The sequence below is a fragment of the Caretta caretta genome, chromosome 2 (genome assembly GCF_965140235.1).
Source record: "Caretta caretta isolate rCarCar2 chromosome 2, rCarCar1.hap1, whole genome shotgun sequence".
In the NCBI taxonomy this organism is placed as follows: Eukaryota; Metazoa; Chordata; order Testudines; family Cheloniidae; genus Caretta; species Caretta caretta.
Genome location: NC_134207.1, coordinates 220,053,347 through 220,169,992, shown reverse-complemented (window position 1 = coordinate 220,169,992; position 116,646 = coordinate 220,053,347). Strand labels below are relative to the sequence as shown.

The window sequence follows — 116,646 nt, the reverse complement described above, 5'->3', positions numbered from 1 at the left end:
GGGATATCGGAGTGGTGAGCTCAGGTAAAACTGGTAAGTGGGGATTTTGGGAATGGAAGAGATGAGATTTCTGTGGGTATCCAGTGATGAGGGCTGGATATCACAGGGGAACACTTTGAAGGGATTTGGGGGCTAGGTGCATCTATTGTCAATCTGCAGGACAAAGGCAGGGCTAGTGTAGCCCAGAGGCTGACAGGTTTGTGGTGTTAGGGAGCTAACACAAGCAAGACTCCCTCGTGCTGGAAGCAGGTGGCAATAAAGTGACTCTTAGTGTTGGGTGCCCCAAGAAGCACCATTGTCAACCTAGATAATCACAGTGGTCCCTTCTGGCCTTTGAATCATGGACAGTCAAATCCTCAGTCTGTCCGAAGCTGTTGCATTTTAGATAAGAGTCATTGAAGCATGAGGACTGCACCTTGGGCCCTCCACTTCCTAGCTCTTTGCTGTGACCACAAGACTATGGAGTCACTCTCATTCTGTCTCTGCCCCAATGCCTCCATTTATCCAGGGTGCAACAGCTTCAACAAGAGAGATTGAAGAAGTCCCCCCATCAGACTATCCCCTAGCCCAGGGATCATAGCACTCACCTGCAAGGTGTGGGAAGCCCCTGTTCAAATCTCCTCAGGCAGAGGAAGGAACTGAACCTGGGTCTTGCACATCTGAGTGCACAGGGCTAAGGTTCAAAGGTAGGCAGCACCTCTTCCTCCTGCCAGGTTTTGAATGGAAACCACTCTGGAAGGTGGTCTCTGAGTACATCTACCGGGTTGGGCCCCACACATGACTTTGGCAGACAAATGGCTGTTGTTCCCCACTTCATGGATTGCTATGGGGCCTAGGTAGGTGATAGGTGGCCGGATGCTTAGAGTGAGGCTGTAGTGCACATGCTCAGAAGCAGAAACTAAGTGCCTAGGGAATTTTTATTGCAAAATGGAGATGCTGAGAGAGTTTAGGTGCCCACAGGGTTAGCTGGCAGCGGAGTGGGAGTTTGGTGGATGGCAGTAGAGCCTGAAAACAGGACTGGTCTGGAGGTCAGGTGCCCAAGCACCTTTATGGGTCTGGGCTCTCATGTAAAATCTATTTAGACAATGGATTTTTGTGTGTGAAGGTTCTGGCACCTGAACCCAGTCTTACTGCACCACTTTGGGCATGCTCACATTCGCTTACTCACAAAAGGGTAGCCTGGCCTCTGAGAAGCCCCATGGTGCCATCGATACATACACCTCTCTGTATATACAATGCTCCGTACAGCAGAAAACAGAATCATATGAGCAGCATTACGCTAGTTCAGACCTAGGGTTTGATCATTTAAATTAATAAAAAATTACATGCCAATTTTCCTTCATGAGCTGTTCAATTCCCAAGATGCACAGTTCAAATCCCCTGAAGCAGCTGTTCTTAGACTTGTAGAAACCCAGGCTCACTGAAATCAATTACGTCAACTTTCAATAAACTTTCTGATAAAGACAGTTAATCAATTACCATTGTTTTCATTTTGCCACAGGGTCTGTGCAGCATTTTTTATTTTAAAAAGATGCACTAAAGTCAGAATATGCAACCAGAGCTGAACCACAGTAAATCATGATGAACACAAGGCTGCCTAAGACAATCAATCTGTAATTTTCACAGAATGATTAACTAGCCTATTGTCCCACTTTCAGCTCAGCCTGTACATGCAGGGCACAGTAAAATCCTGTGACAATGGCACTCTGGCTTTGAAGGACACTGAAACCTGACAAATGCTGTCGCCCTCACAATTATTACAGAAGTTCTCTTTGTAACACAATGTGAGGTTTTATCTACAGACTCCTGTTTTCAGGGTGATATTACTCCAGCTCAAGTAGCAGACTTGAATAAATGTTCACGATCAAGTCCCAGTGTAGAACTGATTATTAATTGCTTTTCTTCTTAAAAATAAGTTTTAAGTATCTCTAGCTCTTTTTTAACTTAAAAGTACAAAAAAATTGTATAGGGTACAGCCTGAGAATTCAAAGCTAACTTTACTTTTCAAAATGACATTTTACGATGGATTAATCCATACTGTGAATGAATGAGTTCCACCATTTTAGAAAAACCTGGGGAAAGCTACAGTTCCAGTTTGTCTAGTTAAAAATGGGTGGATCACGCCGCTATTTTTGTATCTAAAATATGAGGAGGATTCAGAGCAATGCAGATACTTTGCTGCACTTGTGCAGGACCCAAAAATGACCGGAGAATCATTTACAGTTCAGAGGTCTATGATCCGTGACCTAACAGCTGCTTTAAAGCCATTACGGTCTCAGCAGCCTTGTTCACACTGGGTATTTTTCAGTAAAATTTTCCACCTTTGTGTTCATTGGAGCAGCTCCTGGGAACTTTAATGGAGATTTGCTGCCACCATTTTAATAGCCACAGAGACAAACTCTGCTCAGAGCAGGTCAACATGATATTTTGGGCTAGTGGCCCACCTGAGATGGTGCGAATCTTTATGGATTTCAGTGAGCACTGGGACTGGGATCTGAAATGCCAGCAGACCCTCTCCATTAGTGCTTCCAACATTGCTGCCCCCAGTGGAGTTATGTGGGTGAGCACAAATGTAGGATGAAAAAGTTTAGTGTAGCCAAAGCCCAGGTTATACATCCAGATGAGCCATAATTCATAGAATATCAGGGTTGGAAGGGACCTCAGGAGGTCATCTAGTCCAACCCCCTGCTCAAAGCAGGACCAATCCCCAATTAAATCATCCCAGCCAGGGCTCTGTCAAGCCTGACCTTAAAATCTTCCACCACCTCCCTAGGTAACGCATTCCAGTGCTTCCCCACCCTCCTAGTGAAAAAGTTTTTCCTAATATCCAACCTAAACCTCCCCCACTGCAACTTGAGACCATTACTCCTCGTTCTGTCATCCGCTACCACTGAGAACAGTCTAGATCCATCCTCTTTGGAACCCCCTTTCAGGTAGTTGAAAGCAGATATCAAATCCCCCCTCATTCTTCTCTTCCGTAGACTAAACATCCCCAGTTCCCTCAGCCTCTCCTCATAACTCATGTGTTCCACTCCCCTAATCATTTTTGTTGCCCTCCGCTGGACTCTTTCCAATTTTTCCACATCCTTTTTGTAGTGTGGGGCCCAAAACTGGTCACAGTACTCCAGATGAGGCCTCACCAGTGTTGAATAGAGGGGAACGATCACGTCCCTCGATCTGCTGGCAATGCCTCTACTTATACATCCCAAAAATTACAAAGGACCAACTTATATTGTGCTGTACAAACCTACCAAAATGAAAGTTTCTGCCCCACCACACTTACAGTCTAGAAATCAAGACGACAGTTGGAGGAGCTGAATAAACAAGGCAAGGTTGGAGCAGTGGGGTTGGGGTAACAAAAATAATAGGGTATGTGCGTTTAAAATATTTTGGAATTCTGTAGTTAAGCAGCTACAATTGTTGGAGGAATATAATTTTGAAAGTAGAAAGAAAAGGAGTACTTGTGGCACCTTAGAGACTAACCAATTCATTTGAGCATAAGCTTTCGTGAGCTACAGCTCACTTCATCGGATGCATACTGTGGAAAGTGTAGAAGATCTTTTTACACTCTCCTGAGAGTGGGGTGGGGAGAGGTATTTTTTCATGCTTTGTGTGTATAAAAAGATCTTCTATACTTTCCACAGTATGCATCCGATGAAGTGAGCTGTAGCTCACGAAAGCTTATGCTCAAATAAATTGGTTAGTCTCTAAGGTGCCACAAGTACTCCCTTTCTTTTTGCGAATACAGACTAACACGGCTGTTACTCTGAATTTTGAAAGTCTTTCCAGGCTTAGGATGTATGGATTTTATAGAGGCTCATTTGTTTTTTTTAAAGGAAATTGAGGTACCAAAAGTTACACTTCAGGACACTTTAGCCAAGCCTTCAATTCACAACACAGATGCTCAGAAGTGAGGCTGAAAATGCGGTTTTGCATCCTGTTGTGCTTCACTTTTGCAGCTTTTAAGGACAAACTTCCTCCCAGCCCCACACTGCGACCTTGCACTCCATGTGCTTTATAAAAATATGCTAATGAGTGTGAATATAATGTAACTGGCATATGCTTTACGCAAAAGGTCTCTTGTAAGGTATCATTACAAAGCTTATAATCTACTGAGTGTGTTCATCCTATTTTTCTGAATGTATCATTCTCATATCTAAAACTAGAAGTGAGCTGTGGCTCACGAAAGCTCATGCTCAAATAAATTGGTTAGTCTCTAAGGTGCCACAAGTACTCCTTTTCTTTTTAGAAATATGAAGTTAACTCTGAAGTCCTACTGTAATTATGCAAAGTGTGGGCCATTAATGGTGGTTTAGAATCTTGATGGCTCCCATTGACCAGACAATTGGTTGTAAATGGCTCTGTTTACTTGCAAGCCTTCCTGTGAGTCAGGCTGGAAAGAATGGAGGCTTGGGATCTGTCTGACAGGACAGCTGACCATGTCACCTGGTATTGGAATCCATCTTAAACTTGGTGCTTTTTCATTTAGAAGGAGGGGTGGGGACCCAGAGAGACAAACGATTCCCGCCTTGTGCCAAAGCTATAAAAGGGGGTGGAACAGAACAAAGGGAGCTGCAGTCATGAGAAAACCCCTAGTTATCACCTGAGCTGGAACTAACAAGAACTGTACCGGGGAAAGGATTGGGCCTGGACTAAGAAAGAAGCTTATTGGAACATCTCTGAAGGTGAGATTTACCTGTATTCAGTTTCTTAAATGTATTAGGCTTAGACTTGCGTGTTTTGTTTTATTTTGCTTGGTAACTTACTTTGTTCTGTCTGTTACTACTTGAAACCACTTAAATCCTACTTTTTATACTTAATAAAATCACTTTTGTTTATTGATTAACCCAAAGTAAGTGATTGATACCTGGGGGAGCAAACAGCTGTGCATTTCTCTCTCTATCAGTGTTATAGAGGGCGGACAATTTCAGAGTTTACCCTGTATAAGGTTTATACAGAGTAAAACGGACTGATTTGGGGTTTGGATCCCATTGGGAGCTGGGTGTCTGGCTGCTGGAGATAAGTGACTTGCTGAGCAGTTTTTGGTTAAAGTCTGCAGCTTTTGGGGATGTGGACCAGACCTGGGTCTATGTTGCAGCAGGCTAGTGTGTCTGGCCCAACAAGGCAGGGTTCTGGAGTCCCAAGCTGGCAGCGGAAAACGGGCTCAGAGGTAATTCCATCCCGTCAGATGACAGTCCCAAGGGGGTCTCTGTGACCGAACCCATCACACCCACCATAACTGAGATCAATAGTATGAGACAAGGATTAAGTGTCAGGTTGCCATGCAGTGATGGGGCACTTAGTCCAAGAAGTAGCGAAAGATGTATGAAAGAGCTCCCTGAAGGAACAGGGCTGTTTCCCGCTATATTTCTTATGGGTCTAGTTGTGGTGACATAAAGCCACTGAGATCTCCCAGTCAACTCTCCTACTATTCCAACTCTACAGTACATGGCAGTCTCTCCTTCGGGCACTGGGAAGCTGCCACGCCCCTGGGAAGCTTGGATGTGGTGTTCTTATTTAGTTTTCAAGCAATTAGTTCAAGGCTCCGATTCATTGACTCAGTTGTCTAACTGATCATGAGGCAGGCAAGAAGACTTGGATTAATTAATTGTGGATGCAATTAATTGCTGGTGTAAAATTGCATCTACAGGAAAGGAATGGGATAGAAGTCCCTTTAAAACAAAGGGCCCAAATGTATAATCGACTGAAAAACAAACATTGCACAGTGTGTTTTGCAAACTTACCCAAGTTACAAAGGTAAAGTGAAGGCTGACACTCCTTTAACGTCCTTGAGTTTAAAAGGAGCGGGGAGAAGCAGAAGAGACAATGAGTTGCAGAAGAATCTGAGTACAGGGTTCTCTTGCCAACCTACTGCAAGTGGTGGCCTGAGGCAACGAGATGAATTATTAGCTGCTGTTTGAAAGCTGGTCAGATTTCATTGTCAGATGAATGGCGCATCCTGCACTCAACAATGACACTAACATTCCAGCTGAAAAAAAGAAGGTCCTTAGTATGTCTTTTTTTCTTTTTTGTCAAAACCATTTTATTAAAGGAGAGTTAGTGTCACAACAGGCTCAAGAAACACATGCTTATCAAATCAGTTTGATGAAAACTACTCCTAACAAAAAACTTGAATGCTTTCAAGGCGTGTGTAAGCAATAGTGACACCCAACTTCTGCTTTGCATGTACAAATCCTGTTGGCACAATGAAAAACTCAGGAAGGATGCGCTCTGGGTAATATTTTTGGTCTTGTGTAGTGCAGTTTGTCTAATAATTTAAATCAGAGAGACCATGAATACAGCAGCTTGACAGACCCAAATATAATCCTTCAATAATTTAGCCCCAGCTTGGATTTTTCACTACGGATACTAACAAAACAGATTGAATTTACATTGTAACATAGTAGTGGCAAATATAATCATTATTTGACTCATGCAGCCTCTCCCATTCCACGATCTTTTGATTTGCACAAGAAACATTATAAAAAAATAGGTTTATAATTTATATTTCACTCTCGCATTGGTTCCGCAACACCTCAGGCCATGACAGTGTTTCAGCAGGTATCCTAATATGGCTAGAATTCTGCCCTAATTTTTAACCTCACTTGGTAAGTCCACATAGAAAATAAATGCAAACTCTTTATACAAAACAAGATCAAATAATTGTACCTATATAAAAGGGGGTTAAATCCCTTTAGTTTTATTGTAATGGCACATACTTTATAGTTTCACAACAGCATACTGATTTTGTTGTAGTCTTCTAAACCCAAAGATAGTGTTAATGAATGGAGGAGTGAGAGTTACGATAGGCCGCAGGCTCATGCATTGAGCAATTCATGTTCTTTATCTGTTTTCCCAACAGCATCAGGATTGGATAACGGGTCAAGGTCAGCAAAAAGACTGAACCAAGCAGTCAGGTCTTTAGGATTCTTTGAAGGTTCTGGAATAGTGAAATATACCATGTCAGAATTCTTGCTGCTCTTAAACATAGCTGATTTAATGCAGAAGATCAACCAAAGTGAATGCCATGAGTATTGTTAAATTGATGAAGAAAATACATCTCCTTCTAGAAATAGTGTAATGAATTACATTTCAACATATTACTTGCAACAAAATTAAATACCCACCCATTTCTGTAGAAATGCATGTAGCACATCAGTCTATATAGGTATTTATATGCCCCCCAATTTTAAATATCTGAGAACTTCCTAATTATTTGAAGATACAAATAATTTCTCCCCGCCCCATCTCCCTGTTTCCATCCTCTAGGAGAAATTTCTATGACGAACACTTTACATTTACTTTGCCCAATCTTTCAGCAAACCCCAAACAAAGCCAATGGGAGGTTTATCCTGGTAAAGGATGCAGGATTGCATTCTTTGCAATATAATTCACTTGTTGCTACAGGCACCTCAAAGCACACAGATTACTGTAACATGGGGCACGTCACTGAAATAACTTCTTAATCAGCAGGTTCAGTTAGGACTCTATTCTACCATATCAGCCATAATGTCTTTCCTGAATTTCAGCACAAACGAGGCTCAGTTCAGAGTGAGTGCATGTGGATGCAACTCTCCGGCTCACAGATTTCCAAGCAGAAACCCCCGTGTTTCATCTGCTATTTCACTGGAACTTAAATGACTGCTCATTACATTTCACCAGGCTTAGTGCCAGCAGATAAAGATGGAATATATATATATATATATATATATATATATATATATATATATATATATATATATCTTCCAACACCAACTATCTAAAGTATAAACAGTGATTAAAGTATTTAATTAGCGTGCACATACAATTCCTGAAGGTAAATGTATTATGCAAATCATCTTGGAGTAACAGAAAACACTTATAATGAACATATCACCTTTCGCAGGCATCTTGTTGGTGTTCACATTCAGGCTGTTTGATTTCTGTGCTGGCTGTGGTATAGATGAAGGGCTAACTCTGTTAGCTGCCCAGCCTAAAAATCAATAACATAGTTGCATTAGTGTCAATGAACAGTAATTACTTAATGAACTCATATCATCCTGGGTACTTTACAGCAGAATACTCATATCAGTTGATGGAGTCATACCCCAGCCTCACTCCTTTACCAGTTACAGTTACTGCTGCTCACATTCTCCCTCACTCCCATAGAGATTAGCAGTTAACTTCTGCAAAGGAGCAAGGTCCTTGAGAAGAGCGTATCTGCTGACTAGTCGCACGTTCCGACAGGCTAAGGCAATCGTGTGCTTTCTAATCGCACAGCCAAATGTCCAGTCTGCCTAAAAGAGCACTCTTCCTGCCTCCCTCCTAACAAGACCACCTTCCAGGACATTTAAAAAAAATACTCAGAAATAGTTTCTGTGCACAGAAGCTCCAGTGCAGACAATCCAGTCAGGCAGGAGGATGGGTGGGTAGGAGGGAGGATTGTTAACATTTTAATTGTGGTAAATGTGACTACGATTTAGCTAAAATCTGACCCACGCTGTACTTTTTTCTTCTACTGTTGCTTTTGTGTAGTTCCATGGACCATCATTTCATTTTATTGTCTAAAGCGAAGTATTTAAAGGGACACTTAACTTGAAGCTATTTTTAAATGATGAATTTTGAAAAATTCCAGGTCCTTTTAAAGCACCTTTAAATAGCATACCCAGAACTTTATTCTTTAGGTTCCTTTTCAAAAAGATTTTATACGGGTGGTTTTTCTCTTCCTTGGGTTTAAAATTCTTTTCAGCAAGGGAAAAAACTAACTACACAAAGCAAACAGCAAAAATGATTACACACGAAGTGCTGCTGTAACGTATACACACAGGCACCACAGTCGACAGTGGGAACACAGCCCACCAACTTTAGCACCAGAACTCCCTGTCTTTACCACAGAGTGAAAAAAAAACAACCCTCTTTTTCCTGTGAGAGAGCTGTGGAATGATGCAATTGCGGGGCTCAGCCAGGAGGGGAAGACAGGATCACAAGCACTAGGGTTATATATTACACTGTTAAATGTGCACACAGGAAAATAGGACTTTCCCCCCTAAATTATTTCATTTACAGTTATCTGAGGTGCTACTTGTAGCTATAATGGGTGCACATTATTTCAGTCCTTTCATTTTTATGATAAGAACATAAGACTAGTTGGTTATAGGGTATTCCACTTTCCTCTTCCTCCATCCCTCTATTTACTTTCTTATCTTTTGCCATGCCTGTCAGATACTGGGTTGTGGTGCCATTGGAACCTGTTCCAAAGGCCATTTAAGATAAAGTCACTAGACCCTAGAGTCTTGCTCGCTTCAGTAGACAACTGCCATTACTGTGGTGATCTGTCCTCTTTCTATTTGACTGGTAGGTAAAGCGGTTCCCCTCTGTTTATAATTAATGCCAAGGCCATTTTATTAAAATAAAGAGTCGGCATGTTTTATAGGCCTGGTCTACACTACCATGGTAAATCGATCTAATTTACGCAACTTCAGTTACGTGAATAACGTAACTGAAATTGATGTAGTTAGATCCACTTACCGTGGTGGCTACACTGCACTGTGTCGATGGGAGAGCATCTCCTGTCAACTTCCCTTATGCTTCTCGGGGAGGTGTAGTACACAAATCGATGGGAGCATGCTCTCCCATTGATTTAGCGTGTCTTCACCAGACCTGCTAAATCGACACTCGCTGCATCGATTGCAGCAGTATTGATCTGTCAGTAAGTGTAGACATGCCCACAGAATCACATAAAATTAGAGGTGGCAGGGGCCTTTTATGTCCTTTCCCTGCCAATGTACTGTAGCAGGTTGTCACCAACTCTAGTAAGGAGGAAAAAGAGATGGAAGCCTAGTGCAGAGATGCATTGTCTATATTCATACAGGCAAACTGGACAATTGTGCCCAGACCCCTCACCAGTGGGCCGCTACCTCCTTAAAAGGTGACCCTGCACTATTAAAAGTTTAAACGTACACATCACTAAGTTAGGCTTCTTTTATTATTTATCATTCTATCAGTCAATCTGCTTGGGAAAGGCTTACACTAGATTGCACCAAAACCCTTGTAAATTCATGTGCCACATCCACCTCCTCATCTTTTTCTTTTAAATCTTGTCACAGTTTCATTAATGGACAACCGGTGCAGCGCTAGAGGTATCTGGTTTGGATGGAGGGTTTTTCAGGTTTGTGTGTGTATTCTAGACTGCAGATGTCTGGTAATTCTAGTAGAAGTTTTTTCTGACACACAATATGTATCATAACTTTACAATATTTGCACACTAGTAGCTGCTTTCCTTCGCTGTCTTCCACAATGAAATCCTGATGACCATGGACTTATTCTTCTGGGGCTTTTATGCCGTGAAGCATTTTTTAACTTGCTCCCACAATTTGTAATACAGTATTGTTTTAAATCCCACACATGCGCACAATGCTCCCCGTCTAATGAATGGCCAATAGAAATGTAGGAATTTGCTGCCCCTCTAGTTGAGCTGGGTTTAAACTACCCAGCAAGATATAATGATACAAGCCAGGGAGCAGGGGCACTGCCTGTATCAGCAGTTCTCAAACTTCATTGCACCATGACCCCCTTCTGACAACAAAAAATTACTACATGACCCAGGAGGGGGAACTGAAGCCCAGCCACACCCCAGCCTTGCTGCCCCAGGCCGGTGGGGGGCCAAATCTGAAGCCCAAGGGTTTCTGCCTTGGGCAGGAGGCATGTAACCTTAGTCCCCCTTCCCAGGGCCAAACCTGGGTGGTGAGGTTTGGGCATTGGCTTCGGCCTCAGGCACTGGCAAGCCTAACACCACCCTGGGTGACCCCATTAAAATGGGGTTGTGACCCACTTTGGGGTCCCGACCCACAGTTTGAGAACCCCTGGCCTATATAAACAAACTGCACTTGGAAAGGGATTAAGGCAACATGAATTGAGTAAACATTTCCAGTGTTTTTCTGGAGTTTCCTGGATAAACATTCCCCCCCCCCCCCCCTTTGGCATAGTGGTGTTTTATCAGTGTTTATTGGTTAGTACCAGAAATCAGAAGCCCCATTCATATGCCAATAGTTGGCAATGGATAGGCTGAGTCGGTTAAGCAAACAAGGCCAAATTCTAATTTCACAGAAACGAATGGGAATTTTGCCTGGAAACTTTCTCCCACTGACTTCTGTGAGACCAGTATTTGGCTCAAAGAATTAACTGATGGGAGATTTACACTGATGAGACTGGCAGACCACAAATCTGAACATATTGTAGAACAGTATTTAACTCTCATGTTGTTTTTCCTTTTTGTCCTTGCACTAAGATTTGGGGAGCAGAACGCCTCTGAACGAGATACTGGACTTTGCTCTTGCTTGACTAGAACAGACAGTTCAGCAAGTAAACCAACGTAAAAAAAAGTCCTCAATACAAACTGCTGCTTTTTGTGACAAAATGCTGGATCTGAAAAGCACTGCTTTAAGAGATTACCAGCATATCTTTATGAAGTAGTCTCATGTACTGTACATGTATATTCCCATTACCACTATAGAGCAAGTTAGAGAGAGGAATTTTGCCGAGGGGAAAAAAAAAAGTGCAATTTATAAATTTGAAAGCATTTGTTGGCCTTGAGTCTATTCTGGTTTGGCAGTTCACTGAGAGTGGCTTTATGTCATGACTAGACAAAAAGATTATCAGTGAGACAGTAAGGAAGTCAAGCAGCTTCCTTTTCATCCCTGCAAATGTGGGAAGTTAAAAAAAAAAAATTACCACAATTCAATTTAGAAATGGAACCAGCAAGTTGTACATTTTTCTCCAGCTGAATGATAGGTCTACACAGATAATGTTAATAAGAGTCCTTTAATTATTATGGATAAGTAAATGGGATTGAAAGTATAGGAAGAGGAAAGCTAATGTTCCCTTTAAAAAGGGCAGCTGAACGAGATAGCTACATCTGCAGTGGAATATAAAAACCTAGAGAGAGCTATTGTTTGTTAACCAAGAACTTTTATAAATAAAACTGGCTTGCTTTCTCCTTTAGAAAAAACAACAACAACAACTTGTACTTCAGTATTAAGAGGCTCCATTTGAGATCAGGCCCCACTGTGAGAGATACTATATGTACATATAGTAAGAGACAATTTCTGGCCCTCAGGGTATCATTGGTACACTGCACTAAAACAAAGGTGGCTGGCCCATGTCAGCTGACTCACGCTCACAAAGCTATAAAATTGCAGTGTAGACATTCATTCCAAGAGGCCGGGCACCAGCCCGAGCCTGAATGTCTACACTGCAATTTTATAGCCCCACAGCCCAAGCTGGAGTCAGTTGACATGGGCCAGCCACAGGCATTTTATTGCAGTGTAGACATACCATAAGAGTTTACACTCTAAATCAGTAGAGGTTAAGAACCACTGCTCTAAATAGACAAGACGGACAAAAATTGGGAACTGAAGTAGAGCAAGACTAAGGTCCCAAATCTTGAAAAACTTACGTAAGTGCAAGACACCCACTCACCATGTAGAGAGGACTGTAAATCGTTCATGTTTTGGTCTAAGAGCTGTGAGGGAAGAAAGCCTGAGGGTGCTGCCGCTGATGAGGGAGCACTCTCCATGTCTCCGCCTGAAGAGGCAGTGGAGAGCTCAGTGAGCGGGTCTTCTCCAAAGACAGCTGTCCACTCTCTGCTGAATTCCCCCTCATCCAACGAGGAAGCATTGAGGATCTCATTCAGCAATACCATATTATCCTTATTACCAGACTCAGGCTCCAGGGAGGTTGCAAGATGGTCTTTAAAAGCTGATTTTAAATAAAACGTGGGGAACCAGACAAATTACTAGAGATGAATTAACTTTCAGGGAAACAAATGAAGAACAAAGTGGAATACAGAAAACTTCAATTCAGTTTTAATACGCTGAATAATATTCAGATTGAAAACTCGGTATGGATGTCTATGGTTTCCCACTTCCAAACCCAGTTTCTGTGGACAAGTTCGGTTGCAGCTTATGCAGCAAGCTATTCTTTGATAGGTACCTGAAAACAATTACCTCCACTGAGACTTTTTTCCATTTAAAATGCAATACAAGTTCATAATTGCTGGTTACACAACAAACAAAGCACTGTATAGTCCAAGGTTTAATAAACTCTAGAAGGCTGCTTTTCTGCTTGCTGTCTGGGTCCCTGTTATATGTGAACTCTAAAAAGACTCACTTGACCTTAAATTAAATCAGATTGCTGCATGCCACAAATAGAAGGCTGCCTGCGTAAGATTCAAATATATAGCAAATATTTGTTCAGTTGGATTGTTGACCCACCAGTGAATGACTGGATCAGCTGGGGGTCTCTATTTGAGAAAACTGCATACTAGACATGTTGAAGGGGGATTTTCAAAGACACTCAGCATTGGCCTAATTCTTCTCCCATTGAAGTCAATGTTAAAACTCCCATTAATTTTAAGAACAGCACTGAGTACTTTTGAAAGTCCCAGTGCTTAACCCTCGTTATCCTCTTGACCTGTTTCCCATTCTATATCAAGGGAACTGTGGTTAAAGAAGCTGCTAGGTTAGTGTTTTTAAAAAGTCTACTCCCCCCCGCCCTCCCAACACAGACATACACAGCACACACAATTCCTGATCATAACTATTAACCCTCTAGTTTACATCCGATATTGTCCCAGTACTCAAACTGAAAGAAACCATCTCTATATCTAACCAACAAATGTTACTTTCATCTTCACCCAGAAACGTTTAGAACTTCAGGTACATTGAGGGAGTATTCTGATAATGAAAACAGTGGTTTCCATCTTCTACCTAGTGTTGGTTATAAGTCTGATGCTACCACAGTACTGAAACTGAACACTTTACCTCAATTATGTATACCTCTGGCATGTGAAAGCACAAGAGGCAGCTTCATTTTGCAAAGCTTCAGATGACTAGTTATCTTTCTTTGTCCTCCACTTCTGCTTACATACAACTGTAGAGATTACAGATGCTTTTAATGTTTTTGGCATAAGAGATCATAAGAATGGACAACAGGATCTCTTGAGGGAAAATGGCCACTACATTTTATTGCAATGTAACTCCCTACTTCAATATGTTCTTTTTTTAATGACCATAATGATTTACAATGAAGTGACCACAGTGGAGAACTTGAGTTTTAAAGGGACATGAGTTAATATCACATAGGAGAATATAAACACCTATATATGAGGAACGAGGAAACCAGCTCCTCTAAAATAAGAACCAGCCTGAATTTTTAGCCCATATTAAGGTAAAATCCAAACATTTTAACATCTTTTTAATTTACATTTTTATATGGCTCTGCATTTCCTAGGTAGGATCAAAAATGGAAAGAGCACAAAAAAGCCTATTCTCCTGGGATTCCTATTAGAAATTACCAGAAGTATCACAAGAAAACCTATTCTCATGAGATTTTCACCCCACCTCCCTCATCTCAGAGGAGTGGCTAAGAACATTAATACCTTCAAAACTTTTCAAAGTTCATCTACCAGTACCATATATTTACAGTGCACTCAGGACTATGGTAACAACAGTGCTCTCTCTAGTATTTCTCAGGCATTTATCACTCTGATATCTAAGCACTCATATTCTTCTAGTGTTTCAGCAGGAAATGTTTTACTTTCATGAAGTTTCAAGACTAGCAGGAGAAGATAACGTGTATTAAGAATGTTTGTTACTAGTGATAATGTGATACCATTACTGCACCTCACCACAGATTAAATTGACCACAACAGGAAGAAGGTTTCAAGTGATACAGCTCAGATCAAAACCATGCTAAGTTTGCAGTTTTCATGTGTGTCACACCTAGTTAGTGAAGAAATTATACATGAAGATTTAAATCTGAAAACTCAATTTCTTCTGACTATGCTAGTGTGGTAGCTGTACTAGGTCACAAGTTATGGATTTTCTTACTTCATACCCCCCTCCGACACTTTCGTATTTGTTTTACTTTTTGTTTTCCTCCTTTGCTTTCTACCCACCATTTCCTCTCCGCTGCGCATTTTCCCACCATATCCTTTCCTTGCCTGCACACACAGCTCTTAGCCCTGAAAATGTTTAACCACCACATTAAAAAAAATCTTGTGATCACATTCCATTTTTGTCTGTTTGAATACACGTAACATGTATGTGTCCTTTGGAACCATGCTTCATTCTGTAGGGTATTTAAAAAAAAAAAAAAGGAGAGAGAAGAATAACGTGCAACATGAGGGCTCAACAACACAGAAGGCGAATTAGGACTTGTGTGTACACACAAAAATTGTGCCACTTTAACTATACCGGTAGAGTTAAAGTGGTAAAATCCCCCCTCACATGGATGCAGTTGTACAGGTATCAAGGTGTTTATACCAGTAGATATTATTCTCATAAAATTAGAGGAATAAGGTATACCACCATAAGCACCTTTATACCAGCATAACCGCCACCATGCTAAGGACTGTACAGATCTAACTCTTTCAGAAATTGTTACATTGGTTCAAAACCTGTACATAGACCAGGCCTTACCTGTGACTCCAGTAGGAATGTTCGACATAGAAGATGGTGGAAGTGATGGAAAAAGGAAAGAGAGAAAAAGGCCACTACCAGGCACAAGAGGGACACAATATTAAGCCTCAAAACAAAAACTCATCACGTTTAAGCGTTTATACATGGAGATTCTGGGGCTCTCTAGTACACATGTGACTGAGGAATCATCACTATGTCTGCATCTCCATGGCCCTGGATAATATTTCCATCAGCACTTTAGAAACAGAGTTGTGCAAATAACTATTTTTTTCAGTTTTCTGACAATTCCAAAAATTACTTTTGGATTGACCTGAAAATGAATTTTTTTGAATTTTTCCACAAACCCAAAAAATAATAAAATTCATTTAGACCCAAAATGCAACATTTTGTTCAACTTGAAATGAATGGCTTTGTTTTGATTTTGAGCTTCTTAAAATTTTTGAAGCATAAAACAGAACTTTCAAAATGACTTTTCATTTTGAATCAAAAAAATCTTCATTTAAAAAATGTCAATTTTTTTTTTTTTTTACAAAAAAAATTCAGCAAATTCAAAACAAATTTGCAACATATTTTGTTAAAATTTTTTGGCAAAAACTAAGGTTTGGTTGAAAATCTTTTTTCCCCCCAGACAGTTCCGTTGTCTTAACTAAAGTGAAGCTATCTGTATCCACTCCTTCCCATTTGGAATTCTATACTTCATAGGCTCTTCCTCAGATAGCCTAAAATATATTCACCAATCTATCTGACTCAGCTACATAGTGTTTTTGAGTCACAAAAGTCTGTGTGGTCTTCTGAGATAAGTAAATTAGGAGCAAATGAAACCATTGCACCAAGTGTTATTGCATTTTCATAAGATAGTATGGTACATAAAGGGTGTCATTGTGATTAGTTGGGACCTTCTTAAACAGAAGCGGGGGTAGGAGAAAAAGGCTAAAACAGCACAGTTGGGAAAGAACAGTGAACACTGCTCATTCCTTAGTGCTGACACTAGTCTAAGCAGCAGAGGATACAAGTAGAGGGTATATATTATAGATTGTTCTCCCGTGTATGAATGAGAACAGCATATCTGTTTTAATCAACAAGGAGGGTCAGAGAACTCAAGAGTTCTTTTCAGTTTTTAAAGGTGCTCAAATCAGTTGTTTCTGGTACTGATATCTGCCATATTTCCAAAACAAATTATAGCAGCTGTAGAGTCAGTACCAACTATAATGACCAGGTGGGCATAAAAAGCAAAGAAGAATAAAAGACAGGGCTATTAAACATTATGGGAATGACGGGAATGACACTGTAACGTGCATAACATTAGCCCCACTGAAATAAATATGAATTACGTCCTTTGCCAGAAAGACAATTATATTTTTGGCAAATAAATTGAAGTACTGTAAATCCTATTGTATTCAATAGGGTTTACTTTTTATTTCAATATCAGATTTAGTGCCCACAAATTATGTATGCAGAGTTGAAGTTCTTTAACACTATTTAAGTACTGTAGGTGGATGATCTCATTTAGAAAAAGATAAGATTAAAAATACTTTTGGTGTTTTGCTTTTGGAAAACTGATAAAATAGATATGCATGAATTTCACATACCACTTTCTTCAGGTTTCAGGTCTAATAAATCATCTATGGCACCTAGTGGTTAAAAAGCAAAGCACAAAAAATTATTAGTCATTCATTGACTCCTTATGTAATCAATAGTTATAAATTGTAAAGTAAAGCAGTTTCAGTCTAGGTTACCTGAATTATCTTTATGGTCAAAGCTTTCTCCTAAGGTAGAAAGAATGTCCTTCCTATCTTCAGCTGTAACCAAACACATGAAGCAAGTCAAACCAAGTTCAGCGGTAGGTATATACTATCCATCACCTGACCAGTATGGTGGTGATGATTTTGAATGCCCAGAGAGATACAGAGAGGCTACAAAAATAGAAATGACAATAATAATGGGGGATTTCAACTATCCCCACATTAACTGGGTACATGTAACCTCAAGATGAGATGCAGAGATAAAATTTCTAGACACCATTAATGACTGATCCTCGGAACAGCTAGTTCTAGAACCCAAGAGGGGAGAAACAATTCTTGATTTTACCCTAAGTGGAGCACAGGATCTGGTCCAAGAGATTAATGTAGCTGAACCACTTGGTAATAGTGACCATAATGTAATTAAATTTAACACCCTAAGAGAGGGGGAAATACTAAAGAAGAACTAGCATTTAACTTCAAAAAGGGGAATTTCACAAAAATGAGGAAGCAACAAACGGAAATTAAAAGGAACAGTCAGAAGAGTGAAATACCTGCAAGCTGCATGAAAGCTATGTAAAAACACCATAATAGAGGTTCAAACTAAATACTGTATATACCCCCTCCCCGCCCCCAAGAAAAAACAGTCAGAGGACCAAAAAAATGCCACCATGGCTAAATAGCAGACTAAAAGAGGCTGTTAGAAGCAAAAAGACATCATTTAAAAATTGCAAGTCAAATCCTACTGAGGAAAATAGAAAAGAGCATAAACTCTAGCAAGTCAAGTGTAAAAGTATAATTAGGAAGGCCAAAAACGAATTTAAAGAGCAACTATCAAAAGACACAAAAACTAAAAGCAAAAAAATTTTTGAAGTACATCAGAAGCAGGAAGCCTTCCAAACAATCGGTGGGGCCACTGGATGATCAAGGTGCTAAAGAAGCACTCAGGGAAGACAAGGTTCTTGGGGAGAAGCTAAATGAATTCTTGGTATTGATCTTCACTGCAGAGGATGTGAGGGAGATTCCCACACATTCTTTTTACCTGAAAAATCTGAGGAACTGTCCCAGATTGAGGTGTCAATAGAGGAGGTTTTGGAACAAATTGATAAAATAAACAGTAAAAAGTCACCAGGAGGGTATGAACATGGGCCAGGGGCTGCTCCCAGGCCCGCCGGCCCTCTGCCCAGGGCAGGTGTAGGGTCTGGGGCTCTCCAAAGCAGCTCAGGCTCCCTGGGTGGCCCAACTCCAGCTTCTGGCCTGGCAAGGGGGTGTGGCCTTGAGGGAAAGAGGAGGAGCAGTTACTCCTTAAACACCTGTCCGTAAGGTGTGAAAAAGAAAAAATATTATGGGGGACTTCAATGTGGAGATACTGCTGGCTGCATGGGACCTCCAGCATGTAAAACAGTTTAGAAAATTTGTATAATTATTGTAACACAAAAGGTATTGCACCCAACATGAGGTAACGTTCTTTTGGATCTCATAATGAAGGATAAAGATTAATCAGTAACTGTACTGGAAGTTGGTGATTGCCTAAGAAAATTTATTGGAGGAAAAACTTAAACAGAAAAAATCTGAATGAAAATGGGAGTGCTTAAGGAAGAGCTAATAGATGGCCAAAAAGCCACAATTAAACAATGACAACTTTGGCTAAAAGCCCATCTGGGACCAGTGGCAAAGTGAAAGCAGCAATTAGAGATTTTAAAAAGCAATATGACAAATGGAATAAAGGGACTTAGATAGCACTCGTTATAAATGAGAACTTATGAAAATTGATAGCAGAAGCTAGAGACATCACAGAAAAAATCCATGCCTGCAGGGCTAAGGACAATAAAAAGGAGGCTAAGTAGATCAGGAATAAAAATCCTAGCAATGGGAATAGCCAGACGAGGATGGTAAAACTGGTAATAATGAAGAGAAAAGGCAAAAGTGTTCAATAAATATTTCTGTTTGGTATTTGGAAAGAAGCAGGATTGCGTACTTGTGTCATATGAAGATGACGAAGTACTTTCTGGTCCATCAGAAACTTAGGCCCAGATCCTCAAAGATATTCAGGTGCCTAACTCCCACTGACACCAATGGTGACTTGATTTCAATAGGAGTTAGGTGCCTGAATACCTCTGAAGATCTGGGCCTGAGTAAACTACATCTACCAGGGATAAACATTTTAAAATCAACAGGCCCAGGTCACTTGCACCCAAAAGAGTTGGATGAGAAGATCTCTGGCCCACGGATATTAAATTTTAATACATCTTGCAATACCAGGGAAATTCCAAAGGAATGGAAGTTTGCTAATGTGCCAATATTAAAAAAAAGGAAGAAGGATCGCATGGGCTGGTTTCTGGTTAGCTGGTCATCAACTCCAGACAAAATAATGGAAAAGCTCATATGGAATTTAATTGATAAAGAATTAAAAGGACAGAAATATAATTATCAGGGGGTAGCCGTGTTAGTCTGTATCCACAAAAATAACAAGGAGTCCGGTGACACCTTAAAGACTAGCAGATTTATTTGGGCATAAGCTTTCGTGGGTAAAAAACCCAGACTCCTTGTTGTTTTTGAGAAATATAATTAAATTGTCAGTCAACACGGTTTTATGGCAAATAGTTCTTCTTGAACAAAGCTGATTTAATTCTTTGATGAGATTACAAGTTTGATTGATAAAGGGAACTGCACGGCGGTAATATACTTTGACTTTTCTAAGGTGTTTAGATTTAGTACCGCACAACATTCTGATTAAATGAGCACCATACAATACCAATAAAGCTCAGGTTAAACGGATTAAAAAATGGCTAACTGACAGATCTCAAAAAAGCAGTTGCCAACGGGGAATCATCACTGAATGGGAGGCGTTTCTATTGGGACTCCACAGGATCAATACTATACTAGAACCTATTCAACATTTTCATCAATGATTTGGAAGTAACTATAATATAACTGTTGATAAAATCTGTAAATGACAAAAATATGCAGAAAGTTATGAGGACAGAGCAGTGATGCTGAGTTACCTGGATCACCTTTTACTTGGGCCTATTGAAACAAAATGCATTTTAATACAGCCAAATGGAAGATTATACAGGTAGGAACAAGGAATGCAGGCCATTCCTATAGAATGGGGACTGTATCCTGGGAAAGTAGTGACTCGGAAAAGGATTTATGGTCATAACGGACAAGCAACTCAACATGAGCTGCAAGTGCCAGGCTGAGGCAAAAAGGACTAACGTAATCCTTGGCATTGGTAAGACTAATACTGGAATACTGTGCATAGTTCTGGTTTCCACATTTTTAAAAGGATGTTGAAAAATTGGAGAGAGTGCAGAAAAGAGCCAGCAAATTCAAGGGGTGAAGAAAATATCTTATATTGAGAGACTTAGACTTCAGTCTGTTTAGTTTGTCAAACAGAAGATTGAAATCAAGTCACTTTTCAGTGTACCAGGAAAGTGAATCAGTACCCCCCAAAAGGAAAAAATGCTGGATATTAAAAGGGCTCTTTAGTTTAGTGGAAAACTATATAACAAGAACCTATGTCTGGAAGCTGAATCCAGAGAAATTCAAATTAGAGATAAGGCACAAAATTTTAACAGTGAGGGTGATAAACCACTGCAGCCAACTAGCAAGGAAAGTAATGGATTCTCCAACTCTTCAGATCAAGACTGGATGTCTAAAACACGTCTTCCAGAAAGGCAGACACAAGTTATTGGTCTCACAACAGGAGCAACTGGATGAAATTTAATAACCTGTGACACGCAGGAGTTCAGACTAGATGATGTAATGGTCCCTTCTGGGCTTAATTCTATGAATCTCTATGAAATAGCTTGAGGAAAGTAATACATACATTACATAGATCAACACAACTGAGAAAGATTAAGATATAAAATAATACCTGAATAGGTTGGTTCCTTGCTGTGGTTTTCCTCATCTAATGAAATCAACCTTAAATTGGAGAGTGAAAAAAATTAAGAGCACACTTCTATGTTTTAGTGTCATATCTTGTAAAAGGTAGAACTTTGGATACCTTTCCTTTTTCAGTTGTACCACAATAACATTACATCAATAGCAATAAAACAGTAATTTACATTAATCCCTTTACTTCCCAAGTAAAGTTGTTGCCTTCTAATATTTTGTCTGCAAAATTTATTAAAGATTAAAGTGGGTTGAAGAGAAACTGTCAAGTGGCTTAAGTCCCATTTTTATCTACCTAAAAATCTGTTATGGACAATATACAACCGGATTCTGTGCATCCAGATTAGTTTTGCCCACTTAACACTAAGGAGCTATAACCATCCCCCACGAAAACATTTTGCATTCTGCCCTTTGGGTCTATGGCAGCAATTAAATAGTATGGGCCAGATTCACTCCTAGTGCAAGTCCACTGACTCGTCAAGTTACATCCACGTCAGTGTTAGCATAGATTTGGAAAGAATGAATCAACAGTGCTGATGGTCTGAACAGACAACATAAGGTCTGGTCTACACACAATTTTTATTATAACCATTTTGATTAGTGGTATATTTTACCAAATGGATGCAGTTATCTATATAGCTATCTATATATGCCTAATATAACTGCATCCACAGTAGTGGGGGTTGCATTGCTTTAACTATACCGGTATAGTAAAAGCAGTACAATTTGTGTGTGTAGACGAGCCCTAAGATTATTTAAAAACAAAACAAAAAACCCCAGCCGTGCTAATTTAACTTGTGTTCACAACATAAGTAAAATTCAACAGCTGTCAAATGCAGAAAGGCCAAGGGGTTGTCTTATTGACTTAAACCAATGATCTCATAGTTGAATACCAGAAGAATAAATGACCTGATGAGAGTAATGTAAGTTCATTAAGCAAGCTAGTGAGTTCAATTCCAACCCTGCAAAGTCAGATATTTAAAATATATTTTAAAAGGCTTTAGTGATTTGATGGGGATTTATACTTATTTTTTCTAAAGCCTTAGAAATAGTTATTAATATTTTTGTTTTAAGGAAGAAAATGACAGAGGGAAACTGTTCTTTCTTCTCTGTTACAGAGGGTTGAAAAAAGCCATGACACAAGCAAGTGTGCCTATTACATGACAGCTAATGTATTTTCTGGCAAGATCTACAATACTATGTCTAGTATCAAAGCAGACCTCTTGCATGAACCACGATTCATGCACTCAGGATAGGTGTACTGTTTTGCTTTTGTTTTTAAACTGTAGCAGGAATTCAGGCAATAGGGGGACTGGGGAAGCTTCAGAGAATAATCATAGAAGTATGACTGGAAGGGACCTCGAGAGGTCATCTAGTCCAGTCCCCTGCACTCAAGATAGGACTACGTACTAACTAGCTCATTCCTAATACTCTTTTCCTTATTCTAGAAGTTCCTTCTTCAGTTTAAGGAGAATTTTTTTTCCGTGATTCTTTACTAGTGTCTCATTACAAGCAATGGATTCACAATAGTGCTGTGAAAAAAGACATCTGCACAAGGTCACTTGGCTGTGTCCTTTCTAACCTGTTAACACCCAAATAGGACTCACTTAAAACCTGTTAGCTAGTGGGTAATGTCTTCAGATTCTTTTATTTGTTTACAAATGCAACAGTCTTTCCAAAAGATTTCTAAAAACCAGCCAAACAAAACCCAGTAACTAGCAATCAAATCGTTCTTAATTTTTTGACATCCGATCCTTACGTAGGTACTTTATTTGGATGGTCAAAACAACAGGTGGCACCAGGATTACATCACTATATGCCCTCACAACTGAATCCTGATGTGTCCATAGGAGAGGGATCACATCTCATCCTCCGGTTCTCCCATTCTTTGATCAGCCGCTCCGAAGATTAACATACATCCAATTCATATATCCCTCTCACCTCAGAGCCACAGGTAACTCAAGTAACAACAGAATCAGCTCACTTAGATGTTCTCTTTACAAAGTACCTGCTGCTGTACTGGATTAATAGGCAATGCTGTATACATCATAAAAACTAATCAGTGCTTAAAGCAAGCAAGAATTCAGCTCCTGTTCCCAGGTGCAAGGAAGAGGGCATGAAAGGGACAAAGGATGGAGTGCAATATTATCATTTCTCTTGAATTAAGTTGTTCACTGTTTCTCTTTATTTTTCAGTTTTCTGCATTTCCCCCCTTTATTAAATAGAAAGAGTAAACCAAAAAGCAGTTAATTCAATGGCATAATTGTACTTGCTTTACATTGCTCACTTTTTGTTTACGACAAAACTTTTGTGCTTGGCTCCTTGGCTGGAGTTCTCCAATATACACTAAAGTATTACAGGAATTCCTCCACTTTCATCTCTATTTGTCCAAATCTCTAGTGTTCAAATAAAGTGAGCCTGTATTTACACTTATAAGCGTGACAGGCTCCGCACAATAACCTTTAAAAAAACAGACAAACCCAAAGATAAATTGGAAAGCACAGCATGGATGAAAAAACTACATTGTTCTGAGATGTGACTTACTGACTCTCCTGATCCTCCACTGATTTGGTGCTTGCAGTCTGCAAATCCTCCTCCTTTTCAGCTCTCTCAGTTAATTTATTTACAGGATCTTGTAAGCTCTAGATCATGATCAACACATAAATGAAAAAGAAAAGGGTAGACAGTCAGGGAAATGATATTATTTCACGTAACATTAAACTGGCCCAGCTGAGTCCACATAAGACAAGAAAATACTTTCATGCTACTGGAGCCTAGTCTGAATCAGAGAGAGAAAATTTCTGCAGGTAAAAAAATGTTAGAGATTATTCACTAAAGCAGAGCTACAGTACAAACAACATGAAAAGAAGCAACCACTTCCTTTATTGACCATTCATTTCTGAAGGAGGCCTCTTGGCTGTTGCTAAACTCATATTCTGTTTCCAACACGTATTTAAGAAAAATCTGTTCCAGTCGCAGCCCACACACTGGGTTTTTGTGTGTGTGTGAAGATGAGCTAGAATAAAAAAATAAAATGAACCCATTTGTTTTTCTTCACACTGCTTCTTCATCTCCTCTCTCTGGCACAGCTATTTACAGTACCCTGACAACTTAGCTCATGTGCAAAGACTATAAGAGGCCACACCTGTGTCCTCAGTGATAAACTCTTGTACTATATGACCTCCAGTTACTGTACTTCATCAAAACCTATTTGGTGTTTATTTTATAATTGAAGAAGATTTTGTGAGGCTGCTAAAGTGGAAATTTTGTGAGTTGAAAGCACTGTCATGCACTGAAAAATAAATGTCTTAAGTAACAGCATCTGGGAGTTTCATGTTTATCTCCTCGGTCCCAAATTTGGGCATGCAGACAAAAATACACAAATCAGTGACAAGAATTACATACGTGATCATTAAACATATTGGGATGTTCTGATGTGGGTCTGCCTCATTCTCTCTTGTGGAAGCTACTCCACATATATAAATAATTTAATCATTAAATATGCATTGGGCCAGAGAGAGTAACTCCATACCCAAGTGGTTCAGGCACTCACCTGAGAGGAGAGAAACCTATGCTCAAACCCCTTCTGCTCATCAAGCAAGAGGGTCTCCCGCATCTCAGGTGAGTGCTCCAGTCATTGGCCACAAGGGAAATTTCTTTCTTGCCCCATCCTAAGGCCATTGTGTGTGGAGACAGGTGTGTGCCATCACCATTCTTGCAAGAAACAGCTTAGGCACTTCCCTTCCAGGAGAGGGTTCCCAGCTGTGGATCCCAAGCAGAGATAGGCAGCTCCCCCCAGTCAGGACTTAGGTGCCTAACTCCCTAAAAATCAGTGGGGTTTAGGATACATCCCTCTCCTTGTTATCTGCTATCAGCTAGTTTAGGTGGCTCCTCACATAGTGTGCTGCCTTTTGTGGACCCCATTTTTAGGCATCTCTCTAACCCAGGGGTGGGCAAACTTTTTGGCCTGAGGGCTGCATCAGGTTTCGGAAATTGTATGGAGGGCTGGTTAGGAGAGGCTGTGCCTCCCCAAACAGCCAGGCATGGCCTGACCCTTGCTGCCTACCTGATGCCCCCAACTTCTCGCCCCTGATGCGCCCCCCAGGACTCCTGCCCCAATCAACCCCCCCACCCCGCTCCCTGTCCCCTGACCGCCCCTGGAACACCCACCCGACTGCCCCCTGCCGCCCCATCTAACCCCTCCTTTCCTTCCTGACTGCCCCCCAAGGACCCCTGCCCCCATTCAACCATCAACCCCCCCATTCCTCACACTCTGACTGCCCCTACCCCTATCCACACAGCCCTGCCCTCTATCCAATCGCCTCCCCCCTGGCTCCCTGGAGTGCTGGTGGCACGGCTGCACCAGGACAGGCAGCCACTCCACTCAGCTGGGAACAGTCCTAAAAGTCAGAGATTACAATGCTGAGCATTGCAATACCTAAGTCCCTTTGTAGATTTGGGCCCAGATCATAAACTTGGACCTGTGAGAGTGCATCTTTGTGCCTGTGCAGAACTGCACTGAATTCAACAGAGCTCTGTGCAGATGTAAGTGTGTCTTGCAGGATCAGGATTTATATTTGTATCTTGCGCTGTGCCAAACACATTATGTGAATATAACAAAAAAAACAAATGGAGCAGCTATCATGATTTGGAATACCCACAAAAGAAGATCTGTTGGGTAAGTAAATGCCACTTTTAGTGTCCCTTTTCTGACAATTGCACTTTAAAGTGTTCACTTTACTGTAAGCCTTGCTGATATTCAGGATAATTTATTTATTTTTTGCTAAGAGAGAACACACTTTGTGAGAAGCACACTGAGTAGAGAACCGTTATAACTTGTGTCCAGAGTCTTAATAAAATGCTAGCGTACATCACCGGAATAGTAGAACCAGGGAAAGCTCTTGCTCCAAGTTCCCCACAGGATCACAAAGGAAAGTCAGAGTCACCAGCTGATCTGCCATGTGGAAAACATTCCCACTTATCTAGTTTAGTTTTTTTTTACTGCTCTCCTGCTGATCTGAACAGATTATTCACTAGCGGGGGTGTTTCTAGCTCCTGTTTATATAATTTTGGTCCATGTTTATTTGAAGGCAGCCAGTTGTACTTATTTTACCTTTGGTGTTTTAGGAACCAAGTTAATGTGCTTGCCATAAAGCTACATCTTGCAAGGTTTTTGTTTTCTTTATCCCAAGTTTATTTTTCTATAAAGTAGCTTAAGTGAATTTAGTGCTGGATTAAAAGCATTGGAGACTCGAGATGTTTAAAGAATAGAAAAAACACATGCAGCAGTAGTGCAAGCTTCTCATGCTGTGTTGCAAATGGAACCTCGTGGGATTACTCCCTCTTCCAGTTCAGTCCGGGACCCCTTTGCTTATATTGCCAAAAAGGGCATTAATCAGCACCATTTACGAGGGGCTTTGTGGATTTTGGAAATGGAGACTTGTCCTCTGGCACCTAGAATGAAATCACTCTTGTATTTCACAGATACCATACAACAGATGGTAATGACTGGGTTGCATTCAACCCACTGACCAAAGACCAGCTCTTGCACCATTGAAGTCTGAGGGAGTTTTTCCATTGACTTAAATAGGCACAGGACTAGGTTCCAAGAGACTAAAGGCTTTCGTGAGATACATCTCAGAGGCACAGCACAGAACGCGACGGGGAGAGGGCAAAGGTGGCTGTTCATCACCTTTGCGTCCTACTGATCCTCCGCTCCTCCAAAGGCTGAAGAGCCCCTGACAGGCCCTGAGGACTTGTGTAAGTTACAGCAGCCTCCTCAGTTTGCCGCATGGGCCACAGCACTGTCGGGAACCTCTGCAGTGCAGTGTGCTATGGCCCTGTCCCTGACATGCCCTTCTTTCTCTCAGGCCCACCCTCCTCCATATGCACTGTGCCAGGGCTTTTGTGGGGTCTTCAGGAGGCAGCCTTATATTTGTCTTCTGCAGTGCTCTCAGAAGAGAAATCCTCTGCCAGCCAGACATGGGGCTTTTAGGGCCCCTTTCCCCGACCGTCTCTCTCTCGCCCTCCATATTCCAATACCGTTTCCCTGAACCATTCAGTCCTTCATTTTAACTTTTATTGGAATGTAATAAATAAAACTTGCTCTATGATTTTTTAACTGTTTTGATTTCCAAAAAGTTTGCGGTTACCATAACATGGTAACTGCAATACCAGATTAGCACCCATGCTCCCTTTAATGATTCAAAGGTGGAAAGAAAAATCCTCAGTATTCCCTGGGAAAATTATATACATAAAAGTTCTTTTAAATAGGTGTTTTCCTCTTAGAAGCTCTAATACTAAGCTAACATTTTCCATCGTTGCTCAGACTGTTTCAGGAAATACATTTTCATGGTTCCAGGATCAGCACACAATGGGAAACGCCAAACAGAAATGGTGCTCACAAGTGTCTGCAAAAAGTAACAGAATAATAATAATGGAAGTTACTATTTCCTCTATTGGGAAAATAAATATAGCACTGAAAGTCCACAATTAAAAGGGAAATTATTCTGCACAACAATTTTTTTAAAAATGGTAGCCATATTTTAATGCAATATCCAAGTTTAATTACATTTGTGTTTAGGAAATATTGTCTTGAACTCTGCTAGCAAATACTTCAGTATTTTCCCCTTTCTCTCTCCCCACTAAAAGCACTTATTTTTTTATGAAAGAGACAAAAGGGCTAGAGAATTTAGCAAATATTTTAATACAAAAATAAATTTAGTTAAGAAAACAATGGTTAACAGTCTGGTTTACTGAATGTAAATTCACAGTTTGTGATTGCAATTGTGAACAAGTATAGAAACAATAGTGATTGGCATTCTGTGTGTCGTGTTGTTTCTTACCTTACAGACAGTATAATAAGCACTGAAGTCACTGAAGCTGCGCACACTAAACCAAAGTTATTTGGTTCAGAATAAGCAATTTGCATAGGATCATATGCTTTGACTAGATGAATGTGCGGTGCTCCTGCTGGGACTGGTATGCCTGTATCTGAAACTCGAGTCTCAGAGGATTAACAGAATCTTCCTGCTTGCCTCATTTATACCCCTCCAGTGTAAAATCAGGAATATACTTTGTGTAACCCTGTAGACACTACATTCCTTAGAACTTGTCTTCACACAGAAATTGCACCAATTTAATTTAAACGTTAAAATAAAAAGTTAAATTTGTACAGTTTTTGTGTGTGGACTCTCTTATGCCAGTTTAATACTGGTTACATGGGTTTAACAATCCCTAGGGTAAAGAACTAATGTTTGTAGCCTTAACCAAATGTGTAGGAAGTGACTCTTACTCAGGTGTTGCTTCTAACCCAGCTCCTGACCGCACACAAAATCATCTCAGCTGAGTCTGGTGGTGCTTACTGTTCACATCTGCTGGCTTGTTTGGGGTTGTAGGCTAACCCCAGAGCTGGTAAGTGCCCACTTTGCAGTGAGTACATAGGCTAAACCACTCTAGTGCTGATAGTCCTTCAGTGCCTTCCCACAATTCCTCCCACGTGTGCAGAAGGACAGACAAGTTCTCTCTCAATTCACCAGGAAAGAATCATAGAGCAGATCATCTTACTACGGCACAAAAAACCACAGGATCTGCCCCCACATACCCTAGGTACACACACTAGTTAGCACAGCACCAGTGATGACACAGTCACTCAAGTCTGGCTTTGCAGTGTGGCTGCTCACACCTGACCTAGATAAACCCCGATGCTCAGACGCCAATCATTTCCTATAATTCCACAATGAAGACCCAGCCAATGAGACAATTATGGGATATCTGTTGCTAGACCACGAAAGGAGCTTTTGTCCCACTGTGGTTTCCTTCTTTTTCCCCAAGAAATAAAAAAAAAAAAAAAATTGAATGGCTTTATGTCAGCAGCTGAATGAGAATTAGCTATATATCCACGCAGCCTTATTTCTTTTCCCCACTCAGTGTGAGGAACAGCTGTCAAACTGGCAGAGGGCCAGGGAAAGTATATGGATACCCTCCCAGTCCTACTGTCCAAAATAAAGACCTTCTCACTAGGAAATTGTTATACACTTTTCAACACCAGTGTTATAAAAGGTGTAAGCTTTACCAAAGCCAGGGTACAGGCATTTTTACCTCTGTGTTCGCTAACTCAACACGGTTTCAATGGCAAAGTGGTAAAAAGGTCTGCAACCTGCTTTTACTATAGCTGATTGATGACACCAGTGCTGAAAAATGGCTACAAAAGTTCCTAGTGCAGATGAATGTAAAGAAGGAAGTGCCCCATGAGGGTAAAATGATATGCTCGGACCACCATTCCCACCATCCCACCTAGTGAGTAAAATCAGAGCTTAATCACCTCTGGACTTGGCAGTTCATCACCACGGCGGCGCCTGTGGGCTTGCTGCATCAGTTATAAATGTAAAAAAATTGCTTGAGCCCTGGCTCCTCTTTCATTATAAATTAAACACAGAGTAAAATGTGGGATAGTAAATAAGAATCAGGAGGGATTCTCACACTGAGAAAGAAGGACGATCAGCGAGTTATCTCAAGTGCCTATATACAAATGCAAGAAGCCTGGAAAACAAGCAGGGAGAACTGGAAGTCCTGGCACAGTTAAGGAATTATGATGTCATTGGAACAACAGAGACTTGGTGGTATAACTCATATGACTGGAGTACTGTCATGGATGGTTATAAACTGATCAGGAAGGTCAGGCAGGGCAGAAAAGGTGGGGGAGTTGCATTGTATGTAAGAGAGTAGTATGACTGCTCAGAGCTCCAGTATGAAATTGCAGAAAAATCTGAGAGTCTCTGGATTAAGTTTAGAAGTGTGAGCAACAAGGGTGATGTCGTGGTGGGAGTCTGCTATAGACCACCGGATAAGGGGGATGAGGTGGACGAGGCTTTCTTCTGGCAACTCATGGAAGTTAATAGATCGCAGGCCCTGGTTCTCATGGGAGACTTCCATCACCCTATTTGCTGGGAGAGCAATACAGTGGTGCACAGACAATCCAGGAAGTTTTTGGAAAATGTAGGGGACAATTTCCTGGTGCAAGTGCTGGAGGAACCAACTAGGGGCAGAGCTCTTCTTGACCTGCTGCTCACAAACTGGGAAGAATTAGCAGGGGAAGCAAAAGTGGATGGGAACCTGGGCGGCAGTGACCATGAGATGGTCGAGTTCAGGATCCTGACACAGGGAAGAAGGAGAGCAGCAGAATACGGACTCTGGAAGAAAGGAGAGCAGCAGAATACGGACCCTGGACTTCAGAAAAGCAGACTTTGACTCCCTCAGGGAACTGATCGGCAGGATCCCCTGGGAGAATAACATGAGGGGGAAAGGAGTCCAGGAGAGCTGGCTGTATTTTAAAGAATCCTTATTGAGGTTACAGGGACAAACCATCCCGATGTGTAGAAAGAATAGTAAATATGGCAGGCGACCAGCTTGGCTTAACAGTGAAATCCTTGCTGATCTTAAACACAAAAAAGAAGCTTACAAGAAGTGGAAGATTGGACAAATGACCAGGGAAGAGTATAAAAATATTGCTTGGGCATGCAGGAGTGAAAGCAGGAAGGCCAAATCACACCTGGAGTTGCAGCTACATGAGATGTTAAGAGTCACAAGAAGGGTTTTTTCAGGTATGTTAGCAACAAGAAGAAAGTCAAGGAAAGTGTGGGCCCCTTACTGAATGAGGGAGGCAACCTAGTGACAGAGGATGTGGAAAAAGCTAATCTACTCAATGCTTTTTTTGCCCCTGTCTTCACAAATAGGGTCCGCTCCCAGACTATTGCACTGGGCAGCACAGCATGGGGAGGAGGTGACCAGCCCTTTGTGAAGAAAGAAGTGGTTCGGGACTATTTAGAAAAGCTGGACGAGCACACGTCTATGGGGCCGGATGAGTTGCATCAGAGTGCTGAAAGAGTTGGCGGCTGTGACTGCAGAGCCATTGGCCATTATCTTTGAAAACTCATGGTGATCGGGGGAGGTACTGGACAACTGGAAAAAGGCTAATGTAGTGCCCATCTTTAAAAAGGGGAAGAAGGAGGATCCTGGGAACTACAGGCCAGTCAGCCTCACCTCAGTCCCTGGAAAAATCATGGAGCAGGTCCTCAAGGAATCAATTCTAAAGCACTTAGAGGAGAGGAAAGTGATCAGGAACAGTCAGCATGGATTCACCAAGGGCAAGTCATGCCTGACTAATCTAATTGCCTTCTATGACAAGATAACTGGCTCTGTGGATGAGCGGAAAGCAGTGGACGTGTTATTCCTTGATTTTAGCAAAGCTTTTGACATGGTCTCCCACAGTTTTCTTGCAGGCAAGTTAAAGAAATATGAGCTCGATGAATGGACTATAAGGTGGATAGAAAGCTGGCTAGATTGTCAGGCTCAACAGGTAGTGATCAATGCTCCATGTCTAGTTGGTAGCCGGTATCAAGTGGAGTGCCCCAAGGGTTGATCCTGGGTCCATTTTTGTTCAATATCTTCATTAATGATCTGGAGGATGGCGTGGATTGCACCCTCAGCAAGTCTGCAGATGACACTAAACTGGAAGGAGAGGTAGATACGCTGGAGGGTAGGGATAGGATACAGAGGGACCTAGACAAATTAGAGGGTTGGGCCAAAAGAAATCTGATGAGGTTCAACAAGGACAAGTGCAGAGTCCTGCACTTAGGACGGAAGAATCCCATGCACTGCTACAGACTAGGGACTGAATGGCTCGGCAGCAGTTCTGCAGAAAAGGACTTAGGGGTTATAGTGCACGAGAAGTTGCCAAGAAGGCCAATGGCATTTTGGGATGTATAAGTAGGGGCATTGCCAGCAGATCAAGGGACGTGATCGTTCCCCTCTATTCGACATTGGTGAGGCCTCATCTGGAGTGCTGTGTCCAGTTTTGGGCCCCACACTACAAGAAGGATGTGAAAAAAATGGAAAACGTCCAGCGGAGGGCAACAAAAATGATTAGGAGACTGGAACACATGAGTTATGAGGAGAGGCTGTGGGAACTGGGGATGTTTAGTCTACGGAAGAGAAGAATGAGGGGGGATTTGATAGCTGCTTTCAACTACCTGAAAGGGGGGTTCCAAAGAGGATGGATCTAGACTGTTCTCAGTGGTAGCGGATGACAGAACAAGGAGTAATGGTCTCAAGTTGCAGTGGGGGAGGTTTAGGTTGGATATTAGGAAAAACTTTTTCACTAGGAGGGTGGGGAAACACTGGAATGCGTTACCTAGGGAGGTGGTGGAAGATTTTAAGGTCAGGCTTGACAAAGCCCTGGCTGGGATGATTTAGTTGGGGATTGGTCCTGCGTTGAGCAGTGGGTTGGACTAGATGACCTCCTGAGGTCCCTTTCAACCCTGATATTCTACGACATACATAAGAAAAAGACAGCCGAATATAATAATCCCTATACAGTGCTTTTTCAGCCAGAGATCTCAAAGAGCTCTAAGTAGTCAGTCAGTAGCATCATCCCCACTTTACAGATAGACAAGCTGATACACAGAGAAGTTATGTGAGTTCGTGGCAGAGCTTGGAATCCAGGTCTCCTGATTCCCCAGTTCAGGACCCACTCTACTTCCAGACGCCTGTGAGCAATTCAGGAAGTTAGGAATTATACTACCAAAAATTACAAACAGGAATTAATGAAATATTAAAGTAACTACAGCAAGAAGGAAACAATTAAAGGATATAGAAATGAGCTTCATTCACGAAAAGAAGCAACTGATGTGTATTCTGACACATTTGTTATAGAGTAAAATTGTTCATGTTAGTGCAACCTTAACGTTCTACACACTCAGTCAGCCCATTCCCTTGAATAATACTGTAGCAAACAGATCTCTCCACGTCAGGATGCATGGATATTAATAAGAATCTTTTATCAAGCATAAAACTAAGAATCGTAGGAAATATAGCTGCAAACACACAATTACACTACTTTCAGAATATACCCTGAGGCAAAGAAAACAAATGGGTTGTTTTTCATTAACAGAGCTTGGCAAGCGTCTCCAAAGACAATGTTTTCTTTCCAGAAACAATCCCAACAGGCATTTAAGAGGCTCTTTGCTGAGGTAAACCTAATACATGCATACTCATTAATATATTAATTTAAAACTTCCAAACATAAATAGTAATTACCATCGTATTTGCATTTCACATTAATATTGCTAATTTTTCAATGACAGCCTATATTTAACTAAAATATGACATTTAAGAAAACAATGTTTGTTTTCAAATAATGTCCTAAAGTAAGGCCCTGATCCTACAAATATTTATGCTTAATTTAACTTATGCAAGTAGTCCCATTAAAGTCTATGGGACTACTTGTGTAACTAAAGCTAAGCAACATGTGTTTTCAGGACAGGGCTTCAAAATGAGAAAAGTGACTTGATGGCTGAGTAACAAGCACCAGATTTAAGAATTACAGTGATTCTCCATACTTATATATATTTTAAATTGTGAAGGTTCTTGATCATAATTCCACAGCGTGTGTTCGGAAACTGGTTTACAGGGTATAAATTCCTCGTTCTTTCTACAGGTAAGTGGCCTTTCAAACTCAAAATTGCACACACTGTTAGAAAATTCAAAGGGAATAAAAACTAATTAGCACTTGTTCAGTTTAATTTCACAAAATATAACTGTAGCTTAAATTTGTCAGTATCAATTTGTGTTTTTTTAAAGGATCATTGTTTTTCTACACAAAAATTGGCACAGAGATTAATCTTGAGTAGACCTGGTGCAATGTGTAGATTTCAAACACAACACAACAGGATTTAGGGTCATGTTTAGCATTATTCCAAAATTTATAAATCAAATTAATAGCTGACAGAAGCAGTCTTTATTGGATAAAGTTTCTGTCTTACATACACAGTCTCTCCATCAGCAGCTACACTTATCTGTCAGATTTAATTTTACAATGGAGAAAGTTTCATGTGTTGTTGCTGACAGAGAAGTTTTTATGTGCAGCTGCTGATGGATACATCTTCTCAGAGAAGTTGCATTTCTTTAGCAGATGGACAAAATTTGATCCGTTAGCAGCTTCTGCTACACACAGTCCTTTTCTGCGGTGATGACCATCAAGAACAGCGGGTCTTGAGGTTAATGCCCCATCAAGATGCACAGGGCAGTTCACTCATCTTGGAGCTACTGATTCAGGCTTTCTGCAGACTCAGGCAGATATTGGTACATTGGTTACACTCAGTTCATATTTTCAAGCCTATCTTCACAGCCATGAAAGCTAAAAATTAAAAAAAAAACCCTTGGATTCTGATGTAATCACATGACTCCAGGAGCTGAGGACTTAGCTATATATATATATATATATATATATATATATAGCCACTAGGGCCTATAGTACCTGTGCTTTAATTTGGCCATACAGTAACCTTAACTGTGTCACAACACACATGCGAGTGCACACAACGTTTTGTTGTGAAACAGTTATTTACACATGTATTGTATGTATATTTGTAACATAATATAAAATTTAAATATATTAACATTACACATGCACATGAAAAATATATAAGCACACAGGAAAAAACTTAAATATTGGAAATATTCTTTGTATGAAAGATAAGTCCCCTATAGCCATAACATGAAGCCATCTATTGAAATTATGGTGGTATGAATCTATCATCCATTCACTCAGCTTTCCAAAAAAAGCTAGACTGTTACTATTCAGTAATATTCATGTACTTGAAATGAATAAATGAAATATGATGACCTACAGATTTAAATTAAAATCTATTCATTACCCACAATTGTAAAATTAGTTTAGTAACACAGATTGTTTAAAGTAAAAAATCACAACTTATTAATTTTTTTTTAAATAAAAACTTTGGTGTACCATGGAATGTGGTCATTGTAATAACTACCAAAAGGAAGAAATTGCGGATATTAAAAGACAACTAGCCTAATCTTCTATCCCAAATATTTAGTTATTTTCTTAAACATTTCCACTAACCCTTCATGTAGTTCTATGCTGAAAATCCCAGAACAGCGATCAGCATGATGTTCTCAGCATGGTAAAATGTCATGGCAAAAAACAAGGAGCCATATTTCCTCAACATGGGATGCCAGCATTACAAATTATAAGGATTCTCATTATGAGGGAAGAGCTATATATGCTGTACTGTAGAATATTCACATTCATTTTTATGGCTGTAGTTTGTTTTACGAGACTTCATCTCACACACACACACAATCTAGTTCACACTTCTTTAAGTTACTGAGACCAAATCCAATTTTAATTTAGATTATAATCAAATCTATCACACAAGAGGAGTAAAATCAGAATAGCGTTGCCTATCTACCATCTTCCACCACATGGATCTTTTATGCATGGAAATAAGCATGTTGGCTGCCCAAGTTCTCTCTCAGCACGACATCTAAAACGTGTCCCATATATTGAGATCTGAACAATATTTGGCTAGTTATTTATAATACGTGCAGAGGAATCTCACCTCCTTAGACTACGTTAGAAGTGCAAATACTACAATACCAACAGAAAAAAATGTCACAGTATTCAACACAAATATATTTGTTTGATTCAAAGCATAAAAAAAGACAGCTAGTAAACTACCTTCAGGGCAGTGTGGTCAGGCACAGCCTGCCCTAGTACTCTAGTGATCATGCTACCAAATAGGGGATCCAAATTTGAGACTTTGCCCCCAAATCTGGGATATGCCTGAGTTGCACTTGAGGCAGTTGAGTGAGGGGGAAACAGTGGCTTTATGCCCTGCCCGATCCTGGGACTAACTGGGGATCAACTTGATCCTGTATGCAACTTGTAGCAGCCTCAAGGCTATTATATATGCCTAGCTGCTTATTGTTTTATCACATAGGGCTATCCTGACCATGATCCCAGTCTTCTGCACTGGGAGCTGAAAGAGGTGGGGTGGAGTCACTGTAGTAGCTTTATGGTATCTGAGGACTGCTCCTAGAAGATGGATTCCTCCTCTGGCTAATTAAGATAGCATTATGATGCTTTAATCAGGCTCAGGAATGGGCCCTTGATTTATTTTTGCTGTTTGTTAGTCAGTGTAGGTTAGCAAATCAGATTTTTTTGACCCGTTGCACCATCAGACCTAGAGTTGCCAATTTTGGTTGGACGTATTCCAGGAGGCTTCATCACGTGACATAATTTTATTTAAAGATTAATCTTTAATTCCTGGAGACTCCAGGACAATCCTGGAGGATTGGCAACCACAAATCCCTATAGACTCTTCGGGGTTGTGAGGTAACTCTCCATAAAAGTTCTAACCTCAAGACTCTCCCCCCTCTGAGGCCTATAGTGCAGCTGCAAGGACTGACTAGTGAAATGTGGACCAACTGGTTATTCTGCGTGTGACACAGACACGCATTCACACAAATGATTGAGGATCTGACCTGAAATTGTTTTAGAGCTAAGTTGTCTCAATCAATATCATATTGTCACAAGTCATTCATTCTTGACTTTCCTGTTTGTTGCAGCTCTCCTATCACTTCCCCAAATCCCTCCTGGATGAAAATACTTCCATCTTCTCCCCATCCCTATTTATTTGGTGCAAATGGGATCAGGCAGTTACATGCCTTCTTTGCTGTGTAATGACTACTGGGCAAGAGGCTACTCTAATTTTAACTGAACAGTTGACATTTTTAAAAAAAAATTTTATTTCTTTAGTGAATCCTCAAATTCACTAAAGCGATCAGTGATTTTTACGGTGGCACAGAAGAGATCATGAAGATAGGCATTGAGAATGGAGTCCAGCCCTACGTTCCAAGTGTGGCAGATTCAGAGGTTCTACTGCACTCCTGAAATTTCACCACAGAATTTGTAACAAAGTAAAGGAGAAGGGAAAAAAAGAGCTTGAGCATCCAAAATCACCTTGTGGGTACTTAGATGCAGACGGTTCTTAGATGTACTTAGATGCAGTTCTTTTTAACATGAGAAGATGATTTTAAAAACCGTTCTTAAAAAATAAGTGCAAAAAGAAAAATGGTGGCCATAAAATGTGTGGGATTGTGGAGGACAAAGTAAAACCTACAGTTTGTCCTGTTTGTCTACTATTCTTTTTGGCCCTGATTCAGCACTTGGGGCACATCACTATTTAAGACAATGCTTGAGCATGTGCTTAAACTTTAAACAAGTGCTTAAATGCCATCCTGAATAGGGATGTTTTGTTGATATGGGGCCATATGCTGGCCAATATGCATTTATCAAAAGGAAATGCCAGGATATTTGATGAACACCATGTATTTGTGTTTAAGCACACCATGACTACTGCTTGGCAATCCATGACAAACCCCCTAGAGATGAATATGCAAATAAAAAGGTGTACTGCTTTTCTTTCATTTATTACCAAATCACTCTCCTGGCTGAACAATTGATACATAAAAGAATACACTTGTATGGTCCTTACCTTTAACATAGTGAATTCATATGGCTGATAACCTTTGAAACTTTCATGGATAGCTGCCATGGTGTGTGAGGTTTTTTCCCAGAAATGAAGCAGCGTTGTCTATAAAGAAAGTAATATTTCAATACAATATTAGTCTAACAATCAGTATTTAGTGCAAACTTTCATTCCCTCAAGCGATTTAGATATTCTTATACTTATCAGCATATTGTCACATTACCGCTATATGAAAAACATGGTTTTACAGCTTACAGGGAATCTTTCCTTTGAGGTCAAAGTGTTCTTTGAATACCTGATATGTTGTTAAAACATGAGACAGGAGGTTACATCTACTCGCTCCAAGAAGATCCACTTTCTGACACACATCAGTCTTCAATTTGTCAAAATTTAGTTTTGCATGACGTACTTGTGCTTGAACCTTCAAATACAAAGAGTCACGTATCACAAACAGGAGATGAGGGAGTTTGGAGCAGCTGGTTTTTAATGATTTAAACTTTTTCTGCCTCCATCTACCCAGCCTCGTAGCTTATATAAAAAAAACAAAAAACCCTGAAAAACAGTGCAGCAAACTTATATAATCTTTTCAGAAAATTAGGTAAACATAACAGGACTAGTTAAAAACCTATATAAGGCCCTCATCATGCTATCGAATGTTGCACAAAACTCCCAGTGAAATGAGAATTAAGTAGATTGATTCATGATAGCATATGGTCTTATTTTTCTCTTGTCCTTTTTAGTTACTATTCATTCACTGAAGATGTTATGTTTTAATATTGACACACACTACATAAAATGCATGTGAAATATTTATTATTTATGTGTTCAATATACAGTGTCCTTATTTTTACAACAACTTGTAGGAATACAATTCAAAAGCTTTAACGATGATCAACTTATATGGAACTGAATGCACCCTATTATGCATGATAACCAGAATATTTATTGTGTGTCTAGCAGTTAAACATATATGTAGTTATATGTGTATGCATCTCTTTCAGACACAGTCAAAAATGTGCTGTAATATGCATAAAGCTCTTTATGATCAATGTGAATGAAACTATATACAGTCATCTGGCTACTGTTGGTCACATCTGACTATGGTAGAAGTTACAATTTAACAGTTTAATTCTATTTAAAAAGTTCTCTATTCAAAGCTTTCTTTATAATAGGTAGGTAGGTTCTTTTTATACTTTTAATAAACACGTCAGAACCTTCTGATCCTGGGTAAACAGGCATATAGAATTTCACAGGACTGTGTTTTCTGCTCACATTAACCTTTGCTTACCCATTCTCCAGAATTAGCACACAATGTTGCCTATTAAACAAGTAATTTTTTGTTTTGAAGGCCAGTAAAATACTGGTTCTCTTAGCAGTAGCAGCAGCTAACAGAGTAAAAGGCTGATGCAGATGTTTTGTGAATAGGGTTGGGGCGCAACCAGAATTTTCCCTGCGGAGGGGAGCCCAGAGTTTTCCCTCCTCTGCCCTGCACCCAGCCCCAAGCTCTCCCTCCCACATACTCTTCCTCTCCTCCCCCACTACCTCTACACACAGACCCATTATCTCCATCCTGCAGCCAGCTCTACAGTCTCTTCCCGCTGCCCCACACAAGCCCTGAGTTCTTCCTCCGACATCGTCCTGCACCCAGCAACAAGCTATCCCTGCCCACACCCTGCTCTTTCCCCTACATTGCCCTGCACACAACTCCAAACTCTCCCTGCTTCATACCCAGCCCTGAGCTCTCATGCAGAGAGGTGATCAGGCTGAAGAGCACCATACCCAGCAGGGGCCAGGTAGTTCTAGGAGCCCCAGATCCCACCCTCTTGCATCTCTGCTCCCCCAGGAAGCGCTAAAAGCCTGGCTCAAACCTTGTACCCTCCTGGAGACTGGGGGTTCCCGGAGCCCAGGGGCTGGGCAGTGGCTGGTGCCCATGGCTGCCGGAAGAACTGCGCCTCTGACCAGGGAGTTTCATTTTCATGACAGTTCTGCAAGACTGCCTTAGTATTACATCGATGGAAATCTTTGTATGCAATTCCTTGGATTTTTTTTAAGAAAATGGAGAAATATCGCACACACGTACCTCTCTGTTGATTTGCCTGTATACCACCATAGTTACAAATCAAAAAGTTTACCCAACAAAAGAACTCCACAGTGAAATGGCAAGCAAAAAAAAAAAAAAAATGAAATAAATTAATTAAAAAACAAAATCACACCCACATAATGAACATTGATATTATGTATTAACTTATTCCATATTACCACAAATAGTATTACAGCCCTGTATTTGGAGGAAACTTCATACCACTTGTTCCAATGTACATTATTTTATTCCGAATTAGTCTCGAAACTCATGAACAGCGAAGATAAGCTACTTCAAAAGGCCAGTTTTAAGGCTCGGCTACTGAAGCTTGTGTGTGCAAAAATTTCTTTTAAAAAATCTTAAATATAACACAAATACATTTTCCCCTACCATCACATAACTTAATACAAATGCGTACATTTTGTTTGAAATTCACTCTCCCACTTCCCCTCCCCCACCACAGAGAGAGAGAGAGAGAGAGAGAGAGAGAGAGCGCGAGAGAGAGAGCGAGAGCGCGCGCGCAACTGAGAACAAGCACTTAAAAATGCAACCTTAAAAGAAGAATTTTGGAAAAAGTTGTTAAGTATGTGAAAGAAGGAAGTCTAAAACAGATTATCTATAGCTTTTGCTACCAAGAAATGCTATACGAAGGTACTTGAATGGGAAAGGTGCTGGGGTTCTGGGAAATATACTGGAGACTTAGGACCAAATTCTGGTTTCAGTTACGCTCTTGTATATCCAGAACAGCTCCATTGATGTCAATGGGGTTACACGAGTATGGAGTTACTCTAGATTTACACTGGTGCAACTGAGATCAGAATCTGGTCTCTAGTCCATATGCTGTGACGCAGTGTTTTGCAAGAAAACAATGAATGCCACTATTACCTTGCATAGTGATATCCCAAGTGTGCAAAGAATGTTCATTTCTTAATATTCTGTCACACACAAGGCAGATCACAGGAATAATTCCTGCTGACAGCATGCATAATTATTAACTTCCAAAATTGTAAATCTGCACAAGGGTTTTATATAACAGACTGGAATTAGGACGTATGTGAGGTTTCCAATTTATTAAAAAATAATACTTTCCAACTGGTTAGAAAATTACCACAGAAAATGTGCTTTTTTCCTTTTAGTGGTATATGTATGTTCTCTGTAACCTGGGAGCCTGTCTCAGGATACATCCTCTAAAGATTCTATGTAACACAGTACATGTCAAACTATATACCTATATCCTAACTGAATCTATGATTATAAATCTTTTAGCTTCCAAAAGAGAAAACAGAGATGACTCATACTTGATCCACTTGACCCAATGTGTAATTCAAGACCATATGTTTTGTGTGTCAATACTGATTATTAAAATACTTAATGTACTGCTGTGTTACCAAATGCCATACACTTTTCCTGCCAAACAAGGAAGACAAGACACCACCGAGAATTATTAAATAGTTGATTTCATCTAGTATTTTGAGTTACCGGAGGTTTGGTCAGTAATAGGACTTCTTTTTCTGCAACAGCAGTACAGGATATTCAGGAGAGAATGCAGACTAGTACAACAGCTTGAGTCTTTGCCTATTTTTGTATGTCTATACATGCATTTACAATCCAAATTACATTAAACATCTTTTAAGAATATTTGTGGCTTTAGGAATTAATATTAAAAGTAACACTTATTAATAATAATCTACTTCAGCGGTTCTCAAACTGTGGATTGGGACCCCAAAGTGGGTCGCGACCCTGTTTCAATGGGGTCACCATGGCTGGCAGGTTTCAGAGGAACAGCCGTGTTAGTCTGTATTCGCAAAAAGAAAAGGAGTACTTGTGGCACCTTAGAGACTAACCAATTTATTTGAGCATGAGCTTTCGTGAGCTACAGCTCACTTCATCGGATGCATACCGTGGAAACTGCAGCAGACTTTATATATACACAGAGAATATGAAACAATACCTCCTCCCACCCCACTGTCCTGCTGGTAATAGCTTATCTAAAGTCATCATCAGGTGGGCCATTTCCAGCACAAATCCAGGTTCTCTCACCCTCCACCCCCCCACACAAATTCACTCTCCTGCTGGTGATAGCCCATCCAAAGTGACAACTCTTTACACAATGTGCATGATAATCAAGTCGGGCTATTTCCTGCACAAATCCAGGTTTTCTCACATCCCCCCACCCCCATACACACACAAACTCACTCTCCTGCTGGTAATAGCTCATCCAAACTGACCACTCTCCAAGTTTAAATCCAAGTTAAACCAGAACATCTGGGGGGGGGGGGGGTAGGAAAAAACAAGAGGAAACAGGCTACCTTGCATAATGACTTAGCCACTCCCAGTCTCTATTTAAGCCTAAATTAATAGTATCCAATTTGCAAATGAATTCCAATTCAGCAGTTTCTCGCTGGAGTCTGGATTTGAAGTTTTTTTGTTTTAAGATAGCGACCTTCATGTCTGTGATTGCGTGACCAGAGAGATTGAAGTGTTCTCCGACTGGTTTATGAATGTTATAATTCTTGACATCTGATTTGTGTCCATTTATTCTTTTACGTAGAGACTGTCCAGTTTGACCAATGTACGTGGCAGAGGGGCATTGCTGGCACATGATGGCATATATCACATTGGTGGATGTGCAGGTGAACGAGCCTCTGATAGTGTGGCTGATGTTATTAGGCCCTGTGATGGTGTCCCCTGAATAGATATGTGGGCACAATTGGCAACGGGCTTTGTGATATAATTATAACATTCATAAACCAGTCGGAGAACACTTCAATCTCTCTGGTCACGCAATCACAGACATGAAGGTCGCTATCTTAAAACAAAAAAACTTCAAATCCAGACTCCAGCGAGAAACTGCTGAATTGGAATTCATTTGCAAATTGGATACTATTAATTTAGGCTTAAATAGAGACTGGGAGTGGCTAAGTCATTATGCAAGGTAGCCTGTTTCCTCTTGTTTTTTCCTACCCCCCCCCCCCAGATGTTCTGGTTTAACTTGGATTTAAACTCGGAGAGTGGTCAGTTTGGATGAGCTATTACCAGCAGGAGAGTGAGTTTGTGTGTGTATGGGGGTGGGGGGGATGTGAGAAAACCTGGATTTGTGCAGGAAATAGCCCGACTTGATTATCATGCACATTGTGTAAAGAGTTGTCACTTTGGATGGGCTAGCACCAGCAGGAGAGTGAATTTTTGTGGGGGGGTGGAGGGTGAGAGAACCTGGATTTGTGCTGGAAATGGCCCACCTGATGATGACTTTAGATAAGCTATTACCAGCAGGACAGTGGGGTGGGAGGAGGTATTGTTTCATATTCTCTGTGTATATATAAAGTCTGCTGCAGTTTCCACGGTATGCATCCGATGAAGTGAGCTGTAGCTCACGAAAGCTCATGCTCAAATAAATTGGTTAGTCTCTAAGGTGCCACAAGTACTCCTTTTCTCATGGCTGGCATTAGACTTGCTGGGGCCCAGGGCCAAAGCCTGAGCCCCACCATCTGAAGCCGAAGCCTGAGCCCCACTGCGTGGGACTGAAGCCCAAGGGCATCAGCCCTGGGCGGTGGGGCTTGGACTTCGGCTTCAGCCCTGGGCTGCGTAGCTCAGGCCCCCCACGCAGGGCAGCAGAACTTGGGCTTTGGTTTTGGGCCGCCCCATGCCCGGGGCAGTGGTGCTCAGATGGGTTCAGGCTTTGGCCACTCCTCCTGGGGTCATGTAGTAATTTTTGTTGTCAGAAGGGGGTCTCAGTGCAATGAAGTTTGACAACCCTAATCTACTTAATACCTCATAATTTATTAGGCACTGACAGAACCGTGCGTTCTCTTCTCAAATAAAGGGCTCATGTAATACACACTAATCATCTCCCTCTCCTGTGATTACTCTATACACCATGTCTTTGATGACAGCAGCTCATCATGGCCCTGAACCTGCAAACTCTTACACATATGTTTAACATTGGTCACGTCTTGAAAGTTCAGCCCATGAATGTATTGAAGATTGTGGCCATGATGAGATTTTTAAGATTTCTGACAGGGGTCAAAGGATTCTATTGACTACGTAAGTCAATTACACTAATCCAAATATGCCTTGAACATTTCCCAGTGAAAGAGGCAACTACCTAGAATGCGGTGCTCAGTAGTTGCTTAGTTTCATAGCATAGATTAGAACTGGTTGCTATACAAGCAAATCCTGCAATGTCACCACCACCACCACCTGTAAGGCTTCTGACTGCCTTGTCTTTTAGTTACTAACGTGCCAAGCATTGAACAAAAAATCATTTTCTAGTCCCAACATTCAGATATATTACTGCAGTTAATGTACGTATTACTTCTAACAGTCTTGCACTTAAACCTAGAAAATACAGATTTGGAATGCACTACTTTATACGGATATGATCATCGGTCTTAAATATTAGATTTTTTTATTTGAATTTGAATTAACACATTTCCCTACTCAATCAATCCACGTTCTTGTGGGAGGTGGTAGCATTTTAATTTGTATTAAAGCAGCGATAAAACTAAAACTACCAGATAAAGCAAGGGTGTCAGACACACAATAAATTATAGAAAACTGAGAAACAATGTCACACGATCCGTAACAGAATGAGCAGAACGTAAAGAAGGGCTATTTAATTTTAATCATTAGAGCAGCAACAGCATTTCAGTTTGATTTACTGGAGAACCAGATGAGACCTTGGAAATTGGAACAATCACACTTACCTGTCAGACAACCAGGTCTGAAATCTTAACTGCTCCTGAACCAATGATTGGGAAAAGTTTCTTTCCTTGCTGGCCTGAGTGCTGTATTTCTCTTAACATAATTGAAATCAAGAATTTTTTCAACTGATTGCCTACTGTGTTCATAAATTAAATTCCCATGCTTTTGATATATACCTAACTATGCTTATACCGTATACTGTGACTGAGTAGTTTTAAAGAAAACAAACCTGTAAAAAGTTATGCTATCATTTTAACCCCCCTACTCCCCAACAACTATATGTTCTGAACTCTGTCATTTGCACTGGCTCCAATTTTAGATGTTACCACTATCTCATTGTATTTCAGCTGGTATGAGGTTAAATTCAGTCTTGTAGTTCGTTTCCTTCGCACAAATGACATTATTTATTCAAGAAAAAGATTTTCCATCCACCTTTATTATCAAAATGAGAGGCATAAATGAAACTTAATTCTAATTCATGTGTAAAAACAATAGCCTGTGACAGTAATTCACATTTTTAATTTTAATATGTGACTATTCCCATTGAATTTCAACAGTAATACTTGGTATTACTACTATTTAACATTTATATTATGGTAGTTACTGAAGGCCTCAACCAGGTTGGGTCCCTATGTCCTAGGCACTAAACATTACTAAATTACAGTTCTGCCCCAAGGATTAGTAATTTAAATTCATGCGTAAACATTTGAAGGATTGGGCCTACATCAAACTGAAACACCATAGACATAACCCCCTTAATTACCTGTCTAATATAAATGCCGAGGAACTTCAAACCACGGCAGTGTTACTGTGTATGCAAAATGGTAGCTAGTAGTTTTTTAGTAAGGTATAATATATCTTAATAAAGAATTTACTATTGTAAAACTCACCCCAACTTCAATGCAGGCACAACTCGGGCCCTAAATCTACTTAACACTCCAGTTTTTTTGCACATTGTGTGCACTAGTTTTCATGGGAAAGGTCATAACATCTTCTTCCCCCATCTGAATGGTAATAGAGAAGCCAAAAACATAAGAATGTGTGCGTGCGCACCATGCCAGGAAGGGATGTGTGGATTAAATTTCATGTGGACATTACATTCTGACATGAGAATGAATAGTCCTGAACTAGCACATAAAAGATAGTATAATACAGTTTCTGAGGACCATATTACCAGCAACAAAAGAAAGCTTCTTGTTTTTGTTCCATCAATCTCTCTCTCTTCTACAGTACATAAGGTGCTAGAGAACAAGAGGGTTTCAAATTATTTTTTCACTTGAAAACTGTTCATATGTTACTAGAGCTTTACAGACAGAAGTAAAAGCCATGTTGTCCTTTGGCACTACATAAATGATAAATTAAAATTAAAATGAAGAGCCCTGACTTGTTAGGAAGCAATATATAAAGGAACTTGATCTCTTTTTAAGGGTACATATCTCAGAATCTAAAACATGTATTTTTATAATTATAGTGTAATTTACCAAAATGGAACAGAACAACTTGAAATGCTTTTAAGGGTGGGTGAAAGAGCTCTGTACTTGAAATCCATTAGTAAGTAGGTCTTTAAAAACCCTATCCACCTGGATAGCAAAGTAGAAAAACCAGTAGAGAAACATGAATGTGTTTGTGTTGGGTTAAATTTTAAAATACACACATTTCTTTTCTTTTTTTAAAAATTAATGCATTAATATTTCTTATTCATCTTTTAAAACAGTATTTAGTTTAAGGATACTATGCGAAGTGAAATAAATAAAGTTATTACATACTTTATTTGTATATTTGTCTGTTTTAAAAAATACTTTACTAAAAAGATCCAAGTGTTTATAGGTAACAGACTTCTGAAATCCAGGAATCACCACTTTTGAGTTCTGCCTAAAAATCAATGGCAGATTAAGCCTATTGGGGCAGATTTTACGCTAGTTTAAATTGTTGTAACTTCATTCACATTAAATGAGCTATGACAATTTGTACCACCACAGAATATTTTTTTTGGTCACTTAGTGCCTGATTCAAAGCCCATTCAAGTCAATGGAAAGGCTCCCATAGACTTCAATGGACTTTCAATTAGGCTCTTATTAAAATGTAGATAGAACCACCATAATCTTGAAGAACTTCACACAAGTATTTGTAGATCTGCTTGTTTTATTTTTAATCAGTAGTACACAACTCTGGTATTTTTTAATAGAACACGTCCCTCCAAAGTGTGCCTGAAATACTTCACAGTGTACAATAGGTAAAGATATTAAAGCAGATGAGAAGAATGGACTTGTGATGACATGAGTCTTTGGGGTCCATGAAGCGTAAAGACATTCCCTTCCCACCCCTACTAGCAACTACTGGGAAACTGATAAAGAGCAAGATTATCTCAGCTTTCATTTAAGTAGATTGAGCTTTATAAGTCTCTCACTAGAAGTCATTTTCCGTAGCCCTCAAATAATTTTTGCGGTTGTTTCTTGCACTCTCTCCAAGGACAACAACATGAGAAGTGGGATGTTGTCTGGATCGCCTTAATTGTATTAGCTTGGTGTTGCAGGCTCCCTTCCAGCTGCCTACAACTGAGGCACGCTCTCTGCTGAGCAGTATGATATGAGCTCTATGTTCCTTCCCAAAAATTGGGATAGCAACCCCACATCTCCTATCTCAGAGCTGTATCTAGCATCCACTATCTGGAGGGGAAAATGGTGAATTTCCTCCGGTTTCTTCAGCACTCTCAACATACCGGACCATGACACTAATCTCTCCAAACTTTGCCCTTTCTTCACTGTCCCCACTACTAAAATTCTGTCCGCTCCTGAATTCTCTCCCCCATTAATTACTGTAACCTCTTCCTTCTGGCCTCTCACTCTTTCCTCCAGGCTATTCAAAATACTGCCAGTCACCAAAGCCATCTTCCTCTCATACAACTCCAATCACATCCTCCTCCTGCTTGATACCTCCACCATCTTACTATCTTTTCCTAATTCAGACAGGTGCCTCATCTTCACTTATAATGCCCTACAGAACTCCCCTCCCACCCCCACCCCCCCATTTGTTCTCATTTTCTCCTTCAGTCTTCTCCTTTCCTAACAGCCTTCCTAATCCTTTCATCCAAAAAGCTTTTGCCTTGTACCACACTGTACCAACACCTGGAACAGGCTTCCTGTCCTCTTGGCTAGGTACCTTCTTGTGTCTTCCCTCCTTCAAGTTCCTCCTTCAAACCCACCTCTTCTAGCAATCCCTCCTCCTATATCTTGTTTAATTATATTGTTAAGATATTTGGGGCAAGGAAGGAACTTTATGTTAAATTACAAAGTGCTGTGCTAGCATTTTTAAAATGGTAATAGAATATTGGAAGCAAAGATGTCATTGAGTGTTTTTTGAGTTCAGATGCTGCTTATTTTTTAAGTCCTGGGAGACGATGATTACATATTTTTTTTAGACTTTGTACAGACCTGCCAGTACGAAACTCTTAACATCATGGACACATGCCATGTTGTGTCAACATCTTTGTGGATTTTGTTTACAGGGAAAAATAAATTTGCTCCTCATGTCAAGTTTATATAGAATCTTGTGCTAAGCTTTTCAACAGTCTGCTTGTAAAATTTTACTAGCTTGAGATTCTTGGCTCAGAAGAGATGTAACTTCAGTATAATTATGATTAAGTGGTGATCATAACAGTTTATTTCATAACCACAGACTATCTGCAGATGTGAGCAATTCTCTGACTCCAGCAAGGATACAGCATTAGTGGTAGCCCGCCTGTTCTCCTTCTCATCCAACATACAATTGCTCAAACCTATTTTAAATGATGGGTTGCACAAAAATTGAGTAGTAAAAGGCAATTAGCCTAGATCTGCCAGACATACATCACACCGTGAAATCAGAAAAGGAATGGCTTGTCTGTGATATACCTCCATTACTCTAACATTTTTGGTTTCCCTTCAAATTCCCTTTCACACATTTCATATTTTATCGCTTTGAAAAGATTTTTAATGAATCTATCAAAGTAGCAATGGAAGGATTAACATATTCCTCTGTATTAACAGAACAGATATATAATATATATAAAATTCATTCTACTGGACCTCCCTATGCTCAGGAATATAGTCTGTTGCTGTTAGCAATAAGAAATTAATTACTTATCAGTCTTTAATTAGTGCTGAAGTAGAAGAGGCAAAATACATTTTTCCATTGATTTTTTTTTTTAAACAGACTACTGAATTTGAAGTTTGCTTGTATTAATAAAGAGGGCTATTTAACATTATATAACATATACAAGTTAGCATTAGACAAAACTCAGGAGGTTACAGGATTCAATTCATATAAACATTCAGGAGTTTGACTACTATGCTGAGGGCAGCTGAAAATAGTTTACCCTTGTTGCTTGCTCAGGCACGCCTATCTTTTCAAGTCTACTGTCCTTTCTCCAATGACCACAGCTCTTTGTCCTAGTTTCATTGCTCCACAAAACCTCCAAAGCTACTAACCGGGTTCTTTTATGGTAGAGGTGGCAGGATCTTTAAAGGTGATTGATTGGGGAGCACTCTCTTATTATTTGTTCTTTAAAGTGGGAAGCATGGAGAGCTCAATGGCCTATTTCACTCTTAAGATCTGCCGAGGAGGAAGCAGATCTTGGAGAAAACCATTGGTATACTACAAGATTTTAGCCAATTAGTTGGTCTGCTTACTTCTATGGGTCTTCTGTGTACAAGGGAACAGCTATGGACTCTGCCCTGTAGAGGCTCCTTTCCCTGGAAGAAGGAACTGATCCTCATGGTCCAGCACAAGCAGTTCTAACTGGCTAGCCAAACTATGGAGCAGTGAATGTAGGAAGCAGCTGCAGTGTGACCTGCAAATAAAGGAATTTAAAAAGACAAGTTCTACTGTGTATCTCTCTCTAGGACCCAGGTGAAGACGGGTTGTAAAACCCTGGGAAGGAACAAAGAGCAGCATAAAATACACCACCAATCGGGTCTTTTTGGCCATGAGAAGAGAAGACACGCAAGCCTGGAGGGGAATGAGGGATTGTCCCTTCCTCTATACACTCCCTGCATGTTGGCGTGGTGGCTGTGGCACATAACCATTAACAGAATTTCAGAAGCTGCAGTTCTGGATCTAACGCTCCAGGTACAAGTTAGCGTCATCTCTTTTACATTCTTTTAACACCGTGGTTTTTGTTTTAAAAAAAAAAAATCAATGTAATTTTATGGCTGCAAAATCCATAACTCAAAAGTTAAGAAATGCCATTAACGTTGCCCATGGAACTTTAATTCACCTCTCCGCACCCTTGTGTGTATGAATTATGATACTGTCATTAATTAAATGATCACTTCTTTTTTTCCCCCCCACAGGACTCTTGCCTAATTCAGTGAATGGGTATTTAGTTATTCAATATTTCTCTTTATCCTCCTCATTCAACACAATGCCCTACGCCTTATTTAATGGACACCATCCAAATTCTGCATTGCATACAAAATTATTGATTTCCTCATGGGCATTTCTAGGGTGCTCTCACCATAACATTTGCGCACTTCATAAATATTAACAAATTTATCTCCACAGCACTCACGTGAGAGGAAGGGTTTTATAACCCCATTTTACCAGAGGAGGTCTAAGGCACAGAAAAATTATAGCCAAAATTGTCAGAAGTGCCCACTAATTTGGGGTGCCCAACTTGAAACAGATAGGGCCCTTATTTTCAAAAGTACTTCGCATTTTTGTAGCACTTTGTATGTTCAAAGCACAACTCCAACCAACTTCAGTTGCAGTTGTGAGCATTCAAAACGTCTGCAAATCTGGTTCCAGGTATGTGTCAGCTGGCACCCAGAAAACGAGGAACATACAATTAGTGATCATCTCTGGAAAGTTTGACTTAGGTGACTTGCCCAGCATCACATAGGAATGTCATACCAGAGATGGCAATAGAATCCAGTTCTCTGGGATGGCATTGAACTCCCTTAACCAAGTAATCACCATTCTTCTTCCTGCAATTCCCAGCCTCAATCACCGCACACCTTCCAAATTCAGCAACAAACGAGGCAGGGATCGTACATACAACAGCCTCCTTCACTGCACCACCCTAATTCATAAATGAGATTAAGGGAAAATATGTTGCACTGCTCACGTTAAAAAAAATCCTTACAACTGTTTCATCTACAATCTGTAGCACACCATGGTTTAAGCATGGACTTGAAATTTGGCTTGGGGCCAAGGCGTCAGGGATGTGCCTTTGCTGATCTGCCCAAATTCATAAACCTTCAAATCAAAAAACAAACAAAAATATTGCAGCAGGGGTAAGGGTCTTGACCACAGCTCCAGAAGACAACAGCCTATTATTGTTACCAGTTCCTGCATTAAATCAAGTGGTAGAGCTGACTGTGAACAGATATTTAAAATTTTGATAGTTTTGTTCTGAAAGCTCAAAAAAAAATTGTTGCAAAGTTGAGATTTTGTACGGTTCAGCTACTTACCCTTACAAATAGGATTTATATAACTGCATTTATACAAACTCATTCAAGTGCAAACAAGGAACAAGAGATCCTTATATATCAAAACATTTAGAAATATTACTGTATTACGTTATATCTGACACACACATCATGCATACACTGACATATATACAATTTTAAATTTTCCTAGACTTTCAGCATGCATAAACAAAATACAAAATGGTGAATTTTTCTTAAGTTTGGTGTATTTATTCTATAAAAAATGAACTTTTGCAAAATCACTGAATATACATTGTAAATTATTTGTGTTTCTGAAATTCTGTGCAATCATCTTCTGTTTCAAAAATATAATAAAATAAAATAAAAACAATCCACCTGAGGCAGACACCCAGAATGGCAAATTTCAGCTCAGACAGTTAACATTTGGCAAAGTTATAAGCAACTGAAAACAGTCATATTGGGAAGCGTCAAAGCTTCCATGGATTAAACCTGTAATTTTTAAGCAGAACATATACATTGCAAATAATAGGAAAATATTCAACTCAATGAAAGCTTTATTTGAATGTTGTGGATCAAATTTATACATTAAGAGTCCAAGGTTTCAGAACAAAGATGAGCACACATCTGCAGATCTACATTGGAGCATGCGATGACCACACTTGTGTGCTTGGATGGATAGATATCTAAAGTGACAATGTGGGCAAAGTTCTGTGCATGGATATCTGACCTCTCTATTTAAAAAAGAATTTTTCAGAAATGCCTATCTCAGAGTTATCATGAATTTGAAAAACCCACACAGAGATGATTGTGCACAACATTTCCTACTCCCAAATGCAAGTCTATTGAGTACAGTGGTTGAGGTATAGGAAAAAGGGCTGTCAAAACCTTACAGAGAATCCATGTCCACATCTAATTCTTCAAAGAGGCAGTGCTGCAAACATCCCTTCAAAGGCATGGGATGACCACACATGTTGCTATACAACTAGAGAGCTCCTGCCCTTGGAGATCAAACTATTTTCTGCAGTATTCACAGACTTCCTCAGTTTGATGAAAGAGGATCAGGTTCACACAGAAGAGCACTGCACTAATACTAATCTGTAAGGTTTAAGTATTCAGGGCTTGAAATGGAAGAGGGAGAAAAGTTACCTGCTGCACATTTTTAAAAAATGAGTCCTGTTAATCGAATTACATACCCAACTCAAAGCAACAAATTGAACTGTCTGACTAGAACCATCTGTCACTCTCATATTAATGGGGAACATCTTCTTGAAGAACACAGTGAAGTATAGGGAGGAATAAAGTTCAGTAACCTAAAAGCTGCTTTTGTCTTCTCTTGCTCTATACTTTTATTTTCCCCCTCCATTTTTATTTTTATTCTCTTTTTCCTGTATCTTCTCGATCTCTGAAAAATTAATACAACATCTCTTTCTCTCTCTCTCTCCACTTAGTTATTGTCCCCCCCTTCCATGTCGCATTCTTGCCAGAAGCTGGGAATGGCTCACTGGGAATGGCTCACTTGATAATTACCTGTTCTGTTCATTCCCTCTGGGGCACCTGATATTGGCCACAGTCAGAAGACAGGATACTGGGCTAGATGGACCTTTGGTCTGAGCCAGTAGGGCCTTTCTTATGCTCCCTCACCTGCCTCCACTTTCTGCTGTGTTGCACACCTTTTCCTTTCCTGTCCCCTTACAGAGGAGGTGTACCTTCTCTCTTATTGTAGAAGTCCCAACAAGGTAGATTGAAGAATGAAACTTTTACCTAGGATGCTCAAAAGCCAGATGAACAGGTCCATTGGCTACATAGCTGTACTGGAAAGATACTTACATGTCAAACAATACTTACAGCTAGTTTTTAAAAAGGAAAGAGGTACCCTGCTTAAAAAGTGGGTCTGCAAGAGTAGACCAGCTGCTAGTGCGGGCATTTTAAATCAGAGCAGGTCCATCAACTTTAAGGTGTTAGAACACAGGCTAAAACATTTTATGGTGTTCAGCGAATGAGGTTTCTCACTGGAGCCCTCTTAAGAATTTTCTATTCACAAAAACCAACACTTTCCTCCTTGCCAATTTAATTCCTCAGCAAATTAAATCCTTGCCCAAGTTATCTACCCATCCTGATTATCAATACTACATCATTCTTGCAATAGTTCCCATTAGAGTCCTAATTATTGCTTATGTTTTCAATTTTTTGTAATTTTTACAAAAATGACTTGCAAGACACAGATAACAGAACTCTGCGCGTGCGCGCGCCCACCCACACAAACACACAGCCCCACTGAATTCAAGGGGCCTCTCCATGGGTGCAGTACACCCATGTAGATCCAGTTACAAGACAGGAGCTACAAGCATACCAGGTCTTTGGAGATTCCAGCACTTTTGTTGAATAGATTTCTTTTAGATACATTTACAAAACAAAGTGTTTCATAATGATCCTTAAAGTTTCCCAATACCTTAAACAGTTAACTTGACCTACTATTCAGAAGAAAATGAAATGTATCTGTAAATGTATTTTGCATAAGTATAAAATCCTCAGAAGTGGCAAAATTCCTTGTCAAAAAGCAATAGCTTATAACCTTGCTATTGTTCAGTACGGATATGTGTAAAGAACAATCTTATTTGCCACAGCTGTATTCTAGGGCAAGCTGATTGTGCCCTATTATAGTCATTCTAACTCTTGGTTTCAATTTCCCATAACTTTCAGATTCCAAATAACTCACTCGAGTTAAAGACCTGGGTTCCCTTCGATCTCTGGTTTGGCTCAAATGAACCTACAAATTGTACAGCAGTCCTCTTCTTACTAGTCCTTTGCACTTTCAGTACGCTTTCCGCTATGCAAATAAGTTAGCCACATACTAATATGTGCAATGCAGTCTTCCTTAAGTACACCCTTTATGAGCTTAGCCAAAATGCTGTGCAGAATGTATGGCAAGTGCACAGCAAACAAATTTCCCAAGAGCACACATCTGTCAAATTCAAATGAAACTTCACTGCAACAGTTAAAAGCAATTATTGAAAATGATGGTCTTCTCCATTCTAAATTTCAGTGTTCTACCTTGTGCTGATCCAAGAAGAGAGAGACACTTTTTTTTATAAATAGAAAAATAATAATTATTCACTCTCCGCAAACATAAAAAAGGATGAACCATTTTCTCAAGCTAATAAATATCATCCCCATGCACAGACTAACACTGAAAATTTGACCTTCAAAGGTGAAAGTTTCAGAAAGGTCTGTGCAATGGAGGGTAGGGATTTAGAAAGGAAACGGTTATGCAACCTCAAATCTAGAGGTCACTGCTGCTTCTAGTATGATGCATACTCACATATGCCTATTAGTAAGGTACAGCTGAACAGGAATAAAAATGCTCTATAGGCGAATGGAAGATGTATTTCTGGACTGAGTTTCAATGAATTATCCAGCCCAGAACTGGACAACAGAAGCCTTCAATCACACATTTCATACCACCTACAGAAAGAACACTAGATCGTAATTCCAAGGCATGACCCCAATCACTCCACCAACTATTAAGAATATGTAGCAAAAACTCTCAAATACATATTCTGGACACTTTTCATAATTCCAGCCACAATTCACTGTTTATAATATAGTGAACATGACATCTTTTAAGAAGTTGGAACTTACATGGGTTATTACTCTTTAGCCTTTGGAAACAAAATCAAAAATCATTCTGAATAAAGGCAAAGATCTCATACCATAAAACCATATGTATGAGACTTGGTGAAGCAAAACGTACACATTGTCCACATAGCCACAAGGAACTGCAAGTTACACTCTAAAGAAATGGAACAGTGGAAGATATTTGGTGGACTCATAAGGCTGATCTATAAAAAAACAAACTGCAGCAGTTTAAATCAGTTTTTAAGTCTGATTTTAAATTAATTGATGCAAAAACCTATGTAGAGACTCTTAGTTAAGCTTAAGAATGGCTTATGTGGGTTTAAGCATAAGCTGATAAGGGATATACTTAAGATAAATTGATAAGCCATTCTTAAACCAAAATAAGAGCGTTCACACAGGGTTTTGCCATAGTTTAACTTAATCAGTTTAAAAACTCATCTTCACAGGAAGTTTTTGCATAGCTATATATAAGGCTAGTAAAAAAGGGCTACACACTGCTTTGGCTCAAAATATCCAGAGACTTCTTGGCACAGTCCTGCTCCAGGTCTGATATCTATTCTTGTGCTCTTTACATAACAGCTACCAACTCCTTGCCCCCCTCCTCCCTACCACTCAGTCAACAATCAGCCCCAAACAGTATGCAGCCCTATCCTAGACTGTGCCTACCTCTCACAAGACACCTAAAGAGTCCGTCTCTTTTACAATGTGGCAACCCTTGGATAGCTTGTTCATACCCACAATTGAATGTGGGTTTTGTATTTTTGATCCAAGTGGCTAGTCAAAGTTTGGGGCCCTGTAAGTGTTCCAGTTGGGAGTAGAAATTAATGGTAGTCAGGTATTTCTTTAATGCAGTCGTGTTTATTTACAAAGAATGCATAAAGTTCTCTGTCTCTGAATACAGAAGGAATCAAATAGCAGGAAACTGATTATTTTGCTCACGATACCAAGACCACCCTTTTCAGTCCGCACCAATGACGAAAAAATATCTTCCCAGGTTTCCTCTAGGGTCAGCTGCCAGGGTTTCACAGCTGCCTCTCTTCCCACCCAGACCTATCTAAAATAGTCAGCCAAAGCTCCTGAATGGATTCACATATTCCTTTTGTCTTAGGTGGGGGCTTATGTTTACAGTTATGTTAACTTAGAAATGAGTTTGCACCTACTAATCTCCGTGGGGGTTTTATTCAACCATAACACAGTTGCACCCAGCACATAACAGTATATCGCACACACACATCCTCTTAAACATTTTTGTTCTAATTCTTTTAGCACTCAGATGTTCAAATATATTTAACAGTTATTAACCACACTGAGTTCTTGTTAACAATGTCACAGGCAATGCTTTAAGGATGTATATCATTCCGCTAGGGTGACCAGACAGCAAATGTGAAAAATTGGGATGGGGTGGGGGTAACAGGAGCCTATATAAGAAAGACCCCAAGATCAGACTGTCCCTATAAAATCGGGACATCTGGTCACCCTACATTCCGCTGATAAAACTTTGCATGAAATCAGTTTTGTCACTGAAAGGTTAAAATACAATACAGTGTAATTGTGTGTTCTCTTGGTTGGTTATTAAAGAACACGAGCAATATTTTCCTCAAGCAGTTTTAATTTAAAGGTTTCCATCAGGAATTTATTCACTTTTTTATAGATTGGATTAATATGCCAAGCAAGCAATCATTAAATGACTATCTAGATGAAGAAAAGTCAACTAATATATTTTGTTTCTATCTTTGTTACCAGAATGTCAAATCTTTCCGCTCTAAGAACCCTAGATGTACACCTCAGAAAACTCTTCTGGTAAAAACAAGTTTCAGTATTAGTCAAGTTCCACATATGTGCTATTGTAGCATGCAAAAAACGTTGACACAATAGCGATGAACTTCGACCACTGTCATAGGAAGCAAAACTTTCAGCAAGTCATTCTTCTACTGTTCTCAGCAAGATGAGACCATTACCTTGCAAATAAGAGGAAAATACTCAACTAGCATTATCTGAATGTTGTGAGCAAGATTTTACATGAAGAGCTCAAGATCAGAGCACAAAAATGAGCACACATCTGCAGGTCTATATTGGTGCAGCGATTACCACAACTGCATGCTTGGATCGGTAGTCATCTAAACCCCATATGTGGGCACATTTTTGTACTCAAACCTTGTCTGACCTTTTTATTTAAAAATCTGGCCTGGATGATTCAAAACACCTCACAGAGTTATCACTGATTTGAAAAAAATCGACAGAGAAAACAATGTCGAATTTTACGAACAAAAATAACTTGCAGTATATTCTGCTCTTTTTATTTAGTGATTTTGCAAAAGATGTATGTTTTTGCAAAATACACATGCTATGCTTAAGAAAAATCGACCACTCTGAATTTTGTTAATCCAAATTGACAGTCTCTAAGAAAATTTAAAACTGAATATGTATGTCTATGTATGCATGATAACAAAATATAATACAATGACATTGATAAGTGCTTTGATATATGGGGACCTCTTATTGATCCTGTTGTATAAATTCTATTTTAAGGGTAAGCACCTGGACCATACAAAAATCAGTGTCTTGATTTTTTTAAAAAAAAATTTAAACTTTCAAAATGCAATCTTACATTTGAAGTCTAGGGAAAAGAATAATAATTTTAAATACCTTTGCACTCAAATTAATTTTTTACAGGCTATGGGACAATCCTTAGGATGAGTAAAGGGGCAGGAATGGTATAAAAGTGCTCTGGAAGCCCCGGTTCCCGCTAAGGGAGGACAACCTCTACAAGGCACAATACCATAAACCTGTTTTCCAAAGACCCCCTGAAAGCCCTGATGTAGGAGACATTCCAGGGCTGGGGGCAAAAGGGATGCATCAGTTAAGGCTACAGCACATAGTACTGCAGAGATTCTGGGTAGCGCTGTTGCCCACAAAGCAGCCCAGGAGCTGCCATAAATTAGATATGCTTCCAGCAGCTTGGTTTCTGACCCCTGCACTCCACTGGAACAACTTTTACAAAGGTCACCACGATGACCAAGTTGTGATTGAATATTGCATATCGTGAGGTGATAAGTCTCCCAGGATCCTGAGGCTCCCTAGCAGAAAGCCACATTAGCTAAAATATTTATGCAGAAGAGAGTTGGGACACAGGTAAGCTTCAAAAAGAAGCACCTACAATTCAGCTGTTGACTGCAATCTTTTTAGAAAAAAATATGAGAGGTTATTCATTAATAATCAAAATTCACATGTAATGTTATGTCTCTTGCATGTCAGCCTTACCATTGTACCTCCCCATAACGCATCTCAGTGATAAAGATCTGAAATATATAATTTAACCCTGACCAATGCTGATATTTAATAGTAAAAAAAATGATGGCTTAGAGTTTCCTGGTTATTGTTTAATGAACCAATAATTATATTTCCATTTCCTTCAAAATAACTTAATTATAAAACAGTTTTCAGGATATGTGCAGTCTCAGGAAGGTTCTTTATACATCTTACTGCAGAGCTGTAAAAACTCTTTTCTCTTCCACCCCAGAAGAAAAATCTGTAAGTGACAATTGGAATCTGCACAGGTACACCAGAGCCAAGGGAAAACATAAGATTCAAACATGGAAAATGGCATGTTAGATCACATTATCATTTCTCTCGTCAGTACAGTATATATTTCAATGTTAATTCAGTTTAGGTTTTAACAGTCTCACGCAATGAGGAAGACAGATCAAAGTATACCATATTTTTGTAATTAAATTATACCAAAGCTATATTATATGACTGTACAGCAAAGCATTTACAAAGTGAAGCAGATGGACCACATTATGGATGTGCCCAGGCACTGTAGGACGGGATAAGAGAAAATTTCGGGGCAGTGGTTACCACAGAAAATCTCGGTCCTCTTATGTAAACAACATTCTCCCAGCAGCTGTACTCCCCTTCCTGCTTACTCTTCTCTCCTGCAGAATTTTCACAGTTCAGACCCATCTGTAATTCATTTACAAAAATCCATTATATTTTTAAAAGATATTTTGGCTGTACTACTAACCTCCTCAGATTATTAAAACTGAAGGAGTTTTCAAATCTAATTTACTTCCATAACTTCTCTTCTTTGTTTACTTTTTGTGCCTCACTTTGACCCTGATCTTGCAGGATGATCCACACAGGTCTCGGTGTTCACCCACCGAGATCGATTTGCAGGATCCAAGCCTTGGTGTGGACAATGGAAATAAACAAGGCATTTTTTTCCTGGTTTCACCTTCTGGTTTTCCCTTTGGGAAGCAAATACAGCAAGGTAATTCCCCCTCCCCCCCACAAGTGTTTTCATTGCACTTTTAAAAATCTCGTGATGACATTTCTAAGATTACTAGATTTACATGAGAAAAAGCATAAAAATGTAAATTCGGCATCTAAATTACTTGATATTGTGGCTTTAAAATAAAGCAAAGCATAATCAAAACAAAAAAGTAAATTAAAATGGGACTCTATATATTCTGTTGGTTTAAGGCAATTTCTAATGTGTTTTTAGATTCCTTTGCTGTGTCATGGTGAAACAGAAAAAGTTGTGCATAGTTATCTGAAGCTATTTAATGGATGGCCATCATTAAAATCTTTTGTCCGCATGCCCTTATATGATCTCAAATTTATATTAATGTTAAGTAAACAGCTAAACTTAATCTACTTTTTCATGTCTCAGCTAGTAATTCGAGGTCATTCAAAAATATTTCATATCTGTAGCAATTTCGAAGCCTTTTATTTAATTTTACAGCCATTTCCCCAATCTCATTTCAGACTTTAACTTCTTAAAAATAATTGAACAGACGACAAGGAATCTCTCAAGGGCATGCTTCAATCTGTGGAAGCTACTATAGTTTGCAAGCAATACATCTTAAAACTGATGTAATCTTCCAAGAAGCTTGCTTCTATTTTTAATAGCACCCTTTTATTATGCTTTCAAAGGGCATCTCTATCATATATTGTTATTTTGCTTTTAACCTACTAACAGCAATGATGTAGTCCTTCATGCCATTTAATATATATTAAATGGCTGCAGGTATCTATTGATTTTATCATGCTATCTGGAATGGTTTTACAAATACATGTTGCAATAGTCCGGCTACAGTAATTTAAATTTCTACAGAATATAAATGTGCGTGTCACTAGGAACATTTAAAGTCATACTGTCAAGATGAGCATATCTTCTAAAATTCAGTCATGTCTGGGTCTGTCCATTTAATGACACTGGATTGGACTTCGGAGGAAGACTTGGAAAAATGTCACAATATACACTTTTCAGAGTGACAGCAGTGTTAGTCTGTATTCGCAAAAAGAAAAGGAGTACTTGTGGCACCTTAGAGACTAACCAATTTATTTGAGCATAAGCTTTCATGAGGATGAAGTGAGCTGTAGCTCACGAAAGCTTATGCTCAAATAAATTGGTTAGTCTCTAAGGTGCCACAAGTACTCCTTTTCTTTTTACAATATACGCTGACCATAGAAGACCCTGTCTGTATTGAAACTCCATCTGCCAGTAGAAAAACCCACCACCACAATGGAGAATGAAGATGAGTGTTGACAAAATGACTTTAAAAACAACAACAACAAACCCGGTGCACGTTCCAACACTGATCGCCAGACAAACATTTCACATAAACAGGCTCATACATTAAACAACTCCAACTGCAACAATGTATATTGTAGGATTTCAAATCCCACATCAAAAAGAGATATTATTCTTAGCATCACATCCTACCAGCATGAAACCTGACATATGCTTGGCCACATCCGTGTCAGTACCCAATGTTAATCTTATTGTAATCCAAGTTTGCAAACAGCCTGCTTATTCTTTTAAAGAGCTTTTTGAACGAGGAGTGGTAGAGACAGGTGAATTATCTCCATAGTCTGTCATATGATGTCTGTTACACATGCAATCAAACAATAACAAAAATAGCACTGTTTGACATTATATCACTTTGAGAACTCCTATCTCTGCGATCTACCACGACCACAGCCTGCTCTATTTCAGTGTTCCCAGGTAGCACTCATCTTCTTTCAATCTTTGGCTGGCTTCTCATTCGTGAACTCCCATACCTTTGTCACCTCCAAACTACAATACTCTAACAGATTGTCTACAGAATGTTGGCAAAGTGTACTTGAAGGGTGTGATCTGAAAGTGTTCTAACATGCTGCATGCTAATTTCCTCATGTAGACCCGCTGATGCACTCTAAAAGGCACTTAGTCTCTAACAGAACTATGTTAAAGCAAACCAGGTACCTTTTAGAGCACACCAGCAGGGTCTACATGGGGCAGTTAGCGTGCTTTACAAATCACACCCCTCTGGCAGGCTTTGCCACACTGTGCAGACAAGCCTCTAGTTCCTCTATATTGGATTAAGCCAGGGGTGGGCAAACCTTTTGGCCTGAGGGCCACATAGGGGGTATGGAAATTGTATGGTGAGCCATGAATGCTCACAAAATTGGGGCTAAGGGTGAGGGCTCTGGCTGGGGGTGCAGGCTCTGGGGTGGGGCCAGAAATGAGGAGTTCAGGGTGAGGGAGAGGGCTCTGAGCTGGGGCAGGGGATTGGGGTGCATGGAGGGACGGGGAGAACTGTGGCTGGGGGTGCGGGCTCTGGGGTCAGACCATTTCTCCAGTTTGCCCAGATCATTTTGAATTTTAATCCTATCCTCCAAAGCACTTGCAACCCCTCCCAGCTTGCACCCCACTCGTTATGCCCTTCCAGCATGACTGTGAACGACTGATAACTTCTCTCTGGGAACAATTTTCCAACCAGTTATATACCCACCTTACAGTAGCTCCATCTAGGTTGTATTTCCCTAGTTTGTTTATGAGAAGGTCATGTGAGACAGTATCCAAAGCCTTACTAAAGTCAAGATATACCATACTTACTGCTTCCCCCCCATCCACAAGGCTTGTTACCCTGTCAAAGAAAGCTATCAGGTTGGTTTGACACAATTTGTTCTTGACAAATCCATGATGACTGTTATTTATCACTTTTTTATCTTTTAGGTGTTTGCAAATTGACTGATTATTTGCTCCATTATCTTTCTGGGTACAGAAGTTAAGCTGACTCGTCTGTAATTCCCCAAGTTGTATTTATTTCCCTTTTTACAGATGGGCACTATATTTGCCCTTTTCCAGTCTTCTGGAATGTCTCTCTCTGCCATGACTTTTCAAAGATATTTGCTAATGGTTCAGATATTTCCTCAGTCAACTCCTGGAGTATTCTAGGATGCATTTCATCAGGCCTTGGTGATTTGAAGTCATCTAACTTGTCTAAGTAATTTTTAACTTGTTCTTTCCCTATTTTAGACTCTGATCCTACCTCATTTTCACTGGCATTCACTATGTTAGACATCCAATCTCCACCAACCTTCTTGGTGAAAACCAAAACAAGGAAGCCTAATACACAGGCTGAATTTCTTTCTCAGCTTGGGACCGATCTCCTCATTTAAGTCTTTGTCTTCACAGAGTTCTTGTTGCCTTCAGCATAAGTTGGGGAAGACAGAGGTGGCCTCATGATGCCACTGGCCCTTATTTTATACTCTTAATCCATGTCCCTGGGAGATACTCGCCCTGGCACGTCCTGATGGGCCTTGCTAAATCAGAGAGTTGAGCAAGCCGCAGTGTGTGGTGCTTGTGCTGTAGCATTTTAAGGGTAGACACAGCCTAAGACTGGAAGACCACTTGGAAACTTCAACTAATACCAAACGCAGCTAGATGCTGTCTACATTGGAGCTTTTACCAGGGCTGGTAACCAATTAATATCATGGTTACCATCCACACACAGCATTGTTAGTAATTATGGCAGCTGAAAGTGTATTGCCCATTCAACAGGCCTATGCCGGCACAGTTTTCTTTAACAGATTCAGCACACTTTGCTGCACAGAAAGTCAAAACACCTCCCAATCGAACATGATTTGCAAATGTAATTAACATTAGTGCTCCCTTTTCTGGATCCCTCAAAGCTGTGAATAAAACAAGGGAAATATCCATCCGTGTAGCACCTCAGTGAGCATCATCCTCAATTTAATTCTTTTTATCACACTGGACAAAATACTAGGAAAATTCGTTATAAAAGCACAATCTTGCCTTGGCAGAAATAGTTTATTTGATCTAATAGGTATCTTCTATCTTTATTTTCCATGATTACTTATAACTTTGTTTATGGTCCTTCAGTCAGTTTTCAAAACTCCTGAGAGTGCTTGCTATCCTAGCCAATTTGAATTCATCTTTTTTCAGTAAGACTTCACAAGGCACTGTATCAAGCTAATACTTTACTAAAGCCCAGATTTATTACATTTAATGCAATTCCTTTTTCTACTAATTTAGTAATTTGATTATAAATATTGCTCTTCCAAGATATGTTATTTATAAACCTGTATTGTTTAGTATTCTTCATTCTGTTATCCTCTAAATGCTTACAGATTTTCTTCTCATTTTTATCAGGGAACAAAATTAGGTTTACAATACAGCAATTTCAAAGACTGCTCTTATTTCAAAGATTGGTATCATATTTGATTTTCTTCCCATCCTGGTCCTTTGGTACTTCCCCAGTTCCGCATGATACAATCAGACCACAGATACAATGGACCGAGCACCTCTGCTTTCCTCAAGTCATAAAGTGGCATCATATGGAAGCTGACAGTAGAAGCTCAGATCCCTCTACATAAAAGACCCTGTGGTGTGGTTACTGCAGGCTCCTCCACACCCCTTCAAATGCTGAGAAACCCTTACCCATGAGAAAGAGGAAACAAGCCACAAGACAGCAAGTCCCAGGTTCAGTGGCTCCTCCTCTTAGGCTGTGGGCAGGGACTTTGGCTGTGGGCGGTCTTGTGCTCATCCACTTCCCAGAACCCAACAGGACAAGAAAAGATAGCAAAGGTGTTGGGGAAAAGGTGATGCTGTCCTCCTCACTCAGAGAGCATTAAGGATCAGGTGGAGAGGGAAACAGAGGAAGGAAGAGTTTGAGAGGGAGCACCAAGAGAATGGAGGGGTAAGTGGGATCTGATGTTTGGGAATGTGAAAAGGAGGACTTGAAGGGAGGAGGAAAGAAGGAAAGAATATAAGAAACTGAGGGATACAGGAAAAAGAGAGACAAGATGAAGGTACCTGTAGAAGGAATGAAACAGTGAAATGAGGACCAACATGACGAACAATACATTTTTTTAAAGTGGAAAACTCAAAAAGTACATGGTTGTTTTTATGAATGTTTCTTGCTTACCTGTTTGTGTCTCTGACCAATGGAAATTTATGACTGGGTTTGTGGGGAAGTGGCTTTGGAGGTGTGTCTGGGTTCCATTTTGAAACACAATACAGAACTTGTCCCTGGCCAGTTATGCTACTGCAGAAGTCCACATAAGCACCAGCATGGTTTTGTTATCTTAGCATGAATTCTTTGATCTGCAATGTTCTAAAATGAGTGAAACTGTACCTGGTATTCAAAATATTCCTGGGGCCTCCCCCTAGGACTCACATTTTTATTTTTAGGTCAATAAAGTATCTTTCTCCTTTATCAATTAGAGAATCTGGTATTCATGGCTTAATGTCCAATACACTCCAGGGCCTCCTTGCATGTAAGAATGAGTATCCTAATCAAATACAAAAACACGTGTGATGTAGTGGGGATTTCCCGTTGTTATGTTGTATGTAAGCAGATGTGAGGCTTACTGTTTTGCACAAAGGCTGTTTGTGTCCCAGTTTCCCTGTGTATTGCACCAATGTCTAGGTGGTGGGAATAAGGGTGTGTGACTTTTGCGGGGGCTGCTTCAGTGTGTGAGCTTCTTGCCCTGGAGACAGTATGCTCAAAGGGAGAAGGCATGCTCCCCCAGAGTCCTGGCTGGCTTCATTCGGAGTAGTTCCAGAGCATCGCCCAGGTGACTCCATGACAACTCTGGAGATCTTAGAGGCCTAAGATCTAGGATATATAGGAAGGGTGTGTCTCCTACTGTTTTCTGGTTCCTGTTTGAGGAGATTCTGACCCATTCATAGACAAGACATCAGTTTCCACTGGGCCCAAAACCCAAGCCTATATGCATCCTCACCTTCACAACCCAGCTTCTTCTCCCTCCGGTTGGATAGAGCTATCTAGGGTTCTAGGCTCTTATAATGGTACCTATCCCCATAGCATCTGAGCACCACACAAGTGCAGGACTTGCAATGCACTCCAGGCAGAAGAATCCCATAAGGGAAGACTACAAAGCTGCACTGCTGACTGAGTCCCTGCACCACTTCTTCCACCTTAAATTTATCTTTTCTCATGCTTGTTTAATTGGGCCTCAAGCTGCTAGGGAAAGCATGTGCCTCAAGCTGAAGGGGAAAGATGAGATAATGGGCCAACCCCCTTGAACCTTACAACTCTAGTTGATGGTGGCTCAGCTTCACTGAGAGGTCCCAATCTGGCAACTTTGAAAACCCCACTACTCTGGAATGGTGCAGTCCAAATCCCAGGAATGAGGGGAGGTGGGGTGGAGAATAACAATGGAAGAGGAAGAAAAGAGATACAGAAAAGAGTAATTTAGTATGTAAATAGATGCACAATGTACATCCAGCCCTGTGACACATAAGATTTCCCTTATAATCACATAAAGGTCAGCATGAAGTAACAAAGCCAAGAGCAGGTAACTTTGAGTCTTCTTAATGTAAGATGGAACACCAGGTAGCTGGTTACATTACACGTAGAGCCACCTTAGTGTGCCCATGTAATCTGTTAATTGAAAAAAGGTCAAAGGCGCATAAGATTTGTTGAAGTGTGCAGGGAAGAAGAGAATGACTTACTCCTTCTCTGGTTTTACACAATAAGGAATGCAATTGTCTTACAAACAAACAATAAAAAAGGTCATATTTCATGTTACCAATGGAAAGCCACACTCAACCAAACGAGTGCGGAGACTTTGTAGGGTTCAGCATGCTCACGCACCATGGTGCCCCTGCCTACAGCAACGGTAAACGTGTGCCCCAAGTACCTCTGCTGTTTTGAAAGAGAGCTACAAAAAATGCTAGTGGTTTAACTCCCATGTTATCAACTCTAACAATACCGTTTGGACTGCTGGTCTTTTAGTGGGTAAATCCTGCTTTTTTTGAGGAAGGATATCAGAAACTCGTCTATATGAATTTACTTTAGTCTCTGAAAAAAAAAGCCACCAGATTTACAATGGTATATGTATTATATTTAGAATATCATTAGGAAAGGATATATATTCCAACAAACATTCATATGACCAAGTGATATAAATACTGCCAAAGGTGGATTTCTTCACACATTAACTATGAGAAATTAAAACCACAAATGTTTACTTAAAAAGCTTAAAAAAAAAAAGACTACTATTAAAATAAATACTGTAGTCTCTTTGCAATCAAAAGTCTGAATAGCACTTTTAAAAACATTTTTAAAATAACCCTCCAGGGATTTGGACTCAACCTCACTAACTACTTGCAACATTGAATATGCAGCACCCAAAGCAAATGCTTTATTTTTCCTCTAAGTCGGCATTATATTTACAGATTTTGTTTTTCCGAAGTGCACAAGGTCTTTTACTGAACACAAAACTACCACATGATTTCTCAGTTGTAATTATATAAATCCCAACTTCATCTAAAAAAACACAGTCGAACACTGCCACATTATGGCACAATTTAGATTTGCAAGCAAGAGGAGAACAAACAACTCAGCTATTTCTACTGTTGAGAACTACAGTATCTGAACCCTACTTAAACTGTCCATGGAGTAGCATGAGCACCACCATAACTTGTTAGATAAAAACCGGTCTACAAAAATCTTTAGGCATAAAGCAATCCAAAGTGTCCCCCAATGTTAGAGGAGACAAGATCATTTTCTATAAGAGGGCTAACAACCTTTGAATACACAATGACCAGTCTGACACAGCAGTTGTTCAGTGTGAGAAGGAACTATAGGGGTAGTCAATATCAAACACTTTATTCAAAAATAGGATACATATATTTTGTTGGCTGTAAAATGTAGAGATTTTTGTACTTGGCATTCCAATGTGGTCTGAAAAGTTTAATATTAAATAATAGCTGGGGATGGGAGCGACAGGGAGAAATTAAAGATTTCAGCCTAATAAAGTTTTTAACCTTCTCCTCTGCAGCAAAGCAACAGAACTTTGGTAAACAGTTAAAGAAATAAACCAACTTGATGTAACTGTAACAGACAAAACTGCTTACAGAATTATACATTTCAAAATACATGGCTCCCAGAGGCATTATTGTAAACAAGAAGCAAAAGCTCCTAAAAGCTCTAAGATAAAACATTCATTGCAACTTTTAGAAGTCTTCATTGCCAACTTTGAGGCATAGCATCCCGAGAACACTTACATTTCATGGACAAGATTTTAACAAGCTTCCTATAAAAACCCTCATTATCTTAACTACTCTCTCTATTTCACAGTGTAGATCTTCCACATCGCTTGTTTCCCAAGAAAAGCATAAATCAGCTTGAATGACCATTATCAATACTACTTTTCAGTTCTTTATTCAAACACTCCTTTTATAGTGCATTTCCACTCCATCAAACGTTACACATAAGAAATTAGCCAAGGCCGGAACCAGACTGATCATTTAGCCTGCAAGAACCTGCCATTATAAAAGTTTCCCACTAGGGTGGAGGTGAAAGTAAACCAGTACGGTCCAGTATGGCGTACTGGCAAGAACCAGTGCGCCGTACCAGACCGGCTTCCCTAGGCCGGCGATTGAAAGGGCCTGGGGCTCCCAACAGCGGCCGGAGCCCCAGGCCCTTTAAATTGCCGCTAGAGCCCTGCTGCCGGAGCCCAGGGGCTCCGGTGGTGATTTAAAGGGCCTGGGGCTCTGGCTGCTGCAGGGAGCCGCAGGCCTTTTAAATCGCCGCTGGAGCTGAGCTGCTGGAGGCCCGGGGCTCCGGAGATGATTTAAAGGGTCCAGGGCTCCGCTGTGGTAGCAGCGGCCGAAGGGCCAAGGGCTCCAAGCCGCCAGTACCACAGCGGAGCCCCGGGTTCTTTAAATCTGCCCCAGAGTCCAGGGGTAGTGGTGCCAGCCATGAGCCCCCGGAGCTCCATCAGCGATTTAAAGGGCCTGGGGCTCTGCTGTGGTAGCCGGAGCCCCGGGCCTTTTAAATCACCATCAGAGCCCCGGGGTAGCCACAGCGGCTGGGAGCCCCGGGCACTTTAAATTGCCCCTGCACCCCACGGCTCCCGGCCACCTCCGCAGCTGGTAGCTCCAGCAGTGATTTAAAGGGCCAGGGGCTTCCAGCCACCGCTACCGCAGCCCCAGGCCCTTTAAATCTTGATTTAAAGGGCCCGGGGATTTAAAGGCCCCACCTCTTAGAGTGAGGCCCCGCCCCTTCTGGTTCAGGCCCTACCCCCCTGCTAAGGACTCCGGTGTACTGGTAAGTCCTTTAAGTTACTTTCACCCCTGCATCAGACATAATAAAATACAAGTCGGGTGCCCTGAGATTTGCAGGCATATCCGCATTAAAGAAAAATTATGTCAAGATTTGGAAATTTTATCCCTCCCATCCTCACTGCTATTGTCACAGCTTGCATTCACAAATATTAATATGAACTAAACCTGCTAATTCTTTCCTATCAGTGTTTGATTCAAGTTTTAACCCCTTCCCTGGAAAATAAACAATATATTGCGTGTTATGATCATATGAAAACATTTACTTCATCTCAAAATATTTCCAGTTAAAAGAGACAGACAATTAGTTTAAGCTTCAAGGAGAGCAAGTTCTCTTTCACACAACTTTCTTTGGAGCAGATATGTACCAAAGTAACTTCTAGATCTCAAGCCAATGACCTACAATATTTTGCCATTTCTGTTATTATGCCATTTCTGTTTACATTATAAATGAATTTATTCAGAGTGTAGGTCTTTGCCTGCGATCCAGAATTCTGCCCCCTCACTCAAATCCAGATTCCTAACAGCAAGAAAACTACGAGCTCTACATTCTATAGGGAGAACAGCCACCAGTCCTATAGCTACGACTGTAAAGGCCTCCTAAGAATGAATTGACCCAAAGGAGATCAGTATGGTCTACACTTAAAACTTATATTGTCATAGCTATGTTGGTCAGCGGTGTGAAAAAGAAAAAAAATCCCCGACTGACATAGTTATGTCAACAAAACCCCCAGTGTAGATGCGGCTATGCCAACAGAAGAGTGCTTTTGTTGGCATAGCTAACATCGTTCTGAAAGGTGGTGTTTCTACACTGGCAGAAGAACTTCTATCTGCATACACTGAGGCCCAGATTTTTAAAGGTATTTAGCTGCTGCTGCACACAGTGCTGTTAATGGGATTTAAGCTCCTCAGGGCCTGAATCCCTTTTGAAACGCTGAGCAGAGCAATCAATGTCTAAATACCTTTAAAAATCTGGGCCTGAGCCTACACTAGGTTCAGCAATGCTGACATAAGCTCTGTAGCACAGACATAGTCTAAGTAACTCCTACATTGCTACCTTGAGGTGTGATAGCTTTGGGCTAAGCTTTTCGAGAGTGAATAGTGATTGAGTACTTTAGTTTTCGAGTGCCAAACTTAAAATACCTTGAAAGGGCCTGATTTTTGAAGGTTGAGTGCTGAGCCCTTTCTGAAAAAGCAACCCTCTTTAAGGTGTCCCGAATTGAGTACTGAAAAAAAATAAGACACCTAAAGAACATCACTAGTCACTTTTGAAAATCTTGGCCTTTAACCAAGCCCAAACAGTTCAACTCAGCAACAAATATTATGGCATTTCTATTAGTCTATACAGAATTTTCATACTTTCTAGTAGCATCATCAATCTTCTCTACCACTGTTGAGCGCAGACATATCTCCTTCTCTTAATCATTCAGTTGTTTCCCTCAGTAAAGCATTTAAAAATATATATTATATAAATACAAAAATGTATTCTAATCAGAACCAGGGAGTTAAGAACTGTGATTTCTTGCCACTTTCTCTCCCCCTTAGCCTTATCATCTGTGAAAGATATAATATTCCATATCAAATTAATGGGTATTGTGTCACACGGAAAAGATCAGTTATGATTAATTGCATCCTCAGTGCTGTTGAATGTCTTCCTCACAGGAATCAAAATCATGCTTCACTACCATTTATCATGCTTCCCCCTCCAGCAAACCACAAAAAACATACCTTCCTAAACTTCTCCATCTGCTTGTAAAGATCTGGATCCAATTCTTGAGAGACATCTTTCATCCACAGTAGCGCTCCTCGGTATTCAGTCCGATACTGTTCCATTCGGTTTACGGTCAGCCATGTATCTGATATAGCCCTATATCTAAAAGTCTCCACTTCTTGGTATAGTCTGCACAAAGGAGTACGTAATGCCAACCTTTTTTTTAAAAAAAAACAAACAAACCCCAAAACATATATTTTGGACTGATCCATAAAGATAATAGTTGTTGCTTTTTTTAAAATAGCAATCAAACAAATATACACATCCTGGAGCCATTTCTAAAAAGTGCGCAATGGACATGTCAGTCTAAAAGGAATTCACTGAAATGACTACAACATGTGAGAGGGTCTAAAGACTCATTTGGGGTCATAAGTGAAGAGGATCTCTTTACGTCTATGTTGTGCATGTTTTCTGCACAGGTGTCATGATTTTCACAATTACTTTCAGCTTCTCAAATCAGTAACAGAGGAACCTTTTTCAGTGTATTTTTGATTAACTGCAAAATTTATTAGTGTATGTGTGTCAATTAAAAGGTTCAGACGAGTGAAATTAGCAAATGGGAACTACATTTAACAGTCACAAAACCTGTGATAAAGCACCTGTTACTAGCCACATACCACAGATGTACCAGGACTGTAATGTTAAACTGCATTTTAGGTTAATGGTAGAGTTAAGAATGTAACCTTGATATGAGCAGGTAACACTGAAGTCATCAGTCAAGCAGATAATTTATCTGAATTTTCAAAGGAATTTGAATAATTCTGTTTATTTTTATAAAGTTTTAAGGCATGTTCTGCCATACTCTCAGACCCAGCAATATGGAGAGGCAGTTGGGGATAACAGCTCCCCCACTCACTCCCACATCCTCCCCTTAAACAGGCTCTCAAAAAATCCTACCCACTACTAACTTGCCCTTCCGACCTCTAGCTGCTGCTTTCCCCTGCCTGTAGCCAGCAGCAGCCTCACGGAGATACATTCAACAGCCTATTAGTGGCGTAAACCAGCTTTAAAATCTGCTTTAAGTAGCTACCTGCGGATTTTCTTAGCATAGGGGAATGTCTAGTTAGTGTAGGGCTGGCACATCCAGGGAGCTGCTACGTCTGGCTGATCTTCCGTTACTGAGGTGGCCAGAGGCTGATGACACAATAACTTGCAGTACTGACTTGTTAGGAGGAGGGTGGGTCACAGAGGTGGAGAGGAGAACTGGCAGACTGAGCAAGGGAAGGACATATGTGGCTCTCTCTTTACGTTGGCTTAAATAAAGATGAAAATGTTGATTCTGGCTCTGAATATTTATAAATATAAAAAAGTTTTCATATGATACAGGATTACTTATGGGGAACTGGGGCTTTGGTGAGGGGTTAAGGCACATTTACTGGCATTCTAAAAGAACATAGTTTGCCACATGCAAGAGTTTGCATAATTGGATGTGTGTCAGATAATTAGCTAAAGAGAGGGATTTTCAAAAACATCTAGACTACTCAGGAGCATAGTCAGTGGGATTTGTGTTCCTAAGAGACTTATATGCTTTTGAAGATCCCACCTGTGGCTGTTACTAGCTGTGCCAACAGTCAAATTCAAATCTAAGATGAACATATCAAGCTCCCAATGTTCAGCATGTGATGCTTCATTTTGAGCCAAGCAGCCACACTGTTCAGCTCAAAATGGAGTATTTCAAGCCAGTCATTGAGGACACTGAAAAAATGTCAGAGCACAAAATTTGGTCCAACATGAACGAAGCCGTGGAGTAACAATTACTGAAGCTGACATACCTTTGCTGAGAAGAAAAGCAGAGGGCCTTTCCTGTGGCCTGCATCATTTTTCCTGCTCTGGTTTTATCCTGAGAACCCTGTGATCGAAGAAATTTCCCCAATTCATTTTCTTCCTGAGACAAAACTAATGAAAAAGGAATGATCAGTCATATATATGCAATGTAACAGAATTTTAAACTGTTTAAAAATGTCAACAGCAAAAATAGGGTAACAAGTCACTTCCGATCCAAGCAGCACAGCACAAAAAATGGTTTTTCTAATTAACCTTCATGCAGTTCCTGCATTTATGAAACGAAAGCTCAGATTTACTTGAACACACTTGTCAGTGAGTTTGGTGTACCGTAATAAGAACCGCAAAATGATCTCTGGCTGAAAGGCAACAAGCGAATGTGCTATTTATTGCTTGAATAAAGATATTATCTTGGTCAGATCATATGAAGGAGCCTACTGTGGCCTGACAATATTATTTCCCTTGGTAGGTTTTTTTTTTTTTTTTTTTTAAGCTCATGGAGCCAGATCCTAAGTTGATATAAAACAGCATAGCTCTATTGAAGCCAATGTTGATTTACACCAGCTGATGATCTGGTCCCTTAAAATCTCTCTCCCCTTTTCTATTATTGTATTATTTAGTTGGGGATTTAATTCTTAGAAAAAATGTGTGATTTTCTTTTTAAGTTAATTGCTGGATGGTCTGCTTACTGTATGATTCTACTAGTATTTCAAAAGCTGCATAGTTTAAAAGACTTTTCTGGTGTATTTTCTGGGGGATTGGAAGTGGGCATGTTACCGGATACTTATGGAGTGGAAGTAAGTAAACTGAATTTGGTTGTGGCCTTAAACCATGCCAGAAGTTCACAGCCACTTTCACCTCATGGACCTCCTCCAGATCAGCTGTCCCCTGCAGCAATCACTTTTGCCTGCCCCCCCAGATTAGAACTCTTCACACATAGCTCCCTGTCTGCCATTCTCTTGGCCATCTGCATGTCAGGTCATGCAGACTAAAACAAATGACATGTGAAGGAAGAGAGACATAGTCATTATTGTAACTGAAATATTGTTCTACAAGTTATATTTCTAGATGTCAGCAAGGTAGGGTGACCAGATGTCCTGATTTTACAGGGACAGTCCCGATTTTGGGGGCATTTTCTTATATAGGCACCTATTACCTCCCACCCCCGTCCCGATTTTTTACGCTTGCTATCTGGTCACCCTACAGCAAGGGCCCCTTGTTAGCCAAATCCACTCTATGCCCACACTGCATCTAATCGAGTATGTTTCTCCCTATATAATCTTCACACAAAAGACTTTACTTGGGTCATCACTGCTACCATGGAACACTAACTCAGATATATTAAACTATTGTGTAACTGCACTTTTCCTCTACATCTTGAGACTTTTCAGAGACTCTTTTCTTGGGGGGTGGGAAAGTACCTACAACACTCTACAGAATAGAACCAGCCACCCCCATCAGCGTGGATCTCTCACTGACTAGTGCCCCATTACTTTATTTTCTACCTCAGACTATAACGCAGCCTCCCCAATATGTGGTTCTCTGATCTGCCACTCATCGTGGCTATCCACATGTCAGGATCAGTTTGACTATCAATTCTGTGTCATGGCTGTGTTGTGTTAAGACCTCCATTGATCCTAATGCATACTAAATTCACATCCATCCCTCAAAAGACACAATCCTCACCAAGAAAATCAGATTAAAAGCAATTCGGAGTTTCTAAAATAAGCCACTTCTGAATTTGGGTAAGTCAAGTAGTTAGGGCTTGATTCTTGAACGCTCTCCTATCTGCCATAGGTACTCCTGTCTATCCTGGCCTAGTATCACACATGTACAATTTCAGGAGAATTGAGGAAGTTTGGCCAAATTAGGAGGTTAGTATCAAAACAGGGCTTATAATGGAAGGTTAGCTTCAAATTTAACTAGGATGAAGAGAGTAGCATTTATCCCATGATCATCTTCATTTTGTCACACATTAGTTACTTCCATATTGCAGACTCACCTCCCTGCTTTACTGTAGTTAGTTATACTTACAACAAATTCTTTTTTGATAGAGTTCAATTGCTTTAAGCAACTCCATACATGTTCTCTGAATCGAGTGGAACAGCTGAAATTAAACATAAAACAAGCTAATTATAAAACATACAAGAAACATTCTAAAGAAAAAACAAAAAAAAGTATTTGTTCTAAAACAAATCTGCATTACTTTTAAATTTAAAAAAATCATTATTTCCTTTTTAAATGTGTTGCTTCTAATACCCTCTCATGCTTGAGTGTAAGATTTTCCTTCGATAACCTTGTCGTAGGTTCGAATTGTTTACGGAAACTATAAACAGATCAACAACATACAAAGGAAATATAAGAAAAAAAACAGAACAAAACAATTCTTTGTTTTTGCAAAATAAAGTGACAGTTCACCAAGAACATGTTTATTTCTTATGTTTCTCTACTGACTTTTTTAAATCTATGCACTAGCCATGAAGTTGTATAAAACTCTATTTTGGAAGAAAAATGTATATGTACACGCAGACACATAAAGCATCTTAATTGGAGTATATGAGATAACACAATGCCTACTAGCTTTTCAGTATAAGGCCCCTGTCTTGCAAAGTAGTCCATGGGTGGTGGAAACTTATGGACTTCAGTGGGACTCTCTACTGGCATAAGGATCTATCCCTGCAGATCGCTTTGCAAAGGATGTTCAACCTGATCAGTTTTGTTTCTGTTCCAGTGTAGTCACTGTTCCAGTGTAATCACACATTAGAGACATAAAATTTCCTAGCTTCAATTATTATTATTATTATTATTTCTATTATGAGAGCACCTTCAGACCCAACTGAGATCTGGGCCCCACTATGCTAGGCACTATATAAAGATATTGTAAGAGACACTCAGCACACAATTCATCATACTTAATCAAAACTTCAGTGTGGCCTACTATACATTTAAGCAGTAAACAGAGTCATCAAGCAGGAAGGGGAGACAAAAGAAGTTCAAGCAGATGGAAAAAAAAACAGCATGGAATATCCTTCCACAAGGCTCTGCGTCTCCTGAATCTCAGTTGGAAATGTTTTTCAAGAGAGGGACTGAAACTATAAAAAGGAGAGAAACACCAGAATGGGCCCAGTCTCTCTCTCCCCCTGTCCATGGAATTCTCTACACCTGAAGCAACAAAGGAAGCCTTCCTTAGATTCTGGGAGTAGGGGTGCTGACCTAGAGGGTTTGGTCAATAAGACTGCTGAAAGCATATGGTGAGAAAATTTCCTTGAATCCGATATAGTTTAAGTTAGGCACCAGTAGCGTTTTAACTTTATTGTCTGGTAATCACTTTGGACTTTTATGCCTCATTACTTCCACACACTTAAAATCCCTCTCTTTGTAGTTAATAAACTTGCTTTATTGTTTTACCTAATCCAGTGTGTTTAAACTGAAGTGTCTGGGAAAATCCATTTCGAATGGCAAGTTGTGTGCATGTTATTTCTATTAAAGAAATAACAGGCTTTATATAAATTCGTATTGTCCAGGAGAGGGCTGGGTAGTACAAGACATACATCGCTGGGGGAAAATCTAAGACTGGGAATGTGTTGGTGCCATCCTGCAGTATAATCAAGACTGGTAGGAGCCACGGTGCGTGTGACTGGTTGGCTACAGCACACACAGAGAAAATAGCTGGCAGTGACGTACATGCTGGAGAGCGTAGGTGAGCAGTCCAGACTGGAGGCTATAGCAGCAAGGCATAGTATACTGGACAGGGAATTCTGAGCCAAAAAATAAAAAGCCTGCAAATTTTATTTGTCAATAAATAAATGTGTAGGCTTCAGTATGGCAGTGGGAGATCACCCTGCAGCCCCTACCTCCCTCAGGACATAGACTCAGAGTGAGGCGCCTGACCCTGACACAGTGCAAGGGCCGGGCCTGCCGCAGAAACACCCGAGCGCCCTTCCCCTCTGTGCCAGGTGCAACATGTGTACGCAGGCAGGCTCAGCCTGGCAGGGGCTTAGTGAGGGGTGAGAGGGTTCTGTTTGGGGCAATGTGGGAATGGGTGGCTTAATGGGGTATCTGGGTACACAGGGGCTCCTTGTGGGAGTACCAAGTGCCAAGGCAATGGGACTTTGCAGGGGGGTCCAGGTGAAGATGGCTGGGGCTCAGCAGGGGGGTCTGGGTGTGGGGGCTCAGTTGTGGGGTCCAGGTCCTGGAGAAGTGGAGCTTGGTGAGGTGGGGGTCTGGTTGGGGCTCAGTGGGGCTGGGGTTCAAGTGCAGGGGACTCAGCGGGAGGTGGTCTGGGTCCAGGGGTGGGGGTACAAATGCAGCAGGGGTGGGGCTTGGAGAGGGGGTGGGGTCTGGGTGCAGGGGGTCTCTGGATGCAGGGGCTGAGGCTTGGCGGGGTGGGGGTAGGGTCTGGATGCATGGGGGTTGGGCAGAAGGGGGAGCAGCTCCCCACACAGTGACCCCTCTCCCCACGGCTGAGGAGCAACTGGAGCAAAGGGGGGGAGGTGTTGAGCATTCTGCAGCTGGAGGGGTTTCAGGGGGTGGGTCTGACCATGACCTGGTTGCTCTTGCAGGGGAAGAGGAAGTATTGTCCTTCCACACCCCCAGTCCAACAAGGACTAGCAGCTGAGCCCAGCACAGGGTAGGAACCACCAGCCAGGGTGTCCTCAGCCTCGCCCCTGTCCCGCAATGATTTACCTCTCTGCCAGCTGCTCTGAATGCCCAAAATGATGTGCCCGTGCTGCTGGGGAGGGGCGAATGACCGCTTTTGTGGCTTCCCTTTGCTTCCCCATCAGAAAATCATTTTTCTGCAGGGAAGCAAAGAAATCTGCATGGGACATGAATTCTGCATGAGCACAGTGGTGCAGAATTCCTCCCGGAGTAATTGTAAAGGACAGTCCAATTTGGAGGGCAGGGGTGACACAGCTACTCAGTCTCAATTGTATCCTGATATGTTACAGTAGAAAGACACATTATCAAGGGTTTCGGGCCTAATATTTGTCCTGTCTTAAAATAAATATAGTTTTAGAGGGGAAAAAATTAATTGTGAAAAGCCAGTAAATATCTTATATTTATATAGTAATTTTCAACCAGCATTCAAAAGACGTGGCGTACAGGCATTCTGTGGCATAAGCACTACACAACAGCTTGAATAAAGAATTTATCCAAATTAAAATAATTTTCCAAGTTTTAGCAACCTTAGAGTAAAACCTGGCCCCACTAAACCAACAGAAAAACTCCCAGAATTTCATCCCAATATTTTGAAAGCAGGCAAAAAGTTATTTGTTTAACTTCACCATTCCATTGCTGAGAATTTTTACCACCACCATAATGATGATATTTTATAGGGCCCTCAAACAGCTTTTCTTTTAATATTCTGCTAATTCAGCAGCAACATTTGAACACTTTTCCAATGCTCTGCTGTTTTGCATCGTGAGAACTATAAAATGTTAATTGGTAAGCAAAATACTGCTGAGGTGAGGTTGGCTGGTTTGTTGAATTTTTAAAAAAAACAAACAAACAACACACCACATATTTAACTGTAGTGGATATCCAAGAGTGCAGTACTCCCACCGCCGTCCCCCACACACCCTGCACATGAGATTATACACATAAATACAAAGTATGGTACACATACATATGTACATACAAACACAGAGGCTCAATCACATTATCAGATTTTCAAAGAGATTTAAGTCATTAATGTCTATTGTAAATTCATTACAAACCTCTAGTTTTGCATCCAGGTCTGCATCTGAAGCCACAACATGTTCATCTTCCTTCTTTCCTGTGACTTTAATAAGGGTTTGTTTTGTTTTCCAGTATTTCTGCTGCATTTTATTGACCACAGATTTTTCCTGGCTTTGAGCATACTGGTCATAAAATTCCCTGGAATAACTGCTGAAACATTTAAGAAACAAAATTACAATGCTTGATTTAATAAAAAGAATGAGGCTTTTAAAAAAAATTTCAAACATGTTATTAGATTTTTAAGGAGTATCAAGAAAAAGAGGAAAAACGATATATATGTTCTTTATCTGTGAAACTATATAAAACTATTAATTATGAACAAATACTTGTGGTTATGAAATAAAGGTGGGTTTGAATAAAAACCCTAGGACTTGAACATTCCTGCACTTTGCAATGTTCAAATCCTACCTGAAGTTACCATTAATGCTCATCACTACCAAATATGCAGCAAATTCTCTAATCCCTTTTAGCTGAAAGAAATATTAGCATGACAATATAATCATGAATATTTCCAGTCTTATTCTGGAAGCATTTAAACCACTTCCAATTTGAATGCGGTAAATTGGTAGTGTTGCCAATCATCAACATTTAGTAGTGAAGAATCTTCCAATATTATAGAGTGATTTATCGCAGATACAGTAACTCCCCAATTAACATTGTAGTTATGTTCCCGAAAAATGCAACTTTAAGTGAAACGATGTTAAGTGAATCCAATTTCCCCATAACAATTAATGTAAATAGCGGGGGTTTAGGTTTCAGGGAAATTTTTTTCACCAGACAAAAGACATATACATATACAATGTAAGTTTTAAATAATTTTAAACAAACAATGTAATACGGTACTCACCAATGATGATTGTGAAGCTTGGTTGAGGCAGGGGTTTACCGGGGTCAAGGTGTGGGGGCTTGCCCCCTTTCCACCCACCCGGTGCTCCTGCTGGGGAGCGGGATCGGGGGCTTGCCTGCTCCCCGGCAGGAGCACCAGGTGGGCAGAACAGGACAAACCCTGAGCCCCGACCCCACTCCCCGGCTGGAGCACCGGGCAGACGGAGCAAGCCAAACAACTTTATAAAGGACCTTTGCGCGACTTTAAACAAGTATGTTCTCTAATAGATCAGCAACCTAATAATAAAACAATGTTAACCGGGACAACTTTAAGTGAGGATTTACTGTATGATAATGTCTCAGTTTGTGTTTTTATTTACTTGTTCTGTAATGGTTTTTTGATTCATATATCGGGAGATATTTAAGGTGAAATCCTGGCCCCACTCAAGGGCTGCAGTAGAAAACTGCCATTGTCTTCAATAGGTCCAGGATTTCACCCTGTAGGTCAATCTTGTATCTAAACAGAGTGAGTTGCAGAGAGGGATGGGGCAATCTGTAGAAGAACAAGTAATAGCACCCCATCCTGCTCAATCTGCCAAGCACAAAACGAAGTCTGACACTCCAATTCTATACAGTACAAAGTCTAGAAGCAGGAAAAATGGATAATGCTTGATTGTGTGCAACATGTACACTTTTCCCAGATTACTTTCCTTCGGGGGATGATTCTGCATCTCTTTTGTAAACTTACTGAAGTTGTAGCTGAAAGAGCAATTGCATCCTCCTACAATTCCTTTAACCAATAGGAAGCACAGAAAATTTAGCATCTCAATATAACACTGATATGTCTGATGAACAGTTAATTATTAACTTCTGTGAAAATGGAATCCCTAATCCATAAATAACTGAAAAACTGCATTAATTTTGCAAATGTTTTAAAGCAATGAGCTTGCTAATATTAAAATTATGTCAAATTGTTATTCTAGAAGAATTTAAAGAGATTGAATCCTTGTGAAAAAAAAAAATATGTAGGCTCAGTTATGCCCCTACACGATTCATAGTTACATAGGGTTTATATTCACTAGGAAATTTAATAGTATGACATCACTATATTATTTGATTTAATCATTTTTTAAAACATATACAACACAGAGCACTTTTTTTGTCTCTCACAAAAATATTTACAATAGAGAAATTCAAACATCTTATTCAACCTAAACACTGACTTGTACGATTTGATTGCAGATCCCAAAGTAAAAATAAGGTTATCAATTACTTTTTTGCTGCAGCACAAATTACCCAATATATGCAAAAACATGCCAAATCCAATTTCATGTGTAACTCTTTGTAAACTAATTGCATACGTATTGACAAGGGATAGCACATTAAGTCAGGCGAAAGGTGTAGTATATTTTATGATGCAGCAAATATCAATTAAAGTATTTTTAAACCGAGGATCCAAAAAATCCCCATCATGCAGATCTAAATGAAGATAAGAATTTGCCAAACAGATCTCTTTGGAGAACCAGGGTCTTAATTCTCAAAGTAAGTCAGGTTTTATCTATAACAAAAATGACAATGTCCCTTAAAATTATTCAAAATAGAAATGATTTCAAAATCACTTCAAGGAAAAATGTAAAATTAAATAAAACACACCCACACATTCATAAAAACAAACATTTTCAAAACATATATTTTATTAAAAGGACTAAATGGGAAATGAAAGTTTATAATTCATGTTTTGCGATACCTCAAGTCTCAGACCAGCACTGTGGTCAGAACAGGCAGACCATTGTGCCTCACTAAAATCAGTGAGGCAGTACCTGAGCAGATCACAACATAGGATCAAGACCCCAGTGTTTCAGCTTACATTCCTACTTCCTTTGAGGTCAAAGGGAATTCAATGGGTGCACAGTTGGGCTACAAATGTCATATAACAAAAAGGAAAATTGATTTAATAAGAGTTATGGTTTTAGAGAATTCTTAGATAATAGCCAAATTTTGAAGAAATCAGGGGAATATAACCCTTTATCAATTTCTTAAATACAATGGAAAAACTACATTTTTAAATTGAACTTTGAGAAAAAAAAATTACTCCCGTTTATACATGAGATTTGAACATAATTTTTAAAGTGTACCTTATGAGGAATTAGGTGTTGCCCGTATATTCTGAAGATAGGATAGCTGAACAGAAAAAGCCTCTGTACTACAGGACACAGTTTTTGCGAACAACTTTATTCAGTACTGTAAATTGTCAACCTGGGTTATTATACAGTGAATAATCATGAACATATGTTTAAATTTTACAATCATTTAACAAAACCTAACAACAATTATAACTAAAGAAGTATCTACTTTAGTTATAAAGTTAAATGATGTGGATAAATCCAACTCTGTTTATAAAACAGAAGATTAATAACTAACATATTTGTTTTTCATCTAGTCCATTCATTTGTTTTTCCATTCTTCGATCACCTGACAGTCAGTTTTTTTCCCCCAATCTGTCCTTACTGGGGATTTTATGTCAAAGATTGAATGACAAGATATAAAAAGCATGGTAATTATTGACAGCAACACTTCAGCATGTGTCTTCTAATTTTATTAGTGAGACAGGTTAAAAATATAAGATTACTTACTATTTATGGCTATCCATGTTTCTTTATTTTCTTCAGACACTTAGAACTAAAAAAAATAAATATGACCACTTAAATTGAATTTAAAATAAAACTGAAATAAGCTCTTAAAGTAGATATCCAGCCATATATACATGTTAAGTATTATGTTTAGCACAGCACCCTTCTTTCCATATTATCCCAAAATATTTCACAAGTTACTGACCAAATGCTGCACTCATACACACATGGAACTCTCATTCAAATCAATGGGGATCACATAGAATGATAAAAATGTAAAATGAAAGGAACCTTGAGAAGTCACCAAGTCCAGCCTCCTGCACTGGAGGCAGGACCAAGAAAACCTAGACCATCCGTGACAGGTGCTTGTCTAACTTGTTCTTAAAAACCTCCAGTGATGGGGATTCCACAACCTCCCTTGGAAGCCTATTCCAGAGCTTAGCTACCCCTATAGTTAGAAAGTTTTTCCTAATATCTAACCTAAATTTCCATTGATGCAGAGTCAATTACTTCTTGTCCTTCCTTCAATGGCCATGCAGAACAATCGATCATTACCCTCTTTATAATAGCGCTTTACACTAGGGATGTAAATACCGTTTAAAAAGTTAACTATTTAAATGATTAAAAATACAGTATGCTGTTTAAACGGTTAACCGATTAAGTAGCTGGGGCCGAGCCCGCTGGCCAGCACGGCTGGGGCTGGGGCTGCTCTGGCCAGCGCAGGGCCACTCGGGCTGCTCTGACCGGCCGGCAGGCCCGGGGGTGACGGTTAAGGCAGGTTAACTGGTAAGACTAATGCTTACCGGTTAACTTTTTACATCCTACTTAACACATTTCCAGACTTATCAGGTTCTGCCCAGTCTTCTTTTCTCAAGACTAGAGATGCTCAGTTTTTTTAATCCTTTTCTCGTAGTTCAGGGTTATTTTTTTTTTAAAGCTTTTTAGCATTTTTTGTCCCTTTTCTCTTTGGACTCTTTCCAATTTCTCCACATCTTTCCTAAATCATGGTGCCAGAATTGGACCCCGTACTCCATCTGAGGCCTCACAGTGCTGAGTAAAGTGGAACAATTAACTCCTGTGCCTTATATACCACGCTCCCGTTAATACACATCAGAATGACATTAGTCTTTTTTGCAACGGCATCACATTGTTGTCAATCCACTGTAATACCCGGATCCTTTTCAGCAGCACTATCACCTAGTCCAGTACGACCACCTAATTTTGTAGTTGTACATTTGATTTTTCCTTCCTATCTGAATTACTTTGCATGAGTCTTTATTGAATTTCATCTTGTTGATTTCAGACCAAATTCTTTAATTTGTCCAGGTCATTTTGGAATTCTAATCTTGTCCTCCAAAATCCTTGTAATCCGTCCTATGTATGTGTTATAGACCATGCTAGTAACACAACCTATTCATCTGAATACCTGACTCTTCCCATTAAAAGACACTGTTTTCAGTGGGCCTGTAACTTTGCCAAGCTTTTACCATTCAGGCTGAAGTTTTACGTACCAGGGTCTGCCTCAGGCTGAACATTTCTGAAACATTTCAGTCAAAACAGTTCAGCTAGTTCAGTTTCCCAGAAAGTGGGTAGTGAAAAACACACTGTTTTACCCACATTAAAGAATTCTGGTGATCTTTTATTTAAATACTCTAGCACCTCTATACTTTAGAGCAGGGATTTGAAATACTGCAGGAGGTGGCATGTGTGGGTCATGTGCCTTTTGCCATCCCTGTTAAAATCTGCCCAAATTTGGCCAAGTTATGAGCCTTTGAAAAAAACAGGCACATGCTGAATAGAGTCTACTTAGATTTAGCAGCTAAAATCTGAGATTCCATCCCCACTGAGCATTGTCAAGCCTCTCATAACTCCTATGTGTAACTAGACTATGCACACATGATCCCCACAGAGTGACTGAGCATGCTCCCTCCAGCTCAGTTATACAAGAGTGAAGCCAGACTTCCTCTGTAATGACTGCTCTGGGTTGGGTTGGGATTAGGCACCAGAAGCAAGAGTAGAGAGTCTATCTCCTCTGTGCTCTCAGTGACCCCCTTGCTAGGAACCAGGCAGTGTTGAAGAAAAAGCCATTTGATCTAAATATAGAGGGGACAAAAACTGGTTCGGAGGTCAAGGAGTAGGTTGACAACAGGAGTTTTGTGAAACTGGGAACCGAAGGGGAAGGGAAGAGAAAGAAACTGCCTGGGAAGGGCTGAAAGCCTGGGAATGGGAACCAGTTGACTAGCGGGGCAGTAGGGGAGGGAGACACAGATTGGACAAGGAGCTGGAGGAAAGGGGGAGACTGGGACTGGCTGGGTGAAGAGACTGAGACAAGGAGTCAGTGAGGGCAGACAGATTGGATGAGGAGCCCAGGAAAGGAGACTAAGACTTGGAGCTAGTGGAGAAGGAGAGAGATTAGACAAGGAGCTGGGAGGAGGAAAACAGAACTGGCTGGTCAAAGAGACTGGGCCTGGTTGTGGGGAGATTGAGGCTCTGACAGCAAGCCCGGTGGGGAAGACTAGGACTGGCTGGTCAAGGAGACTGGAATCAGTAGCTTGAGGAGTGGCTATTGGGACGGGGACAAAGAGCCAGGGGTGAGAAAGAGACAGGACTGGGACAAGGACAGGTTGGTGGGGACTGGGCAAAAAATGTTGGTGCCCACTAGAACACAAACTCCTCCAAAGGTTGAAATGGAGCCCAAGTTTCTGGAGTCGCACCATGCTTCTGCTATCAGCAAATATCTGTGAAACCCACTGGCAAAGTGTGTCTCAGTCCCCTTGAATGCTCGTCCACATAAAGGATGGCAACCTACTACTGCTATCAGTTACTGTGTTAGCTCAAGTGGCAGAGGTCTGTGTGGTGGATCAAAAGGTTCCAACCCTGTTGATGAAAACCCACGAGTATCAATTTGAGTGTCCAAGAGGGCGCATTAGCCCTTTTAGCCACACCACCGTACTGGGAGCTCAGACTTGGGGGTTATGGTGGATAATCAGCGAAGTCTTTTTCCAAGTCACTGCTTCCCTGGAGAGAGACCCCATCCTGTAAGGATGGTCTGGATTGTTTGTTCCTAGATCTCTGACTTTTCATTTGGCCATACTGAAACACATTGTTTGATTCCATCCAGTTTACCAACCGACTCAGATTGCTTTGTATCAGGGACCTGTCCTCTTCATTAGTTACCACTTACCCAATTTTGAGTCATCTGCAAACTTTGTCAGGGGTGGTTTTGTTTTCTTCCATGTCATTGATAAAAATGTTAGATAGCATAGATAGGACCAGAACAGATTCCTGCAGGACGCACAAGAAACGAACCCATTCGATGATGATTCCCCATTTACAATTATATTGAGACATAACATAAGAACATAGAAATGGCCATACTGAGTCAGAACAATGTTCCATCTAGCCCAGTATCCTGTCTTCCAACAGTGGCCAATACCAGGTGCTTTAGAGGGAATGAATAGAACAGGTAATCATTGAGTGATCCATCCCCTGTCACTCATTCTCAGCTTCTGGCAAACAGAGGCTAGGGACGCCATTCCTGCCCATCCTGGCTAACAGCCACTGATGGACCTATCCTCCATGAATTTATCTAGTTCTTTTTTGAACCCTGTTATAGTCTTGGCCTTCACAACATCCTCAGGCAAAGAGTTCCACAGGTTGACTGTGCGTTGTGTGAAGAAATACTTCCTTTTGTTTGTTTTAAACCTGCTGCCTATTAATTTCATTTGGTACCCCCAGTTCTTGTATTATGAGGAGTAAATAACACTTCCTTACTTACTTTCTTCACACCAGTCATGATTTTATAGACCTCTATCATATCACCCCTTAATCATCTCTTTTCCAAACTGAAAAGTCCCAATTTTATTAATCTCACCTCATAAAGAAGCTGTCCATACCCCTAATAATTTTGTTGCCCTGAAACTTTTCCAATATATCTTTTATGAGATGGGGAGTCCACATCTGCACACAGTGTTCAATATGTGAGTATACCACGGATTTATATAGAGCCAATATGATATTTTTCTGTCTTATTATCTATCCCTTTCTTAATGATTCCCAACATTCTGTTCGCTTTTTTGACTTCTGCTGCACATTGAGTGGATGTTTTCAGAGAACTATTTACACTACAATCCCTAGACACACTTCTTTTCTAGCCTCATTAATTATATTATGCTACACCAAATAAATCAAGTTAATCTCAACTTTCAGAAAAGTATGTTAATATCTGAACATCATTAATAAGAAAAAAAATATTGCTGGCTTCTCTGCATCATCTGGATTTGACATCCAACAATCCTGCATTTTGACATCAAGCAGGACATAATTCTGCTTTACAAATTAAGCAAAGTGCATATTTAAGAAGTTATTTGTGTGCAGTAAGGGGAAAATCCAGACCCAGCATCTGGCTAAGTAAAGTGGATATGTACCTAGGGAAAAATGAAAAGTCCATCCCCCATTCTAATTCCTGTTCCCATTTGTGTTGTAGGTATGGAGCTATTCTGCAGAAATTATTCCAATGAATGGCTGCAAGTTACCTACAGGGGAGGGGGGCTTTTACACAGCCCGGTTCTGCAGGGGTTGAACAGGAGGATCCAAGCAAAGGTGTACCTCACCAGCCCACCTATCCCGCACAAGTAGATCTTCTGCTTCCAGCATTCACCAGCACCCGCAGTGCTGCAACACAGGAGGCCTCCACAACTGAGGAGGGTGGGGCTGTGTTTGGCCCTTAGGGCAGTGGGTCCCCAGGAAGGAGTTCAAAATAAAACTGATCGGAAACACGTGCTGCAGGGTTTAAAAACAAATAAATAAAGTTTCGGAGTGAAAGATGGATCCTTGTGAATGGAGTTATTTTGTTCCTTTCAGATCATCAGAACTCCCTCCTTCTTTTCAGGTCAGGCTTGACAAAGCCCTGGCTGGGATGATTTAATTGGGGATCGGTCCTGCTTTGAGCAGGGGGTTGGACTAGATGACCTCTTGAGGTCCCTTCCAACCCTGATATTCTATGATTCTAAGGAACTGGGAAAAATGATCCATGAATTAATCACCTCCTGGAGAGATCACAATTCACTGCATTTGTACTACCCAGTGGAAGTAGCAAAGAGGCTCCAGCTTCTGCAGAACGGGGCAGCCCAACTTCATGGAAGAATGAACCACCACGAACCCATCACTCCTGCATTATACACCCTTCACTTGGTCCCATTTCACTTCTAATGCCAATTAAAGACCTTGGTCATGGTCTTCAAAGCGAGCAAGAGTTCAGGACCCAGCTACAGCAGAGGCTACCTCTTCATCCACGACCCACCAAGTCAGTTATCCTCCTCTGGTACAATGCAGCTAACAAAACCAAGAGTGCATGGGAGCTGGAGATAAAGAGTTCTTGGTTGAAGGGCTCATCTGCATAATGAATTACTAGAGGGAATCTGATTAAGAAAGTTTCACTATATTTTTACAATTCACTGCAAGGCCCATCTGCAATCAAAGTGTTTTAAAATACACAATCCACACAGGCAGACATTCCTAGAATCAGGAAATGGTAATGAGAAGAAAATCCTATGAAGCCACTATGGATGTCAAGTTGCAGATACATTTAGTTATTCAAAGGGGACATATTACAGTGATATAAAAAGAACTAAGATTAATAGATCAAATGACATATTCTCTTGGGAAGTCTCTAGAAACAACATATGTGGACAGCATGAAACTTGGAGAATAATCCAGCAAACCCTACCTTTATCTTAAGGTATTGTGTGAAAACAGAAGATGAATTCACACGCCTGGTAATACCTGACCTCTGGCACCAGCCTCTTGGTTTATCATACACTCATGGTTCCTGATCTGATATGACCCTGCAAGCACTAAGGATCTTCCACTCCCACTAAACTCCCTCCTCATTAGCACTTTAAACCAATTATCATATCACTTTAGTCCTTCCTTATCTGCATTTTAAATAAACAATTATCTAGTCAAATTTTTAGCCAGCTGCACAGCAAAGAGAAATTAATTGTACCTGTTCTAAGTAGAAACAGTGAGAATCTTGCAAGTACAGTATTTTGTAACAAAACAAGAAGCACTGTAGTACCAGTAATAAAATGCTAGCTTTAAGCAAGTTCTATTTTTAAGAAACATAAGAATTATGGACTCCTCTCCTGCAGGAGGAGCTAAAGGGGAGGAAATCTCTGCAAGGTTCCTCTCATGGAGATTTGTCCCTGATTGTTCTATTGGGAAACCAGGGCTGTCTACGTGGAGGTCCTGTGCCTCTGCACCAGCTCTGTGCCCCTGGCATTCCCCTCCACAATTCCCTGAAAGCATGTTTCCATAAAAATCAAGTAACCATGGCTTCTGCAGTCAAGAGGATCCTCACTGCAAGTGGGGGTGGTGGGGATGTAGAAAGGACAGAGTGCATTCCCTTCAAGTCTGCCCATGAACTTGCATGGTCAGGGGATAACTGACATGTCTTGTTGGTTATATTTTGTTATTTTCCCCAAGCAGTGTAAGGAACACAGAGCTGCCTGTTTGGCTTGTATTAGTGATGCAAATCAACCACTATAAGAGGAAAAACAGAACCATGAGCTCAACTTGCACTGTACGTACAGAATGAATGACTGTTTCAAAATACAACGACCCAATCCTGCAATCTGATCCCTGTGGGAAGAACCATAAGCCCATACAGAGCCCACTGAAGCCAGTGTGGATCATCTTGGAGGACTGAAAACTAAATTTTTAAATCTCCACATCTCCTTATGATTTGGGAATCTTAAACAATACTTTTACACCCTATATAAAAACATTGCTGTAAGACTTCTATTGTCATGCAAAGTATTTTTCCCTTTAGCATTACACATTTCGTTCATTATTGGGAAAGGAAAACAATAAATAAATAACCCATTCAATTTACTTTGGATATGCGACATGTCAGGATAGTCTTGAATTGTTTAGCCTGCCAACTTTAACTTTCATGAGGGATACTGTATTATGTCATCTCTCAGAGGGAGGCTACTAAGGGAGAGACTATATTTTGCAGGCAATAACATCTAAAGAATAGCCACAACAGCAGATAGCGTTGTTACTGCTATAAAGAAAAAAATGGAATAATGTTGTCTTAAAAGGTTTACCAAATGTTCAAGGCAGCACAACATTTTCCATATATACTTCATACAGAATTTAATTTAAGGAAAGATTCTATACAAGAGAAATTATTCCTCATAAACAATATACGAATAACACCATTATAAAAAAAATCAGCTAGGACTGATCTAGAATGCTTAGCTGTTATATGTATATGCAAACGAGCATTTCAGTGTTCTCTCTTGGGCTTTCCTACAGTACCTATCACAGTAGTACCTAAGGCCCTGACCCTGCATACACACCCATGCTCAGCTTTAAGCAAGCAAAAAGTTCAAGTTAATGAGACTACTCATCCATGTGCTTATCTTTAAGCGTGCAAGCATATAAAGGATTAGTGCCTAACTGCTGAAATTGGCTCCTTTTCTTTCTCTTATGACCACCTTCGGTCTATGCTTAATCATAAAACAGAGACGCGTAACTAAACTCCATATTCTTACAGTCTACCCTCAGCTTTGCAGGAAAAGAGAGTACAACTGCTTCCTTTAAATAAAAAAAAAATGTTGCTTCATTACAAGGAAAGTTACAGGAGGGAAATGAGCTCAGGAGCTAGGATCTGGAAAGAACAGTCTCTCCTCTCCAAAACAGACCCACTTTTTCTCCCCTGGCTGTTTTTACAAATACATCTTATTCTGTTATGTCTTAGAAATACCACAATCTCCGAATAGAGGGGTCTCATGGAGATTCTGTAGAACTGCTCTATACATTATGGGAATTTTCTCCCCATCCATACCCAGTACTGGGGACAAGAACCTCCCCATGAAGCCCACTGGGACCACTTCCCTCTTCCACGCTAGGTATTATTGGGATATATATTTATTATTTTGCATATAAATTTCCCACCATTTCTAGTTCCCCCCCACCTCAGGCTTTTGATGCACAAGTGGCAAAATTTCATATATCTCAAATTCCCCTCCACCCCACCCTCCCAAATTTTTCTGGTTGATTTTCTACAACTTTGAATTGATTATCTGTCACATCTAGTTTTGTTGTTAAAGTTTTCCCCTTTTGTCTCTGAAGTAGTAAAAGGCTGATCTCATCCATTTTGTGACTAAGCAATTTTAGAGAAGCTCTAATACTGTGCTCCCTTCTTCTTTTCCGGGGATACTTGAGTTGTGGGAAGGACAAATATCACAGTGATAAGTGCAAATGACCAAACATACATTAGATTGGTGAGAACATGTAATTCAAAACTTGGACTCTAGGGAATTTGAAGAAATGAGGATCATTTAAGTTTACTCACTGGCATTTTATGGCACTGTCTACAAGCCTGATCTGCATATTCTTACTATTGGGTTTAGTATTCACTAACATGACTTACAACATTAACAATGTAAGTGCTTGAGGACTCTCTTTTGTTTTACTAAAAGCATCAGTCCCTCTTTCATTAAGTTTTAAATCCTCAGTAAAGGCTTGTATACACAGGGAAATTGATTGTAATTGCTAATGTTGAATAAACTATAAAAGTCACCTCATTCCAGAATTCATAGATGTATAGCTCATAAAGCTAGAAGGAATCCCTGTGATTCCTAATCTGACTTCCTGCATTACACAAGCCATAGAACTTCTTTGAATTAATTCCTGTTTGAATAATTGAAAGTGCACTATTTACTGAGGAATGATGTGCCTTTTAATCCAGGATAGAGTGCGCACACAGGGAACTAGTCCAGAATACTTACTGAAGAACAGCTTATTCTAATCAATTTCCTTGTGTAAACAAGCACTTATGAATGTAGTAACCAGGGGCCTATTTCCTCTGTGGACCCTCTATCCTTTAGGATATACCATCTACCATTGCTACTGCTTGGTGCCACCCTCCCCCTTCCTATCCCAATAAATTTTAATTCACACTTAACGCTATGTGTTTCTCTGTGGTAAATGTCAGCCCAACTGCATATTACTACTACATTACGTCTGGAAGAAGAAGTCAAAGTGATCTCTATTTTTCAATTTTCATACAGACATTTTTGGTCCCTGCACAACTGCAAGGTCCACTTCAAGTGTCAAAATTCTTCTTTAAATACAACCAAGTAACCAAGGTTGTACTGATGCAATCTCTCGGGTACTCCAGTGTTCTCCCCACAAATGCCAAATCTGATTATGCTTTACCATGTGCTGCATTCCTGATAAATTGTGTTACAATAACAATTATAAGATTGAAAAAGAGTGCTTCAGAATTCTTAAGTCTTTTTTTTACTCACAAGTTTCAATTTAAACATTTTAAAGTATTGTCTTTTTTCCCCCCAAACCTAAAATTCCATGTTCCAAGGCATGGAACATTTTTACAGCAGAATTACACACCCCTGAAAACAGTGGTTTATCTCAGTAACGCTGATAAGGGTGTTATATGTAGGCATCACACTCTCTAGTGTAACAAAGTATTTCAAACGTAAGTGCAGGCATATTCCATTGGCAACAGAATCATGTTTAAACAATCGTCCTTTCTAGGTAATAATTAACTTTCACAGAACATAATGTACACCATACAAATAGGTTAATACAACAATTAAATTGATATTTCTGTCTAAAATGATATTAACATTGCCATCACTGCAAGTGAAATAGTCCCTGCAGAAAAACCCAGTTCATAATATCCCTTTGCCCTTTTACAGCACCTTTCATTTGAAGAGCTCAAAGCACTTCTAAAATATACATGAAAGCCTAACATGACCCTGGGATGGAGGTAGGTAAGTAGCCATTTTAGAGATGGGTAGGTATACTGAGAACAAAAAATTCTGTGGCTTGTCCAACTTCATTCTGCACATCTATGGCAGAACTGGGAACAAAGCTCAGTCCTTCAATTAAGTATATTTAAGAACCTCTTTAATTTCTCTGAAATGGCTATGTAACATTCTTTAGTAATTCATTTTAGCACTCTAAAATTAAACAACACAAAATCTATGCCAACTAGAATAAATTAGAAATTAATCAAATATTATTATGGGATTTTCTTTGTGCAGAGCACCTGCCTTTGTTTAGACCATCAAAATAGTTTTGGCAAACATATCTCAGCTTTAACGATACTAGAATAATATTTTATATAATGAAGTTTTTCCTTTTCTAGAACATCGTCTATTAGAAAGTGAGCTGATACACAAACTGAGTTGGCAAGTCTCTTCCATTATCTGGTATGTCAAAAAAAAAAAAAAAAAAAAGATAGATGTTGCTAGAATAGATCAGATCAAGGCTCAACTGATCAGATATCCTATTTCCAGCAGTGCTTACTACTCAACATATCGAAATTAAATCCCTACCCCCACTCGTCCATGAAGAAAGATGCTTAATGCTATTGCTGTAAATGGGGTAGTGGTGGTGGGGGGGAATACTCCTCTCAGAACCCCTTCAGCTGGTCAGCTTGCACTCTGATCCATGAGGTTTGATTAACCATATGATTTTACCTTGCACAGCAATATACAGTTATCCTGTTACACCTTGGAGTCAACACCCCTGACCAACACAGACTGGTTGTGCTTGAGAGTCAACCTTTGTACTATAGTTTTCAATTAAACACCACTGTAATTAACTCCACTGCAGGAGTCATCTCTACTGAAGGTATGGGCAAGAGTGACTTGAATGTTCTTATAATGACCTGTAACGGATAATTCCCAAGATCTACAGTAACTAATTGCATAAAAGACTCACTTTACCACAGCTAGTAACAGCCACAAAACAATTGTGAAATCACAATTACTCGACAGTGTACAAAAAGTAAGGTTTCCAATGTTCTTGGCTTCCAGTTTTTCCTTATTTATAATACTTTTGCATAATTCTGCACAGTGTAACCTTGAAAATACTACACAGATTAAACAGTGGCAAAACATTTTGAATAACCAGCTGCTTTACTGCTATGTTGTTGGAGGAGGAGGCATTTAAGAAAATATAAAGGACACTTTGATGCCATTTCCTGACTTTTTGTTTTGAAGACTGACTGATAGATTAATAAGTTTTTCTGCCAACTTAAACAACAGCTTTCAACACTAGGTTAGAGGGTAAAAAGTATGTGCTATTATACAAACTTTTTTGGAATTGTTACTTGGGAATTCAACAGAACAGTTCAGGGTGGGGACTGTGAAGCACATGTAATGTATAGATAGATGGCAGTGCAATATAGTTAGCTTTAAAATATCGATCCTCACCCCACTGTCTTTACTCAAGCAAAACTCCCATTGACTTCAGCAGACTGGAGTCTACATTGGGCTCAGAGTCTACACGAGACCAATAGTTTGTACTCTTTTCCATAACATGACCCTATTTCAAAATAGTTTCTGGACCCAATCTTCCTCCCATCTAACCATAAATGACCTCCCTAGACCATCCCCAGTGGAGGGTGCAGTCCCCATGTTGAGCACCAGTGCAGTATATAAGTTTCATGAAAAGCCATCACCCAATAGTGCAGTAATAGAAAACTTGTGCAGCTCTAACATAGACACGGCATTGGCAGCATTTTAACCATCATATTGCCTTCACATATGGCTTCTCTACCTGGAAAATTTGTACTTGCTATGCCAATACAGTTAACAGTGGCTTTCTTTGGTTTAGTTTAAACCTTTTCCTCAATGCCATTAGTTAAAATTGAAAAAAGGCAATCATACTAGGATTCAAGTGTCCACATGATGGGTTATGATGGTGTAACTATATCTGTTAAAATTCACATATTAATGCCTACACAGGGAAATTCAGTATACAAGGCCATAGTCTAGACAACAAAGTGATAAAAAACAGTGGAGTTGCCAGTGCCTTGCCTATACAAGAGCCCTCACCATGCTACCAATAGGAAACACTGGGGGAAAGACTGGCATTACACAAGTTCTGAGTTAAGGATACAAGAATCCAACAAACAGTTTGCTTGGCCTGATGTTGTGAGAAAGTGACCAAACAGCTGTGGGAGACGTAGCTTTCACCTGATACCAACAGCTGACTGCCCCTGAAGGCAGAACAGGGGAACTAAGCTCATTTCAGAGAAGCCTGCCCTGGAGGAAAAAAAACTTGGTACCTGGGCCTTTTCAGCCCATAATATATGTACATACAGCTTCACACTTTTAACACACCCACCAAGAAACCAAGACATGGGAGAAGACAACAGAGGAAAACAAGGGGAAACAGAACAACAGGGGCTGCACATGACTACCAAAGATGACATATCAACAAGGCATTTCAGCTACTAAAGTTTCAGCCTTCCCCTTTCCAATATATCCAGAGAACCGTAGGAGATAAAAATATTATGGAAACTAAAGGCCAGATCCTGATTTCAGTTTCACGGACATAAATCAGGTCAAAATCCATTGAAGCCAAACAGAACCATAATCTCTGCTGAATCAGAATGAGAGACTGAGACTTTTAGCACTAAATGAGATAGTTCAGAACAGAAAACATTTCATTTACATATATAAATACACTTACAGGTATTTATTTATGTAAATGTATATTGTGTCAGTATATCAATGAGTTCAATAGCATGCAGCCCACATGCTCATTGAAGGGACCCTATCAATTTACAATAAACCTAAATCTTGGGCTTTAAAAAAAACCACACCAACGTACTATATGCATGTTGTTCACATACTAATTTAAAGGACACAGCAGACAAATCTATGATTTGTAAAACTAAGCTTTTTACAATACTAACGGTTCATTAGAAATATTTTCATGCTTTTTAAAATCCCAGTGGAACCAGTTTTGTTGGGCTGTAGCTATTTCACTACCTGGTCTGCACCCCAAACAGAGTAATATGCACAATAGAAAAAAAAAAGAGAAACCCACTAACAACCCAGGGAAAAACAGCCACTGCATTTTCATTTTTTTCATCCAAGCTCAGAAAAATGCAAACAGTGAACAAACGGAAAAAAACAGTAAAAAGTTCGTTTGATCTTTAAATGTCTTTCCATTTTAATCTGTGGGGTCGGTGGCAACGCAGAGAAGGATTTTTAATAGTTTTAACTGGACATTTCCCCCTGTTGCCATGTCTGCCCATTTTCCACCAGGCCAGTGGCTGGAGGGCATGGAGCCAGATAGACATGGATAAACTGCATATGAACCCAGTGATGTACCCGAATGGCATGAGGCGGGGGGAATGGAGGGGGCAGGTGCCATTTTGTAACCTGGAAATTTTGCACAGGCAAAGCCCATTAGGAGTCACAATCCAGCCTCAGCCACATCTGGCTCTACAACCCCCGCACCTGCGGAGCATCAGCGCCCCACGTCCCCCAGCAAGCGAGGGCTCCCACCTGAGGGAGACGTGGCACCTGCCCGGCATGCCCACCCCGCAGCCCTGCCCGGCCCTTAGGTGCCTCGGCCCCGGCCCCAGCCCCAGCTGCCAGAGGAGAAACCTGCTCTTCCAGCCAGGCCCAGCACCGGCAAGCCGCCGTTCCCCCGTGCCGGGCCTCCCCGGAGGCGCTCACCTTGCCCGGGGATGCAGAGGGCTCTGCGCGCCCCGCTCCCCGCGCGGCCCCTCCTCGCCGGGGCGCCCCCCACAGCCCGCGCCGGGGCCTGCTGAGCTGCCGCCGCCCCAGGTGTTCCAGCCCCGCCAGCGTCACAATGCCGAACGCAGGCTCCTCCGCCGGGGAGCCCGGCCCTGAGCGGGGCGGAGCCTCCGTCACCTACATCCTCCTCCCCGCCCCCCGGCTCCGGCACCCGGGCGCGAACCCGGGGCCCGCCGGCCCGATTGTCGCCAGTCCCGTGCCTGGCAGCTTCCTTGGATTGTCCGCGCCAGGCTGAGACTCGCCCCTCACCCCCGCCCCTTTGTCTGCCCCGTGCTGGAGGCAACCCGTGAAATTCTCTCCTCCCTCCCGCCGCGCCTCCTCCCGCACGCCACAGAAACGGAATCAGGAAGCCTCTGGGTGCTGTGGGGGGCAGGGCGACCTTTAGTGGGTACAGGGCGGGGAGGCAGGAATGGGCAGCAGGGGCTGGATCCAGCTCCCATGAAAGCCAAGTGAGAGCCCGGCCATTGACTTCCAGCCGGAGCGTTGGAGCAGCCCCCAGGAGTCTTCATGCCTCTGGCAGTATTGCCAGTGTCAGATCAAATATCATGAGTCGGACGCCCCAAAATCATAAAACTAGCCTAAAAAATCATGAGATTTTTTTACAAAGATTATATTGTGTTTTTTAGGTCAGTCTCTGGGGTTTTGAACTCCCTCTGCCCATCCTCAGGGTGTGTACATGTGACAATTAGTGTTTCCCGTTCTCCCACAGGTACTGGATAAGGTCATTTTGGCCCCTGCTCCAGGAGCTCTCACCTCCACATCTGCTCCACTCAGTAATTAATCCTGTCCTCCAGTCCCTCATCAGTTGTGTCCCCACTCAATCACCCGCAATTCAGCCCCCCTCAGTTCAGCCTCCCTACCCCATTGACCCCCACCATCCTCAGTTCATCCTCTCAGCACTCACCCCATCTGCTCAGAACTCACCATCAATACAGCCCCTGCATCCCACCAGCCCCCCCTCCTCACTTCAGCCCCCACCCTCCTCACTTCAGCTCCCCTGCCGCCCCAGGCCATAGTCCAGGCCTCCTAGCCTCATCTCTGTTCCTCTTAGGGTTCTTCACCCTCCTTGGGCTTGGGGGGGGGCTGCTGTGGGGTCCCCTCTCCTGTTACCCAGGGTTTTCAGAACCCAAAACAGTGGTAACTTAACTGTTTCTCTCCAGGCAGTGCCAGGAATAAATTAATGGGGGCACAGCTTATCCATCTGACATATCATTGGCACAAGCTAGAGTCTTTTGTAGGTTTAGAGCATTTCAAAACATTTATATTTATATAGAGTTAAGAAATGGTTTAAAGGGATCAGTGGCCAGATTTTTTTGGGGGGGGGGACCTCCCTCCCCTCTGACTGCTGGAGACCTTAGATGCCAGATCCATGCCCAAAGAAAACTTCCTCAGACTGCTCCAAAGCAAATTATTTCACCTACTCTTTTATAGCTAACTTCAAAGCACATAACCTATAGTGACTCCTAGAGGGTCACCATAGTAATCCCTGATGGGTCAGTAATTCTCCTACTTCCAGCAAAACTACTCATTATCTCATATCATCAAAACATTTCTAGTCATAACAATAATAAAACTTACAGATCAAATGTTTCGGAGGCGCTCAAGACCAAGGTCGGCCATCCAAACACTCCTTCTATTCTCACAATACAAAAAGAAAAGGAGTACTTGTGGCACTTTAGAGACTAACAAATTTATTTGAGCACAAGCTTTCGTGAGCTACAGCTTCGATGAAGTGAGCTGTAGCTCACGAAAGCTTGTGCTCAAATAAATTGGTTAGTCTCTAAGGTGCCACAAGTACTCCTTTTCTTTTTGCGGATACAGACGAACACGGCTGCTACTCTGAAACCTCTCACAATACAGTCACTTCTTATTCCATCCTCCCATTCTGATAGCAAAACTGGAAACATGCCATTATTTGGCCTTGCCTCTCAGGGCCTAAAGATTTTCCTAGCTATGTGATTTTGGTTTTCAGCTGGCAGTGGCTCAACACTCAAAATTGCTGACTGCAGTACTGTCACATTCTGGGGTACACGCAGGACTGTCAAATTCTGGGGTAACACTCCAGTTCCCAGGCTGGCAGGGAAGCAGCTGCCTGTGGCTGACAGCCGGAGCTGATAAAAATAATCCTGAGCTTTGAGAGGTCTATCATGAGATCATGAGTGAGGCTTAATTTTACTTGGAAATCACATCTCTCGCAATAAATTTGTGAGAGCTGGCTTGTCTGCTCTGATCCTGCCAAGGCCTGGGTGTGGGAGGCATTCATAGAATCATAGAATCATAGAATATAAGGGTTGGAAGGGACCCCAGAAGGTCATCTAGTCCAACCCCCTGCTCAAAGCAGGACCAATTCCCAGTTAAATCATCCCAGCCAGGGCTTTGTCAAGCCTGACCTTAAAAACCTCTAAGGAAGGAGATTCTACCACCTCCCTAGGTAACGCATTCCAGTGTTTCACCACCCTCATAGTGAAAAAGTTTTTCCTAATATCCAATCTAAACCTCCCCCACTGCAGCTTGAGACCATTACTCCTCGTTCTGTCATCTGATACCATTGAGAACAGTCTAGAGCCATTGTGGGATAAAGCCCACAAACAAACAAACAGCAGCAACAACAAAACCCCAACCTAACACTTTTAGTTAGGAGTGCCATGGGGTGATAACGGCTAGTTGGTCCCACAACCATTTCCAAGATGCTAAAGCCCAAATCCTGCAATATGAGTCAAGCAGGTTCAGGGCCTAAAATGGTCCGACAAATAATGGAGGTGTTACTGTAAAAATTAAGGTTGAGTCTCCTAGATTCATGCCAAGTGACCACACTTGTGCAGAGACACAAATACATGTTTCTTCTTCACCTGCTTCTCTACTTATTTTTGGACTTAAAAATCAAATGCTACAGCATAAAGTATGTGGGTTACAGCATCTTCTTTGGTAGCTTTAACATAATGTCTTTCTCAGTTATTTTCCCTTTAATATTGTTATATGACACTTTTAAAATTAAATTTTAACCCCTTTTTTCTTACTGTTTCTTAGTCTAAAATCATGTTTCATGTATAGTATCTCCAGATGAGGATATTATTAATAAAGTACTATCGGTCCATTATAGCATCTCTCCGACCTCCTCTGGAATATTTTTAGTGTAGCAGAGATAAAAAATGTAGCCACAGGAAACAGTATCTGCCAAATGGTGTGTCATATATAATGTACCTAGTACTTTGCTCACCCAAGACTGTCTACCAAAGTCTGCCAGATGTATGGAAAACACTGAAGTATTTAGTTCCAGCAGCTCAGTTCCTAATTTCCTTCACAATTGGGCACTGAAAGTACTGTTCCTTTATAGTTTTACAAAGATCTGTTTGTTCTAGGCATATTCTCATGGACTTGGGGTTTTTACTACCAAGTTTGGATGTTTCCAATCAATTGGTTTACGGATTTTCTTTAAAACATCTAAATTCACCACATTTACTTTCTTCCGGAACTCAATACCTCAATGCAAACTGAAATGTCCTAGATGGTCTAACAACTGCGGTACCTCAAAGTTTCAATAAATATGAAGTGTGGTTGTAGTGTAACTGATTTCTTAATCAACGACATCAGAACCAGTGGCCTCCCTCCTCATCGCACTTCTGTCTTTGAGGTGCAGGGTGGGGAGCAACAGGGCTTTCAAAGCCCTCCTTTCTACAAACCTGAAGTTTTCAGAAGGGGTGGACTCGTAACATTCTCTTCCCTCCCTCAAGATCTGTCCTGCAAGTGAGCTTGGTGCCATACTACCTTAGCTCACTGTCTGTTAAAGGATGGAGAGAACACAGATAGCATATTGACACAATTAGGTCACATTCAAGTATTTTTTTTACTATATATAAGAGAAAAATCCACAAAGGGAGACACTTTCTCTGTCACCGTTTCAATATTTTCTCAAACTGTATATTATATCCCAATGTATCATTTGTGTATTATTTAAACAGATCCTTATTTAGTCTCCCTACTAAAGGATGTTACATTTATCTTTAATAACAAAATGGAAATTCAAGCAGGAAAAGGCAATCCCCTCAGGAATGTGGCACAGTTTAGTTTAAGCCCAATTATCTTTGAAGCCCCCGGCAATGTTTGGCAGAGCAAGCAAGAAGAATGAACACTTTTCCTTTTATACATTATTTGACTCAGACCTTTGTGCATATTTAGATTTTTTTTCTTTCTTTTTAAGCGGTTTGCTTTGTGAAATAACCATTTACGAGATTCATAGCATTCAGATATCATGGAAATTAAACCGAAGTTCTCCCATCCCCCACTGCCTGCAATTGTGGTATCATTCTTGAAGCTGATCTTTCCTTCTCCTCTTCCATTTAGCGTGTTTGTAAATCTGTCCACCAGCACACTGAAAATGTCTCATGTTGTTGGAACTCCCACTGCACACCCCCATACATGCCTTTAATTTCCTCTCACCTTGACCTTTGTAACTCCCTTGTCCATGGCTTCCACAAGCTTCAGTTCTCCTGATTCCAGCAAGTACAGAACATTGCTTCCCAGATCACCCCAGTAACTATTTCAGTTCCTGTTTAACACTCCAATTCTTGGGTTTGGTGTGGATGGGTATGTCACTGTCAGAACTGTGAGTGCCAACTACAGGGCAAACTATCAAAAAGCAAGGCAGACACCCCAAACTGGTGGTATGTTCTATAATTAGATTTCACCAACCCAGTAACAAATGTGAACCCTTGGAGCACTATAACAGTCTTACCATGGAGTCACAGAAGTCCCCTTGGGCACTCCAGTCTATCTTTCCACCCAGGCAAGCTGGACTGAGTGATACCTAGTTGCTATACACCTAAGATCACAAAAGATGCAGGTTGCTTCCAGTCTCAAGAGACTTACCCCAGGGTCAGTTTGTACCTAAGATCTCACACCAAAGACAACAGTTGAGGCCAATCCTATAATAAACTAACTAAGGATTTATTAACTAGGAAAAAGAAATGAGAGAGTTACTTACAGGTTAAAGCAGGCAACATATTTACACAAATGAGTTACGTCTATGGTTCCAAACGGTGATGGAGTTGTAGTAATGTATTAACACTGAATGTTTTTTAGAGCTAAACCAGGTTGACCATGGGGATCTTTGCATTTGTTTCCTAGCTCCAGCCCTGTGAGAGTCCAAACAGCAAAGAGATGAAGAATTTTATTTCAGTGATCTTTATTTCCTCCTTCCAGGATTCAAACTGATGGGACGAGCTTCCTTGTATGTAGCAGCTTCATGGGTGAGAGAGGGCCATTAACCCAGTCTTTGTATGGTGATGTTTCAAATGGCCCACTTAGTTTTGATAGTCCTTGATGTGTGGGTGAACTGCTCCTCCTGCTCCACAAATTCAGAGCAGCCATTTTTACAGTTATAAAGCAAAACTTACATATTACCTTATAACAAGGGATACAGACATTAAAAGTAAGATTAATGCATGCAGCAACTTACAAGTATTTTATAGAGTCTAAACACTAAACACATCTTTACAAGTCTAACAGCTATCTTGAACAATACTTAACATATAATTGAGCTGGTCTGGGTTCCAGCCATGAGTTTGTCAGTGCCCAGCTGATGCCTACAGCCTTGGCAAGAGCTAGCACCTGGTCTACCAATGTCACAGTGTGTTTTTGTTTGATTTTTTTTGTTTGGTTGGCTTTTTGGGGTGACTCTGCTTAGACGTGCTCCAGCCAACCTTATGGATGCTGTCACTCTTTTCTGCCTTCCCTGCTGGACTCCTGTTTGTCCCTTCACACCATTCTTGTGCCTGGTCTACACTACGGAGTTAGGTTGATGTAAGATAGCTTACATCGCCCTACCTCTGTAAGCCTCTACACTAAAATGTAGCTCCCACCAATGTAACTTGCCCACTACTGATTTAATAACTCCACCTCAGCGAGAGATGTAGTGCTTAAGCTGATGTAGTTAGGTTGACAGAGTGTCAGTGTAGTTGCTGTGTTGCTTATATTGACTGTTGCTGCCTTTCAGAAATCTTCCCACAATGCCCCACACCGGCAGTTAAATCAATGCAAGCGCTCCTGGTGAGGACGTGCACCACCAACACAAGGAGCATAGTGTGGATGTGTAAGACCATTTCAATTACTCAGGTGGCTGTATGTTGATGTGATTTAGGTTGACTTAATTTTGTAGTGTAGACTTGTCTCTTGGTGTGAGAGCAACTTCAGCTGTTTGGAACAGCTTTGCTGTATCTAAATATCTTATCAACTCTCTATCTATTTTCAAATCTCTCATCAAAAATTTCTTTTACCTGCAGCTTGTAAGGCTTAATTTCTATTTCCCTCTGCTGTTATTCAGTAATTTGCACTCTAATTGAATTATTTAGCTGTGTAAAGTGCTTTATAGATACAGTTTGTGCAACAGCCCTATTCAAGCAGTGGGACTCAGTGCGGAATAGATCTCTGTGTAACAGCATTATGGACACTAAAGGCCAACCCTGCAGAGTTGGAAGAGACTCTAGAGATAGACAGGTTGCCAGATTTGGAAATAGAGAGAGGAGGATGTGGTACAGTCCAAGTCTGGTCACCTGTTGAAGAAACCACATTATTTCAGGGACTATGTGCCTACTTGAGTCCATGGTAAAGACAGGTTTCAGAGTAGCAGCCGTGTTAGTCTGTATTCGCAAAAAGAAAAGGAGTTCTTGTGGCACCTTAGAGACTAAAATATTTATTTGAGCATAAGCTTTTGTGAGCTACAGCTCACTTCATCGGATGCATTCAGTGGAAAATACAGTGGGGAGATCTATATACATAGAGAACATGAATGTATATAAATCTCCCCACTGTATTTTCCACTGAATGCAGCTGATGAAGTGAGCTCTAGCTCACGAAAGCTTATGCTCAAATAAATTTGTGAGTCTCTAAGGTGCCACAGGTACTCCTTTTCTCTTCATGGTAAAGACATGTCTCCAGCTCAGCTAAATGCTAGTAACCTATGGGTTTTTTGTGAGAGTGCAGGTTAGTTAATTATTTGTTGTTAAAAGTGTTTATAAAATGGGAAAGTAATAGGATAATGAGTGGAATTGGAGAAAGAGCATCAGGTTTCAGGTAGGGCTTAATTTGGTGTGACACCAAGGCCTCAGGCATTCAAGGCAGGGTCAGGCTGCAGTTGCTCAAACAGCAAAGCCTCAGTGGCCACTCACCATGCTTAATAAACATCTGTCTTACAACTCTTTCCGCCTGTTGCATCACCCATTGTGAAATGGAGCTGGCTGGGAATTTTCAAATGAAACCCTGTTTCAGCCAAGAATGCCAATCTATTGAACCCAATATGTTTTGTGGAAGCATGTCTGTTTAGACGAACTTCTGATAAACCATAGGCAGGTTTCAGGCCAACCAGCCAGGCAGGCTGCTGGTGAATCTGAGCTTCCATGGAACAGCCCCACCATGTGGACTGCCCTGGGGCCAGGACCCCAATGCTTTCAGTGTCTGTGGCTCCAGGGCATTCCCATCATGAATGCTGTCTCAGGATTGGGATCCCCAGGACTTCCAGACTCCCCAGCCTTCCCTAGTGAGCCAGCTGCCCTAAGAGTTGGGAAACTGAGGGAGTCAGCTGGCATGGGAGTCTGGAAGTACTGCGGTCCCTAGCTCAGGGCAGTTTGCATACTGGGGCTACCCCAGAGCCAGAGACCCTGGAAGTCTTAGGAGCTGCTAAATGAAATTGACAAGATTCTTGTCAGTTTCACAGTCCATTGTTCAATAGCTGTTCTGAAACTGACAAGAAACACATCAATTTCACTTATCTGCTCCCTCCCCCATTCCAGGGAGCATATTTAATTTTGGAAACAATGTGCTAGTATTTCTGAAATGGAACTTTTTGGTTCACGGAAAATTTCTACATGTCAAACTGGAAATTCTGAATTTCAATAAGTTCTGTAGCTTATGAAACATGTGTGAGCACAAGGGTCCATCTGTGGGCTTCTGACTGCAGGCCTAGGGCATCTAGTTCCAAATAATTCAAAGAAATTATTAAGAGTTTTCATTTTAATTTAACTTTCCAATGATAGTATCATATAATATATTATAATTATTCACTTGTGCACTTAGTATCAATGGTATGTGAAATGGTATGTGAACGTCCCTCAGCCCACACTGCTTCCAGGAGGTCCCACTGGCCTGGAGCAGCGAACTGCGGCCAGCAGGAACCGCGATCGGCCGAACCTGCGGACGCGACAGGTAAACACACCAGCCCGGCCCGGCCCGGCAGGGGCTTTCCCTGCACAAGCAGCGGAACAAGTTTGGGAACCACTGGTCTAAGGTCATGCAAGCAGTCTGTGGTAGAGTCAGGAAGTGAACCAAGATTTCCTGAGTCCCATACCAGTGTCTTAACCATAAGACCATCTTTTCTTTATACTCACCTGCTTGAATTGGCTATAGGTGCTAGCTCTTGTTTAATTATTAAAATAAGAGACACACTTGACACTAAAAAGAAAAGAAGTATTTGTGGCACCTTAGAGACTAACAAATTTATTTGAGCATAAGCTTTCTTGAGCTACACTTGACACTGTGAGATGAGAATGGGGGTCATAAAATGATAACAGTTTACAGAAGTATTATAAAATGTAGTCAATAAACAACACTCCTAAACCTTTTTAGTGACGGGAAGTATCAACTAATTGTATCTTATTGGTTCGGTTTGTATTGTATTATTACACTGAAAATGTTAATAATAAATACAGCACCCTGGAAGTCAGTAGTAAAGAATTAAGAGTAAAGGCTGAAGCTTCTGAGTGTTTTCTTTGATATGTTCATGAGAATTATTCTGTTCAAAAACTGCAAACTTGAAACAAATGTATTAATTATTAAAAGAACTTCACCCATTAAGAATATGAATCATCTCATTTTTTAAAGATTCCTGGAGACATTTCATATGATAATAAGATGAAAAATGTATTTTGTACAATTTCTAGCAGCTGTTGTGTTGGTGAAGGGTAAGCAACAGCACATTCTCTAAAGTGTTGCAATAATTTTAACATGTCAGAAAGCAAACATTTTAAATCTTGACAAACACTAACTATTGCAAGCAATAACATAAGATTGATATTTTACTCATCTACCATAAAAGATTCTTGTATAATAAAAGACACTTCATGTCCATCAGTTGAAGGTATTTGTCGTAATAGATGGACATTTTTATTTATCAGGCAATGCCATGGCTTGACATCCCAGGTTTCCATTTCTGAACAGCCTAAAACTCCTGGTTCAGCAGCATTTAAAATAATTGTTGGTCCAAAATATGTTAGTATCTCCATTTTATAAAGTAGTGTAGCACCTACTTGCATATAGAGTGAAAGCAGGCCAGCACAAAACATGGCAAAATATCACCATGTGTGACAAAAGGATTCTTTCTGATAATATTAGGGATCTTTACTGAACATGGTAGCTGATAGGTCCCATTGAGTAATCTGGAGGAGCTGAATATTTTGAATCAGATTCTCCAGTGCTGTGCAGCTATATTGTACTATATTGCTGGGGCAAACTGACCCTAAAACTGTCTTATCTGGCCCAAGGAGGATCACACTGAAGTAAATCTGATCTCCAGTGGCACAGAGCTTCCATAGGGGCTTTTATTTTACTCCTCATTCTTGTTGCTGATGTAGCCGGAAAAAGTGGGAATGGCTTGAGGAAAGGGAGTGTGGCTGAAATGCAGTTATGGTGTACCAGTTCTTAGCTATGGTTTCAGCTCTTTGGGGCCATTTGTTTGGGCTTCTCTAACTTGGCACAGTCGGACCAGAGTTGAACAGAGGAAGCAACAGAATAAAAGGAGCAACCTTCCCTGACCTGCACTGTGGGAGGTTCAACCACACCTCAGGAGCTAACCCTCTGTTTGTATTTATAAATACTTGTATCCACTGAATAATATTGTGTGTTAGACTTACATTAAATAGATCAAGGGATAAATCTAGCTCACCTAACTCACGGAGGCAGTAATTTCAACCAAAGTAAAGTAATAACTTACCAGGTAGATTCGCTCTTTACTCATGACCGGTCCATTGCCAGTTTAATGTCCAAGTCTTAATATAAAGGTATTTCATCTATGTACCATCTCCATAATTTGCACCAGTTGTGTGATTCCTGAGGTGATTCTTCACCTTAGATTGGTCTTAACCATTTTTGGTTTATTTCTTCAAATGACACCAAGCAAATATTTTTCAGCTGTATTTTCTAGCTGTAAGCTATTGCTCTGTTGTTAGCAGAACAAGAGGTGGTCATTTTATTTTCCAGAAATGTCCATCTATTTTGTTCAATGAAGAACTTCTAAAGTAAAAAGACCATGACAAAATGGGTAAGACATACTTGAAAATAAATGACAACTACTTTTAAAATCTCTTGAACCTACTGTTGGTGGCAGCTGCCTTTTGTATGTCATGCCTCCCCAGTCCTCTACAACATAGGGAGCATGTTAAGATCAGAATTTGGGCATGAACAATTCTGCTGCATTTCAGCAATCTCTGGAGGATACAACAGGAGCATGATGAAACTGGCAGACTTGAGAACAGATCTGAGATTGCTTTAAATTACACCAGGTCCAATGGATCAGTTCAGGTACCAAGCATAGCATGACTGGAGCTGAGGATATGACCCAAAGACTGCATGCTTAGGATCATTGTTTTCCATAGGACCTTCAATAGGACAGTGACCTGAGGGTGTTAAAAAAATTGTGTATATTTGCTATTAATTCTCCACTTGTAGAGAATTCTCTTTCCTTCTTTCTCTTCTTACTAGTCATGAGAAAGAATTAGGGAGGTATTGAATTGCAACACTGGAATTGATATTCTGTTGAGCTGCCATACCCTTATATTCTGGAGTAACAGCACTTGTTGATTTAAGTGAGAGGGAGTTTTTTTTCATAGTAAGCTTTAATATTAATTGTGTTGAAAATTTTATTTTCAAATCCATTTCACAGTTTGTTCCTGGAAAGCTTTGCTTCTTACCCTGGGAACATTATTGAGCTGTACTGAGAAAAATGGTTGGAGTTTTCTTTTAAGCAGAGAAAGTACTTGTTCTTCAGAATAATTTTCCATCTCCCGTTCAAGTGTTTTTTTTTTTCTTTTGTTCTTCTCTTTTAGATACAACATGGATCATTTGGCACAGAAGACATGCTGTACTCTAACACAGATTCATTATTCCCTATTCATGCTGATCTTTTCTTCTCTTACATATGGATTTAGTGCACATAGTTACATGAGACTTGTGTTTCCTGCACATTCATCTAAAATTATATCTTTATTCTTTATTCCAGTTCAGTTCTCTTGGCCTAATGTGTTTCAAATCATTCCTGCTGAAGAGAGCTCAAAATTAATTAAGATTATGCTGTGACAGATATGGCAATTTCCACAATATCTTTGGGAGATCTTACTGTATTAAATTTCTGTATCATTGTGGGCCAGGGATTGTATGCAGTTCATGGGAGAAGGTGACCACAGGCCTTTAGGAACTAAGACCAGTGGGAGGGAATGAAGCAAATCCACTCAGGTTGTAACACCTCCAAAGAAGTACCACCACCGAAAGCTGTGTGGTAACTTATTGCTGTGGACAATTACGCTGTTTATAGCCTTTGAGGAGAAAGCAAAGCAGGCCTGCTTGAGCAGTCTGTCTTGCTGGGGTGCTCATGGTGTGTGCATAGGACTCTGAAGTCTGGAAAAAACCTTGGCTAGGAAGAAGAGAGATGCAGGTCTTTGCCCAAGAGAGGTGATGGCTGGGGAGCTAGGAGCCTAGAGTAGATGCCCTTGCTGGACCATGGAGGGGAAATACAGGTGCAGATGCCCTGAACTATGACATAGGCATTAAAACTTTTTACCTTCAGATTCAGCCTCTTAATTCACTGTCTGAAAATAACTAACTTTCTCAACCCTCACACACACTTTTGTAAAGCTGATTCTAAATATCCACATCAGTTTTTGGAAGTATACTAGTTTGCCTTTTTGTTGGTTTATTTTTTGTTGTTTTGTTTTCCAATATGTAGGATCAACCTATCCTTTTACAGATGTAGCCTGCTAACTTTTGTTTGGTTTCTCATGATCTTCTCAGTGATATGAATCATTTTAGTATATCACAATAGGCTACTGCCGTGAAAGGTCTGTCAACATTTCCACTATCACTTCCTGTTTGGAGACATTTCTAATTCCTTCATTAAATCCCCATCAAAATAAAAATAAGCTTGCAGTATATATAGATATAGCTAGAGCTATTTTGTAGAGTTTGATTTAAATTGTTTTGAATTTGCAGATGTGAACTATATCATACTCCCACAAGTTTAATTTATTTCTTGCACAGCTGTAGAAATAATCCAACTGAATGGCAGAAAATAAAATATTTGGGGACAGATTATGCCTTTCAGCACAGCCTTGAGCAAAGGATGATGTGTAATCTGCACCACCCCAAAAACAGACCTGGAAGGCACTGTGCTTTTAAGACACCCTTCTGAGGCATAACTTACCTGCCTGATTCCTTCTAGCCTAAACCAGCAGCAAATTATGACTCTCGCTGCACTGGGGGAATGTGTCCAAGGCTCCCCCATTTCATTCTCCATCTTGTCGACTCCCTGCCCACTTGCTCTGAGCAGGGAATAAGTGAGAGCACACATACTCCTACATGCCTGGACCCTTGTGGTCCAAGGGGGATTCTTATTCTCCCCCCCCTCACTCCCACTCTGAACTCTGGGGTACAGATGTGGGGACCCACATGAAAGACCCCCTAAGCTTATTTTTATCAGCTTAGGTTAAAAACTTTCCCAAGGCACAAACTCCACCTTGTCCTTGAACAGTACACTGCCACCACCAAGTGATTTAGACAAAGAATCAGGAAAAGGAACACTTGGAGTTCCTGTTCTCCCAAAATATCCCCCCCAAGCCCTTACACCCCCTTTCCTGAGGAGGCTTGAGAATAATATCCTAACCAATTGGTTACAAAGTGAACACAGACCCAAATCCCTGGATCTTTGGACTTCTGAAAACAAATCAATCAGTTCTTAAAAGAAGAATTTTATTTAAAAAAAAAAGAAAAGGTAAAAATCCCCTTTGTAAAATAAGGTTGGAAGGGTAACAAAAGATGCACAAAACAAAGAGGAACCCCCTCTAGCCTTAGTTTCAAAGTTACAACAAAACAGGGATAAACCTCCCTCCAGCAAAGGGAAAATTCACAAGTTGAGAAAACAAAGATAAACTAATACGCCTTACCCGGCTGTACTTACAATTTCTGTAATATGAGAGACTGGTTCAGAATGGTTTGGAGGACATGGATTGATGTCCGGTCCCTCTTAGTCCCAAGAGCGAATGAACACAGAAATAAAGAACCCAAAACAAAGCTCCCCCCCCGCAGATTTGAAAGTATCTTTTGTCCCCATTGGTTCCTTTGGTCAGGTGCCAATCAGGTTATTTGAGCTTCTTAAGTAGGAGGAATTTTAGGCTACCCTTATGGTTATGACAGGAGTGTAGTCCCAAGTCACAATTTAGAGCCTTCGGTAACAGCTACTCTCCAAAGTAAAATTATGTTAGCTGTTGGTATAAACAAACAACTAAAGCTACAATTTACTGATCAGAAATCAGCTAGTGTTGTTTCAGAACTCCTTTTTACTACACATCTTGATTCATATTCAGTATGACAGATTGTAGGATTCATGATTAGTATTATTCTTCACCATGTAGAATCCTGCCAACTGGATTCCTGTAGCTTGTTACTATGTAAAGACGCTGAACAAAAGGTGTTGAGCCATTAAATTGTCACTTTTAAGAATTTTAAGAGACTGATATACAAGGTCACTTGGTCAATGGAAAGACACCCATTGACTTCAATAGGCTTTGGCTGAACCCTTTACTCACTTCATTTATATCTGTCCAGTAGTACTACAAGTCCAATAGACTAAATTCAATCCTTGAATTTCAATGGAATTGCGCCAGGGGTGAAATTGTCTTGGTAGGTCAATGTAATGTTGCTTTCCTGATGAACTCTTTGAAACCAAAAGTAATTAAACTTTAAAAAGTATGAAAAAGAAGCTTAAACTAACCAAGCAAGATGTTCAGAGGCAGACTTTTTTCAGGCCTGTGTGAAACCACAAAAATTGCATTTCTCTCACTGAGCAGGAAGGGCTACATGGAACCAAACATTCAGGTGGTATACTGGGCAGGATAGGAGAGTTTTCTCTAGATAAAATTCTTTGTATGAAGTTATATGGTCATAAACAATAGGGTGGCTCAAAGACATCACTACCCCCTTTAATAAGTTCTTTACTTATCTTTGTAAAGCATTTTTGAGATCTCTAGACGAAAAATGCACATAAGCACTAAATATGACTATTTTTAAAAAGTACTTGTGGACAAATACCAAAGATGGCTTGAAGAAGAATAGACTTCTGTCCTCTGCCAATGCAGAACAAAGCATCATTGTACACTGCCTCATAATCTGTGATCCCGAACAAGGACTTACAGAGGACAGCAGCACAGTCTTGCACTATAATGAACACAAATAATATGAATTATTAGATTTTCACCTTGTGGTGAATATTTAGAATTATTTCAACAAACCTGAGGGTTACCAAATGAATTTTTAATCAATTAAATTGCCAAATTATTCCTCCCTTGACATAAAATTCAGTGCAGCTCTGCCACATACACTATGGGTCCTTGGTCACAGAATTGAGGGCTGATATACTGCATAATATACAAGGCCCGCAGGTGCAGTATATAAAAGGTACACACATTGATACCCCTGCAGGGCTGAAATTACACAGGAAATGTTATTTTTTCTATTCTAGAACATGATTTCATTAGAAAAACGTGCTTCAGTAGGAGAGAGAGAGAGACAGAGAGCGAGAGCTGTCACTCAGTGAAGTGATGAAAACCTCTGGACATTACCTGGGACTGCATGGCATGACAGAGATGAACAGGAACACCAACCCTTGACTTAATCCCAAAATGGCTGTTGCATTTGGATGTTGTCAGACTTAATACAGAAGGGCTCCCCAAAAGGCACAGCAAAGGTGAAATCCTGTCCCCACTGCAGACAATGGGAGTTTTGCCCTTGACTTCAGTTGGGCCAGGATTTCACCCTAAATAGTAGATTATTCAGTATATCAGCCCCAGGTAGAGGACACTGCAGATTCACCCTGTCCCAGGGTGCCGAAGTCAGAATTCAGGGACAATCTGGTGCCACACAAAGTATACTCAACTCAGTCCTCAAGGGATCTGTGCTGGTAACTCCATGTACATTTTGAGCCAAATTCTGCCTTTCCTTACAGCAATACAGTGGAGTAACACCACTGAAGTGAATGGATTTTCTCAGACTCAGGTATAACTGAGGCCAAATTTTTTCCAAGGATACCAGAGAAAGAGAGGCATATCTTTAGTTTCTGGGTTTCCTATGTGGAGACTAGTGAAAAAGGAAAATATGTTTTGCTTTTCTAAGAGATATGCTCTAGTTCAGGGATCGGCAACCTTTGGCACATGGCCCATCAGACCAATGGGGGTTGCAGGAAATGGTGCAGGCCGAGGGATGTGCTGGCCGCTGCTTCCCGCAGCCCCCAGTGGCCTGGAATGGCGAACCGTGGCCAGTGGGAGCTGCAATCGGCCAAACCTGCGGATGCTGTAGGTAAACAAACCGGCCCGGCCTGCCAGCGGATTTCCCTGATGGGCCACATGCCAAAAGTTGCTGATCCCTGCTCCAGTTCAAGCAGGAATTAATGTGGGAAAGTCCTGTGGCCTGTGTTATATAGAAGGTCAGACTACATAATCACAATCATCCATGCTGCCCTTAAAAATTTATAAAAAGAAAAGGAGTACTTGTGGCACCTTACAGACTAACCAATTTATTTGAGCATAAGCTTTCGTGAGCCACAGCTCACTTCAGGATGCATCATTGCAGAGCCCTAGAGGGCATGTGTGTGCAGGAGTCTGGACACAGAGAATGGCCGACACCCTGTTTCCTGGCAACTGATGGCCTGGGCCCTTCCCCCCCTGCAAGGTGAGAGCTGAAGGGTTGGAGAACAAAGGAATCAGGTGACCACCTGGCCCGGGAAAGGAACAAAGCCCAGAGGAGGAGGGGCTGGAGGGGGTTTTCAGTTTGGGGCTGGCTGGGACATGGAGTGAAGTGCAGACGTGGTTGTCTGGCTCACTGCCCCCCAAAATGGACCCAGCTGAGGGGTCCCGTTCTCTGCACCTGCAAGCTCTGTTTTAGACCATGTTCCTGTCGTCTAATAAACCTTCTGTTTTACTGGCTGGCTGAGAGTCACGTCTGACTGCGAAGTTGGGGTGCAGGACCCTCTGGCTTCCCCAGGAGCCCCGCCTGAGCGGACTCGCTGTGAGAAGCGCACGGAGGGGCAGAGGATGCTGAATGCTCCGAGGTCAGACCCAGGAAGGTGGAAGCTGTGTGAGCTGCGTGTCCTGAAGACAGGCTGCTCACAGAAAGGCGACTGCCCCAGAGTCCTGACTGGCTTCATGGGGAGCAGTTCCAGAGCATCGCTCAGGGACTCCGTGACACTATTCTTGTAGCAGTTATATGTTACTTTCTCATCTACCCTTCCATTCTATATTAGCTTTGCAAGAAACAGTTAGGCCATTCTGATATGACCATAAAGATAATCATACTCTAACCCTTTCCCTGGGAAGGATGTTGTAATATGCTTAAAGGAATGATTAACACTCATTGTATACGGCCTCTTTGAAAACATATCTGGCTAGCCTTATTCTGCATTAACACAGAACACAACATTATCTATGAGGACAAGCATCTCATCATTTTAGGTGTTTTCAATTAAGACAATAAATGTGTAGCCATTTTTCTCCCCTGGATGGTATTCATTATAAGACCTGATAATTTCCAACTCCATTCTACTGAAAATAATTAAATTAGGTCAACACCCTTATGTCCATTGGGTTGTATTATGCAGCTGATCTGAAAGGGATGCAAATATACATTTTTATAAGGTTTGCATTATTCAACTCATTGACCAGAAATATGCCAATGAGCTAATGTTGTTATTTTTAGTGTCTGAAAGATCCATTAAAGGCACCTTAGAGATAAGGAGCTGGAATGAATGACTACACCGAACATGGAAGGAGAACACAGTGAAATGATTTTTAAATTCTGTTTGTGAGAAGTGAATGTTATTGAGACTGGAATCATGTTGTAACTAACTAATCAGTTTTACGGGGTTTGGATTGCTGCTTGTTTCCATAGCAGCTGTGTCTCTGGTATAGAAATTGCCATGTAGGATCAAACCCAAGCTCAGTCTAATCCAGTGAGGCTCAAACTTTTCCAGTCTTACCCTGCTTACTGTTAATGGAATCTGTCCACGACCCACCTCCATTACTGTCAAGACTTCCTCAGCAGTGGAGCTTGAGGCTGAAGGTAGAGCAGGAGATAGGGGAGGAACTGGGGCTAGAGGCAGAGACGGTGTAGGGGTGGAGAGGGACTGAGGGCAGAGCAGGGCCTGCAGGCAGAGCAGGACTGAGAGCTGAACAGGGTTGGGGGAGGAGCGAGGCTGGGAGCGGAGCTGGTCTGGGGGCAGAGCACAGCTGGAAGTGTGGCATTTCCTTCCCGTCCCCATCCCCCCACATGGGGATTGGCCCCAACCCCACTGTGTGCCCCCCCCCAAATGTTTCTCCACACCCTCTTAGGCAGGCACACGCTGCAGTGTGGGAAACACTGGTCTAGTCTAGTCCAATAACCTGTATCCAAAAGTGGCTGAAACCAGCTGATTCAGAGGAAGGTGGAAGAAACCCGCAGTATCCAGGTATAGGATAATATGCCTCTCCTGAAGGTCTCATTCTAATCTACCATATTTGCAACCAATGCGGAGACAGGTGTAAGGGGAACATGACCAGCACCTTTTGAGGGAATTTGTGCACCCAGGGTACCCAGAGTGAGTCCCTTAAGCAGGACTACTTGCAATCATGTCCTATGTGTCCTACGGTGCAGGACAACACGAATCTGTCAGTTTATGGTTCAAGAGCACTTCAAATGCCATTGCATCTACTAACTGATGATTAGACAATACAGCACTGAAGCACTTGCATAACTTCAATCGTGTGAGTAGTCCTGCTACATTTAAAGTTACTCACACGCTTCAGTGCCTGGAGCATGGGGGCTGGAGAAATGCTGCCACTCTGGATGGAGTTATGTATTACAATTCCTATGGCACTTGTGTTTTAAAAATATGAATATTAAAGATTTATATTGCCAGAGGCATCAACCAAGTTGGGGCCCCATTGTGCTAGGAACTAAACTGATACATAGTAAATGATAGTCCCCAGGTGTTTACAGTCTAAAGACAAGATATAACAGGTACATAGGCAAACAACTGGGCAGGTTGTCAGTGGTGCATATGGCTGTGGGATGTTTCTTTTAGAATGAAATCCAAATTAATTAATAAAGTCACTTGGCATAGCCTACCAAGAATCAACTTTGCAGTTGACAAATCCCACTCAGTTAATTGCTCATCTAACTTCCAGCAACTTTCATGAAAATCTAGGCTCTTTATCTCTTAGATAAAAAAATGTATTTCTCTCTCCCCATCCTCTGGAAACCTAACTACTTGGTGGCTTAGTTGATATGAGTTCATTGTTTTTCATTTGACTTTCAAAATATGCTGTGCAAATATTTTAGTAACTGTACCTCAAAAGGCAGAAAAGGGCAAAACAAAACATGGTTGTTTTTCCATACTCAACTTTCAAAATCATTTTCTTTCTTTGTGAATTTTTAACAATATTAAAGTTAGTAAAACAAGACTTTTTAAGAGATGTGATGGTCCAAGTATAAACAAACTCACTTTGTATAAACACATTAAAATACTTTATATTTACTCCTCAGCCATGTAATTGGTCTTTTTTTATCTGAAATCTGAAGAATATTCCCATCTTGCATGATAAGCTATAATCTAGGCAGGGCTTCTTCTGAATTCTGTGCCATTGTTCTGGAATGTAACCATGATGTTCAATGGTGAACACAAATCTGCTTTTCAAACACAAAACACAAAAAGCCAAAAATGCAATGTGATGGGATATCAAGTTATTGAAGAACGCTAAATATGCATTTATGCGCCGGCCCCCGTGCACCTCCTGGCTAACCTCGCCAGGCTCGGGCTCTGCGGCTCCCGGGCATGTGAGCCGCCGCCGAGGTGCGGGGCCCTGAGCCCCCTCACACTCCTGTTCTATTCTGTTGGTTCTTATATCATGCTCAGAATTTACTATAGAAAATGGAACCTGTTTATATGGTTAAATGTTAGTGCCCTTGAAGCCAGCTTCCTTTGACTTCAGCTGGATTTGGTGTAAACTCTGTTTATAGTAAATTAGAATGGAAATATTTAACTGCTTCAGTGGAATGTGCAAGTTATAATTCTCTTTATATGGATTATCCCCTTAAAAATGAGGCAGTTTTGTGAAAAAATTATAAATTGGTTCCATGTTATTCCTTCCATCATTAGAGTGAAATGAAAAAGAAATCATGGACAAAGTTTACCAGTACTTCATCAAAGATCTGAAGCAGTATTACCAAAGAACTAAATTTAAGAGATCGATATAGTATAGAGCAGTGGTTGGATTGTAAATCTATTTGCAGCAAGTCATGACATTTACTACAGATTGTGTATTAATAATTAGTATTAATTATAGTACCTAGAAGCCCCAACCAATACTGGGTCCCCATTGTGCTAGGCACAATGTACAAACAGATAAGACAGTCACTGATCCAAACTCCTTACAATCTAAATAGACAAGACAGACAAAGGATGTGAGGGAGAAAAGAGGTACAGAGAGATTAAGTGACTTACGAGGTCACACTGAAGATAGGTCTCCTGAGTTCCAGTGCAGTGGTCTTTTCTCTAGAGACCACGTTGTCTCTCACATGGTAAGGCCTTGGTTCTTTAAATTTGGAGTCTCCTGACTCTGCATCAGAGTAAATAAGAACAGAATTCAGCTGTTTTCAATTTTAAAGAAGTTTTTAGCCTTAGTTTCACAGAAAATCTTCCAAATGCAAAGAACTGCAATAATTAGGTAGCACGAGGATAAGCCACTGATGAAAGTGCATTTTTCACTGGGAACACAGAAATGAAAAAACATTGATATATAATTAAGTGTGAAACTATCAGACTGACATGCACAATGTGAAAGTCTGAGTAATTAAATGCCCCTTTATTAAGGAAGGAGTAATTAAATGCCCCTGTATTAAGATAGTTGAAGCCACCAAAGCCATAGCTGAAGGCATGGACCAGTCTGGCAAACCTAAGTAGAACTGAGCCATATGGCCCAAGGGGTTTCCCTGGAGCTGGTGTGAATATGCAGGGGTTGGTTACAGCTGTCTGTGAGTGCACGTGAAATGAATGAGAAAGGGAGCATACAGCAAGACCAGCAATGAGAGTGTGGCCCTGGGAATAAGCCAAGAGAGCTTCTTTTGCTCAGAGTGCTGGATAGAAAGACAGACTTGAAACCTGTGAGCAGGGAAAGTCCCAGCTACTGTTTGTGCCTACTGTGTTCAGGGAACTAGGACTTTATGTTCATCCTTTGTAAATAAATAGGATTGTACCAAAGAAACACCTGACTCCTATAACCAATTTCTCCTCCCAATGAAGGCAACCTGGCAAGGCCCTGAATATTGGCTAGCCACTTAGGCCAACGGGCAATAGTATTAAAGAAATGACATTTTAGTTTTTTGGTTGAAGCAGAGTAAAGGATTCTGAGATATAGAATACAAAGGATTCTGGGATATGCAGTTTCATAAGAAAAATAGGTGATTTGTGGGGTCTCAGATGAAGAAGGTTGAAAACTTATGTCTGGCCTTCGCACAGGTCCGCTAATGGAGAGGCTGCGAGGACTCTTCCCTTTCCTTTGTGCATAGCGACTCAGGAGCCATCCACAGTCACATCCCTGTATTCATGGACTGTTCCCTAGAAGCACTTTTCGGGATGCAAACAACCAAAAAGGGGCTTAAAGCCACAGAGCTCATAGTGTCTGCTCCTGTTCCCATTGAAGTAAATGGAAAACTCTCATTGACTTCAGGGGGAGCAGATTCAGTCCCACAAGGAGGAAGTTATATCCGATCAATAGATAAAAGATGTAATATCTTACTGACAAGCAGACCAGTGGCAAGATAACCCCCCAGAACCTTGTACAGCAATGAGGCAACAAAACTCCCTAGTTGCAGCCTCCTACTGCCCTGTCCTGGGAGTGCGTTGTTTCTGCCCTCTCTGGAAGTATCACATGATACAGAAGACTACGTTGAGAGTGTATAGGAGTTGTGGCAGCTCTAAGAGAAACATCTTAGGGTATGTCTGCACAGCAAAGAAAAACCCATAACTGGTCTGTGCCAGATGACTTGGGCTCACAGGGCTCGGGCTGTGGGGCTGTTTCATTGCAGTGTATACTTACAGGCTTAGGCTGGAGCCCAGGCTCTAGGACTCCATGAGCCTGAGTCGGCTGGCAGGCCAGCCGTGGGGTTTTCTTTGCTGTGTAGACACACTCTAAGCTGGATGCAGAAAGATTATATTACACCTTTGACATGAATAGTGCATTACAGTTTTATCTAGCTAGGATCCTTTGTTCATTATGGTCAGAGAGTCTAAAAAAGCTTATAGCCTTGAGTGTTGTGGTCAAGTGACTTGTGATGTATTAGAGAAGTTTAGATTGGGTATTTTGGAGCAATTCAGTGTGTCTGGATAGATCAGTGGAGTCAGTCCAATAGCAACAAAAGTATGGTTCAGTGACTTACTAAAACTGAATCTTTAATATAAATATTGTTTTGTATTTACAAATAAGTATTTTCAAAAGGTATATTTAATGTATCATTTAGCAAAATAAATAAAAACATAAAAAAATACTCTGTGAATATTGAGATAGAGCAGGGTTATGTTCTGTATTTAATAATCCAGGTTACTACTGTGGAGATCTGAGATCTCATACATGCAGAAAAAATGATTTCACCACACCCCTGATGCAACTGTGTAACACTAAATATTCATGTGAAGAGTATTAGACCCTTTTCAAAATGTCGGGTTACATTTTCAAAAGATTCCATTCTGTTTTGACTTCACAACATTGCATGTGCAATTAGTGTGTTTGTGTAGGCACTCTTTCAGTTAGGTGTGTTGCTGCCTCTTTTGTGCCTGCAGAATATCATTTGGGCTAGATTCTGCAGTCAGTTTCACTGGTGAAAATCCAGAGTAACTCCACGGATATCTGTGGTTTTATTCAGGGTTTATTCAGGTGTACAGGAAAATAAAATCTGGCCCTTTGTGTGGAGCATTTTGTGTAGGCAAAAGTGGTGGCCAATCTGAGACATTATTGAAAATGTGATTCTTAGTTGCCTACAAATGGTCATAGATCATATTATGGACTGATTGTTGCAGATATGACCTATGCCTGCTGGGTGTGGGTGGCTGGTGGGGGGGGGAGGGAGAGTGAGAGCAGCCAGCTCAGTAACACTGCTGAAGCATGCTCAGTCCATGTGAGCATACTCAATACAAGCCAAGTAGCACATCTGTGGGGACACATTACCTTACATGCCCCTTCCCACATGGTCTGCCATCAGCAAGTTTTGCTTAATCCAGTAAACGTTTGTTTTGTTTGCTGTAATATCTTTTAAATGATTTCTTTTGGGCATGTT

At 40.6% G+C, this 116,646-nt stretch overlaps 1 protein-coding gene across 4 annotated transcripts; it reads right to left on the bottom strand.

Moving 5' to 3' along the window:
• Nucleotides 1-6,660: 6,660 nt before the first annotated feature.
• On the bottom strand, nucleotides 6,661-94,256 carry ICA1 (islet cell autoantigen 1). 4 transcript variants are annotated; one of them, XM_048838238.2, is made up of 15 exons: nucleotides 93,955-94,242; nucleotides 80,438-80,483; nucleotides 76,958-77,129; nucleotides 73,275-73,347; nucleotides 71,231-71,354; nucleotides 69,416-69,587; nucleotides 37,748-37,873; nucleotides 37,459-37,557; nucleotides 23,642-23,739; nucleotides 21,078-21,127; nucleotides 17,195-17,257; nucleotides 17,048-17,089; nucleotides 12,457-12,735; nucleotides 7,877-7,972; nucleotides 6,661-6,940 (listed from the first exon to the last, which is right to left on the bottom strand). In XM_048838238.2, the coding sequence occupies exons 2-15, from the start codon at nucleotides 80,452-80,454 to the stop codon at nucleotides 6,819-6,821; spliced, it is 1,533 nt and encodes a 510-aa protein (XP_048694195.1). In that variant the 5' UTR covers nucleotides 80,455-80,483; nucleotides 93,955-94,242; the 3' UTR covers nucleotides 6,661-6,818. The 4 variants fall into 4 exon arrangements, with proteins under 4 accessions (XP_048694195.1, XP_048694193.1, XP_048694194.1 ...); XM_048838236.2 differs by having other exon boundaries at nucleotides 69,416-69,614; nucleotides 93,955-94,240; XM_048838237.2 differs by having other exon boundaries at nucleotides 69,416-69,614; nucleotides 76,958-77,126; nucleotides 93,955-94,240.
• Between the last annotated feature and the right edge of the window lie 22,390 nt (nucleotides 94,257-116,646).

Coding starts and splice junctions, on each gene's coding strand:
- ICA1 (XM_048838236.2), bottom strand. Junction 23,740..37,458: donor ATGAATTCACTATGTTAAAG/GTAAGGACCATA, acceptor ATCATGATCTAG/AGCTTACAAGATCCTGTAAA. Junction 17,258..21,077: donor CAAGGAACCAACCTATTCAG/GTATTATTTTAT, acceptor GTTTGGTTACAG/CTGAAGATAGGAAGGACATT.